Source organism: Jaculus jaculus, chromosome 7 (assembly GCF_020740685.1).
Source record: "Jaculus jaculus isolate mJacJac1 chromosome 7, mJacJac1.mat.Y.cur, whole genome shotgun sequence".
In the NCBI taxonomy this organism is placed as follows: Eukaryota; Metazoa; Chordata; class Mammalia; order Rodentia; family Dipodidae; genus Jaculus; species Jaculus jaculus.
This window is the reverse complement of record NC_059108.1, coordinates 122,159,085-122,303,263: the sequence shown is the minus strand read 5'-3', so window position 1 is coordinate 122,303,263 and position 144,179 is coordinate 122,159,085. Positions and strand designations below refer to the sequence as shown.

The 144,179-nt window shown below is 45.1% G+C and overlaps 2 protein-coding genes and 1 pseudogene across 2 annotated transcripts; 1 reads left to right on the top strand and 2 right to left on the bottom strand.

Annotated features, from left to right (window-relative positions):
* Positions 1 to 34,108: 34,108 nt before the first annotated feature.
* LOC123462275 lies at positions 34,109 to 34,829 on the bottom strand (annotated as a pseudogene).
* A 34,723-nt stretch (positions 34,830 to 69,552) lies between these two features.
* On the top strand, positions 69,553 to 77,476 carry Pigh (phosphatidylinositol glycan anchor biosynthesis class H). The gene is made up of 4 exons (XM_045153842.1): positions 69,553 to 69,748; positions 73,404 to 73,613; positions 74,653 to 74,736; positions 76,997 to 77,476. The coding sequence occupies exons 1-4, from the start codon at positions 69,560 to 69,562 to the stop codon at positions 77,084 to 77,086; spliced, it is 573 nt and encodes a 190-aa protein (XP_045009777.1). The 5' UTR covers positions 69,553 to 69,559; the 3' UTR covers positions 77,087 to 77,476.
* Positions 77,477 to 77,955: 479 nt separating this feature from the next.
* Positions 77,956 to 138,653, bottom strand: Plekhh1 (pleckstrin homology, MyTH4 and FERM domain containing H1). Its single transcript, XM_045155398.1, has 29 exons — positions 138,552 to 138,653; positions 130,423 to 130,596; positions 116,721 to 116,783; positions 115,999 to 116,148; positions 104,931 to 105,014; positions 104,027 to 104,108; positions 103,189 to 103,940; positions 99,568 to 99,646; positions 98,876 to 98,967; positions 97,269 to 97,419; positions 96,937 to 97,079; positions 95,890 to 96,000; positions 94,277 to 94,363; positions 93,501 to 93,662; positions 92,566 to 92,646; positions 92,029 to 92,211; positions 91,001 to 91,109; positions 90,149 to 90,261; positions 88,869 to 89,045; positions 88,448 to 88,545; positions 87,749 to 87,926; positions 86,704 to 86,859; positions 84,581 to 84,681; positions 83,738 to 83,879; positions 82,487 to 82,629; positions 82,268 to 82,397; positions 80,656 to 80,742; positions 80,280 to 80,426; positions 77,956 to 79,927 (listed from the first exon to the last, which is right to left on the bottom strand). The coding sequence occupies exons 2-29, from the start codon at positions 130,546 to 130,548 to the stop codon at positions 79,772 to 79,774; spliced, it is 4,083 nt and encodes a 1,360-aa protein (XP_045011333.1). The 5' UTR covers positions 130,549 to 130,596; positions 138,552 to 138,653; the 3' UTR covers positions 77,956 to 79,771.
* Positions 138,654 to 144,179: the final 5,526 nt, after the last annotated feature.

Here is a 144,179-nt window from a genome sequence, read left to right as displayed (position 1 = left end):
ATCTTTAGCATAAAAATTTGCTCTCAAGAGGGAGTTAGAGGGATGGCTTAGCGGTTAAGTCGTTTACCCACATAAACTAAAGGAGCCAGGTTCAATTCGCCAGGATCCACGTTAGCCAGATGCACAAGGGGGCACATGTGCCTGGGAATCGTTTGTAGCGGCTGGAGGCCCTGGCGCCCGCTGCCTCTCTTCCTCTTTCTCTGTCAAATAGATAAGATATATACACTTTTTAAGTTTATTTTTAAGGGATAACTAGCATACTTGTCTCCCCCTGCTGGTTTAAATATATATCTTCAGTTCTTGGCAAAACCAGCTCAGTAAGGGAGTGGTTCTCCCTCCTTCCCTCCCTTCTATCTCTCTTTTCATTATGAGACAAAGTCTCCGCAGTAACCTAGGCTAGTGGAAACTCATGACAATCCTCCTGCCTCAACCTGGTAAATGCTGGGATTGCAGGCATGAGCCATCACACCTGGCAAGGCAGAGGTACTCCAAGTCAGAACTTCTTAAACTTTTTTGTTCACGACCCCTTCTTGCTTGAGAAATATTTACACAACCCCAGATATATAAACTAGATGAATAAATCAAACATTCACTGATAATAAATCATAACCTTATTTTAAAACCATTCTTTAGTACACATATAATTTTACATTTAGTAAAGACTAAAGCAAATGTTCACACTAATAAGCTGGTGTACTTGCTTATTTTTACATAAAGAATTAAATCTTACCCAGGTGTGGCAATGCACACCTTTAATCCCAGCACACACGAGGCAGAAGTAGGAGGATTTCCATGAGTGCAAGGCCAGCATGGAACTACAGAGTGAGTTCCAGGTCAGCCTGGGCTACAGTGAGACTCTACCTCCGAAAAAAAATATTTTTTAATTTAATTTTTATATTTATATATTTGAGAGAGAGAGAATGGGCACGCCAGGGCCTCTGGCCACTGCAAACAAATTCCAGACGCACGTGCCACCTTGTGCATCTGGCTTATGTGGGTCCTACAGAATTGAACCTGGGTTCTTTGGCTTTGTAGGCAAGCGCCTTAACTGTTAAGCCATTCCTGTAGCCTGGAAAAAAAAAAAATTTTTTTTTTTAAATGTGGAGAAAGGACAAGCTTCAGCCAGACTGAAAAGGTCCCCTCAAGCACTCCAGACCACTGAGACTTCTGTACAGACATTAGAAGAGGGATGCAGTCACTACAATAAGGTTAAACAGGAGAAAGAGAATCAAAGGGGGTGCCTAGGGAACCCATCAAATTAAAATTCAAAAGCATGCCCCCCAGATGAATAGCTTTATGCCCGCTGCTCTGGGCATATCTGGGACATTGTGTTTGCCCCCCTCTCACTGATCTTCCTGATCCCAATTCTCTCCCGCCTACCTGAGCTTACCTTGTGGCATCATGTTCATCCAGGTAATGCTCCTGCTCGGTTTACGGTTGGGATAGGCTATCACATCAGAAACTACACGTTGGAATGAAGGGGAAGACACTCCTGAACATCCAGTTCAATTAGTGCTGTTAGCCAGCGACCTAAGGCTCTCTGTGTTTACATAGCCTCCATAGGGGTCCTCAGAAGAGTGCCAAATAAATTTAAGGCTAGAAATCAGATGATAGGAGGATTTGAATCAGTTCTATTCTAGTGGACAATGACAAAAATGTAGCTTGGATTCATTATACCTAAGCAACAGAGCTCATCTATTATATGAGAAGCAAGCCCTTAAAGGAGCATCTAGCCAATGAGGTGCTACCAGCTGAATGGCTTGGGAAAACAGAATTGCAGAAGACATGATGTGTCATAGTAGGTGGGCAATGTTGTACATTCATCACCAATAATATGGCCCTGGTAGGACAATTACCAAAGTCCTTCAGGGATTAACTACACTGGCTAATGAATTAGCAGAAAACTCAGGAACTAATGGCGCATTTATGAATGGTTAGGAAAATGGAAGGGTATGGTGGCCTCAGTTCTCACTTCTCTCATAATTGTGACAGGAGTCTTTGCTGTATTGGGATGCTGCATCTGTCCCTGTGTAAGAGGACTGACACAGGGACTTACTGAGACAGCAACCAATAAGTAGATTCCTATAACCTATCCACAAAATAGTTTTGCTTCTAGATGCCAAGTAAGAATCATATGTCTTATGATAAACAGAACCAAGAAATTCCTAATAGGTTTTTAAAAAATATTTTATTTATTTATTTGAGAGAGGAGAGAATGAGTGTGCCAGGGCCTCTAGCCATTGCAAATGAACTCCAGAAGCATGTGCCACCTTCTGCATCTGGCTTACATGGGTCCTGGGGAATCAAACTGAGGTCCTTTGGCTTTGCAGACAAGTACCGTAACCACTAAGCCATCTCTCCAGCCCTGAATAGGTTTTTAATATATATATTTCACAGAGAAATAGAGAGAGTGAGAGAATGGGTGCACCAGGGCCTCCAGCCACTGCAAACGAGCTCCAGACATGTGTGCCCCCTTGTGCATCGGGCTAACGTGGCGCCTGGGAAATCGAACTTGGGTCCTTTGGCTTTGCAGGCAAGCACCTTAACTGGTAAGCCATCCCTCCAGCCCAGAATAGTTTATTTATTTATTTTTTTAACTGAGCCGAATCTGAAAATGAGAACAATAAAAGTAAAGAGAAAAGATGAAACAAATGTGAGAAATATCAGTCCATTTTTAAAAAAAATTATGAATTTATTTATTTGTAAACAGAGGGGAAAAAAGGTGCTCAGGGCCTCTTGTTACTGCAAATGAATTCTAGCCACATGCACTACTTTGTGCATTTGGCTTTGCGTGGATACTGAGGAACTGAACCCAGGCTGTCAGGCTTTGCAAGCAAATGCCTTTAACTGCTGACCCATCTCAGTACCCACAAGATTGTACCCATGAAAAGACAGATGCACAAAGTAGAGTGTGCGGCTGGAATTCATTTGCAGTGGCAGGAGGCCCTGGCACACCCATATGATCTCCCTTCTGTGTGGCTATCTCTCCTTGTCTCTCTCTTAAATAAATAGATAAGTACGTAATAAAAATTATCTCTCTTTTGCTACTCAGAGTCTCTGGTACCCATTTTTTCAAGGTAGTGGGCTCATTGCCCAGGCCTCTGATCCTCCGCCCTGCCCCTTCTCAGCATACAACCACACCTGATTGACGTGGTGCTTGCGAACCAACTCAAGACTTTGTGCATGCTAAGCAAACACTCTACCAGCTGACCTCCATCCTCAGTCGCTCCCCCCAAATCCATATTTTAAAATCCTAACTCCCCACCGATGATAGTAGAAGGTAAATTCTTCAAGGAACTCATGAGATCATAAGGATGGACCCCTCATGAATGACATTAGTGTCTCTGCTAATATGACATACACGTGTCCTTTGTGAGCTAGGTCAGAAACATGGGTAGACACCTCTGTGACATTCTAGGATGCCAGGATTTGTAGACTAATAAGTTCACAAGCTGCAAGTCAATTGTGTTGGCTTGAAAACTGCTCCTGCTGTCACCCACTATCCCCAGCTATTAGCAATCAAGGTTCTTTTATACCAGTCTCAATTACTAATATTAGCTCCCAGGTCACACATTACACTTCACACTAGTGTGTGTGTAGAACATATGTATTTCAGAATGGCTGCTAAGTGGCTAAAGAGGCTAATGGTTGAGAGGGGCTGTCCTGAAGGCAGAGACAGGTATTGATACAGATCTAAGGAAATGAGTCTGTAGGTGATCAGATGAACTCTCCAAGCCTGCAGGTGCAACTCCATCAAAGATGATAGAGAATTGTCAAATGCAGGTTCAGTGACAAGCAGTTTTTTAAAAATTATTTTATTTATTTGAGAGAGAGAATGGACATAACAGGGCCTCTAGCCATTGCAAACGAACACCAGACACATGTGCCACCTTGTGCATCTGGCTTACGTGGAATCAAACCTGGGTCCTTTGGCTTTGCAGGAGGGAGCCTTAACTACTAAGCCATCTCTCCAGTCCAGCAAGCAGTTTTGTGTGTCAGTTTGAAATGGACCAGGTGTGTTTGTATTTTGAGAGCATGAGAAACTGCTCTTAAGCTGGAGCCCAGAGACAGAAGTAGACGCCCTTTGCTGTGATAATTTTCCTGGACAAGGCTTATGACTCATGATGAGTGACCAGGTGGTGGGTCAGTTATGCGTGCCACTTCTCAGTGCCAGGTGAGAGGGTATTTCCAGTGTGATTGATAAGCTCATGTGTTTGGTGTTTCTGATGATCTGAAATATTCACAGGTATTATCACAAATCATCAGTAGTGTGTTGGCAGGTGGTGGATCTTTATGTAAACAAGATGTAAAATTGAGGCAATCAGGCAGAAGGAATAGTTGAGTCACCTGGGACGCTGTTTGGCTAGAGTAGGAAATGCACCCTTCTCCTAAACAATGCACCAAAAGCAACCTGCTGGGAACCTGGGACCCCACCTGTACCAAGCTGCATGTACACACAGTCTACACAATAAACTATCTCACTCCTCTCTTAGTGACCACTCTTCATGATCAGGACCCATTGAAATATGCTCTTAGATACATCTTGATTGCAGTAGTAGGTCATTCCACCTGAAGTAGGTTTTGGATGCTTGTGCAGGAAGGCAAACTGTGCTTTGTAAATAAACTCTTCAGGAGAAACTTCTATTTACCATCTTATGCCTATTAAAATCAGGTGCTTCATGGGACAGACCATGTGTAGTAGAGGAAATGTTATATAATTCAAACCCATCAATCAAACCATAGAATCACCCAAGCTGTGCTTCTGGGAATTAATTTATCCTGTAAAAATCCTTTAAACAGAAGTCTTAGATCACTTCTTGGGGCCTTTGTATCTTTCTTTCTCTCTGTTTTTCTTTTTCTTTTCTTTTTTTCAAGGGAGGGCATCACTTTAGCCCAGGCTGACCTAGAACTTACTCTGTAGTCCCAGGCTGGCCTGAAACTCACAGTGATCCTTCTACCTCTGCCTCCTGAGTGTTGGGATTATAGTCGTGTTCCACCGTGCCCAGAATAATAAAGTGTCTTTTTACATAACTCTGTGAATGTGCCTTTCTTCAATTCTTTGAGTAAGACACCAAGAACCTGGAAACACCCAGAGACCACTGGTAACAGCATCATTCTGTCTTAGCACTCAATATGTGCAAGATGGAGTAACTCAGGTTAAAATTGGTTTGTAAAATGGAATAACTCAAAGCTAGGCGAAAGCTGCTATTCTATAAAACAGAGTAACATAGAGCTGTCCCTGTCTGCTCTCCTCAACAAGATTTCATGGCTCATAGAATCTCTATCTCTTACATTTGGCTATTTGTCACAGATTATTTTATTTTATCTTTTTGAGACAAAACCTCATTATGTAAACCAGGCTGGTTTGAAATTTATGGTAATCTTCCTACCTCAGCCTACTGAGTGCTGGGATTACACATGAACCACAATACCAAAGCTCTGATCCTTGATAATTGGAAAATAGCCTTGGAGCTGTTACCAGACTCAAGTCTAAGACCGGCAGCTCGTCACACAACAGGCCAAACTATGTCAACAAACAGGGTGTTGCCAGGTGTGGTGGTGCACACCTTTAATCCCAGCACTTGGGAGGCAGAGGTAGGATTGCAGTGAGTTCGAGGCCACCCTGAGAATACAAAGGGAATTCCAGGTCAGCCTGAGCTAGAGTGAGACCATACCTAGAAAAAACAAAAAAAGAAAAAGAAACAGGGTGTTAAGGCAGTGAAGGCATCTTAGTGTTTTGTTTTGTTCTGTTTTTTCAAGGTAGAGTCTCACTCTTGGCCAGGCTAACCTGGAACTAACTAGTTCCAGGCTGGCTTCAAACTCACAGCAGTCCTCCTACCTCAGCCTCCCAAGTGCTGGGATTAAAAACATCATACCACCATGCTTCGCTCTTGAAAAAAAAAAAAAGAAAGAAAGAAAGAAAGAAAGAAAGAAAGAAAGAAAGAAAGAAAGAAAGGTATATGGCAGAGAGACAGATACAAAGAGAGAGAGAGAAACAGAGAGAGAATGGGCACACAAGCAGCTCCAGCTGCTACAAATGAACTTCAGATGCATGCACCCCTTTTGTGCATCTGGCTTTACATGGGTATTGGGGAATTGAACTCAGGTTGTTAGGTTTGGCAAGCAAGTGCCTTAACCACTGAGCCATCTCTCCATCCCTTGGCTCTTGTTTATTTTTTGTTGTTTTTAAATTGTATTTATTTGACAGAGAAAGAGGGAGAGAGAGAGAATGGGCGTACCAGGGTCCCCAGCCACTGCAAACGAACTCCAGACATGTGTGCCCCCTTAATCATCTGGCTAACGTGGGTCCTGAGGAATCAAACCTGGGTCCTTTGGCTTTGCAGGCAAATGCCTTAACAGCTAAGCCACCCCTCCAGCCCTCTTTTTTATTTTAAATAACATTTAAAAAATTATTTTTGCTTGTGTGTGTGGCATATGCCCGTGTGCTTGCCTGCAGTGGGGTCACTCATCAGTGGTGGCTGGTGTTGAATGGCCTCTGCTACTGACTTTTACTCCACCTCACATACAAATCTAAACATTTGTAACTAGAATCCACATAAGAAAGAGAACATGTGGTGTTTGGCTATCTGGGCCTGGGTTACCACACTTAATATAATCCTTTCCAGATCCATCAATTTCCCTGCAAATTTCATTTTTCTTTACCACTGAATAGAACTCCATTGTATAAATGTACCACATCTTCATTAGCCGTTCATCAGTTGGGGGACGTCTAGGCTGGTTCCATTTCTCAGGTATTGTGAATAGAGCCACAATAAAAGTGAATGAGCAAGTTCTAAGGTAGTGAGAAGAGTCCTTAGGATATATGCTTAGAGGTGGCATAGCTGGATCATATGGTAGATCTATTTTTAGCTGTCTCAGGAACCTCCACACTGATTTCCACAATGGCTATACTATTTTATATTCCCAACCAACTGTGTTGAAGAGCTCTTTTTCTGTTTTGGTTTTTTGAAGTAGGGTTTCACTCTGGCCCAGGCTGACCTAGAATTCACTATGTAGTCTCAGGGTGGCCTCAAACTCACAGTAATCCTACTACCTCTGCCTCCTGAGAGCTGGGATTAAAGGCATGCACCACCATGCCCAACAAGTTCTTCTTTTTCCACATCTTCAGCATCATTTATTTTCATTTGCTTTCTTGATGATAGCCATTCTAACAGGAGTGAGATGAAATCTCAAAGTAGTTTTCATTTGCATCTCCCTGATGGCTGAGGTTTTAGAACATTTTTTTTTTTGGATGTTTATAGGCCATCTGTATATTTTCTTTTGAGAACTCTCGATTTAGTTCCATAGCCTAGTTTTTTTTTTTTTTTTTTTTTTTTTCCAGAGGTAGGGTCTCACTCTAGCTCAGGCTGACCTAGAATTCACTATGTAGTCTCAGGGTGGCCTTAAATTCACAGCTATCCTCCTACCTCTGCCTCCCAAGTGCTGGAATTAAAGGTATGTGCCACCACACCCGTCAACTTTTCTAATTTCTTAATATAGCTACTTAAAGCTAAAAATTTCCCTCTTAGGACTACCTTGATTGTGTCCCATGGGTTTTGGTATGTTGTGTTATTATCATTTGATTCTATGGATTTTTTGATTGCCTTCTTGATTTCTTCAATGACCCATTCATCATCCAATAGTATATTGTTTAGTTTCCATGATTTTGCGTATGCTTTATGGTTTTTTCTTGCTGTTGATTTATGGTTTAATCCCATTGTGATCAGATAGAACAAGGAATTATTTCAATTTTCCTGTATTTGTTAAGATTTTCTTTTTGTTCTAACACATGGTCTATTTTAGAGAATGTTCCATGTGCTGCTGAAAAGAATGTGTATTCTGTAGCATTTGGATGGAATGTTCTGTAGATATCTGTTAAATCCATTTATTCTATGACCTCATTTAATCCGATGTTTCTCTTATGTTTTGGCTGAGATGACCTGTCAATTGATAAAAATATTCTACTGAAGTCATCCACTATAACTGTGCTTGGTGTTATCTGTGGCATTAAGTATAGTAGTGTTTGATGAAATTGGGAGCCCCCATGTTAGGTGTATATATATTTGGAATTGTAATGTCTTCCTGTCTATATATTTAGTCAATATAATATGACCTTCTTTTTTATTTTTGTTTATTTTTATTTATTTATTTGAGAGCCATCAGGGCCTCCATCCACTGCAAATGACCTCCAGATGCATGCACCACCTTGTGCATCTGGCTTATGTGGATCCTGGGGAATCAAGCCTCAAACTAGGGTCCTTAGGCTTCACAGGCAAGTGCTTAACTGCTAAGCCATCTCTCCAACCCAAAAGTGACCTTCTTTATCTTTCCTCATTAATGTTGGTTTGAAGTCTATCCTGTTAGATATTAGGATAGTGACACCTGCTTGTTTTCTAGGCCCATTTGCTTGAAATACCATTTTCTATTATTTCACCCTAAGATAGTGCCTATCTTTTATGGAGAGGTGAGTTTCTTTGAGGCAACAAACAGAAGGATCCTGTTTTTAAATCTAGTCTGCAAGCCTGTATCTTTTGGTTGGGGGCATTAAGGCCATAAATATTTAATTATTATTGAAATGTGTATTTATTCTTGCCATTCTTGCTTTGTAGTGCTTCCTGTTTTTCCTTTATCATATTATTTGAGTATGGTTTATTTTTTTCCTGTTTTTCTCATGTGTGTGCTTCTCTTTCTGTTCAGCATGAAGGAACCCTTCAAGTATTTTCTGTAGAGCTGGTTTATTGGTCATATATTCCTTTAGCCTATTGTTTTGTTATGTAAAGTCCTTATTTCTCTATCAATTATGATGGGTAGCTTTGCTGGATATAATAATCATGGTTCACAGTTGTTATCTTTTAAAAAATATTTTATTTTTATTTATTTGTTTGAGAGAGAGAGAGAGAGAGCACAGGTACATAAGACCCTGTCTTTAAAAGAAAAAGCAAGCTGGGCATGGTGGTGCATGCCTTTAATGTCAGCACTCAGGAGGCAGAAATAGGAGGATTGCTGTGAGTTCAAGGCCACCCTGAGACTACATAGTGAATTCCAGGTCATCCTGAGCTAGAATGAGACCCTGACTCAAAACAAAAAGTAAAAATTAAAAAATTAAGCTTGGGGCTGGAGGGATGGATTAATAGTTTAGCAGTTAAGGCATTTGCCTGTGAAGTCAAAGGACCCAGGTTCAATTCCCTAGGACCCATGTAAGCCAGATGTACAAGGTTGCACATTCATCTGTAATTCATTTACAGTGGCTGAAGGCCCTGGCACACCCATTCTCTCTATCTGCCTCTCTATCTAAGAAATAAAATAAAATAACTTAAAAAAAACCTTTAAAAAATAGCACAACAAGAAAACAGAAAAGTCTTTGTCACAAAGCCCATGTTGACAGAAAGCTGATTTGTAGGATGTTTACATAAGTAGTTGATGATATTCCCAGGTTGGTGGGCACCTTCCCACAGGAGGTAATTAATACAGAATGAGGGGGGGGGAAGGAAGCATCTTCCAATAGCAAGTGGGCCAAGTAATGCACATTTGATCCTTACCCACCCCAGTCATGAGTTGTTTTTCAATTTTATAAATCTGTAGAACAAAGGTCATTATTTCCTAGGGCCATTCTTATCGCTGATTATGCTCCTGTGCATTTACACGTTGCAAAGGACAAGCCAGAGGGAATAGCTGTCCTGAGCTCCTACGGCTGACTGCCAAACTCATGGTGTGGTGATTTGGATGAAATCATCCCTGTAGGCTCATGTGTTCTTAATACCTGGAGCCTTTGGGAGGTGAAGGCTCACTGAAGGAGTGTGTTACTTGGGGTGGGCTTTAGGGTGATATGGCTCATCTCCAAACCCAGTACTCAGGCTACTTCCTTCCTGATGCTGTGAAGATAGGATGCCCAGCTGGCTGCTCTGGCTATACTTTTCCTGCCATGATGAAACTTATCCTCAAAACTGTAAGCTGGCCTAGCGTGGTGGTGCACATCTTTAGTTCCAGCACTAGGGAGGCAGAGGTAGGAGGCTCACCATGAGTTCAAGGCCACCCTGAGACTACATAGTGAATTCCAGGTCAGCCTCTGCTAGAGTGAGATGCTAACCTCAAAAAATAAATAAAATAAACTGTAAGCTGGAAACAAGCAAACAAGCAGTTTCCTTCTAGGTTTTTTTTTTTTTTTTTTTGTCCCAGTAGGTGCTAAGGAATGAACATGTGCTTAATGCCTATTTCAATCCCCATGTCAGATGTCCATTTCATAATCTTTATGACGTTTGTCTTAAAATCACAGATCAGACCTGGTCGTGGTGGTGCATGCCTTTAATCCCAGCACTTGGGAGACAAAGGTAGGAGGATTGCCATGAGTTCAAGGCCACCTTGCGACTACATAGAGAATTCCAGAGTGCTAGAGTAAGACCCTACCTTGAAAAGTGAAAATAAAAAAATTCACAGATCTGGCTATTAGTACTGAACAGGGGCATCACAAGGATAAATGAAATGGAATCGCTTAATCCAGTGGGTCTTGAATACAGGCAGCTGCTTGGTGGCATTTTTTTTTCCATTTTAATCATAAAATACTCTAACATAGACAGTGTGAGATCATTTGAATGATTTCAGTTACCTCTTAACCACACTTAGGCAGATCAAAAACTCATATCCCAGATATTCTGGCTAGCTAATCACAGGCTACTTTTCAAATGTTATTACAAGCATTTCAGTTTAATTATAGACATTTTGCTAATGATGAAAACCTATAATCTCATAAGTGAAATAAACTATAACACAAATGAAACTTGGTACTTGCTGGTATCTGACCTTTCATTTTAAAATCATATACCCATTTCTCAAATAGACTATGTGAAAAAAATCTCCCATCCCACTTACGTCTTGAAATTATATTGAATTAGCATCATTTTATTCACCTAGTTTTAATATATTACAATCTGCTTTACTAACCTTAACTTTTACTTATTTATTAATATTTGTTCTTTATCTATTCCTAGTCAAGTGTTTCTAATTACCAGACACTTTCATCCAATTTCACCAAAGTGAACAGACCCTAGTTGAAGGTTGGAAGATGGCTCATCAGGCAAAGTTCTTGCTGCACAAGCATGAGGATTTGAGTTCAGTTCCCTAGAATCCATGTGAAGCTGACCCAGGAGTGTGTGTCTGTAATCATAGCATGCCTATGGGAAGATGGAAAGCAGACATAGGAGAATCCCAGGTCAGCTAGCCTGGTGTATGCAACACTGATAACAAGTGACTCTGCCTCAAGCAGGGTAGACAGACACCTGAGGTTCTCCTCTGACCTCCACATATTCACTGTGGCACATATTTGCCTGAAACATATACCAAGATTTCTTTTTTTAAAAATTATTTATTTATTTATTTGAGAGCGACAGACACAGAGAGAAAGACAGATAGAGGGAGAGAGAGAGAGAATGGGCGCGCCAGGGCTTCCAGCCTCTGCAAACGAACTCCAGACGCGTGCGCCCCCTTGTGCATCTGGCTAATGTGGGTCTTGGGGAAGCGAGCCTCGAACCGGGGTCCTTAGGCTTCACAGGCAAGTGCTTAACCGCTAAGCCATCTCTCCAGCCCCCAAGATTTCTTTTAATTAAGATTACCACTCACACCTCCCTGCCAAAACAAAACACCCAACAACAAAAGAGGCTGAGGAGATGGCTCAGCACTGAAAGGTGCTTGCTTAAAAGCCTCTGACACAGGCTCAATTCCCAAACAACCCACATAAAACCAGATGCACAAAGTGGCACATGTACTGAGTTTGTTTATAGTGGCAAGAGGCCCTGGCACCTTCATATTCTCTCTCTCTTTCCCTCTCTCTAATAAATAAATTTTTAAAATTAAAATATTATGGCTTTGGCTGGAGAGATGACTTAGCAATTAAGGCTCTTGCCTGTGAAGCCTAAGAACCCAGGTTCAATTCCCCAGAACCCACATAAGCCGGGTGCACATGGTGGCACATGTTTCTGGAGTTTGTTTACAGTGATTAGAGGCCCTGGTATGCCCATTCCTCTCTCTTAAATAACTAAATTTTAAAAAAGTTTATGGTTTCTTATATTTGAATTCTTTGGTTATTTTGTAAGAAAATATAAAACATTTATTAAACATTTACTTGGACTTTTTTATTCTTGTTAAAAGACATCAAATAGTTTTTTGTTGATCATGAATAACAGACAGGCCTGATATTTATTTATGTTTGGGTTTTTGAGGTAGGGTCTCAGTCTAGCTCAGGCTGACCTGCAATTCCCTATGTAGTCTTAGGGTGGCCTTGAACTCAAGGTGATCTTCCTACCTCTGCCACCCAAGTGCTGGGATTAAAGGCGTGCGCCGCCACGCCCGGCTTTAGACAGCCCTGTTTTAATTATCCTGTCTAGTACAGAGGAGGTTCCTGAGGGTATCTAATGTTCTGGCATCATAGCCAGGCACAGGTTTAAATCCAGACTAAAGCATTATTATTTCATGCACCAAGAGCGCCACATAAGGCGGATACAGAGCACACTTTGATGAAGATCAAAGGCTTAAAAGTTACTCATCTCTGAGCCCTGGAGGCAGATGGGTGGAGAGATTTGTGTGATGGAAATCAGGACCTAGAGGAAGCGAGCTTGTCCAGGTATTTAACATAATTTCCCTCTTATATTTAAAATGAGTAGCAACGTACACCTGAACAAAATTTTTTTGTTTTTAGTTTTTACTATATCATGTTTTTCTAAAACATTTTATTGTCAATTTTCACACATGCCACATAATGCTTTTTTTGTTTTTGTTTTTGTTTTTGGGTTTTCGAGGTAGGGTCTCACTGTAGCCCAGGCTGATGTGGAATTCACAATGCAGTCACAGGATGGCCTCGAACTCACAGCAATCCTCCTACCTCTGCCTCCTGAGTGCTGGGATGAAAGGCGTGCGCCGCCATGCCTAGCTACGTAATGCATTTTGATCAGTATCCCCACCCACTATCTTTTCTTCATCCTCCCCATGCCCTTTCCATCAAAACCTGTCTTCTGCCTAACTAGTTCCTCTTCTATTTTGATGTCTTTTTTGTTTTTCCTTGCTGCCCTCCTCCATCATCCGTGATGAAATGTTGATGGGGCCAGCACTGTGCAGGTCTTGTGCGGCAGTGATAGCCAGTGAGTGCAGCGGTCCCTTCATGCCCGGAAGCCAGCATTCCTCCTGCTGGCAGTGAGAGCAGCACTCATCACTTCCTGGGCAATGTCTCCTGGGCCCCTGTGGGTATCCCAGAGAACAACACTCCAGCGCCTGGCACTCCGTTCTCTCTTTGTCATTTTCCTGAGTCTTGGGTTTCCTGCCGTCTGTCAAAACCAGGTTCCCTACTCAAGACTGAGAGCTGCATGGATCAAAGGGGATAAACATACATATTTAGAAGGCTTCTTGATGAGCATAACCTTTCCATTTAGCCAAAGAACAGTGGGTCTAGGACCTGCTGCACATCAACACTTCCAGCCCCGCCCCCTGTTTTTTTTTAATGCGAGAGAGTGTGAATGGAAGAGAGAATTGGTGTGCCAGGGCCTCCAGCCACTGAAATCGAACTCTAGACGTGTGTGCCCCCTTGTGTGCACGCGCAACCTCGTGAGCTTGTGTCACTTTGTGTGTCTGGCACCTGGAGAGTAGAATGTGGGTCCTAGGCTTCTCGGGCAAGCGCTTTAGCCGCTAAGCCATCTCTCCAGCCCTCCTATATATGTGTGTGTGGTTTTTTTTGAGCTGGGGGTTGAACCCAGGTCCTGGCACATGTTATAGCATTCTAATACTGAGGCACATCTCTAGCCCTTACATAAAACATTTTTAAGGGGCTGGAGAGATGGCTTAGCGGTTAAGCGCTTGCCTGTGAAGCCTAAGGACCCCGGTTTGAGGCTCGGTTCCCCAGGTCCCACGTTAGCCAGATGCACAAGGGGGCGCACGCGTCTGGAGTTCGTTTGCAGAGGCTGGAAGCCCTGGCGTGCCCATTCTCTCTCTCTCCCTCTATCTGTCTTTCTCCCTGTGTCTGTCGCTCTCAAATAAATAAATAAAAAATGAACAAAAAAAATTAAAAAAATTTTTTTTTTTAATATTTTATTTATTTCAAAGGGGAGAGAGAAGAGAGAACAGGCATGCCAGGGCTTCCAGCCACTGAAAACTTCAGATGCATGTACCACTCTAAGTATCTGACTTTATGGGTACTGGAGAATCAAACTTGGATCCTTAGGCTTTGCAGACAAGTGCCTTAACTGCTGAGCCATCTCTTCAGCCCTACATAAAGCATTTTTTAAACTTTTTTTTTTCTTCTCTCTCTCTTTTTTTTTTTCCTTTGGTTTTTCGAGGTAGGGTCTCACTCTAGTCCAGGATGACATGGAATTAACTCTGTAGTCTCAGGGTGGCCTTGAACTCATGGCGATCCTCCTACCTCTGCCTCTCGAGTGCTGGGATTAAAGGCGTGCATCACCACGCCTGGCTTCTTCTCTTTTTTTAATGAGACAGAGAGACTGAGAGATCGAGAATTGGCATGCCAGGGTCTCCAGCCACTGCATTTGAACTCCAGACACGTGTGCCCCCGTGTGCGCATGTGCAGCCTTGCACAGGTGTCGCCTTGTGCGTCTGGCTTATGTGGGATCTGGAGAGTCAAACATGGGTCCTTAGGCTTTGCAGGCAAACGCCTTCACCACTAAGCCATCTCTCCAGCCCTACATAAAGCATTTTTATATCCTCTCATTTTCTGTTACCCTTGACTATTCAAAAATGAATAAAATTTATTTATTTTTCAAGGTAGGATCTCACTCTAGCTCAGGCTGACCTGGAATTCACTATGTAGACTGGCCTCAAACTCATTGCGATCCTCCTACCTTGACTTCCCAAATGCTGAGAGTAAAGATGTGCACCATCTTGACTGGCTAAATTTAATTTTTTTTCTAGAATTCATTTTGGAAGAAAATCCTAATCCTTATCAACATCCATGGCCAATATAAAATTTGTAACTTAAAAAACTTATTTTTTGTACAACTCAATGACTGCTATTTTAAATGTACTACCTTATAAACTGAGGTCTCTCAACTTCTTAAGACCTATTAAATTGGTATATTTGAATCTATTAAATATGCTTTATGAAACACTAAATTACTTTTTATATGGCAATAAGAGCAATCTTATCTTCTAAAGCAAGAGTTTTAAGGAGACAGTAAACATGTAAAACACTTTGCTGAAAGTGCAGTTTATTTAAAACAACTTACTCTGTGTATAATAGAAAAATTGCTATGTTATTAGAGCTTACCAAAGAGATAGTATGGCTCAAATCTTGCATGTAAAGTGATTAAATTGTTAAAGTGTGCTTTAGTAGGGTTGGAGAAATGGTTCAGCAATTAAGAGTGCTTCCTGTGTCAGCATAAGGGCCTAAGACCACTGAGTTCCATTCCCCACAACCCATGTAAATAGCTGGTGTGGCTATGCTCATCAGGAGCCCTAGTCTGCATGTACATGGGGCATTGCATCTGCACATACACTTGCATACATCATTCTTAACACACGCACACACACACACACACACACACACACACACACACACACACACGTGATTTGAATGTGAGATGTTCCCCATAGCCTAGTTCAGTACTTAATTGAAACACAGTTGGTGCTGTTTGGGAAGGTTATGGAGCTTTTGGGAGGTAGAACCTTGCTGGAGAAGTAGGTCCCTGGGGGCAGGCCTTGGGGTGTAAGAGCCAAACCACATACTCAGCTCATTCTTGCTGCTTCCTCCCTGCTGATACTAACATGTGACACCCGTTTCCTGCTCCTGCCAGGCTTTTTCTGCCATGGTAAAACTTCCCCCAGAGACTGTAAGCTGAAATGAAACCTTTCCTTCCATAAGCTGCTTCTAGTTGGGTATTTTGTTCCAGCAATAAAAAAAATGTAACTGCTAGCTGGGAGTGGTGGTGCACATCTTTAATCCCAGCCCTCGGGAGGCAGAGGTGGGAGGATCGCTGTGAGTTTGAGGCCACTCTGAGACTCCATAGTGAATTCCAGGTCAGCCTGGGCTAGAGTGAGACCCTACCTCGAGAAACCAAAAAAAAAAAAAAAAAAAAAAAGAAACAACTGCTAAACACACACACACACTTTCTTAAAAAAAAAAATGCTTTTATTAAATATTTAGAAAATTTCAAACTGCTTTTTGATAGGCAAATCTAAAAATGTAAAATTGAAAGATTAAAAAAAATCGAAGGGTTGGCCAATGTGTAGAGTACTTTTGTATGGTCTCTAGGCTTATATTTTTTGGTAATGTTGAGATAGGTGATTGGTGGTGTCCTCAGATTTCTGGGCACCTCTGTTTAGTTGATGATGGTAATAGCATACTGGTGAAGAGAGGCCTTCTCACAGCCAGCGGCCAGATGGACCAACATCTGGATTTTTCTTCTCCTTCTTCTCCTTCTTCTTCTTCCTCCTCCTCTTCCTCCTTCTCCTCCTCTTCCTCCTGTTCTTCTTCTTTTTTTGTTGTCTTGCTCTAGCCCAGGCTGACCTGGAATTCACTATGTAGTCTTAGGGTGACCTTGAACTCACAGATGTCCTCCTACCTCAGCCTCCCGAGTGTTGGGATTAAAGGCGTGCGCCACCACACCCAGCCTTTTCTTTCTTTCTTTGGTTCTTTCTTTGTCTCTTTCTTCTTCTTCTTCTCTTCCTCCTTCTTGCAGTGCTGGAGATCAAACACAAGTCATTGCACAGGCTAAGCAATACTCTACCACTGAGATATGTCCCCAGCTTACCTCCTATTTTCATCATGTTCTAATGGCCCATCAAATTATACATTCATCATTTAGATTGATCCATTCATGAGGTCAGGACCTTCATGATCCAGTCACTTCCCCAAATCCCATCAACTGGCAACTGGACCTAATTAGCTCATAGCCTTTGGGAAATGTTTAAATTCACACTGTAACAAGAGAGGACCTGCTTCTTATGACTGGCAAGCTGACAGTAATAAGTAAAACATCCATCATCCAGATGTGGCTCACACCTGTAATCCCAGTACTCAGGAGGCTGAGGCAAGAGGATTTTGGGCAATTTGAGGTCAACTTGCTCAATAGCATGAGACCCTAAAAACATACCTATTTCAGGGTGCTCCCAAGAGGTAAAATAAGAACACAGCCACTACCAGGAGGGTGACACACCCCAGCTCCACAGAGATGAAAGTTCCTGCACTTGGGACCTTTCCATATCTCACCCTGTGTGTCTCTTAATTTAGCTGCTCATTTGCACTGTGAACTTTTAGAAAGCTGAACCTCCAAGAAGGGTCCAAAGTGGCTAATTGGGCCTAAGTTCAAAATGGAGTCTGATAGCCATTTACCAACTAAAGGTCACACACATGTACCCTGTTTCTAGAACCACAAACTGAGATTTGCAGCCCTTGCTCAGCCGTGTTTCTGTTTCAACTACTGTTGCAGTCAGCTTCGCATCGCTGGCAGAAAACACCCAACGAAGAGCAGCTTGTGGGAGGAAAGGGTTTATTTTGGCTTATAGACTCGAGGGGAAGCTCTATGATGGCAGGGGAAATGATGACATGAGCAGAGGGTGGACAACAGCAACAGGAGAGTATGCCAAACACTGGCAAGGGGACACTGGCTATGGCAACCATAAGTCCACCCCCCCCCACCCCCGCCAACAATACACTGCCTCCAGGAAGCTTCAATTCCCAAATTGGCAGCAGCTGGGCATTCAGAACACATAAGTGTATGGGGTACACCACAATGGCCAAGATCAAGTTTCCATTTTGCCACCTGTAGACGTTTCATTTTCTGGGAGTGCTCAGTGTTTCTGGGTGCCTACATCCTTGTTTGCTTGTTGTACTGCAATGGGAAGCTGGGAAGGAACTTTCCGTATACGAGCCAGTCCTTCTCTTGATTCCTTTGGAGTGAGCATTTTTATTCTGTACTGAAGGTCACATCTTCCTGATTCATGAACTTTTTTTTTTTTTTTTTAAGTTTTTCAAGGTAGGGTTTCACTCCAGTCCAGGCTGACCTGGAATTCAGTATGGAGTCTCAGGGTGGCCTGGAACTCATAGCAATCCTCCCACCACTGCTTGGGCCTGTGCTGGGATTAAAGGCGTGTGCCACCATGCCCAGCCTTTCACAAACTTTTTGAGGCAGGATCTCGCTGTACCCAGGCTGACCTGGAACTCACTCTCTAGCTCCAGGCTACTCTTGAACACTCGGCCATCCTCTTATCTAAACTTTCTGAGTGCTGGGATTAAAGGCATACAATACCACACCACAAACTCTTTTTTTTGGTTTTGATTTGTTTCCCTGAGGTAAAGTCTCACTTTAATCCAGGCTGACCTAGGACTACCTGGCTGGCCTCAAAGTGATCTTCCTTCTTCTGCTTCCCATTAAAGGCCACCACACCTGGCCCCTGATTTTTTTTTTAAAGTTTTATTTTTATTGTTATTATTTATTTGAGAGACAGGGAAAGAGGCAGATAGATAGTTAGTTACTTAGTTAGTTATAGAGAGAATGGGCATGCCAGGGCCTCTAGGTATTGCAAATAAACTCCAGACACATGCGCTTCCTTGTGTGTCTAGCTTAATGTGGGTCCTGGGGAATCAAACCTGGGTCTCTTGGTTTTGCAGGCAAGTGCCTTAACCAGTCAACCATCTCTTCAGCCCAGCCCCTGATGTTTAAAATAAAGCCTCCCTTCTTCCTTAGTGTCTGTTGACATTCCTGGGTGTCAGAGGTGGCATCCTGCCAGGCATGGTATGCAAACCTGTAATCCTAGCATTCAGGAAGCAGGACTCGAAGATTGTGAGTTGGAGGCCATCCAGAGCAGTATAACCAGACTGTCTAAAAAAAACCCTAATTAGCAGCCTGGGTTAGAATGAGATCCTACCTCTAGAAACCAAAGGGGTGGGGGAAGGCTGGCAAAGGGGGACATTCCTTCCTAATCAGGCTCCCAGATATGTGCCGTGGGGAGTCAAGGTAAGACCAGAGGTACTCTGTCTCTAAAAATTTATATTGACAGGAGAAAGAAAACATTGTGAGAAGCAGTTCTTTAGTTTTAAAAAAACAACTTGTCGTGTCTTGTGAAAACTCCAGATTCCTAGTTGATCCCTTTGCTCTCTGAGGTGATTTCTGATGTCCTTCATCTTGTCTTTCTGTCATTTTGTAGGAGGAGTGGAACCAAGGGGGAAGAACACAGCCATTGGTCCTGGCAATGGCTTATACCCATTGTCAAGTTGACAGGGCCTAGAATCACACATGAGGGTCCCCATCTCAATCAGTCTCTCTTTTATTTTGAGACTTTTCCTTCTTTAAGCTGCTTCTGGTCGGGAATTTTATCCTAGCAATGAGTCCTTATGAGCTATTATTTGAATCAGCCCTGCAGAGTAGTTGTTTTTTTAAAATATTTTAGTTTTATTTATTTGACAGAGATAGAGAGAATGGGCACATGTCAGGGTCTCCAGCCACTGCATACGAACTCCAGATACATGTGTCCCCTTGTGCATCTGGCTAACTTAGGTCTTGAAGAATCAAACCCAGGTCCTTTTGGCTTTGCAGGCAAGCCTTATATTTGGCCAGCCAGGCCAAATGAGCCAACGGGTGCAAAAGTGGCATGTCTGTCAAGGTGGAAACCAACTGCCCTCTAATTGGACTGGAAGCCTGCTCCATGGGAAGGAATACATCCCTGATACTGAAAACTTAAAACAAGGGGTAGTCATGAGCCCTAGGGGTGTAATGTCTGCTGCTGTCTGGCTAAATGTATATACTATGCTTATCAAACTGCCCAGTAGGCACTTCTCTTAAGGTTCATACCCTTATATTAATGCTACTCTCACTTTTGGTAGAGAATCTTCTCTTTTCAGATGGCAGTGACCTTAGGATGACTCAGAAGGCATCACGGTGCTAGAAAGAAGTGACCAGAGTGCTCAGTACTGTAATATCTCTATCACACCTTCCAAGGCTCAGGGTCTAATGCGGAAGAGGTGGTGTAAAGAATGTAAGAGCCAAAGGAAGGGTAGGACTCCTTACAATGTGCTCCCCCTGACACAAGAGAAGGAAAAGATCATGACATCAAAATAAAAGAGAGACTGGTTGAGATGGGGAGGGGATATTATGGAGAATGGAGTTTCAAAGGGGAAAGTGGGGGGAGGGAGGGTATTTCCATGGGATATATTTTATAATCATGGAAGTTGTTAATAAAAATTTGAAAAAAAAAAGAATGTAAGGGCCAAAGGAAGGGTAGGACTTATTACAATGTGCTCCCCCGACACAAAATGGCCTGGATATCCATGACCTCACAGTGCCTGACACTACCTACACAAGACCAGCATAGTAGGAGGAAAAGATCCTGACATTCAAATAAAAGAGAGATTGATTGGGAGGGAGAGGGGATATGATGGAGAGTGGAGTTTTAAAGGGGAAAGTGGGGAGAGGGAGGGAATTACCATGGGTTAGTGTCTACAATTGTGGAAGTTGTCAATACAAAAAAATAAATAAAAGAAAGCATCATTTTTCCTAACTTTTGTGCCTCACTTATTTCTAGTATAGCTCTTATCCCACTATCACAGGTTAATGGGTCTATAGCTGAAGATGTCTCATTTATATATTTGTTTGTTGGTTTTTTTTTCAAGTCCAGGTTGACCTGGGACTCACTCAAACTCACAACAATCCTCCTAATTCTACTTCCCTAGTGCTGTGGTTTAAAGGTGTATGTTACCACACCCAGCTTTATATTTATTTATTTATTTATTTATTTATTTATTTATTTATTTATTTATTTCAGTTTTTTTGAGTAGGGTCTCACTCTAGCCCAGGCTGACTTGGAATTTACTATGTAGCCTCAGGGTGGCCTAGAACTCATACCAATCCTATCTCAGCTCTCTAGTGCTGGGATTAAAGGCATGCCCCACTATGCCCGGCCCTAAATACTTTTTTCTGTCTTATTTTTTTGAGACAGGGTCTCACTCTGTAGCCCAGGCTGGCCTTGAACTCACAGTTTCCTGAGTGCCTGGATTGAAGGCATGAGCCATCACAGCCGGCTTAATGTCTAACTAACTTTCTTTCTTTCTTTCTTTCTTTCTTTCTTTCTTTCTTTCTTTCTTTCTTTCTTTCTTTCTTTCTTTCTTTATCTCAATTTTTATTAACATTTTCCATGATTATAAAAAATATCCCATGGTAATGCCCTCCCCCCCCCACTTTCCCCTTTGAAATTCCATTCTCCATCATATCCCCGACCCATCTCAATCAGTCTCTCTTTTATTTTGATGTCATGATCTTTTCCTCCTCTTATGATGATCTTGTGTAGGTAGTGTCAGGCACTATGAGGTCATGGATAGCCAGGCCATTTTATGTCTGGAGGAGAGCACGTTGTAAGGAGTCCTACCCTTCTTTTGGCTCTTACATTCTTTCCGCCACCTCTTCTGCATTAGACCCTGAGCCTTGGAAGGTGTGATCGAGATGCCACTCCGTATTCTAGTCACTTCTTTCCAGCACCATGATACCTTCTGAGTTGTCCCAAGGTCACTGCCATCTGAAAAGAGAAGATTCTCTACCCAAAATGAGAGTAGCATTAGTATAAGGGTATGAATACTAAGAGAAGTGCCTACTGGGCAGTTTGATAAGCATAGTATATACACTTATCCAGACATCAGCAGATGTTACACCCCTAGGGCTCATGACTACCCCTATTTTAAGTTTTCAGTATCAGGGATGTGTTCCTCCGCCTCCCCGCCCCCCACCATGGTGCAGGCCTCCAGTTCATTTGGAGGGCAGTTGGTTTCCACCATGACAGACCTGCCACTATTGCACCTGTTGGCTCATTTGGCCTGGCTGGTCAATTATAAGGCTTGCAGTGTCCACTGTTGAATATCTTCACTGGTGGTCTCTTTCTCCCATTGAACTACACGTAGAATGGCTTCTTCCAGCCTTCTGTCAGCTGGTCTACATGGAGGAGGTTATCAGCTCAGTTCCAGCAGGATTTCTCAGTGGCCTTGCAGCCCAAGTATGTGGTGTCTTCAGCAATAGTGTCTTACCATCAATTCCTGGTGGGAAACCAAGGGCCTTGGCAATGGCCTATAATGTTTTGGGGAATGTCTAACTTTTTTAAAAGAAGTGACTAGAGACAACACTGAACAATCATAATGCTTAGCCACCATGGCCACAAAAGTCATGTAATCTGTGTGGAAGAGTAGACTTTGGATCATGGGAGACACCTACTTAGAAACAACTCTCACTTCTCTAATCAGGCTGCCATCCTTCCTTCAAGTTTGTTGACACAGCCTGATTTATGACAATTGACCTCTGCACAGATTGGCTTTTGATTCTGATTGAATAAATTAGTAAATCTCTCTATTGAGGCTCTGAGGAACTCATCATACTTCTGTTGACCACCAAGTCTGTCAGGAGACCGTCCCCTGCCATTTCAATACCCCATGGCAGCCGGACACCTGGCTGGCTATCTCTGAAGAGAAGAAAGAGGTTGGCTTCCTTCATGTTTGCTAATGCTTCTCCCTTTCCTCTCTACTTGGACATAAACCCCCTGGCCCAATGCTAGGCAGGAACCTCGCATTTCCAGAGTTTCTAGTGTTGAGCTGTGAAGTGACCCTCTGTGACTAAACTCTCCTTCAATAAAGTCTAATTTCTTGGTCATAGATATTCATACTTGTTTTTGACTTTTTCTAACACTGATACACCCTGACTTGCTATTATTATTATTTGTCTCAGTGAAAACTTGGCAGTGTGAATCATGAATGTGTGCAGCTTAATTCTCCCTGCATCCTTTTGTGGTACAATTAGAAACGCAAGTTTCCTTGTACAAGAAGAAGAAAAAGAGGAGGGCTGGGGAGATGGCTCAACAGTTAAAAGTACTTGTTTGCAAAGCCTGCCAGTCTGCGTTCAGTTCCCCAGTACCCACCATGTAAAGCCCTATGCACAAAGTGTTACATGTACCTGGGGTTCGTTTGCAGTGGCAAGAGGCTCTGGTGCAAGCCCATTGCTCCCCTCTTCTTGCAAATAGATTATATATATATATATATATATATATATATATATATTTTAATGGAGCCTGGTTGCCTGCTGACAATTAAGAATCATACAAGTACTGTATGTTCCTGGAATAATCACAAACTGAACTTTGTAGCCCTTGCCCCGGCATGTTCCTGTTTCAATGATAAGGTAAACAGCCTCAGGAAAGTCCCTTCTACCACTTGCAAGTCAAACAAAGTGGGTTTTTCTCCCCCCACTGTCTTCTTTCTGTGTGGGCGGTGCAAAGGACTTCCAGCATACTAGGCCAGTACTTTGTCACTGAACTATAGCCTCAGACCCTGCAGTCAAAATTAAATATAAACCAGTCAAGACAAATGCTTTGCTGGGCATTTGGGCTCACGCCTTTAATCCCAGCACTTGGGAGATACAGGTAGGAGGATCGCCGTGAGTCTGAAGGTAGTATGAGAGGAGACTACATGTTAAATTCCAGGTCAGCCTGGGCTAGAATAAGGCTCTACCGCAAAAAAAGAAAAAGAAAAAGAAAAAGAAAGACAAATGCTTAAATGGTTTGGTTGCATCTCTAGAGGGAGTCAGATAGCTTTGTTAGGTAGTTTAGGGTGACTAGGCCCTGGAAGTAAAAAGTAGAAATGTTCTTAAATTTGCTCTTGCAATCTCCACTTTGAGATTAAAGAAGGATCTCTCCACTCCTTACCTCTTGACTAAAGGAGCTACTGAGATCTGTTTTTCCATAAACAACTTGAGCCCATTCTGGGAGGAAGTTCCCCTTTCCTAGAATTTAAATCTGACCCTGGCATTGTGGTTGGTTAAGATCAGCCCCAAAACTTGGCCTCATGGCTAGCCTCTTTTTGAATCACCCCTCTGAGTCCACACCAATCAGCTCTCTCTCAGACTCACCTGAGTCTGAGGGCAAAGCCCACCACAATAAGATTATGTATAGATCCTCGCCAGGTGGGCAAGCCCTCACTTCCACATGGGCTCTCAGGCCACATGGTGTATCCATTTTCCCTTCTTCAGTTTGAGGACACTTCCACTCCCTTGTTTATTCCAGAATAAAAAAGTAATGGTTGATAAATTATTATCAGTCTTTTTTTTTTTTTTTTCGACATTTCAAGGTAGGATTTTACTCTAGTCCAGGCTTACCTGGAATTCACTATGGAGTCTCACAGTGGCCTTGAACTCACGATCCTCCTACCTCTGCCTCCTAAGCGCTGGGATTAAATGCATGCACCACCATGCCCAGCTATTTTTGGTTTTTCAAGTTAGAGTCTTATTCTAGACCAGGCTAACCTGGAACTCACTATGTAGTCTCAGGAATCCATTATGTAGTCTCAAAGTCATGGCAACCCTACCGATGCCTCCTGGGATTAAAGTGCTAGTATTAAAGGCAAGTACCACCATGCCTAACTGAGTCTTTTTTTTTTTTTTAATAACATTTTTTAAATCTTATTTTATTTTTTCTCAATTTTTAAAAACATTTTCCATGATTATAAAAGATATCCCATGGTAATATCCTCACTCCCCCCATTTTCCCCTTTGAAATTCCATTCTCCATCATATCCCCTCCCCACCTCAATAAGTCTCTCTTTTATTTTGATGTAGTGATCTTTCCCTCCTCCCATGATGGTCTTCTGTAGGTAGTGTCAGGCACTATGAGGTCATGGATATCGAGGCCATTTTATGTCTGGAGGGAGCCCGTTGTAAGTCCTACCCTTCCTTTGGCTCTTACATTCTTTCTGCCACCTCTTCTGCATTAGACCCTGAGCCTTGGAAGGTGTGATCGAGATGCCACTCCGTATTCTAGTCACTTCTTTCCAGCACCATGATACCTTCTGAGTTGTCCCAAGGTCACTGCCATCTGAAAAGAGAAGATTCTCTACCCAAAATGAGAGTAGCATTAGTATAAGGGTATGAATACTAAGAGAAGTGCCTACTGGGCAGTTTGATAAGCATAGTATATACACTTATCCAGACATCAGCAGATGTTACACCCCCAGTGATCATAACTACCCTGTTTTAAGTTTTCAGTATCAGGCATGTATTCCCTCCCTTGGAGCGGGCCTACAGTCCAATTAGATGGCAGTTGGTTTCTACCATAACTGACATGACACTATTGCACCCGTTGGCTCATTTGGCCTGGCTGGCCAACCATAAGGCTTGCAGTATCTACTGTTGAGTATCTTCACTGGTGGTATCTCTGTCTTCCATTGAACGGCATGTAGAATGGCTTCCTCCAGTTTTCTGTCAGCTGGTCTACGTGGAAGATGTTATCAGCTTAGTTCCAGCAGGATTTCTCAGTGGCCTTGCAGCCCAAGTATGTGGAGTCTTCAGCAATAGGGTCTTACCATCAATTCCTGGTGGGAAACCAAGGGCCTCAGCAATGGCCTGTGATGTTTTGGGAGCATCAGGGATCTTCCTGGCCAACAACTCACTGGAAGGTATCCCATCCCTGGCACTGAAAATTTTCTAGCAACGATCTATGGCTCCGGAGTGTTCCATTGTCTGAAACCGGAGGATTCCATATTATTTATTTGCATCCGCTTATATAAGACATTTTGACAACCTCCATGCATACAGATGATATACCATGATCATACTGAAAATTTTCTGGCAATGATCTACGGCTCCTTACTGTTCCATTGTCCAAAATCAGAGAATTCCATATGATTTATTTATATCCTCTTAGATTTTTGATTAGCCCTCCCTCCACCTTTCCTTTACTCAGTCTCCTCCCCTGACCTCACTTTGGGCCTTTTAACCCCTGTTAATCTATTCTTCTGCTTACATATATACAATACCAACCTATTAAGTACCCTCCTCCATTCCTTTCTCTTCCCTTTGTATCTCTTTTTTAGATTACTGGCCTCTGCTACTGAGTTTTTTCTTTCTCACGCAGAAGCCCAATCATCTGTAGCTAGGATCCACATATGAGAGAGAACATGCGGTGCTTGGCTTTCTGGGCCTGGGTTACCTCACTTAGTATAATCCTTTCCAGATCCATCCATTTTTCTGTAAAGTTCATAACTTCATTTTTCTTTACCACTGAGTAGAACTCCATTGTATAAATGTGCCACATCTTCATTATCCACTCATCAGTTGAGGGACATCTAGGCTGGTTCCATTTCCCAGCTATTATAAATTGAGCATCAATAAACATGGTTGAGCACGTACTTCTAAGGAAATGAAATGAGTCCTTAGGATATATGCCTAGGAGTGCTATAGCTGGGTCATATGGAAGATCAATCTTTAGCTGTTTTAGGAACCTCCACATTGATTTCCACAATGGCTGGACCAGATTGCATTCCCACCAACAGTGTAGAAGGGCTCCTCTTTTTCCACATCTCCGCCAGCATTTATGATCATTTGTTTTCATGATGGTAGCCAATATGACAGGAGTGAGATGGAATCTCAATGTAGTTTTAATCTGCATTTCACTGATGACTAGGGACATAGAACATTTTTTTAGATGCTTACACGCCATCCATATTTCTTCCTTTGAGAACTCTCTATTTGGCTCCATAGCCCATCTTTTAATTGGCTTGTTTGATTTTTTATTATTTAACTTTTTGAGTTCTTTGTATATCCTAGATATTAATCCTCTATCAGATATATAGCTGGCAAAGATCTTTTTCCCATTCTGTAGGTTGCCTCTTTGCTTTATTCACAGTGTCCTTTGCAGTACAATATCTTTGTAATTTCATGAGGTCGCAGTGGTTAATCTGTGGTTTTATTGCCTGAGCAATTGGAGTTGTATTCAGCAAGTCTTTGCCAAGACCAATATGTTGAAGGGTTTCCCCTACTTTTTCCTCTAGCAGTTTAGAGTTTAGCAGTTTTAGAGTTTCTGGTGTGATGTTAAGGTCTTTAATCCATTTGGACTTCATTCTTGTGCATGGATAGAGAGAAGGATCTATTTTCATCCTTCTACAGATACAAATCCAGTTTTCCCAACACCATTTACTGAAGAGGCTGTCTTTTCTCCAATGAGTGTTTTTGGCATTTTTATCAAATGTCAGGTGGCTATAGCTACCTGGACTTACATCTGGGTCATCTATTCTTTTCCATTGATCTATGTGTCTACTTTTGTGCAAGAACCATGCTGTTTTTGTTACTATAGCTCTGTAGTATAGTTTAAAATCAGGTGTGGTGCTACCACCAGCCTTATTTTTGTTGCTCAGTATTATTTTAGATATTTGATATTTTTTGTGATTCCAAATGAATTTTTGGATTGTTTCTTCTATTTCCATGAAGAGTGCCTTTGGAATTTTGATGGGGATTGCATTAAATGTGTAGATTGCTTTTGGTAAGATTGCCATTTTCACAATATTGATTCTTCCAATCCAGGAACAAGGGATGTTTTTCCACTTCCTAGTGTCTTCTGCAATTTCTCACTTGAGTGTTTTATAGTTTTCATTGTAGAGATCCTTTACTTCCTTGGTTAGGTTTATTCCAAAGTACTTTATTTTCTTTGATGCAATTGTGAATGGGGTTTTCCAACCTTTCACCCTAAGATAGTGTCCATCCTTTGTAGAAAGTTGGGTTTCTTGGAGGCAACAAATTGAAGGATCCTGCTTTTTAACCCAGTCTGCAAACCTATGTCTTTTGGTTGGGGCACTTAGGCCATTGATATTAAGAGATATTATTGAAAGGTGTGTATTTTTTTTGCCTTTTTTTTTTTTTTTGTAGTTCTTCTGGTTTTACCTTTGTTTTCTTGTGTTAACTAGTATTTGAGTATTGTTTGTTTTTTCCCAGTTCCTTATATGTGTGCTTCAGCATGCAGGATTCTTTCAAGTATTTTCTGTGGAGCAGTTTTGTCTTCAAATAGTCCTTTCGCTTGCTTTTGTCATGGAATGTACTTATTTCTCTGTCTGTTTGAATGGATAGCTTTGCAGGATAAAGTAACCTTGGTTGACAGTTGTTATCTTTCAGGATTTGGAATACATCACTCCATGCCCTTCTGGCTTTTAAAGTTTGTATTGAGTAATCTGCTGTAATCCTGATAGGCTTGCCTTTGTAGGTAACTTGATTTTTCTCTTTGACTGCTTTCAATATTTTTTGTTTGGTTTGTATGCTTGGTAGTTTGATTATAATATGGTCAGGAGAGGTTCTTTCCAGGTTTTGTCTGGCTGGTGTTCTAAAGGATTTCTGTATCTGAATTCTTGTATTTTATTTTTTCATAGTGTCCCTAATATCTTGAAATTCCCACTCATACTTTTCTATAAGTTTGTCTTTCTCTTTGTTGGACTGTATTAGATCTGCCACCTGGTTTTCTAGCTTAGATATTCCATCCTCTCCTTCATCCATTCTACTGGTGAGATTTTCTACAGAGTTGTTTTTTTTTTTTTTTTTTCCATTAACTATGTTCTTTATTGCTAGCAATTCTAACTGGTTTTTCTTTATTATTTCTATTTCCTTATTTATGTCTAGTATTGACTTCTTTATTTCATTAACTTGGTGTCCTGTGTCTTCTTTGCTTCCTTTGATTTCTTCTTTAAGTTCTTTGAACATATTTATAATCATTCTTTTGAATCTTTCTCAGGCATTTCCGCTAACTCATTCTCACTGGAGGTCATTTCTAATGCATTAATACTTTTCGGTGGATTTATATTGTCTTGACTTTTGGTGTTTCTTCTGTTATAATGTATATATTTTTGCATCTTGGATTATTTAATGATTGGATTTTCCAGTTATCTGGGTATTATGAGATGTATCAGTCAATCTGATGTTATATATCTTTAGGGTAGGAGCTTAAGGCACTAGGTGTGGCTCTGAAGAATCTCAGAGTATCTACAAAAGTGTCTCTAGGTGTGCCTGCTATGAGAGTATTAAAGTGGCTAAGTGGAACAAAATACAGGCAGATTCTAAAATTTAACTATACAATGTACACGCTCGGTGCACAACAACACATTGTATTTATCCAAGAGTAGGTATTATGACAACCAGGTCCTCTGTCTGTCCCTTAGGCTGTGTGGTGCCTCACTCACTCCCTTAATCCTGACAACAAGGTGGTTAAGATTTCTGGTCTGTAGAGGGTTCCAAATCAGCTTGTGACCAGGTGAGACTTCTCCCTAATGTACAACAGAAGAGGAAGCAAAGCCACTATAATTCAAGAAGCAACAAATAACAAGCCCAAAATACAGCTTATTTAAGAATGGCAAATTTGACCATCCATCCGATTTAACATACAATTTATCCTGGTATGGAAGGTGCAATTAGCACTTCTGGTTCAGTCCTGTATACCAGGTTTATTAGGTGGGTAGACCTGGTGTAATCCCAGTTACCTTTTGGGATGATTTTGGTCTCAGCTGAGCTCTTGATTGGGTCCTTCTTTGGTGCTCTGTCAGTTCAAGTAGGTGTGGCTGGGTCCCTGGACCACTGATCTGTTCCCAAGGGCTGGGCACTGGTGGTGGGGGAGGGGAGGGAGCCGATGCTGCTCTAGTTCGCCCGCTGTTCCATGCATTCTACCTTGTGATCTGCTCCTCTGTTGTTCACTGCCGGTCTCGGTTCACATTTCTTGAGTTTGTGGAGAGCTCTGGTGTGAGTGGAAAATCCCCTCGCCTGGCTTTTCCTGCGGCTCAAGCAGGGCCCCAGAAGAGGCTGGAAAGTGGAAAGACAGGGATTCCTTCACTCTCTCCCCCCAACTTCCCTGCATGAGTCTCTACCATATTCTATGGGTATTCCCTCCTTGACTTTCTTTCACTGGGAAACAGGGCTCATTTAAAATTGATTTGGTAAATTTCTTCCCTTTCTTTCTACTTAGGGCACATGTGAACCGACCTACCGGTGACTGGGAAAGGGAAGGATGTACTCCTCCTCCCTTCCCCTCTACCTCCTCTCCCCCTCCCTCCTCCCCCCTTCCTCCCCCCCCCCCCCCCAGGACACGTGGGAGAGCTGAAGGCTGCACGTACCGGAGCCAGGAAGTGCCACCTGCTACAGCTCGGCCTTTCTTGGAGAGACAGGTGCCAACATGCCCCTCGGAGCAGCAGGATGAAATCAGCAGCAGAGTCCTGCAGCTCCAGTCCCTGTGCCTGTAGGTGGTCAGTGGCCACTGAGAAGAAAAATGCAGCCAGTCCTTCTTTTCTTTTTCCTCCTTCCCCCCACCCCCCGCATTACAAGCTGCTACACAGGAGCGGAGGGGCTGGCTTAGCCCGCTGCCTGGTCTTCTTACTGAGAAGGGATGCTACAGGAGTCTGGGGGCTACGGGTGGGGAGTGACCCTGCCCCTCAGAGGATAGAGACTCAGCAGGGGAAAAGGCTTCAGGTGGCAGCCAGATTCTGTGGGACTACAACCCACATTATGGGGTGGCATACTACATATAGCCTAAACCCATGGTCAAGGAGCACATGGCTTTTGAATTGCTTGATGAAAATAAGTACCTAATTTGATGCTTTCTGGTCAGATTGCTCGATGGTTAGAGACACTTGTTGGTGACTGTATCTAATTTCCTGGATTGTTTCTGGCTTTTAAGAAATAAGATGTTATTTATAGACACCCTTGGGGGTTTGTTTATTTATTGTGTTTGGTAAATTACAGTCCAGCTTTTGGGGTTTTTTGTTTGTTTGTTTGTTTTTGGTTTTATTTTGATTTTCAAGGTAGGGTTTCACTCTAGCTCAGGCTGACCTGGAATTCACTATGTAGTCTCAGGGTGGCCTCGAACTCATGGCAATCCTCCTACCTCTGCCTCCCCAGTGCTGGGATTAAAGGCATGTACCACTGCACCTGGCCTAGTCTGGCTGTCTTAATCTAAACTGTCCAACAAATTTTAGCTGGGAAATGTTTACATCCTACTCACTCCCAAAGCTTCTGCTGAAATTCTATTTATTTCAAGGTTCTTGTCTTTTTTTTATGCTTAGTGTTTTTTTTTTTTTTTTTTTTGAGGTAGGGTCTCCCTCTAACCCAGGCTGACCTGGAATTCACTATGGAGTCTCAAGGTGGCCTCAAACTCACAGCAATCCTCCTACCTCTGCCTCCTGAGTGCTGGGATTAAAGATGTGTGCCACCACGCCGACTTAGTTGTTTTTAAATTATTATTATTTGTGACTTTAAAAAAAATACTGCTTTAGTCTAAGACATGCTTAAAAGCTGAGTGTGTGACTATGATCAGGCAAATATTTTAAAGTGCCTTATATGTAAGACTTTTTTGCTCTATGCTACCTCAGTTGCCATGGGACCACGGGTGCCCTGACTCAGGACATAATCTTGAGGTCCCCAAGGATTTGCTTTTATCATACAAATTACTGAGAATTTACACCATGTATCTTCAAAACTTTAAAACAATAATGGCCACAAGATGGAATTTTGGTTCTCTTTATTTTCTCTCTGGAGTAGGGTTACTAAAGCTTTAGTAAGATACAGATCTCAAAGTTCTGTAAGATTAAACAAAAGGAGACTTACAGTCCTAAAATTTGTATAAACAGGTCATTTTCATTTGTTACATGAAATCGCAAGTGTGATTTGGATTTAGCCTTCCCAATTTACATTACAGGTCTAAGTACCTCAAGCTACTTAGAGGATAACTGGGAACAATGGAATTCTATCAGGTGTGGTAGTCCATACTTCATCAAGCATTTTAGGGCATTGTGGGAATGATAGTACTTGTTTCTGAATGACTGGTTTTGATGGTCCTGTCACTTGAAAAGAGGAGGTAACTAGATCAGGAGGTCTAGGCCAGCCTGCCTCAAGGCAGACAATAAAATTCTGCTTCAGTTACGCTTAATAAAATCATTTTCAGGTGTGTTAAATTTCTAAGCGTTCTCTCCAGGATGGTTATCATGTTTTACCTGTTATCATAGGCCCATGCATATTTATTTATTTATTTATTTATTTATTTATTTATTTTGGGGTTTTTGAGGTAGGGTTTCACTCTAGTCTACGCTGGCCTGGAATTCACTCTGAATTCTCAGGGTGACCTCGAACTCACGGCAATCCTCCTACCTCTGCCTCCCGAGTGCTGGGATTAAAGGCATGCGCCACCATGCCCGGCTCCAGGCCTATACATTTTAAAAGTATATTTCATAGGGTTTATTAAAAAGGAGTGTCTCTAGGACTGGAGAGATTGCTTAGTGGTTAAGGTGCTTGCCTGTGAAGCCTAAGGACCCAGGTTTGATTCCCCAGTACCCACATAAGCTAGATGCACAAGGTGGCACATGCATCTGGAGTTCATTTACAGTGGCTGGAGGCACTGGTGTGCCCATTCTCTCTCTCTCAAATAAATTAATAAATATTTTCTTTTTCAAAAAACAAAGGACTATCTCAAATCAGTGAGTGCTATAATATCTATAGGTAAATGCTGGTAAATAATATAAAACAAGTCTGGTTGTCACCTTTCCTAGATTATATTTATAGAGTTTTTGGTGACATAAATAATAAAAAGGAGAACTTTAAAACCTTTAAATATTCATGCTAAAAATGTTTTGTTTTCACTGGGTATGGTGGCACACACCTTTAATCCCAGCACTTGGGAGGCAGAAGTAGGATTGCCATAAGTTTGAGGCCACCCTGAGACTACATAGTGAATTCCAAGCCAGCCTGGGCTAGAGTGAAGCCCTATCTCAAAAAGACAGAAAAAAAAGTTTTGTTCTAGATTTTTCTGCTAAGAATGTTTCTCTTTAGATTCCCAGTGATAGGATGGTTAAGTCTTTTTTTTTTTTTGCCAAAACTTGTACTCTATTTGCATTGATTCTTTTTGTCACTATTTACACTTTTTTTTTTTTTTTTTTTTGAGGCAGGGTCTCACTCTAGCCCAGGTTGACCTGAAACACTCTGTAGGCCCAGGCTGGCCTTGAACTCACAGCAATCTTCTTACCTCCGCCTCCCAAGAATTGGTATTAAAGGCATGTACCACCACACTTTTGTTTGTTTGTTGTTTTTGGAGGCAGGGTTTCATTCTAGTCCAGGCTGGCCTGTAGTTCACTATGTAGTCTCAGAGTGGCCTCAAACTCTTGGTAATCCTCCTACCTCTGCTTCCCAAATGCTGGGATTAAAGGCGTGTGCCACCACACCTGGCTATATATATATATATATATATATATATATATATATACATATATATTTTTAAGAAAGCCTGAGCCACTGTTCAAGTCCCCATATTATAATCATCTCTAATTCGTAGAATCCTTTCCCCTTGTTACTTTGCCTTTGTAATGGTTTGTAGAAAAGAAGGACCTTGGTGGGGGGGGGGGGGGAGTCAGTCAAGAGTCCTTATGAGCAGTGCCTAGCCCAACAGTAAGATGCAGGTGAGACCAGTTGGAGGGCAAATATAATATGACTTCCTGAACCAGTATAGAGTTCTTGCACGCCTAAATGGTAACAACTGATCCTCAATAGTAAGTACTGTGTAGGCGCTGTCCGCAGGTTGAGATGTGTGGCGGGGGAGGCGGTACGTGAGTCATGGACTAAACACCTAGATAACTGCTTTCCTCAGAATAGCCTACATTTTAAAATACAAAGATCTAGGTTTTTGTATTATCTGTAACTTACAAACAATATGTTAGTGTTTTTAGTTTAGAATGAAAGCAACTGGTGATGGTAATGGAGAGAAGACAGCTAAACTGCACCAGTATATTTAAGACTTTTAAGTTAAACTGAGTTACTTTAGCTTATAAAAATACATGTCGACCGGGCGTGGTGGTGCACTCCTTTAATCCCAGCACTTGGAAGGCAGAGGTAGGAGGATCACCATGAGTTCGAGGCCACCCTGAGGCTACACAGTTAATTCCAGGTCAGCCTGGGCCAGAGTGAGACCCTACCTCGAAAAACCAAAAAAAAAAAAAAAACCCCAAAAAACATGTCAATATATTAATACTCAACAAAGACCCATGATAAAGGATATTTAAAAATACATTTCTCTTGGATCAGCACCAAAAATATCCTTAGTTTCTGTATTACCCATGTCAAATTTTTAAGTATAGGTAAGTTAAAATTACTTCTGATAAAAAAAAAATCACAAGATCCAAAGAAATCATTACAGATGTATCGAAACAACTCTCAAAGGTTTGACATCAAGATCAGGCAAGAGTGTTATGAGTACTAACTGAATTTTTGTAGTGTGACATTTGATGCTGACTGTATTATGGGAGTATTTTACATCTCACAGGAAGGAGTCACTGATACTGATAAACTTAAGAATATGACCAGAACCATTAAGATGGAGGTGAAGAATTTGTACAGCCTTCCACAATTTCAAAGAGGTAGTGATGGATATTTGTCCTTCTGGCGATGTCAGATGCTGTTTCTTCCGAGTTGTTCTTCAGCCCTGGTTTGATGTAGCGGTTCATGAGGAGTAGTTCCAGGGGGTCTTTGCTGTCTCTACCTCAGCAGCAACATGCAAGGGGGTCAAGAGGCCTTTTGTTTGGGCATTGATATCTGCATCATGCTGAAGTAAGAAAGAGGCCACTCTGGTGTTATTCCACTTACAAGCACTGTGCAGGGGTGTCCAGCCATCCACAGTCACAGCATGAACATCTGCCCCTTGTGTGATTAGCTCACAGATGACATCTAAGTGTCCACTGTAGGCTGCTCGATGAAGAGGGGAATACTCATCTTCATCTCTAGTGTTCACATGAGGGGCCTTCTCAGAAAGAAGCCTCCACAGTGTCATCAGCTGATGTTTTTCAGCAGCCCAAAGAAGCAATTTGCTTGGATCCTTTTCCATTTTCTTTTCTTGCAATTGATACCACTCTTCAGCATTTACATCTGGCTCCTCATCTTCATCAGAACTGCCTACCCACAGACTCTGAGTGCCAGTGGGAATAAGGTGTCCATGTGTTTCCAACAATTCCAGCTGGTTAAAGTGTTCAAAAAAGTCCCAAGAAATTCTCTGGGTCTGGTTCTGCCATCATCATGTTCTTTCTCTTTTTCCATTTTTACTACTACTGTAAATAAAAAGCATTTCAAATGCTAGGGTGTAATTTTTCCAGAGATGAATTATGTCTGCATTATTTTACTCATTCAAATCAGAACCTAGCAAGTCTTTGATTCTAAATTCTACCAATGACCTTACTTTCTCTGTCAATTGATAATAAGATAAATCTATTAGGTACAATTTCTCATTACAGTCCTAGAAGAAAGATGGTTAAGGCCAGGCATGATGGTGCATACCTTTAATCCCAGAATTTGGGAGGCAGAGGTAGGAGGAACACTGTGAATTTGAGTCCACCTTGAATTCCAGGTCAGGCTAGGCTAGAGTGAGACCCTACCTTGAAAAAATAAATAAATAAAAATACATCATATACATGTGTGAAATTGTCAAAAAGAAAATAAAAGCAAAACAAAATTTAAAAAACCAAACAAGCCAGGCATGATGGTGCACGCCTTTAATCTCAGCACTCGGGAGGCAGAGGTAGGAGGATCACCATGAGCTCTAGGCCACCCTGAGACTACCCGGTGCATCCTAGGTCAGCCTGAGCTAGAATGAGGCCCTACCTCAGAAAACCAAAATAAATAAATAAATAACCAACCAAACCAGGGCTGGAGAGATGGCTTAGTAGTTTTCACTTGCCTGCAAAGCTAAAGGACCCAGGCTCAATTCCCCAGGACCCACATAAGCCAGATGCACAAGGTGGTGCATGTATCTGGAATTCATTTGCAGTGGCTGGAGGTCCTGGTGTGCCCATTCTCTCTCTCTCTCTCCCTCTACTTCTTCCTCATGCTCTGTCCCTCCCTCTCTGAAACAAATAAAATAAATAAAAATGTTTATTTTTATCTCTAAAATAAATTAAAAAATTAAAATAAAAAATATTTTAAAATGTCTTAAAATCCCAGACAATAAAACAATCAATAAAAAACTCATCTCCCCACCTAGAGATACTTGCACATCCATGATTATTGCCACTCTATTCACAATAGCTGGGAAATGAAACCAGCCTAGATGTCTTTCAACTGATGCGTAGATAATGAAGCTGTGGTAAATTTATACAATGGAGTTCTACTCAGCAGTAAAGAAAAATGAAGTTATGAAATTTGCAGGAAAATGGATGGATCTGGAAAGGATTATACTTAGTGAGGTTACCCAGGTGCAGAAAGCCAAGCATTGCATGTTCTTTCTCACATGTGGATCCTAGCTACAAATGTTTAGACTTGTACATTAGTTAGAATAAAACTTGGTGGCAGAGGCCAGTAATCTAGAAAAGGAATATAAGGGATGGAGGAGGGGGGCTTAAGGGGATGGTATGGTATATATGTAAGTAGATGAACATTTTCCAAGGGGTAGAAAGGACTAAGTGAGGTTAGGGGAAGAGACTGAGTAAAGGAAAGGTGGTGGGAGGGTTAATCAAAATCTAAGAGGGTATGAATAAGTCATAAGGAAGCCTACTTTTTTGGGCAATGGCGCATCCAGAAGCCATAGATTGTTACTAGAAAAATTTGAGTGCCAGGGATGGGATACCTTCCAGTGAGTTGTTAGCCAGGGAGGTCCCTGATGCCCCCAAAACATTATAGGCCATTGCCAAGGCTCTTGGTTTCCCACCAGGAATAGATGGTAAGACCCTATTGCTGAAGACTCCACATACTTGGACTGCAAGGTCACTGAGAAATCCTGTTGGAGCTGAGCTGAAAATCTTGTCCATGTAGACCAGCTGACAGAGCTGGAAAAAGCTACACTGTTCGATGGGGGAGAGAGAAATAACCAGTGGATACTCAACAGTGGACACTGCAAGCCTTATATTTGACCAGCCAGGCCAAATGAGCCAATGGGTGCAATAGTGGCATGCCTGTTATGGGGGAAACCAACTGCTCTCTAATTTGACTGGAGGCCCACTCCATGGGAGGGAATACATCTCTGAAAACCTACAATAGGGGCAGTAATGAGCCCTAGGGGTGTAATGTCTGCTGGTGTCTGGCTAAATGTATATACTATGCTCACCAAACTACCCAGTAATCACTTCTCTTAATGTTCATACCCATATCTTTTTTTTTTTTTTTTTTTTTTTTTTTGGTTTTTTGAGGTAGGGTCTCACTCTAGCCCAGGCTGACCTGAATTCACTATGGAGTCTCTGGGTGGCCTCAAGCAAACCTCCTACCTCTGCCTCCCGAGTGCTGGGATTAAAGGTGTGCGCCACCACACCCAGCTTCATACCCATATCTTAATGCCACTCTCATGTGTGGTTACAGAAACTTCTCTTTTCAGATGGCAGTGACCTTGGTATGACTCAGAAGGCACCATGGTGCTAAGAAGAAGTGACAGAAGAGTGATCAGCACTGAAACATCTCTATCACCTCTTCCAAGGCTCAAGATCCACTGTGGAAGAGATGGTGGGAAGAATGTAAGAGCCAGAGGAAGGGTAGGGCTCCTTACAATGTGCTCTTCCAGATACACAATGGCCTGGGAATCCATCACCTCACAGTGCCTGGCACTACCTACACATGACCCTCATAATAGGAGAGAAAAAAATGATATCATCAAAATAAGAGAGACTAATTGAGGGGGGGGATATGATGGCGAGTGGAATTGTGAAGGGGAAGTGAAGAGGGCGTAAATTATCATGGCTTACTTATTGTCTTTAATTATGGAAGTTGTCAAATAATTTTCTTTTTATTCTAGCAGGGCATGATGGCACATGCCTTTAATCCCAGCACTCGGGAGGCGGAGGTATGAGGATTGCTGTGAGTTCAAGGCCAGCCTGGGATTACAAAGTGAGTTCCAGGTCAACCTGGGCTAAAGTGATACCCTGCCTCAAACAACAACAACAACAAAACAACCAAAAGGAACTCTAAGCACGACATAATCATACTACTTAACCATATTCTATCACAAGAATCATCACCAAAGTGTTCTGGAAATGAAAATTAAATATTTAAGGGGTCGGGCATATAGTTCAGATGGTAGAGAGCTTGCCTAGTGCACACGGAGCCCTGGATTTGATCCCCGGCACCATGTACACCAGGTGTGGTGAGGCGCAAATACTTGTGTTCGGAGAATTCAGGAGGTCTGGGCAGAAGGAAAAGAAGTGCAAGGTTCTGCTTGGCTAGGTAGAAAATGTGAGGCCAGCCAGGTGTGGTGGCACACGCCTTTAATCCCAGCACTTGGGAGGCAGAGGTAGGAGGATCACTGCAAGTTCAAGGCCACCCTGAGACTACATGGTGAATTCCAGGCCAGCCTGGGCTAGAGTGAGACCCTACCTCAAAAAACTAAAAAAAGGTAAAAAGAAAAAGAAAATCTGAGGCTAGCCCAAGGCTATATGAGGCCCTTTCTCAAAAGAAAAGAAAGTAAAAGGGGACACCCAGAAATCAAATGCATATACATTTTTCTCATGTATCCCAAACCTTCCCTCAATGTATTGTCTTTAAGAAAATAAGACCCAAAATGTTTCCTTGCTCCTTCTACCATGTGAAGATACGGGATGAAATGGGCCATCAATTCTGCAGATTCTACAGTGCCTTGACCTTGGAACTTATCAGGTACCAGGACAGTGAGAAATGAATATCTGAAGATTTTCATAAAGAAATTTCCTGACTAGGAAAAGATTGATTCTTGGTGCCAGAAAGTACTAATTCAGCTGCCTATTGGCATCAAAAAGTTCAAGAACCTTCCAATCCTTTTCCATTGTAGTCCAGACATGCCCCCTCCTTTGTTAAGTTGCAATATATATACATATCTTGTCTCTGGATATTCTGAAAGTCATAACTGAGCAACTCCCTGAGGGGTAAATAAAAGTCTCCTATTAATGTGTTTAAGGTCAGTTAACTCTTGAGCCTCCACCCTCTATAATCCAAGATGGTGGAGGAAAAGGATTGCCTCCCAAAATGCTCAACTCTGGCAAGTTCCTTCAAAATAACTTGGGTGTTTAAAGAAAAATATTTTGTTCAGATCTTTTCATTTTGATTTAGCTTGTCGAACAGACCCAGGAATGGATCCTCAAGTGATTCTGGGGAGGGTAGAAAATCTGGTATTAAGAATTATATCTCTCAGTGCTGTTCAACTTTTAATGTCCAAAGAGATCAGCTGAGGATCTCAGATTCTGAACCCGCAGGTCTAGGGAAAAATCCGAGAATTTGTATTCCCACCAAGCTCCTAAGTCCTGCAGCTACAGCTGGTGGGCCCACTGCTCTTGGAGTAGATGAGGTGTTTCCCAAATTCTTTTACACCCTACCTTGAAAATAACCAACAAAAAATAAAGGGATGGAGAAATGGTTTAGCTCTTAAGGCATCTGCCTGCAAAGCCAAAGGACTCAGGTTCAATTCCCCAAGACCTACATAAGCCAGATGCACAAGGGAGCAACATATCTGGAGTTCGTTTGCAGTGGCTGGAGGCCCTGGTGGGCCCATTCTCTCCTCTACCTGCCTATTTCTCTTTCTCTCTTCCTAAAATAAAATAAAAACCTTTAGTGTACAAGGACATAAAACATAAAACATCCTCATATTACAAGGTGAGAAAAAGCTTTCACATAAAAGCCAGATGTAAACTGGGAGTGGTGGCGCATGTCTTTAATCCCAGTGCTCGGGAGGCAGAGGTAGGAGGATCACCATGAGTTCGAGGCCACCCTGAGACTCCATAGTGAATTCCAGGTCAGCCTGCGCCAGAGTGAGACTCTACCTTGAAAAAACAAAAAAGAAAAAAAAAAAAAAAAAGCCAGATGTGTTCCCAAAAATTAAATGAAAATACTAAGTGCCATTATCCTAGCATGCCACAAGATGGGGATGTGACACCAGGAAAACAAAGTCTGCTTGCTGTGCTGCTTCTGTTTCTTTTTTCCTTTCTCGTCCACATCCCTCCGCTCTTGTCATGTTTTTTTCTACCTCGCGGTCTGCTCCTCCGCTGCTCGCTGCCGCTCTCCCCGCACGTTTCCCGAGTTGCGGAGAGCGCGGTGCGAGGGGAAAATCCCGCACCTGGCTTTTCCTGCGGCTCCAACCGAGTCTGGCCGCTTTCTGATGCCCCGCTGGCGCTGCGGTTGGCGGAGCTGCTGGAGCCGCTTTTCCCGCCTGTGCAGGCTCTGGATGCTCTATAACTCTTCTACTTCTCCGCTGCCGCCTCAATTTCCTATACACCTCACTTTTTAGTAAAAGTGTGTATTTTCCTGAGGTTTTTTGGTCTTTTTTTCCCCCCAGGCTGCTTTGGCGTGGTACCTATGCTGCCATCTTAACCGGAAGTTCCATGTTTTTTTCTTACAGGGAATAACTATTAGCATTTATTTATTATTATTATTATTATCATTTTTCGTTTTTCATGGTAGGGTTTCACTCTTGCCCAGGCTGACCTGGAATTCACTATGTAGTCTTCAACACATGGTGATCCTCCTACCTCTGCCTCCCAAGTGCTGGGAGGGAGAAATAAAGAGATTGGGTGCTCCAGGGCCTCTAACCACTGCCAATGAACACCAAACCCACGTATCACCAAGTGTATCTGGCTGGCTCACATGGGTAATGGGGAATAGAACTGGAATCCTTTGGCTTTGTAGGCAAACGCCTTAATCGCTAAGCCATCTCTCCAGTCCACCCCCATTTTCTTTTCTTTTCTTTTCTTTTCTTTTTTGAGCTAGGGTCTTGCTCTAGCTCAGGCTGACCGGGAATTCACTCTGTAGTCTCAGGGTGGCCTCGAACTCATGGCGATCCTCCTACCTCTGCCTCCTGAGTGCTGGGATTAAAGGTATTTAATCACCACACCACACCTGGCATGAGTTCTTCTTTAAAAACAAACAATAAAAAATCTTTTATTGCCAGCCATGGTGGTGCACACCTTTAATCCTAGCACTCAGGAGGCAAGATGGGAGGATTGCCATGAGTTCGAGGCTACCCTGAGACTACAGAGTGAATTCCGGGTTATCTTGAGCTAGAGCAAGACCCTACCTCAAAAAACCAAAAGAACCAAAAAAAAAAAAAAAACAAAACAAACAAACAAACAAAAAAAACCTTTTCATACATTTAAATAATGTATTTTGATTAAACTTTTGATTATACTTCCCTCCCACTACCATCTTTTGTCCCCCATTCCTCTTCCACTGAACCCTTTTCTTTCCAACTGGCCCCTCTGCTATTTTGAAGTCTTTTTTCCCCCTGCTTCCATCATATTTGATGGGCTGTTGATGAGTCTAATATTGTGAAGGTCTTACACAGGTCATGACAGCCACTGTGAGGTCATGAATGTAACCATCACTCTGTCCAGAAGACAGCATTCCAAAGCCTTCCTCCCCATCCTCTGGCTCTTAAATCCTTTCCACACTCTTCCTTAATGTTTCCTGATCCTTGGAGGGCATAAGAGAGATGTCTCATTTAGTGCTGAGTATCCAACTGCCACTTTTCAGTACTTTAACACATTTTGAGTCTCCCTAGTAGTAATCAACATCTGCAAAAATAAACTCTGAAATCTTTGCCAGCTATATATCTGACAGAGGATTAATGCCCAGAATATGCAAAGAACTCAAAAAACAAAACAATAAGAAACCAAACGCCCCAATTAAAAAATGGGCTATGGCCATAGCAATAAGGCAAGAGACACACATACAAGGGATACGAATTGGAAAGGAAGAGATCAAGTTATCATTATTTGCAGATGACATGATTCTATACATAAAGGACCCTAAAGACTCTACCAGCAAACAATTAGAGCTGATAAATACCTGTAGCAGGATACAAAATAAACACACAGAAATCAGAAGCCTTCCTATATGCTAACAATAAACACACAGAGGATGAAATCAGAGAATCACTCCCATTCACAATTGTATATAAAAAAAAAATAGGGCTGGAGAGATGGCTTAGCGGTTAAGCGCTTGCCTGTGAAGCCTAAGGATCCCGGTTCGAGGCCCATTTCCCCAGGACCCACGTTAGCCAGATGCACAAGGGGGCACACGCGTCTGGAGTTCGTTTGCAGTGGCTGGAAGCCCTGGCGTGCCCATTCCCTCTCTATCTGTCTCTTTCTCTCCCTCTCTCTCTGTCACTTTCAAATAAATAAATAAAAAATGAACAACAAAAAAAAATTAAAAAAATAAATAAATAAAGTAGCTGGACGTGGTGGTGCACGCCTTTAATCCCAGCACTTGGGAGGCAAAGGTAGGAGGATCGCTGTGGGTTTGAGGCCAACCTGAGACTACATAGTGAATTCCAGGTCAGCCTGGGCTAGAGTGAGACCCTACCTCAGTAAAATAAAATAAAGCATCTTGGAATAAACCTAACCAAGGAAGTGAAGGATCTCGACAAACTCAAAAACTTTAAAACACTTGAGCAAGAAATTGCAGAAGACACTAGGAAATGAAAAGACATCCCTTGTTCTTGGTTGGGAAGAATCAATATTGTGAAAATGGCAATCTTACAAAAAGAAATTTACACACTTAATGCAATCCCCATCAAAATTTCTATGGCATTCTTCATAGAAATAGAAAAAAAAACAATCCTAAAATTCATTTGAGATCACAAAAAAATCTTCGTACATCTAAAACAATTTTGAGCAACAAAAATATGGCTGGTGGTATCACCATACCTGATTTTAACCTATGTTACAGAGCCATAGTAACAAAAAACAGTGTGGTACTAGCATAAAAACAGACATGCAGATCAGTGGAACAGAATAGAGGACCCAGGTGTAAGTCTGAGAAGCTATAGTCACCTGATCTTTGACAAAAATGCCAAAAATACTCATTGGAGAAAAGACAGCCTCTTTAGCAAATGGTGCTGGGAAAACTGGATATGTATCTTTAGAAAGATAAAAATAGATCCTTATCTCCCTCCATGCACAAGAATTAAGTCTAAATGGATCAAAGACCTTAATATCAGGCCTGAAATTCTGAAACTACAAGAGGAAAAAGTAGGGTAAACCTTTAACATATTGATCTTGGCAAAGACTTTCTGAATATAACCCCAATTGCTCAGGAAATAAAACCACAGATTAACCACTGGGACCTCATGAAATTACAAAGATTTTATATGGAAAAGGACACTGTGAATAGAGCAAAGAGGCAACCTACAGAATGGGAAAAAATCTTTGCCAGCTATACATCTGATAGAGGATTAATCTCTAGGATATACAAAGAACTCAAAAAATTAAATAATAAGAGCTGGGTGTGGTGGCACATGCCTTTAATCCCAGCACTTAGGAGGCAGAGGTAGGTGGATTGCCCTGAGTTCGAGGCCACCCTGAGACTGCATAGTAAGTTCCAGGTCAGCCTGGACTAGAGTGATACCCTACCTCAAAAAACAAAAAAATTAATAAGAAATCAAACAACCCAATTAAAAATGAGCTATGGAACTAAATAGTTCTCACAAGAAGAAATACAGATGGCATATAAGCATCTAAAAAAATTCTACATCCCTAGCCATGAGGGAAATGCAGACAAAAACTATGTTTTCAGAATGGCTGCCATCATGAAAACAAATGACCATAAATGCTGGTGAGGACGTGGAAAAGGGGGAACCCTTCTACATTGTTGGTGGGAATGCAATCTGGTTCAGCTATTGTCGAAATCAGTGTGGAGGTTCCTGAGACAGCTAAAAATAGATCAACCATATGACCCAGCTAACACCACTCCTAGGCATATATCCTAAGGACTCATCTCACTACCTTAGAGATACTTGCTCAACCATGTTAATTGCGACCCTAGTCAAAATAGCTGGGAAATGGGACCAGCCTAGATGTCCCTCAACTGATGAGTGGATAATGAAGATGTGGCACATTTACACAATAGAGGTCTACTCAGCAGTAAAGAAAAGTGAGGTTATGAAATATGCAGGAAAAGGGATGGGTCTGGAAAGTATTATACTAAGTGAGGTAACCCAGGCCCAGAAAGCCAAACGCCACATGTTCTCTCTCACATGTGGATCCTAGCTATAAATGACTAGACTTCTATGTGAGTAGGAATAAAACTCAGTAGCAGAGGACAGTAAGCTAGAAGGAAGATAGAAAGGGAAGGAGGAGGGACTTAATAGGATGGTATTGTATATATGTAAGTAGAAGAACAGATTAATGGGGGTGAAAAGGCCTAAGTGAGGTCAAGGGAAGAGATAAAGGAAAGGTGGAGAGAGGACTAATCAAAATCTAAGAGGGCATGGTGGTGCATGCCTTTAATCCCAGCACTTGGGTGGCAGAGGTAGGAAGATCACAGTGAGTTTGAGGCCACCCTGAGACTACAGAGTGAATTCCAGGTTAGCCTGGACTAGAGTGAGACCTTACCTCAAAAAACAAAAACAAAGAAACAAACAAACAAATCTAAGAGGATATAAGCAAGCCATATGGAAACCTACTTTTTTTGGATGGTGGAACACTCAGGAACCATAGATTGTTACTAGAAAATTTTCAGTGGCAGGGATTGGATACCTTCCAGTGAGTTGTTGGCCAGGGAGGTCCCTGATGCTCCCAAAACATTATAGGTCATTGCTGAGGCTCTTGGTTTCCTAGCAGGAATAGATGGTCAGTGTTATGCCTAGATCACAGAGTTCCCAAAGACCACCAAGAGAGTTGGACACGTATGCAACAGCAAAGAGCTTTATTTTGGACTTAAGCTCAGGCTCCAGACTTTACCAAGGCAGTGGGTCCACCCAAGAGCCTCGAATGGTGTCTGGGAGGAGCTTTTATTAGGTTCAAAGAAAGAAAAGGAGAATTTCCAACATAGCAGTTACATGATTGGTTGACATTTAGCAAGAGTATGCATGTTGCAAGCTGATTGTAGTAGCTGAGGACCATTAAGCAAACTTATCTATAGTCACAAGAGCCACAGGAATGTATAACATTTACTTGGTCCTTTTTGAATTGGCCTGTTACAGGGATTATTTTGGGTACTGAGCAGTTTGTGGTTGTTTTTCCCAGTAACTGCAAAGTGCTGTGTCAGTAATTTGGGCCCTGCAGGGAAACAGAAGCTTAGGTCTATTAATATCTTTAAAGTCTGTCATGGCGTTACTTTGGTTTCACTCTTCAGTAAGAACCTATTGCTGAAGACTGCATATACTTGGGCTGCATGGTCACTGAGAAATCCTGCTGGATCTGAGCTGATAACCTCCTCCATGTAGACCAGCTGACAGAAAGCTGGAAAAAGCTATGCTGCATGCAGTTCAATGGGAGAGAGAGAAATCACCAGTGAAGATACCCAACAGTGGACACTGTAAGCCTTAAATTTGGCCAGCCAGGCCAAATGAATCAATGGATGCAATCATGGCCCATCTGTTATGGGGGAAACCAATACCCTCCAATTGGACTGGAGGCCCGCTCCATGGGAGGGAATATATCCCTGATATTGAAAACCTACAACAGGGATAGTTATGAGCCCTAGAGGTGTAACATCTGCTGATGTCTGGCTAAATGTATATACTATGCTCACCAAACTGCCTGGTAAGCACTTCTCTTAATGTTCATACCCTCATATTAATGCTACTCTCACTTTTGGTTAGAGAACGTTCTCTTTTCAGATAGCAGTGACCTTGGAATGACTCAGAAGGCACCATGGTGCTGGGAAGTGACAGAGAAGTGCTCATCACTGAAATCAGATCTCTATCACATCTTCCAAGGTTCAGGTTCCATTGCAGAAGAGGTGGTGGAAATAATGTAAGGGCCAAAGGAAGGGTAAGGACTCCTTACAATGTATTCCTCCAGACACAAAATGGCCTGGATATCCATGACCTCACAGTGTCTGACACTACCTACACAAGACCATCATAATAGGTGGAAAAGATGATGACATCAAAATAAAAGAGAGATTGATTGAGGGCTGGAGAGATGACTTTGTGGTTAAGTGCTTGCCTATGAAGCCTAAGAACCTCGGTTCGAGGCTCGATTCCCCAGGACCCACGTTAGCCAGATGCACAAGGGGGCACATGCGTCTGGATTCCATTTGCAGTGGCTGGAGGCCCTGGAGCGCCCATTCTCTCTCTCTCTCTCTGTCTCTCTGCCTTTCTTGCTGTGTCTGTTGCTCTCAAATAAATAAATAAATAAATAATGAACAAAAAAATTTAAAAAAGAGAGAGATTGATTGAGAGGGGGAGGGATAGATGGAGAATAGAGTTTCAAAGGGGAAAGTGGAGGGAGGGAGGGAATTACCATGGGATCTTGTTTACAATTATGGAAGTTGTCAATAAAAAAAAGGGCTATGGAACTAAATAGAGAGTTATCAAAGGAAGAAATACAGATGGCATATAAACATCTAAAAAAGTGTTCTACATCCTTGGCCACCAGAGAAATGTAAATTAAATCTACTTTGAGATTCCATCTCATTCCTGTCAGAATGGTTGTCTTCAAGAAAACAAATGACAATAAATGTTGGTAAGGATGCAGAAAAGGGGAAACCCTTCTATACTGTTGGTGAGAATGTAATCTGATCCAGCCATTGTGGAAATCAGAGTAGAGGTTCTTGAGAAAGCTAAAAATAGATCTAACATATGATCCAGCTATAGCACTCCTAGGCATATATCCTAATGACTCTTTTCACTGCCTTAGTGATACTTACACAACCATGTTTATTGCTGCCCTATTCACAATTGCTAGGAAATGGAACCAGCCTAGATGTCCTTCAGCAGGTGAATGGATAATAAAGATGTGATGCATTTACACAATGAAGTTCTATTCAGCGGTAAAGAAAAATGAAATTATGAAATTTGTAGGAAAATGGATGGATTTGAAATGATTATACTTAATGAGGTAACCCAAGCCCAGAAAGACAAATGTCACATGTTGACTCTCATACGTGGATCCTAGCTACAAATGTTTAGACTTGTGTGTGATCTGGAAACAAAAATCGGTAGTAGAGGCCAGTAAACTAGAAAAAGGCTATAAGGGAGGGAGGAGAGGGAAGAACTTACTGTATATATGTAAGAAGAAGAACAGATCACGGGGAGTGGAATGGCCTAAGTGAGGGCAGAGGAAGAGACTGAGAAGGGAGGGGGAGGGGTCAATCAAAATTCAAGACATTCTGAATAAGATATATGAAAGCCTACTTTTTTGGATAATGGCACATCCAGAAGCCATAGATTGTTACTAGAAAATTTTCAGTTCCAGGGTTAGGATACTTTCCAGGCAGTTGTTAGCCAGGGAGGTCCCTGTTGCCTCCAAAACATCACAGGCTATTGCCAAGGCCCTTGGTTTCCCATGAATAACAGATGCTAAGACCCTATTGCTAAAGACTTTACATCCTGGGCAGCAAGGTCACTGAGAAATCAAGCTGGTGCTGAGCTGAAAACCTTCTCCCTGTAGACCAGCCAACTGAAAGCTGGAAAAAGCTGCACTGCATGCAGCCCTATGGGAGACAGAAGTCATCAGCATTGAAAACAGTGGACCCTGGAAGCTTCAAGTTGGCCAGACCGGCCAAATGACCAAACAGGTGCAATAGTGGCATGTCTGCTCTGGGGTAAACCAATTGCTCTCTAATTGGACTGGAGGTCTGCTCTATGGGAGGGAATACATGCCTGGTACTGAAAACCTAATCAAAAGCCTATGGCCGGGGTGGTCATGAGCCTTAGGGATATAAAGTCTGCTCTTGTCTGGATAATTGCATATATTACTCTCACCAAATTGCCCTGAAAGCACTACACTTAATGTTCATATTCATATATTAATGCTACTCTCACTTCTGGTTAGAGAAGCTTCTTTTTTCAGATGGTTATGACCACTAGGCAACACAGTGCTGGGAAGAAGTGACAGAGGAATGTCCAGCACAGAAACATCTCTATCACACCTTCCAAGGCTCAGGGTCCATTGCAGAAGAGGTGGCAGGAAGAATGTAAGAGCCAAAGGAAGGTTACCACTCCTTACACTGCAACTGTACAGACAGAAATTGGCCTTGATATCCATGACCTCACGGTGGCTAGCAATACCTTCACAAGACCCTCATAATAGGAGAAAAAGATGATGACATCAACATACAAAGAGACTAGTGGAGAGAGGGAGGGGTTAATGAAGAGAGGAATTGTGAAGGGGAAAGTGGGGGAAGGGAGGGAATTATCATGGTTTATTGTCTGTAAGTATAGAAGCTGTCAATAAAAAAATTTAAAAAATGGGCTGGTGAGATGGCTTAGTGGTTAAGCACTTGCCTATGTAGCCTAAGGACCCCAGTTTGAGGTTCGATTCCCCAGGACCCACATTAGTCAGATGCACAAGGGGGGCGCATGCATCTGGAGTTCGTTTGCAGTGGCTGGAAGCCCTGGTGCACCCATTCTCTCTGTCTCCTTCTCTCTTGTCTGTTGCTCTCAAATAAATAAATAAAAATTAAAATTAAAAAATAATAATAAACTTTTCTGACCAAAAGTGAGAGCAGCTCTAATCAATGGGCATAAGCAAAATACCTAGAGGACAATTTGATGGGCACAACATGTCAATTTAGCCAAATAATAGTTGCTTCTGCCCTTGGGCCTATGACCTTCCCAGCGATAGGCTTTTGATTAGGTTTTCAGTACCAGGAACGAATGAATGAATTCCCTCCCATGCAGCAAGACTCAAATCCAACCAGAGAGCAGTTGGTTACCCCCATAAACCATAATGCCACTATTGCATGAATAGGCGTATCTTGCCTGGCTGATCAGTTGTATAGCTCACAGAGTCCACTGTTATGACTACTGATCACTTTTCTCCCCCAGCGGGCTACAAAGCTGGCCAGCAGAGAGGAGGCTTCCAGCTTGAGTTCTCAGTGTCCTGCATCTGAAACAAGTGGCTGAACTCTTTATCTTTACCATGGTGGAAGAGTATATAGCTATTTTATTTATAACTTAGTACATTTCCTTCAGGTTGTTTATTTTCTGGCATTTTTTTGCACAAATTCTTTGCATCAAGATCTTCATATTACATTATAGACTCTCAGGCCGGGTGTGGTGGTGAACGCCTTACGCCTTTAATCCCAGCACTCAGGAGGCAGAGGCAGGAGGATTGCCGAGAGTTCGAGGCCATCCTGAGACTACAGAGTGAATTCCAGGTCAGCCTGAGCTGCAGCGAAACCCTACCTCCAAAAAAATTACTTCAGGAAGTTTCGTAGGACTTTGATACTATTTTTTACAACTAAAAGCTCAAAATCACAATTTGTCACAATCACAGGTGTGATCCAGTGTGCATTCACACATGTGTGCCAAATGAAGACTTTTAGATTTTTCTTCTAGTCAGAGTTATGTACTTTGAGTTTTAGTGCAAATCTCTGGCAGATGTAGTAGGTTAGGCTCAGCCAACCACCCATTCCAATTAAGGCACAAAGTAATGTGAAAAGCAAACAGGAGGGCTGGAGAGATGGCTTAGCAGTTAAGTGCTTGCCTGTAATGCCTAAGGACCCCAGTTCAAGGCTCGATTCCCTAGGACCCACAGTAGCCAGATGCACAAAGGGGCACAGGCATCTGGAATTCATTTGCAGTGGCTGAAGGCCCTGGTGCACCCATTCTCTCTCTCTGGCTCTTTCTCTCTCTGTTGCTGTCATATAAATAAATAAACAAAAAATAAAATATAATAATCATAAAAAAGCAAACAGGAGCCGGGCATGGCGGTATACACCTTTAGTCCCAACACTCAAGAGGCAGAGGTAGGAGGATCACCATGAGTTCGAGGCCAGCCTGAGAATACAGAGTGAATTCCAGGTTAGTCTGTGCTAGAGCAAGACTCTACCTCCAAAACCAAAAATCAAAACAAAACAAAACAGGGGCTGGAGAGATTGCTTAGTGGTTAAGGTGCTTACTGTAAAGCCTAAGGATGCAGGTTCAATTCCCCAGTTCCCATGTAAGCCAGAAGATGCACATGGTGGTACATGTATCTGGATTTATTTGCAGTGGCTAGAGGCCCTGGTGTTCTCTTCCTCTCTCTCTGTTTTTCTCTCTCTCAAGTAAATAAATAAAAATAAAAATATTTTTTTTAACAAAAGCAGATAGGAGATTTAATCAATGGGTGTTGGGAAGAGGGTCCAAGCTTATCTTTAGAGTATTGACCTAAACTATAGGTTTAAATCAAGGAAGAATTATGGTAGGGTATGTATGCATAACTAGGTAATTCCGAGCCAGGCATGATGGTGCACACCTTTAATCCCAGCAATCGTGAGGCAGATGGAGGAGGATATTGGTGAGTTCAAGGCCACTCTGAGACTACACAGTGAATTCCATATCAGCCTGAGCTAGACCAAGACCCTATCTTGAAAAAATAAATAAATAAAAACAATTCTGGTCAATGTGTGGCCTAATCCATTATTATCTCAATTCTGGTTCTGCAAGGTAGCCTAAAGAAGTTCTTATTTCTTTAAAAAAATTTTTTAAAAATTTATTTGAGAGAGAGAGAGAAAGAGGCAGAGAGGCTGGGTATGGTGGCACCCACCTTTAATCCCAGCACTCGGGAGGCAGAGGTAGGAGGATTGCCATGAATTCGAGGCCACCCTGAGACTCCATAGTGAATTCCAGGTCAGCCTGGGCTACAGTAAGATCTACTTTGAAAAACAAAACAAAACAAAGCCAAGCAAAACAAACAAACAGACAAAAAAGAGGCAGAGGGAGAGAGACATTGGGCATACCAGGGCCTTCAGCCACTGCAAATAAACTCCAGACACATGTGCTACCTTGTGCATCTTGCTTACATGGGTCCTGGTGAATTGAACCTGGGTCACTTGGCATTGCAGGCAAATGCCTTAACCACTCAGCCATCTTTCCAGCCCAGAAGTTCTTATTTCTTGAGAGGACAAGTTGGTTTTCAAGATATGATCCTAGGGCTGGAGGGATGGCTTAGCGGTTAAGGCATTTGCCTGCAAAGCCAAAAGACCTTGGTTCGATTTCCCAGAACCTACATTAGCCACATGCACAAGGGGTGGACACATCTCAACTACATTTGCAGTGGCCGGAGGCCCTGGCGTGCCCATTTTTTTCTCTCTCTCTCTTTCTCTGTCAAATAAATAAATTTAAAAATATACATTTCAAAAAGATATGAGTCTACTCCAGACTACAGTCTTTTTAAAAATTTATTTATTTATTTATTTATTTATTTATTTATTTATTTAAGAGAGAGAGAATAGGTGTGCCAGGGCTTCCACCCACTGCAAACAAGATGCATGCTCCACCTTGTGCATCTGGCTTACATAGGTCCTGGGGAATTGAACCTGGGCCCTTTGGCTTTGTACGTAAGCAACTTAACTGCTAAGCCATTCCTCCAACCCAAAATCTTTTTTTTTTTTAAATGTATTCACTTGAGAAAGAGAGAGAGAGAGAAAGAGAGAGAGAGAGAGGGAGAGAGGGGAAGAGGCAGCCAGAGAGAGAGAGAGAGAGAATGGGTGTGCTAGGGTCCACAGACACTACAAATGAACTCCAGACGCATGTGCCACCTTGTGCATCTGGCTTATGTGGGTCCTGGAGAATCAAACCTGGGTCCTTAGGCTTCACAGGCAAGCATGTCAGCCACTGAGCCATCTGTCCAATCCCAGAATACAATTTTGCTATGAGGATAACTGCCTTCATGGGGTGAGAGTGGTCTGTCTGTTCCTGGAATCTGAGATGACTGTGCAGGTTAAGGCCAACAATCAGGGCTTTCAGGATATTTGGCACAGGACAATGTACAAAGCTGACAGGAAGATGATATGGTTACTGTTATTTTGGTGCCTTTAGCCTTGAAGGGGAGTGAGATAAGTTAGGTATCACCAGTGTGTAGATAGACACTCTTTTAACATGCAGAAGTAAGCAAGTTACCTAAATTAAAAGAGACATACGATGCTGGGTATGGTGGCGACCGCCTTTAATCCTAGCACTCAGGAGGCAGAGGTAGGAGAATTGCCGTGAGTTCGAGGCCACCCTGAGACTACATATTGAATTCTAGGAGCCTGGGCTTGAGTGAGACCCTACCTTGAAAAACTAAAAAGAGAGAGAGTGATACAAAATACCAATGTATGAATGAATGAATGTAGAAATAAGTAAACTCAAATGCTTGGAAAAGTGAAAAGATTTATTTAGGAGACAGGATTATAAATTTTTTGTTCTTTTTAATTTTATGCAAGCTACATTCTCAATCCCTCTTTAGACTTTCTGTGTAACATAAATATAAGCTGATCTGATCTGAAAGGTGGGGAGAAGACAGACTGGCTAGAGACCCTAGGGTCGGAGGAATGACGCAGTGTGCACGCCGTGGGTTTTCTCTTTGCCTTGTGAAGCCCAGGCTGAATTCTGGAGAAAAGAGCAACTGGATAATGTGCACACACACCCCGAAGGAAAACCTGCCCTCTCCAAAGGACAAAAGCAGCAGCCTAGCAAGACTGAAAGCCAATAGATAATGACTATTCCAGCCAAACACCGCACACGCACGCAGCCCTGAGGCTTTCTCTGCCTGGTGGACAAAGGCCAAGTGAAACAGCTAAACTTCACCACTTCACCCGGCTGAAAACATTCACTCCACTTTGCCACTAGGGGGCAGCAGGGACCTTCATTCCTGCTGAACGCTAGGACCCCTCTCCCAGCCCAGTCAGGGGAGAGAGACATGAGAGCCTGGACTTCCTCCACCCATGTTCAAGGAACTCCAAGCAGGAAGCATGTAAGCATGTAAGGAGCCCCGAAGTCCAACCACAACCCGGTGGCAATCATCTTTCTTTCCCCACTGGGTACTCTTGAGAGATCATACAATACCCAGCTTCTATTGAGTTATGTGTTACCATGTCTATTAATTTTGGCCAATCCAATGGGTTGAAGGTTTGGCCATTTTATTTTTTTATTTTAATTTTTTAAATAAAAGATGCTGATACAGGCCCCCAAAGTAGTGCATGCATGTCACCAACCCTTGGTGACAGTCACTGTCAAATGTCCAGCACGACCTGCTCCTCTAGCCTGTGACCCAGTAGAGACCAGCTTCCCAAATTGAATCCCATCACATAACTATACCAACTTCCAACATATCACATAGCTTGTGATTACTTAGAGGTACATTTTAGTATCTGACAGCAAAAATACAGAGTGGAAAGTGCACTGAGTAAAGGTCCATAGTGTATTAGAGAAGAGACATTAACAAGGCTTCCACAGAAAGAGCCAGCTTTACTCAATGCCTGAAGACCCAAAGTCCCTTCCTCATTAAACACACCCTGTAACTAGGGAGACCTATCAACACCATATCCAGAACTTGCTCCTTAGCTGATGAGGTGGAACTATGTGTTCCAAAGACTTTATGAAATGTTTACATGAGGCTAAGAAGTTGAAGTTGTGGTTATAATTCATAGACCAACTTTTCTCTCTATCAACCTGTCTTTACAACTCTGGGACAGCATGAATTCTGACAAATGGTGCAGCAAAAGCAAACAGTTCTATCATGCCTCACTTTCAGAACACGGAGGTTTGGCCATTTTAGTATATTCTCTCTCTCTCTCTCTCTTTCTTTCTTTTTTATTTTTCGAGGCAGAGTCTCATTCTAGCCCAGGCTGACCTGGAATTCACTGTGTAGTTTTCAGGGTGGCTTGGAACTCATGGCAATCCTCCTCCCTCTGCCTCCTGAGTGCTGGGATTAAAGGTGTACGCCACCACGCCTGGCTGTTACTTTCTTACAACTGGGACAAAACACCTGACCAGATGCAGCTTATGGAAGGGAAGGGCTTATTTCAGGCTTACGGTTTTCAAGGGGAAGTCTCATTATGGCAGAGAACAGTGCGGCGCTGGCTCACAGCTCTGGCCTGGTGGGAGCAGTCTGAGTGAGCCAGCTACAAACACCCAGGGGCTGGCCTAATAAACCCCCAAGGGACACATCTCCCCCAGTAAGGCTCCACCTGCTGGGGACCACGTAGGAGGCTTAATCACAGACACTTGAGGCTACATGGGACATTTTACTTTCAAACCACCACAGTCATAAAACCATTCCAGTTATGGCCCTCAATTCTTTAAAAATTTTTTTTAAATTTTAATTTATTTATTTGAGAGAGAAAGGGGCGGGGGAGAATGGGCACGCCAAAGCCTCCAGCTTCTACAAAGGAACTCCAGATTCATGTACCACCTTGTGCATCTGGCTTATGTGGATCCTGGGGAACTGAACCTGGATTCATAGGCTTTGAAGGCCAGCAACTTAACTGCTAAGCCATCTCTCCAGCCCCATCAATTCTTGCTGCTCATCTGCTGAACAGATCAGAGGATCCACTATAGAGGCTGTCCAGAGGCCACAGGAGATCATGAAGCCTGGATCCCAGACTCACCACTTAACAAACATTATGAGTCAACTGACCAGCAGTACATATATGAAACTGCAAGCAGACAATGTATGGACATTTATCATAAGCTGGGTATGGTGGCACACCTCTGTATTCCCAGCACTAGGGTGGCAGAGACAGGAGGACCTAGAGTTGGAGGCTAGTCTGAGCTATGTGAGACCCTGTCTCAAAAAACAACAACAACAACAACAACAAAAAAAAACCCAAAAAATAAAACAGGGCTGGAGAGATTGCTCCGTGGTTAAAGGCACTTGCTTGCAAAGCCTGATGGTCCAGATTCAATTCCCCAGTACCTATGTAAAGCCAGATGTACTAAGTGGCACATGTGTTCTGAGTTTGTTGGCAGTGGCAGGAAGCCCTGGCACACCTGTACTCACTCTCTTTGTCTGCAGCTTTCTCTCTGCTACTATGTCAAATAAATATAAAAAGGAACCCAAAACCACTGAAACTGTGACTATCATAGAGGTGAGACTATACATGTTTTTTTTTTAATTTTTATTTATTTATTTATTAGAGAGCGACAGACACAGAGAGAAAGACAGATAGAGGGGGAGAGAGAGAATGGGCACGCCAGGGCTTCAGCCTCTGCAAACGAACTCCAGACGCGTGCGCCCCCTTGTGCATCTGGCTAACGTGGGACTTGGGGAACTGAGCCTCGAACCGGGGTCCTTAGGCTTCACAGGCAAGCGCTTAACCGCTAAGCCACCTCTCCAGCCCTATATATGTTTTTTTAATATAACTCATCTACAACTGAATTTAGTAGGGAACTAGCTGTGAGGCCTTCCAAATGACTGCAGAAGCATTAAATCTCCTTGAAGAAACTTGCTAAGTGCTAAATGTAAGTTCTTTCCAGTAGCTGCCTCGCCTTGCTGACATTTCCCACTGAGCTTCTGAGATCTGTTTTGAAGTCCAGTACTGAGAGCAAAAAGATTCAGCCCTTGATCTTTTTTACAAGGTCATGGTCAAGAGAACATATCATTTCATCTCTCAGTTGGTATCTAGGTAAATGTCAAATACATGTTTCACTTTCTACTGAAGTGCCAAACCGCATAAGCTAATGCTATGACTCCAGAGAACAAAGACACTATTTCTAATAATCAAAATAGTTTTTTTAAAAAAAGCGAAGAACACGAATATCTTTTATAACTAGATACTTGTGAAACTTCTTAGCCTGTACAGTTTTGTGTGTGTGTGTGTGTGTGTGTGTGTGTGTGTGTGTGGTATATGCAGGTGTGCGCAAGTGCACTTACTATCCTTCTTTCATTTCTCTATGTATTCCATTAAGATGGTTTCTTCCCTCAACCCAGAGCTGCTGTCCATCAGAGCCCCAGAGATTGCCCAGTACCCACACCTGGTGTATGGATGTGCTGTTGCCATGCCCCCTTTTAACATGGATTGTGGATAGCTGAACTTGGTGATCTCTGGACTAAAAGACCCTCATGCGGGAAGTTGGGGGGGAAAGGCCCTCATGTGTAAGTGGCACGAACATTTAACCATTGAGGCTAGATTTTTTGTTGTTGTTGTTGTTTGTTTTTTTTTAGAAAGAGCAAGTGCACAAGAGAGACAGAGAGAGCAAGAGGGAGAGAGAGAAAGAGAGTCAGAGACACAGAGAGAGAATTGGCATGTCTCAGTCACTGAAATTGAACTCCAGATGCTTGCACCACTGTTGCAGCCTGGTTCACATTGCTGGTAGAAATCACCCAACCAAGAGCAGCTTGTGGGGAAAAAAAGAGGTGTATTTTGGTTTACAGGCTCGAGGGGAAGCTCCACGATAGCAGGGGAAAACAATGGCATGAGCAGAGGGCGGACATCAACCCCTGGCCAACATAAGATGGACCATAGGAACAGGAGAGTGTGCCAAACACTGGCAAGGGGAAACTGGCTATAACACCCATAAGTTCACCCCCAACAATACACTCCCTCCAGGAGGTGTTAATTCCTAAATCTCCATCAGCTGGGAACCTAGCGCCCGATAACATCTAAGTTTATGGGGACACCTGATTCAAACCACCATATTCCACCCCTGGCCAGTGATTTGATTCAGGTGTCCCCCATAAACTTAGGTGTTCTGAATGCTCAGTTCCTAGCCCTAGGGTCACTTTTGTGGTTACTCTAAGAGTCTTATTTTAAAAATTAATTCATTTATTTTTAAATTAAATTAAATTAAATTTTTTCTCAATTTTTAAAAACATTTTCCATGATTATAAAAAATATCCCATGGTAATACCTACCCCACCCCAACTTTCCCCTTTGAAATTCCATTATCCATCATATCCCCTCTCCATCTCAATCAGTGTCTTTTATTTTGATGTCATGATCTTTTCCTTGTCTTATGATGGTCGTGTGTCGGTAGTGTCAGGCACTATGAGGTCATGGATATGCAGGCCATTTTATGTCTGGAGGGAGCACGTTGTAAGAAGTCCTATCGTTCCTTTGGCTCTTACATTCTGTTCGCCACTCTTCCTGAGCCTTGGAAGTTGTGATTGAGACATTATTCGGTAGTCTAGTCACTTCTTTCCAGCACCATGTTACCTTCTGAGTCGTCCCAAGGTCACTGCCATCTGAAAAGAGAAGATTCTCTACCCAAAGTGAGAGTAGCATTAATATAAGGGTATGAGTATTAAGAGAAGTGCTTACTAAGCAGTTTGATAAGCATAGTATATACATTTATTCAGACATCAGCAGATGTTACACCCTAGGGCTCATGACTACCCCTATTTTAAGTTTTCAGTATCAGGGATGTATTCCCTCCCTTGGAGCAGGCCTCCAGTCCAATTGGAGGGCAGTTGGTTTCCACCATGACAGACATGCCATTATTGCACCCATTGGCTCATTTGCTCTGGCTGGCCAACCATAAGGCTTGCAGTGTCCACCTTTGAGCATCTTCACTGTTGGTATCTCTTTCTCCCATTGAACTACATGTAGAACAGCTTCTTCCAGCTTTCTGTCAGCTGGTCTACATGAAGGAGGTTATCAGCTCAGTTCCAGCAGGATTTTTCAGTGGACTTGCAGCCCAAGTATGTGGTGTCTTCAGCAATAGGGTCTTACCATCGATTCCTGGTGGCAAACCAAGGGCCTCAGCAATGGCCTGTGATGTTTTGGGAGCATCAGGGACCTACCTGGCCAACACCTCACTGGAAGGTATCCCATCCCTGGCACTGAAAATTTTCTAGCAATGATCTACGGCTCCTGAGTGTTCCATTGTCCAAAACTGGAGGATTCCATAAGATTTATTTATATCCTCTTAGATTTTGATTAGCCCTCCCTCCACCTTTCCTTTACTCAATCTCCTCCCTTGACCTCACTTTGGGCCTTTTCATCTCCATTAATCTACTCTTTTACTTACATATATACAATACCAATCTATTAAATACCCTCCTCCATTCCTTTCTCTTCCCTTTGTATCTCTTTTTTTAGATTACTGGCCTCTGCTACTGAGGTTTTTCCTTCTCACACAGAAGCCCAATCATCTGTAGCCAGGATCCACATATGAGAGAGAACATGCGGCGCTTGGCTTTCTGGGCCTGGGTTACCTCACTTAGTATAATCCTTTCCAGATCCATCCATTTTTCTGCAAATTTCATAACTTCATTCTTCTTTACCGCTGAGTAGAACTCCATTGTATAAATGTGCCATATCTTCATTATCCACTCATCAGGTGAGGGACATCTAGGCTGGTTCCATTTCCCAGCTACTATAAATTGAGCAGCAATAAACATGGTTGAGCATGTACTTCTAAAGAAATGAAATGAGTCCTTAGGATATATGCCTAGGAGTGCTATAGCTGGGTCATATGGAAGATCAATCTTTAGCTGTTTTAGGAACCTCCACATTGATTTCCACAATGGCTGGACCAGATTGCATTCCCACCAACAGTGTAGAAGGGCTCCTCTTTTTCCACATCCCTGCCAGCATTTATGATCATTTGTTTTCATGATGGTAGTCAATCTGACAGGAATGAGATGGAATCTCAATGTAGCTTTAATTTGCATTTCCCTGATGACTAGGGACATAGAACATTTTTTTAGATGCTTATATGCCATCCATATTTCTTCCTTTGAGAACTCTCTATTTAGCTCCATAGCCCATTTTTTAATTGGCTTGTTTGATTTCTTATTATTTAACTTTTTGAGTTCTTTGTATATGCTAGATATTAATCCTCTATCAGATATATAGCTGGCGAAGATATTTTCCCATTCTGCAGGTTGCCTCTTTGCTTTATTCACAGTGTCCTTTGCCATTTGTAATTTCATGAGGTCCCAGTGGTTAATTTGTGGTTTAATTGCCTGAGGGGTTGTATTCAGAAAGTCCTTGCCAAGTCCAATATGTTGAAGGGTTTCCCCTACTTTTTCCTGTAGCAGTTTTAGAGTTTCTGGTGTGATGTTAAAGTCTTTAATCCATTTGGACTTTATTCTTGTGATGGATCTGGAAAGGATTATACTAAGTGAGATAACCCAGGCCCAGAAAGCCAAATGTCACATGTTATCTCTCATATGTGGATATTAGCTACAAATGACTGGCCTTCTATGTGAGTAGGAATAAAACTCAGTAGCAGAGGCCAGTAAGCTAGAAAGGGGATATAAAAGGAATAGAAATGGAGGGGGAGGACTTAGTAGGATGGCTCTCTCTCTCTCTCTCTCTATCTATATATATATTATAGGATGGTACTATATATATAGATGTATATGTATATATGAATGTATGTATATGTATATATGTGTGTATATGCATGTGTGTGTGTATGTATGTGTGTGTATATATATATATACATATATATATATATATATATATATATATGTATGTATATATAATATATACATGTAAGTGGAAGAAGAGATTAATGGGGATAAAAAGGCCTAAGTAAGGTCAGAGGAAGAGATTGAGTAAACTGCAGAGTTTGGGAGCTTATTCTGCTGGAGCTGGGAGGGGGGAGGCTTGTGGCCACATGGAGCTGCAGAAACCTAAGGTGGCTGGCCAGAATTTTTTTTTTTTTTTTTTTCGAGGTAGGGTCTCACTCTGGTCCAGGCTGACCCGGAATTAACTCTGTAGTCTCAGGGTAGCCTTGAACTCATGGCGATCCTCCTACCTCTGCCTCCCAAGTGCTGGGATTAAAGGCGTGCGCCACCACGCCCGGCTTTTTTTTTTTTTTTGAGGTAGGGTCTCACTCTAGCCCAGGCTGACCTGGGACTCACTATGCAGTCTCTGGGTGGCCTGAAACTTACAGTGATCCTCTTACATCTGCCTCCTGAGTGTGGGGGTTAAAGGTGTGCACCACCACACTGGTTCTAGATCCCTCCCCCCATTTCTTTATTCCATTACAAGCTCCTGTGCTACAAGACACATGGTTGGACACTGTTGGGACCTTTGGCATTGGGTCAGACGGGATCCAGTCTATCCCCAGATCTGCCCACCACACTGGGTGAGGACATTTGACTGCTGATAGCAACAGGGACCAGGGAGCCTAACTTGTGTGAGTCAGGGGCTCGCACAAAAGCCACTGGGGCACAATAAAGGGCCCTGGCACTTACTGCCTCTGACTTGACATGGGTCCTGGGGAATCAAACCTGAGTCCTTCTGCTATGCAAGCAAATGCCTTAGCTGCTAAACAATCTATCTCTCCAGCCCCTGGTTTCTTTATTTTGTGTGATAAATTATAGTATGGCTTTCCTAAGCCAAACAGTCCAACAGATTTCTCCTGAAGATTCTGTTGGCATTCTATCTATTCAAAATTTTTTCTTTTCTTTTTCTTTTCTTTTTTTTTGTTTTGTTTTTGTCCTTAAAAGTCAGATTTAACTGAGGCTTACACTAAACAAAAATTCTATACAAACAGGTCATAAATTGTCCCATGATGTCATGAATATGGTCACTGAGTTTATGTTCTAGATCAACTTCAACCTGCATAGAAGATTATTGAAAACGACAAAATTCTACTCAATATAGTGGCTAATAATTTGTCAGGTATTTAAAGAGATTATGGAAATGACAAAATCCTGTTGGTTGTGATGGTTTTGTTACTTGAAAGGAGAAGGCAGTTGGCCTGAGTTCTAGGACAGCCTGCTTCAAAACAAAAACAAAAAATCTCACTTAGCTATTTTCTTTCTTTCCTCTTTCTTCCTTCCTTCCTTCTTCCCTCTCTTCTTCCCTCCCTCCCTCCTTCCCTTTCTTCCTTCCTTCCTTTCTTTCTGCCTTAGCTATTCTTGATAAAATCATTTTCAAGTGTGTTACAGGTACTGATAAAAATTATCCCCCAAACAGTTGTCATGTTTTGCCTGGATTCATAGGCTTATACCTTTAAAAAATGTGTTTTGGGCTAGAGAGATGGCTTAGCAGTTAAGGGCTGCAAAGCCAAAGCATCCTGGTTTGATTCTCCAGGACCCACATAAGCCATATGCACAAGGGGGGGGGGGTGCGCATGAATCTGGAGTTTGTTTGCAATGGCTGAAGGCCTTGGCATGCCTATTGTGCCCATTCTCTCTCTCTCTCTCTGCCTCTTTCTCGCTCTCAAATAAATAAAAAATATTTTAAAAATGTATTTCATGGAGTTTATTAACCAGGAAATGTCTCAAATCAAGTGGTTATATAAAATCCATAGGTAAGAGAAATATGAAAAGACCAAATTTTGCCTAAAACTGATTTCCTTTTATAAGGAACAAAAAGCTAATTTTCAGGATAAACACAGATAAATACCATGCCCCAAACTAAGTATTTTTAAAACTTTTTACAGACTCTTAAAGATGCTCTAAAATTTTTACAGAGAGACAAAGACTAAATCTAAATTCAGCTTACATCAGACACTGGTGATGTCCTGTCCTGGTGGGTCACACAAAGTCATAAGCACAGATGTAATTCACATTCTCTGAAGGTCTAACCAGGTTAGACACATACAGGACCCTATCATCTTGTGATTACAAATGGGTAAAATAAATTTCCTAGGTAAAAGCAAATAGACAAATAAAATAGGTCATGGACTGTCCAGATGCTTAGCTCTCTGCTGTTATTTCCTTTTGTTCTTGCTTACTGTTATATGCTAAAGCCATGACAAGTTGGACTCTGAAAAAAGGGTTGGTGCCCCCTTTGTCTCAGACCCCAAGCAAATTTAAGCCATGTGTCCTCCAGACCCTGACTAGCAATCAAATGGCCAATTGTCTCTGACAAAGAAAAGGAAGTGACAAACCACATATGACCTCGGTTCTCTTTATAGTTCCTGTCTTCTAAACCCCTGAAATCACCTCTTTCCAATGAAATTTCTCACTAGACAAAAAAAAGTCAAATGGGTAAACTGAGTCAAAGCATTGGATCAGGTTATAAACTCCTTAAGTAAGACAACCATCAGGCTTACCTAAAGTGTGTATCAGGGTAAAAGCAGATATTATGACAGAAAGGCATTGTGTAAGTTATCTCTCTCGTCTGCCTCTCTCTCTCTCAAATATCAACAAAAGGCAGGATTCTGATAGATGTGACTGGTCACATCTCTAAACCCCATGCTTAAGGTAATAAAACCAGAGATCACCTTTAAAACAGTAACAACCCTTTGATCCCAAACATTCACAGACCAGGGTGGGGACCCATATCCCAGGCTCTCACACAGGGGAGACGGGACAAGGGTCCCAGGAAGACCCCCCAAGGGCATTTAAGCTATCAAGATAGGAGTAAGCACAGAAATCCTTGCACTCGGGCTTAGAATGCAGTTGACACTCCTCATATGCTGTGATGTGAGGCATGTGCACGGGCTGGAGGAACGCGAGCTTGGGAGCTGGCTGGCCTTACAGGCTGAGCACGGATATCCAATCCTGGCCCTTCCTTGCTCCAGGAGGCACACAGACTATGTTACATGTCCCCTTTTGATTGGGGAGACAACCAGTGCTCCTGTAGGAAGGAGATTTAAAAATAGCTCTAATTTCTTTTCCCCAATCTGGAGGGATGCCCCTCTCCAACTAGAAGATGTGAGAAAGGATGGGGCATAAGCTGATTCTAGATTCTTCTATTTTTCCCCATTTCTTTTCAGATGGGATGATTGGCTTCCAAGATTGACAAGGAGAGAGAGGGGTGGGGGGAGAAGGGAAACAGGAAAAAAAGAAGAGGGGAGGCTGACAGAACAGAAAATGAGAAAGGAAAAAAGAAATTAAAGACAAGCAGCACTAGAAGATTGAACTGGTGATGAAGGTCACTCAGCGAAGGGGCTCTCCATTAGAACATTTAACTGGATAAAAATCTAAAATATATCTACTTGATGCCAAGGTTTTAATGAGTAGAGAAACAGTCCAACAGTTCACCACATCAATATACTCATGGTTTAAGGGTTATAAAGGCTGGCTTTAAGGCTCTCAGTAAAGTAAGTTAGGTTCCTCTATTTGTCAAGGTTTTAGCTACTGGAGAAACTGAGTCTTATGGTTAAGGTTCACTCATTAACAGCTCACTGATGCTAATTTGTCCATGACTTAGGGGATGTTAAAACTAGTTTTAAAGTACTGAGCTAAGTTAACTTTGTTTCTGTATTTGCTAAGGCATTAACTATTGGGGAAACTGAGTTTTAAGATAAATATTCACTTATAGGTGTTTAATTCCTCAAGATAAAGTTTCTCAGACCTGAGAACATTGTGATTATAAGATAGTCCTTAGCCAGGCATGGTGGCACATGCCTTTAAGCCCAGCACTTGGAAGGCAGAGGTAGGAGGATCATCATGAGTTTAAGGCCAGCCTGAGACTACATAGTGAATTCCAGGTCAACCTGTACTAGAGTGAGACCCTACCTCAAAAAATCAAAACAAAGGCTGGAGAGATGGCCTGTGAAGCCTAAGGGCCCTGGTTCGAGGCTCGATTCCCCAGGACCCACGTTAGCCAGATGCACAAGGGGGTGCATGCATCTGGAGTTCGTTTGCAGTGGTTGAAAGCCCTGGCATGCCCATTCTCTCTCACTCACTCTCTCTCTGTTGCTCTCAAATAAATAAATAAATAAAAATAAAAAATGTTCAGGCGTGGTGGCACACACTTTTAATCCCAGCACTGGGGAGGCAGAGGTAGGAGGATTGCCTTGAGTTCCAGGCCACCCTGAGACTACATAGTGAATTCTAAGTCAGCCTGGGCTACAGCAAAACCCTACCTTGAAATATCAAAATAAATAAATAAAAAGAATTTTAAAAAGATAGCTCCTGTTTTATTTATGCTAATTCTATCAAATGGCAGTCACTAGGTTTAATCAATTTAGGTTTAAGTGATTTAATTTCAGTCACTAACTTTTATCCTCCTGTTAGGCAAACTTTGTTAAGATAGCTTGCCTAAGCTTTATCAATTTTAAGTCATAGGTAAGATATAAAAGTGCTTTATGTTAATAACAATTTCTAGAGCCGGGTGTGGTGGTGCATGCCTTTAATCCCAGCACTTGGGAGGCAGAGGTTGGAGGATCACTGTGAGTTCGAGGCCACCCTGAGGCTACATAGGGAATTCCTGAACTAGAGTGAGACCCTACCTTGAAAAAAATTTTTTTTTTCTAATATACATCAAATTAATTTCTATCCAAGATTAAACTAAAAGTATTGGTTGTAAAACAGTGTTTCCTTGGGCTGAGAGATGGCTTAGTGGTTAAGCACTTGCCTGTGAAGCCTAAGGACCCCAGTTTGAGTGAGGCTCGATTCTCCAGGACCCACTTTAGCTAGATGCAGAAGGGGGCGCATGCATCTGGAGTTTGTTTACAGTGGCTGGAAGCCCTGGTGTGCCCATTCTCTCTCTTTCTCTCACCCTCCTTCTGTCTGTCTGTTGCTCTCAAATAACTAAATAAAAATAAACAAAATTTTTTTAAAAACCCATTGTTTTCTCTTTCAAAACAGATTTGTCAAGGGTTGTATTAGAGCTCAGCTGTTTTGGCTCAGCAATAACCAGGTTCTACTCTATTATGTATAACCAAATAGTTTAAATGAGAATTTTGTTTAAATAACTGTTTCATTTTTTTTCCCCGAGCTAGAGTCTCTCTCTAGCCAGGACCTTGGATTCACTATGTAGTCTCATGGTGGCCTCAAACTCATGGCAATCCTCCTACCTCTGCCTCCCAAGTGCTGGGATTAAAAGCATGTGTCAACATGCCAGACAACTGTCTCATTTGTGGTATCCCAAGTCCATTGCTTATAAGGAAATTAACTCTTAAGACATATTCCCTGCTTCAGAGTACAACCTCATGCTCAAACAATGATTCTCATCTGAAAAAATAATTTCAAGCTCTGCAGTTTTGTTTCAAACATTTCCTGGGTAATTGGTACCCACACAAGTATCTAGACTAATCAGAGATGTCTTCAAACACAGGTGACAAGACTTTATACTGTCATACTTGCCATTTTCCTGACAGTGTCTAGGTTAAATTAATTGGTTTGGATTTAAAAGAAATATTATTTTCAGGACTGGTAACATGGCATGCCTGTATTATAGCTATTGGATACTTGAAGGATAAGGCATGCCTGCTTTCTATGCTTCAGATATAGTCTACTAAACTTGGAGGTTAGACAAAATAACTTCTAGTATTTGTGTCATTCCTTAACTGGATGTTTTACTAATCAAATATGCTATATATGCACACCCTTCAAGGCTGGTATGACTTCTTTTCTAAGTGTATTAATGACCTATGCAGAAGCCAAATCCAGTTGGATTTAACAGAGCTAAAAAGGCCAATATATTGGTCCCTGCTCTCAGGTCACAAGGCCACTAGAGATGATGGGATGTTTCTAACATGTTTTACACTGGCTTTCTGATACGTCACCTGTCTTCATGATCAGGGAGGATGTGGAGACTAAAAAAAAAAAAAAAAAAAAAAAAGAAGAAGAAAGAAAGAAAGAAAGAAAGAAATTTGTGCACAGTCTGAAACAGGAGAGTCACAACTGAGGAAGAAATCAGTCCTCCTGGCTTCCCAAAAGATGGGACTCCAGGCGTGGTGGCTCACACCTTTAATCCCAGCACTCGGGAGGCAGAGGTAGGAGGATTGCCGTGAGTTCGAGGCCACGCTGAGACTCCATAGTGAATTCCAGGTCAGCCTGGGCTAGAGTGAGACCCTACCTTGTAAAACCAAGAAGACGAAGAAGAAAACAAAAGATGGAAGACTGCTCGGCCAGCACATCCCTGACTCATCCTTCCAGATAATACCAGCACTGCGCTTCCCAGGTCCCTAGAGCCTCCTTTGGAGAGCCATTAGTGACCTCCAAAGTGCATCCTCAATTAAATTTTGGCTACCTGCTTGGTCTTAAACACTCAGAGAGAAATCTATAGCCAAAGATGAAGAGTATCTTAAATATTATATTCACAGCCTATTAAGTCTACCAAAAATAAGAAGGGACACAACAAAAGCTTTCCAAAAGGAAAAACAAGGCATTAAGACATGTTGCTGTCCTCTCTAATAGTTCTAATTCTACAATAAGGGAAACAATCACAGATGTCAGCATGGTTATTTTCAAGTCTAATTATGTATGTATATATAAAACCAAAGGTCACTTAGGTCTAAAGACTTCCTTATACTGGTAACAATGACGAGTCCCTTCTAATTTGTGCCAGGACATCATTATATTCCAATCATAAAGATGGTTTGCTGCTAAATAAGTCATGAGGCCAGAAGTGCACTGGGAAGCCCCTAATGGGACTCAATGGCTCTGTGGTACCAACCTTTTGCCCTGGCTATACCCAGGATAGATTAAAAAAGTACACTCTGGGATTTCCTTGGATACAAGGGTGATAAACAAAACAAAACAAACAAACAAACCTTAGAGTACCCAGCCATTTTACTGGTTTTAAAGCACCAATAGACTAAAAATAACCTTTTTATTTTTTAAAAAATTAATTTTATTTATTTGAGAAAGCAAGAGAGAAAGATGCAGAGAGAGAAAGAGAGCGAGCGAGAGAATGACCATGCCAGAGCCTTGTACATCTGGCTTATTTGGGTCCTGGGGAATAGAACCTGGGTCATTTGGCTTTGCAGGCAAGTGCTTTAACCACTTAAGTGATCTCTCCAGCCCTAAAAAATGTTTTTCAATGGTATGATCATTTAGTCTCTGTTTTTTGCTTCATGTATTGGCTTAAAAGATGTCATACGACATTAAAAAAATACCTCAAAAGGCTTTAAATGACACAACTAAGGAAATATTCCTTCTAAACACTGAGATTCAAGTGATGAAAAAGGCTATTACACAAAATATGGTATATTTGCCACTATCAAGATCAAATGCTGTGATAACTCTGCTAATATCTCATCTGTTTTGCAAGCCATACAGGAACAGATTCAGACCATGTCAGGTACTACTATGCCATTCAGAGAGGGTTTCAGTCAGCTATGCTCAGATGGTCCCCAGATACCCTAACACATGCTATCTACTGGGGTTCCCTCGAATACTCCCCAAGGCCTACAAGTCCACAAGGATGGAAACCCTAAAGGCGACCACTTTGCTGTGTGCTAACTTCCCATTAACTCCTTGCTTTTATTCTTTCTTTCTCAACATTTTCTTCCAGGACTAATCTTCTTGTACTCTATCAATATACTTTTTGGGTCCTTTAGAATAGTTCCTCTCTTTGAGAGAGAGAGACTCTAACTGCCATATTTCTACACCCCTGGTTCAGTCAGAAGCAGTTAACATTGACCAGCATCATCTTCTTTCCTCCAACAGCAGTTAGAGTGTTTTCTCAAGTGAGGAGATAATGGGGAGTCAGGAAGCTTAACAAAGGCAGCGAGGGTGACTGGGACCCTGGGAGTGAGAAGGGTAAATCTTTGGGCCTTTCATTGCAGTTTCCACTTTGTTAGAGATCAAAGCAGGATCTGAGTTCTTAGCTCTTCCTTAGATCTGTTTTACCACAACCAACCTGGGAGGGAGGTCTCACTTAGGATTTAAATCTAGCCCTAACACTGTGGTTGGTCAAAGTTCAGCCCCTCAGAACTTGGCATCATGGCTAGCCTCTTTCTAAGACAGCCCCTAGCCCAAACCCATCAGCTCACCTGAGCCAGATGGTAGGGGCCACCGCCATATAGTTATAGATATGTTTGTGAAGGGAAGGCAAATTTTCTGGGCTGCCTAACCACTTGTGAACCTCCAACTTCTTGTGTTTCTCCTTGGCTCAGCTGGCCAGGTAAAGCTGAGGTGAGAACCCCAAAGCCCTTCCTGCATGAACTCTTGACCCCTCCTGTTCTCCACATGGCACCGCTCTTTTTCTTTCATTCTCTCTCTCTTTAGTTTTGTTTTTCAAGGTAGAGTTATCACTCTGGCCCAGGCTGATCTGGAATTCACTCTGTAGTCTCAGGGTGGCCTCGAACTCACGGCAATCCTCCTACCTCTGCCTCCCGAGTGCTGGGATTAAAGGCGTGCGCCACTGTTGTGGACATTTTTTGGAAAGATTACTTCAGAATGAGGAAAGTAGAGAAGTTTATTCCCTGAGGGACAAAAAGCTTCAGGCCACCCTCCAGAGCAGCTTTGGCCCTGAGCTGAGATTTTATTTCCATTCTATAGTTTTCATAGCTAAGGGGAGGGATAAGTGAACAAACAAGATGTGGAATTTTGCATATCAATCACTTCTGTAGTCAGGCCACCTTAACAATGAACTCCATTTTATTTTGTTTTAGCCTAAGCTGCCTTTCCTTCTTATCATCCCTGTGGGCCCTTTCTGGACAGTTCCTTCTTTAGGATTTTCCCATCTGTTGACAAAGGTAAGTTTTTGCTCCTCAGCAACTAACTCGGGAGCTCTTTGAACTTTCTTTTCTGTCCTCTCCATGGTTTTTCCACACCCTCCATGTGGGCTCTCAAGCCAAGTGGGTGTCTTGCCTTGGTTCTGTACTCCTCTAAATAAATACTAATTTTTTAAAACATTTTTTATTTATTTGGGGAGGGGGCTAGATAGAGAATGGGTATGCCAGGACACATGTGCCACCTTGTGCATCTGGCTTACATGTGTCCTGGGGAATTGAACCTGGGTCCTTTGACTTTGTAGTCAAATGCACCTTAACTACTATGCCATGTCTCCAGCCCAAATATAATAATTTAATAATTATCTTTCTCAGTCTTATTCAATTCTTTGATTAAAATTTGACATGAACTTAGGGTTGGGGGTTCAAGTGTTTTCCTATATCCCTAGCACCCCATTACATTTTTGAAGAAAATTATTCTGAAGAGAGACAGAGGCAGAACCTGTTTGAAAATGGAGATATTGAACCTGTCATCACAGAGACTTAAAGCCAGTGAGATTTTGTTTGTTTGTTTGTTTTTTTGAGGTAGGGTTTTATAGTGAGGTTTTTTTTTTTTTTCTTTTTTTCTTTTTACGGCTGGAGAGACAGCTTAGCAGGTAAGGCACTTGCCTACAAAGCCAAGGACCCAAGTTCAATTCCCCAAAACCCACATGAGCTAGATGTACTAGGTGGTACATGCCTGTGGTGTTTGTTTGCAGCAGCTGGAGGCCCTGGCATGCCTATTCTCTCTCTAACAAGTAAATTAAAATAAAATATTTTAAAAAATATACTTTAGGGCTGGAGAGATGGCTTAGCAGTTAAGGTGCATGCCTGCAAAGCCTAAGGAGCCAGAATCAATTCTCCAGGTCCCGTGTAAGCCAGATGCACATAGTGGTGCTCTCTCTCGCACTCTCTCTCTCTGACTGTAATAAAGTCTTAGAAAAACATATTTTAGCGTGGGCATGGTGCTGCATGCCTTTAATCCCAGCACTTGTGAGGCGGAGGTAGGAGGATCACTGCAAGTTCGAGGCCACCCTGAGACAACATAGTGAATTCCAGCTCAGCGTGGACTAGAGCAGCAAGACCCTACCTTGAAAAACAAAACAAAATTATTTTTGTTTGTTTATTGATTAGAGAGAGAGAGAGAGAGAGAGAGAGAATGGGCACATGAGGGCCTCTAGCCACTGCAAACTCAAGATGCATGCGCCACCTTACGCATCTAGCATTACACGGGTACTGGGGAACTGAACCTGGATCCTTTGGCTTTGACTGAAAGCGCCTTAACCGCTAAGTCGTTGCTCCAGCCCAAGGCATTGTTTTTCAGGCCTTAAAAAAATTTTGTTGTTGTTGTTCTGTTTTTCGAGGTAGAGTCTCACTCTAGCCCAGGCTAACCTGGAATTCACTATGCAGTCTCACGGTGGCCTCGAACTCACGGCGATCCCTCCGACCTCTGCCTCCCCGAGTGCTGGGATTAAAGGCGAGCGCCACCACGCCCAGCTCAACAAGACTATTTTAAGTGACTTCCACGCCGTTTCTCTTGCTGGAAAAGCAGTTTCTTGAGGACAGAGATGTCGACATCCTCACGTACCCAAAAGTCACTTCGCACAGGCATGAGTGAGTGAACAAACGCACGCATGCATCTCCTGGGGGCTTGGCAACAGATTTGAAAGCACCTTGAACTGAGCGCAAGCGTCAACTCCCTGCAAATCCTGCAGCGACGCAAATGCCCAGCCTAACGCGGGTCTCCGTGCGCGACTGCGGCTGCGCGGGGCGCAGGGTGGGCGGAGCTGAGCAGCGGCTCCCCGGGGAGCCAGCGCGGCTGCGCGCCTGGCGGACGTGCGTGCGTGCGTGCGTGCGTGCGTGCGCGCCGCGGAGGGCGAGAGGGACCATGGAGGACGCGGAGGACGAGCGCAGCTTCTCCGACATCCGCGGCGGCCGCCTGTCGCTGCGGTGCCGCGACTACTCCCCGTACTGCCGCGAGTTCGGCCTCAGCTCGGCTCGGCTGTCGCTGCGCACGCTCACCGCCGTCACGTGCGCCGTGTGGCTGACGGCCTACGGGCTCTTCACCCTGTGCGAGGTACCGCGGTCGTGGGGCCGCGGGTGGGAGCCCGTGGGGGAAGCGTGTGCTGCTGGGCGTACCTGTCATCCCAGCACTCGGGGAGGCAGAGGTAGGAGGATCGCCGTGAGTTCGAGGCCACCCTGAGACTCCATAGTGAATTCCAGGTCAGCCTGGGCTAGAGTGAGACCCTACCTCGAAAAACCAAATCAAACCAACCAAACAACAACAACAACAAAAATACCCAACCATGGGCTCTGGAGAGGTGGCTTTGTGGTTCAGGTCCTTGTGTGCAAAGCCAAAGGATCCAGGTTCGATTTCCCCAGGACCTGCGTAAGCCAGATAACACAAGGTGGCACATGCATCTCGAGTTTGTTTGCAGTAGCTGGAGGCCCTGGTGTGTTCACTTTATCTTTCTCTCTCTGTCTGCCTCTTTTCCTCTCAAGTCAATAAATTAATTAAAAGAAAAATCCCAACCAAACAAAAAAAGTTGGGCCCAGTACGTTGTCCCCATCCACCACTTCTCACAGGGTGTCACTGCTAATGCGAGTGTGTGTGTATTGGTACAGCCAGGGACTCTTGCCACTGCTAATGAACTCCAGACACTTGTGCCACTTTGTGTGCCTGGTGCTCCATGGGTACAGGGGGAATTGAACTTGGGCCAGCAGACTTTGCTCTCTTTGGAGACAATCCTGTGTAGCTAGGCAGGGCTCAGACTCTCTTGAGGGCAGGAATTGTAGGTGGGTATCACCATATCCAGCTTAAAATTTTCAAACAGAAATTTGTTTTTATGCTAGCTCCCTTCTTTACTCATCTTTTTTATTCTGGTGTGCCCTAATATTCCCATTGAGTGCAGTTAGTTATTAATTAGTGCAGTTAGACCTCATCTTAAACCACCCCACACTTCCTCAGGGCTCTGTGTGCCAAAGTTTGTGATCTTTCCTCTTACTCAGCATTATTCATAAAGCTAATGGCTGTCTACAGTGAGAATTCTGAAGGATTTCATTCAAATATGTGGCTTAACCTTGATCCAAATGAATATTGCTTTATTAGAATTTCAAACAGAATAATGGACTTTAGGCAGAATTATTCTCTTAGGAAGCTGATTGGCTCAACTTCTGTGAACATCTACTGTTCGTTCTGGCATTCTTTTCTGTTTTTAAATTCACACTTATATTAGGCTTCTACCTAATTTATTCCAACCTGCAGTGTTTCCCCCCTTTCATTTCAAATTAAGTGTATCTTATCAGTAATCCGACCTTCTATGCATCAGTTAAGTCCTGCTTCCTCAGAAGTCTTCATGGAATATTCCTGTGTGCTTTGATCACTCTCTCTCCCCCCTCCCCACCTTCCGTTCCTTCCCCTTTCTTTGGCACTTACAGTCAGCAATACTTTTCCTATGTATTAATCTTATCTCTCTTTTTTTTAAATTTATTTATTTATTTATTTGAGAGCGACAGACACAGAGAGAAAGACAGGTAGAGGGAGAGAGAGAGAATGGGCGCGCCAGGGCTTCCAGCCTCTGCAAACGAACTCCAGACGCGTGCGCCCCCTTGTGCATCTGGCTAACGTGGGACCTGGGGAACCGAGCCTCGAACCGGGGTCCTTAGGCTTCACAGGCAAGCGCTTAACCGCTAAGCCATCTCTCCAGCCCTGTATTAATCTTATTTCTAATCTGTATGGAGGACTGAGTTTTATTTCTGTTCATATTATGTGAAGACACTACACTATATCTGGCAAGTAATGAACTCAAAGCAGGTGTTTCTGGATCATCAGAGGCACAATCCCAACTCCTCCATTTATCAGCCAGAAATAATTAACTGGTGCAGAGGTCAGCAAATTTTTTCTTAAAAAGCCCAAATAAATATTTCAGTCTCTGGGCTGGAGAGATGGCTTAGCCATTAAGCCACTTTCCTATGAAACCTAAGGACCCTGGTTCAATTCCCCAATACCTATGTAAGCCAGATGCACAAAGGTGGCACATGTGTCTGGAGTTCGTTTGCAGTGGCTGAAGGCCCTAGCATGCCCATTCTCTCTTTCTCTCTACTTGCTTCTCTCTCTCTAAAATAAATAGATAAATAAAATATTTAAAAATATTTCAGGTTCTGTGGGTCCCTGTTTCATATAGTTTTCTTTTTCTTTCTTTCTTTTTTATTTTGTTTTTTTGAGGTAGGGTCTCACTCCAGCCCAGGCTGACCTGGAATTCACTATGGAGTCTCAGGGTGGCCTCACACTCACAACAGTTATCTCCTACCTCTGCCTCCTGAGTGCTAGGGGATTCAAGGAGTACCCTACCATGCCCAGCTTTATCATTTGGATTTGAATGTCTCCAAAGGCCGTTGAAGCTTGGTCCTTACCCTGGTTCTAGTGGAACATGGAGGGAATTTGAGGAGGGACCTGGTGTCATTGGTTTTCCCTCAAGGGGATTGAGATCTGATAATGAGGGTGAGGATTCTCTTAAACTAATTTAGCAAAATTCCTGTGCAATTGTCAGGGCCAGTCCAATAAGGACAGCTGCTAAGGTCATGGGCTAGTGCTGAGAGAAGTGGGAGTCTGGCTGGAGTTAGGCATCAGGGGTGACTTGTCAGTCCAGGGCATTTCTTGACCTTGAGTGTGGTTCAGAATTACTGAATTTCATTGATCTAGGGCGATTTTTTTCTTGTGTCAACCTTTGGAGAAACAGGAAGAGAAGAGGAAGAGAACACGAAAGAAGCATCAAAAACAAGGTGTTAAAAGGTTGTAAATGTGGGCTGGGGAGATGGCTCAGTTTGGTAAAGCATTGCCATACAAGTGTAGGGACCTGAGTTCAGATTTGCAGCACACATGTAAAATGCCAGGTGTGGTAGTATGCATTTGTAACCCCAGCAGTGGGGAAGCAGAGACAAGCATTGTTGCCTAGGGCTTGCTGATTCTGTGAGTTCCAGGGTCTGTGAGTTCCAGGTTCAATGAGAGACCTTGATTTAAAAAAGAAGGTAGGAGGCCGGGCGTGGTGGCTCATGCTTTTAATCCCAGCACTCGGGAGGCAGAGGTAGGAGGATTGCTGTGAGTTTGAGGCCACCCTGAGACTACATAGTGAATTCCAGGTCACCCTGAGCTAGAGTGAGACCTTGCCTTGGAAAACCAAGAATAAACAAACAAAAAAAAAAACAAAAAAAAAAACAAAGATGGACTGTTGGCTCCTTCTGCAGACCTTTCACTACCACATCTCATTGGTTAGAGTTGTGCCACGTGCTCCCTTACAGGCTAGTCATAGTTCCTTCCATATTCCATCAGGATATATGAATGACTGCTTATCAGCTACTTAGTCATAGTTGCCAGCACTTTACAATTGTTCACTCTCTGATTTTGTGCCATATTTTGCAGAGGGAGCATGAGAGGAAAGATCTGGGTCCTTAAGTTGTAACTGTGGAAGGAAAATTTGAGATGAGTGTTCTTGTAGGCATTTTGCTGAAAGCTCCCCAGATCTATACTTTCGTAGTCTGGATCCATTTCAGTATGAACCTTTTCTAACCTCTCAGAGTGATGTTGCCCTCATGCCTGCCCCCTCATCTGTTCAAGCCCAGCAGAGCAAACAGCAGTCCTCTTTCCTCATTGTCTAGTTGGCTTTTCACTTAGCGTAGATGTATGCAGAGGACCATGTGGTGATCTTATTGCCTGTGTCTGGCTCTCTTTTCAGAACAGTATGGTCCTTTCTTCTGCCATCTTTATCACTCTCTTAGGCCTGCTTGGTTACCTCCATTTTGTGAAGATTGACCAGGAGACTCTCTTAATCATTGATTCACTTGGCATCCAGATGACTTCATCCTATGCTTCAGGCAAAGAAAGTACTACCTTCATAGAGATGGACAAGGTCAAGGATGTTATCATTAATGAGGCTATTTACATGGTAAGTATTTAGGTGGTATTTCAGGACTCTGGAGGAGGCAGTCAGCCCATGGGATGTATGAGGGTCTAAACTGAGTCTTGAAGTAGTTGATGTCACAGAATCACACTTGAGAAACATCTGTTGCAGTACTGTGGTGTTTCCTTTAAGGATAGCATATGTATAGGCCATAAAAAGGAAACCTATTCTGAAAAGCAAGTTCCTTTATAGTCATGCTTTGCTTAGTGATGGGATATGTCCTAAGAAATGCAATGCTAACCAATTTCCTGGTTGTGCAGACCTCATAAAATGCACTTACTCAAACCTGAAGGTTGTAGATTAGTCGTTCAAACATGGCTTCTTGATGGAATCAAGATATGTAATAAATGTGAGATGCTTGAGTGTGCTGCCAATTAAAACATTGCATACCATTATATTTTAAAAAATATTATTTATTTGAGAGAAAGAAAGAGATAATGGACACACCCAGGCCTCCAGCCACTGCAAAGAAACTGCAGAAGCATGTGCCACCTTGTGCATCTTGTTTATATATGTCCTGGAGAATTGAACCTGGGTCATTTGGCTTTGCAGGCAGGTGCCTTAACCGCTAAGCCATCTCTCCAGCCCTGCATACCATTTTACAATAACTTTAATTTTTTATTTTTATAAAGTGTGTGCCACCACGCCCAGCTCTTAGTTTTTAGTTATTTATTTAGAAGCAGATGGAGAGACAGACAGAAAAGGGGGCAAAATAGGCATGCCAGGGCCTCCAGCCATTGCAAATGATCTCCAGATGCATGCATCACTTTGTGCATCTGGCTTTACATGGGTACTGGGGAATTGAACTCAGGTCATTAAGCTTTGCAGACAAGCGCCTTAACTGCTGAGCCATCTCTACAGCCCCAACTTTTTTTTTTTTTTTGAGATAGAACTTTATTGTGTATAGCTTAGGCTGACCTCAAACTTGCTGTTCTATTACTTAGAACAACTTATGAAAAAGCTTTCAGCCTTCCCTTGACAGACGAATGAATTTCCCTGAAACTATTGGTTTTGTTTCTTACAGCAGAAGGTGATTTACTACCTCTGTATCTTATTGAAGGATCCAATGGAACCACATGAGGTATCCCAAGTTGTACCTGTTTTCCAGGTGAGTACAGACACTTTTAGTAATGAAGCTCTTTACCTTTTCCTCTTTCTGCTCATGTGCTGTCTCTTTACATTCAATTTAAGCATCTGTTGTCAAGAATATTGGAAGATACCAGACAGCCAATTTTAGTAAGAACTGGTATTTTTAAAAAATATATTTGCAAGTAGAGACAGACAGAATGGGCATGCTAGGACATCTAGCCATTACAAACAAACTCCAAATGATGACCCATCTGGCTTTACATGGGTATTGGTGAATTGGACTCAGGTTGCTAAGCTTTGTAGGCAAGAGCCTTAACCACTGAGCCATCTCTCCAGCCCTAAGGTTGTTCTGTTTTGTTTTTTAAATTTCAGAAACCTCGTTGCAAGACATGTTAAACTTTCAGAAGTATTAGTAATTGATGTGAATTTTAGATTACACAGTTACCGATCACATAACTACCTTTGCCTACAAATTAATCATTTACTTTGACTGTCAGTCTACCATTGTACAATTTTACATAGAAATCAGTGAGGTACATAGACTATTACACATATTTTTTTATGGGCATGCCAAGACCTCCAGCTGCTACAGACAAACTCCAGACACATGTGCCACCTTGACTTGAGTGGGTCCTGGAGAATTGAACCATGGTCCTTAGGTTTCACAGGCAAGCGCCTTAACTGCCAAGCCATTTCTCCAGCTCTAAAGTGTTCCTTTTTAAGTCATTTAATATGCAAATTTTCTGCAAAGGCCATTATTCTTGCTTTAAGTAATTTGTATACCATCATATTGAAATACTTGTTTGTTTAGGCATTCTATTGCTAATTTATAAAGTCATATAAGTTTTTATTTTGCTCTTACCAAAAAAAAACAACAACAGCAACAAAAAACACCATTTAGGCTTTGCATAGTGGTATATACCTATAATCCCAGCACTTAGGAGGCTGAGGTAGGAGGCTTACCAAAAACTTGAGGTCAGCCTCAGCTAGAGTGTGAGACCTTACCTCAAAACCCAAAGGAAAACTTGAAAGTGGCTCAGTAGGTAAAACACTTGTCACAAAAACAGGAGAAGTGGAGTTTGGCTCTCTACACCCATGTAAATGGCGGTGGACTTGGCAAGCACCTGTCATCCTAGCTTTTGGGAGATAGAGATAGACATCCCTAGGCCAAGCTGGCAGGGAGACTAGCTCAGTGGCTGAGTTTTGGGCTCAAGTAAGAGACCCTGCCTCAGTAAATAGAAGAATCAGAGCTGGACGTGATGGCACACACCTTTAATCCCAGCACTGGGGAGACAGAGATAGGTGGATTGCTTAGAGTTCAAAGCCACCCTGAGACTACAGAGAATTCCAGGTCAGCCTGGGCTAGAGTGAGACCCTACCTTAAAAAAGAAATCAAAAACTTAAAAGGAGAAGAGTGATAATGGAAGATACTGGCCACCTTTGTCAGCCTTTGGCCTATGCATGCACATGTCCTCACACAGATATGCAAAAATAAAAACTACTTATGCAAACATACTGCTGTCCTTTTTTGCACAAAAGATTCATGACAATGAAGCTTAAAGTTATTTTGCATAGTTACTAAAACTAACAATTTTAAGATTGTTCTCATGTTTCATAGTGCTCTAGAGACTGGACAGTTTATCTTTCTCTTTGGAATAGTTTTGGCTAATATTGTGTTTAGTTAATTTTTTAGTTCAACATGTATGTAAACTCATTTTAGAGTAAAATTCATATCTTCTTAAATGACAGTCATTATTTCTTTATAAGTATAAATACTATATTTCCTCTCAAACTATCCATTCTCTTTTAATCAAATAGAATCTAGAAATTGATTATGCATTTGTAGCATTTGTACTTTGGATAGCAAACTTTTATTAAACATATTGTCCACAAACAACGTTCCCATTCCGTGGTGTCTCTTAATTTTGGTTGTGTTACATTTTATATTATAAGATATTTTTCAAAACTTATTTGTTAAGCTGACCTTTTGTCTAAAGTTTATTATTTCACAATTTGTAGTGTGTGTTACGTCCTTATTCCTCCGCTTGCTGTCAAACAACTTAAATGGGTTATAAACCTCCGTCTCCCACCTGGCACAGTTCACAGGTGGCTGTGGGCCAGGCTGGGAGTCCTCAGCAGGGTGCTCTGAGGCATGAGCTTGTGGCTTCTCTCTGCTCTACTTGAACCGGTCAGACCTCTTGAATGGGGGTGAGAGATAGAGGTAGCAGGTCGGCTCACCTTACTCTCCTTGATTCTGCATTTTTCCCTTTGGACTTCAGAGTGCCAAGCCTCGGTTGGACTGCTTGATTGAAGTGTACAGGAGCTGCCAGGAGATTCTGGCACACCAGAAAGCCACACCAAGTCCATGAGTGTCAGCCTCCAAAGACCAGTATTATCTTCCGTGGGAGATAATTCCTAAGTCACAGTGGTGGCTTGTTCTCTGCACTGTAAACCATCAGGGGGACAACCCTAGGAGCCAAGATGGATGCAGTAGATCTCAGAGCCGTAGAACAGGTGACTGAGGTTTGACTCAGTATTTCAGTATATTACAGTGTTCCTCTTGGAAGGTTTTACTACATTGCTGGCCAAGGGGAGACTTCAAACAATTGCGGCATATCAAAAAAGTAATGTTGAGGGGCTATAGAGATGGTTTAGTGGTTAAAGTACTTGCCCAAGAAGCCTAAGGACCCTGGTTGAATTCCCCAGTACTCACACAAGCCAGATGTGCAAGGTGGCACATGCATCTGGAGTTTGTAGTGGCTAGAGGCCCTGTCATGCCCATTCTCTCTATCTGCCTCTTTCTTCCAAATAAAAATATTCTTAAAAAATATTGACAAAGACCCCTTTGTGAAATGTTTTATTTTTCTGTTGATAATTGTGGAAGCGAGATATTGTGAAAGTGGTATCAGATTTCCTAAGAAAAATTGTAATTTTCACTGCCAAGTACTCACGTATAGAAGTTAAGGAAAAGCAAGTCAGGTTCTTCATACATGGGTGAGCAGGTATAAATGTCATACAAAGGACTGGTCTCTCTACCCACTTAGCACCTCTGTTCTGACAGGAGCATGGGTCTCAGTTACCCAAAACATAGCTGGGCTTAGTGGTGCATGCCTGTGGCCCCAGCAGTCAGAAGGCAGGGCAGGAGCAGGAGCACTGTTAGTTCCAGTTTGAGGCCAACCTCAAACTTTGAGATACCTCGCAAAAATTGAAAAATAAATACCCAAAACATACACAGTAATCACCTGGTTCACAGACAGCTTTTTATTGACAACATGATAATGACTTTTCAGTCATGGGTATCAAGCATATTATTACCTTTCTGTTATTCAGCATTTTCTATTGTTTCAAAAGCTGCTTTTGCCAAGAGGGTAGAGACAAAAAACAAGATTTCACTTTGGTTCCTGTACATGGGACTGTCATAAGGAAGGATAAATAAGCCAGCTCTAGAAGCCTTTGTTCCTAAGGCAGTTTGTTCCACATAAAATTAAGAGAAGAATCCTAAGGACTGGGACAGAAAAAGGGAGAATTTTGATCTCCAAATGAAGTATAAAAACACTGCTCTAGTCTTGGAACCCTACTTAAGAATAAAACAAAATAATCCTCCCAAAATAGACATCTTTATGGCCCTAAACTCTTGAAATACAAGACCAGAGCTGTAATCTCTGCCTTTTACCCCAGCCTTGCAGGGGTTGTCCAGGAGCTTTTACTTCGTGTGATCTATAATTTGAGGTAGACATGTCTCCACTGGAACCCCAAATCCTAGGGTAGGGTTTGGGATAGGGACAAGGCGGCCTGTAAAACTGCCTCCTTTGTAAAGTGAAGCCATCAGTTCAGAGGGTAAGAGGGGACTCACAGCAGCTTTTTGCAGTGTTTGACAATGCACATTGTTGGGGATAAAGGCTTGGTTACTCCTGCTGTCCCAGTTACTGACAAAAACTGATCTAGAGCTCTGAATAAAATTACGTTTTTCAGATGCTGGAAAACTAGAGTGTTATTTATTGGTGGGGGAAGAGGTAGTGGAGACAAAGACCATCCATTAGACTCAATTAGAGAGTCTGAGTCAAGAGGGATGTAAAATGTTCTCAGGAAGGCAAAAAAGAAAACAAAAAAGGTAAGAAACTTTTCTGCATTTCACCTGATGCTCATAGGCTGCAGCACGTATCACATACGTGCCCTGTGCCTCTGACTCCTAGCGGAAACTTTACCAGAAGCCTTGAAGAGCACACTCAAGCCCTCGAGCAGGTGGAGGGGTCTTGTGTTCCCGACGCATCGTCGGTGGCCTCAGAGCAGCGCAGCAAAGTGAAGAGCACTTGCTCGGTCTCAGGAGGCCACGAGCACCTCGTCCTTCACTAGTGAGGAGTCTTCACTGAGCCTTGTCCCGGCATTAAAACAAAACAGGGAGGGGTCAGATCGGACCTATCCCCGTCTCTGGTAGGACTGTATAGTCCAGTGTAAGAGAAAAAGCTTCAATCTTAGCAGGGGTAGTGTGCTGCTCGCAAAGATCAGGGGAGCTGCAAATGCCTCAACCATCAGAAAAGGGGCAAAAGGTAGTAGGTGTTTTGTTTTTTTTTAAACCCACCCTGCCAATACCTTTTTCCCTTTGGGAAAGAAAATCCAGTTTTAGAAATTTTGTAGGCATTTGTCAGAGTTTAGGTGATCTGAAAATTTTAGTCCTATCCTGTCAGGGATCTTCAGAAAACTTCAAGTATAAATCTCCACAGACAGACCACAAACAATATAAAGATGAGCTCAGTGCGGAAGCCCAAATACAGTACCGCTGCCCTTCTGACCCAGTCTAGAATCAGGCAGCAGCCACAGTCAGTACTCTTGTTTCAAAACAAAACAGTGTTTCTGACATTGGGTCTGGGGTTTTAGATATTGGGCCCTGAAATATAAGGCACTAGAAAGTAAAGGCTTCAGACCCTAAGACATGTTTCACAGAACCATTGGGAGGGAGGGGCTGTTAGGCCCATCACAGTAGCAGTATACCCTGGGATTTCAATCCAGTATCCCAGAGGTACCAGTGGTGGAGGGGAAGTAAAGAGAAACAGTCACTACAATGCCGGCCCCTTGGTGCAGGAAACAGAAGCAAAGAACTGTCGTCCATCCAGTTCCCAGGGCTGGCGGGCTGTAGGCAGTTTGGCGGGTAGGTTCGTGGGTGCAGCGCAGTGGTTCATGTAGCTGGCCATGGTGAAGGTAGCTTCTGCAATCTAAGGAGGTTACAGAAGTGAAGGCATTGCACCAGACTCGTCTTGAGTGGTGGCTTTCTCACGGGCACTTAGGGTGGGTACTTTAACCTTAACCTTCCTGGACATTAGCTTCTCTCTTAAAACTACCCACCCAGGAAGAAATGGCCTGAGAGTTACTATGAGGTCAAGGGCCAAATGAAATGGACCTCTGTTGGTCTGGAAGTCCCCCAGGATATACGGTGCCATTCTGAGAAAAGTAGAAACAGTAGTTGATGGGTACTGATTACACAAGACTAAAGATTTTATTTGGGGCAGGGCCTTTCTAGAGTTTCCCCTCTAAGCCAACCCCATCATCCCAGACCATCAGACCCACCTTGGGAGCAGCCATTCGGAAGATCAACTTGTCTATGTGGCCTTTTCCAGAGCTCTGGTCTGGAGCGGATCTGATCACGAGCATGAAGTCATCTCTGCAGCCCCCAAAGGTGGTCACTGAAGAGTAGGGGTATGTGATGTGCACTTGCTGTGGAAAGGAGCCAGTTAGTTCTGGGGGAGCCTCCCCCGAACTAGGAGGGGAGAACTGCAAGGTGGTCATGATTTGGAGATTTTACTCTTGAATGTCTGTAAGGCTGCGTCTGGACTAGAGGACAGCACTGCTTGGGGGGGACCATGGTCACTTAGCTCAGGCCATGAGTCTAGAGCTGAGAAGACAGGGTAGTGTTGAGGGGCTAGAGCCAGCCCTTCTTACACACCATAGTGTGATGATCCAGGATGCTGACGCCATCCTCATTCACAGCGATCCACACCAGAGCGTTCTCCTTGGCAGACAGCTGGGCAGGCTGCAGAAACATGAGAAGACCATCAGACACACTCAGTGAAGAGATTATGAACCCAAAGTTCTTTCTGAGGATGAAAGTACATCCAGGGGTTCTGCTGGGCAATGGCTTTGAATCACCTCATTCTGGCACTGTCAATGGACAGTGGCATCTGCACAGCATATGGGATGAGCAGACAAGGCTGCCTGGGGCAGGTGGCATTGGCCTTGGGGCTCTGACCACTTACTAACCATCTCAGGGGTGGAGGGGATCCCATGCTTCAGAACAGACTCTAGGGTTCTGCTGTTTGCACAGGAATAACCTATTTTCTCCCCATTCTAGGAAACAGTACTCTGCACCCCTAGTCTCAAAGCTTAGGTGCACATTGCCTTACCCAATTTCCTAGGGACCGATAAAAGCAATAGGACAGCAAGAATGCAGTTTGATGGGCTTTAGGCCCTCTTTAAGTGAGTTCACCGCTACTTGGCAGACACTTGCTGAATTTTTCAGACACAGCTGCAGTAGGGCAATCCGGCTGACCTCTCTCTTACCCAAGAGCTGGGGAGCGGGGGGCAGGAGGAGTAGGAGATGGGCATGTCAGCTGTTTGGAAACTCCCCAAACTCCTGGGTGTGAGCCTTTTATAACATCCCTGTGCTTTTCCTTCATAGTACTTGTGATCACTAAAATACCTGTCAGTACACACACGATATGTTGGGGTTAGGGGTACAGCTCAGTGACAAAGTATTTGCTTAGTATATGCAAGGCCCTGGCTTGATCCCCAGTACATACCTAAAATTGGGTAGAAAAGTAGGAGTAGACAGACAGACAAAACAGTCTGAGAAGGAAAAGTATGAAGAGCACGCATATTATTTGGTCAGTATACAATTCCCCTGTTGTCCTATCCCTCGCTAGCTGGAAAGCTTCAGAAAGCAAAAACCATCTGAGGTGTTCATTTTTCACAACTTTAAACAACTAGCTTATGAGCGCAGCAACCATTTGCTAGGTGAATGAATGGATGACCTGTTCCAGTGAGCAGGACCAAGATCCAGTTTAATGTCTTGATTATAATGTCTGATCACAGGATAATGTCTGTGATTACCTGTAAAGTTCATGCAGACCAGACACCAAGTGAGGAAAAGTTCCAACTGAAATTACTATTGGCCTCCTAGCCAGGGGTGAAATTAACTGTTGTCTGAGTAGTCTGATCCCCCCCCCCCCACCCCGCCCGGGTGGTCCGTCTGTCTCTCCCTCAGGCTTTTGGGTGGCCAACAGAGATCTGTTCTATGCTTCAGACTTTTAAGTCTTGAATGCTCCCATATGAATTAGCTCTTTGAGGAGAATTAACAAGGCAATAAAGAAGACATGGAGGCAAGCAATGGATTATTACTGGAAATCTAGAGGGCAGAAATAAGCGGACAGGTGGCGACCCCTAGTGGTTGGGAGCATGGAGGTGGGAGCTGCAGCCTGTTCAGACTGAACCATGGCCAGGACAACAAATACTGTGACATTGGGGGGGGGGGGTGAGCTCCTCTTTCCATTGTCACTCACCTGAGCAGCAAATAGCTTAGCACCAAAGAAAGGCCATTTCCGACCAACAGTCAGGTAGATGCGGATGCACTCAGAAGGGGAGCAGCCCTGCAGAGCTGCCCACTTGGTGGCCAGTGTATCTGCCAAATGCCTAAGTGGTAGATGGAAAGAAAAGGTGCCAGTGACATGCCAGTGTGTTTCCCACAATGACTCCCACATGAGACCTTCCAGTCTACGTACCTCAGCTGTTCAGGAGGTGCTCCGTGTCTGTAACGCCTTGGGTAGAACCTGTCCAGGACCTGCTGGAGGAGATGCTGAGTTTTGGCAGAGGGTGTGCCCCCAGGACCTGGCAGGATAGGCTTCTCCAAGTCCCCGTATTCCACCTGTGGTAGGACATGAGAGACACACACGAGTCTGAGTAGATAAGGCTGCTGGGCGTTGGAGAGGTGAGGTGTACCATGATGTGAAAAGACTGTCCCTTGTTTCATACACTAGAGAAGCAACTTCAGGGTACTAGAATATTCTAGATTGTCCAGATCAGCTCTTGTTTTGTAGCCTGATCCAAATAGTTAATCATTGACAGTTGAGGGAAAACAATGAACAAATTCCAGTTTTTAATCCAGAAGCGGGCTAGCGGGAGGAAGAGGGTACAAATCCTAGAGTACCTGCAGCCAGACACCTTGCTCAAATCCCAGCCCTGTTCAATTTCCTCCTCTAAGTGGGAATGCGAAGTACATGGGAGGCGGAAGGAGCTGGGCGTGGGCATGCATACCTTTAGCCTCATCACTTGGGAGGCAGAGATAAGGGGAATCACTAAGTTCAAGGTCAGCCTAGGCTAGAGTGAGACCTACCTCAAAAACAAATAAACAAAATACAATAAAATGCATAGGAAAATACATGTGAAATGGTCTGCTACAGAGTCTTCGTATTGATGATTATAATTACAAGGATCCACTATGCAGCCCAGGGTGGTCTAGAACTCACTATGAAATATAAGCCAAGTTGGTCTCAAGCTTGTGTGAGTCCTCCCTGAGCTTCCCAAGTGCTGGGATTTCAGGGCGTTCTACCACACCCCACTTAACTTAATCTTCTATTTCTGACGTTGGATGGCTGGTAAATTTTATCATATACCTTATGGGATACACATCATCCGAGTACGTATTTTGGAAACAGGAAGGGAAGTGTTTGTGGTTTCCATGTACAGGGAAGAAAACTGAAACACAGACAGATGATCTTACATTGGAAGAATGAGACCTAAACCTCGGTGTTTCGATTCCCAGTGGTCCTGTTCTGCAACGCACAGCCTTCATCTTCAGTGGGCAAGGTGCTCTGTGCAAGGATTCGGTTGCTTTCTGTACCAGGGCAGCAAAGCCACCTCTCCTAGGCACCAAAGGATCTGCAGTCTCCCATTTTAGGCTTCATGGTGATTCCAACAGGGAGTCCCAAGATGCTAAGCTGACCCTCCTGCTTTGTGAACAGAAAGAACCTTACCTGGGCCATCAGAGCAGCCATTTCAAGAGCCAGTTCCTTGGTGACTGGAAATCTCCCAGCCACTATTTCTCCACTTATTTGGGAGGCCAGTAGCAGCCGCTCTCGCTCTGTCTCCCCTTTGACTTGACTCCGAAAATACAGCCTACAGGGAAGATAGAAGAAACCAGTCTCTGCTGGGGTTCCTAAGAGGAAGGGCTTTCTGTGGATCTTATTTTGACCTCCAAAATGGAACTACACTATTTGCCTCTTTCCTACTGCCCCACAAACTTGTAACCCACCATGACACACAGCAGGGTCAGGCGGATCTCACCTGCAGCAGCCTGGAGATTAATTCTGAATACACACCAGACTTACTGCACTTGGCAAAGGGAATCTGGTGCCTGGAATCAAGAGGGCTGGACCTAGGGGGCTGGATGAGAAGATTCTAAGATACTAATGGAAATTATTTGCTTGGAGACATATTGGGATGGATTTTTCTTACTCAAATTGATAGGAAAAGTTACTTGCATATACCCTGAAATTGGTACATGGGAAATATTTATCCTTTAACTGTAAGTGTGGTGCTCACACAACATCATTCTCTCATAAGGTAATGTGTGAGGCTGTTATGCCTTCTTGGCATGTGTGTGCACATGTGCACACGGCAGCACAGGGAAGGCTGACAGAAAGCCCAGGCTGTCAGGGTCTCCATGAGGATCAGGAGCAGGGCCAGCCTAACGCCTCAGCGGACAGCCACCGTGCAGTGGTGCCCACGGGCTACTCCGACTAAAGGCTACGGGAGGTAAGGCGCTGGCACCGGATGATGGCCCCTCGTATCTGCCCCACCCTCGGTACTCTCCGGACCTGTTCTTGTACATCAGCTTCACGACGCGCGTCCCACCCTCAGATTTTCCAGGGTGCAGCTCTTTAAGGGCTTGTTCCCATTTGGAGATGGCATCACAGATCTTAAGGAAGCAAAAGGTCAAAGTCAGAAAAGTCTCTCATGAGGGAAATAAGGACCAGCCGGAGCTGGACTCAGAGCTGAGCCCCCCGGGGGTCCTGTCATGAGAAAGCTGCCTTGCTTGCGAGGCCTCAGGCTGACAAGACCCAACGTGTCTACCACTCCTCCTCAGAGGTGGAGGGCACCCTGGATGTGGTGAGCATCTGATCCAGGAACACTGTTCCACGGGCCTATGGAAACTGAGGGGGCCCTTTCCGGGTGCCAGGCAGGCCCCAGTCAAAACCCATGGCTTTAGGGCTAGAGAGATGGCTCAGCAGTTACGGAGGTTGCCTGCAAAGTCAAATGACCCAAGTTTTTTTTTTTAATATATTTTTTTAAATATTTAAAAATTTTTTTTAAATTTTTTTTTGTTCATTTTTTATTTATTTATTTGAGAGCAACAGACACAGAGAGAAAGACAGATAGAGGGAGAGAGAGAGAATGGGCGCGCCAGGGCTTCCAGCCTCTGCAAACGAACTCCAGATGCGTGCGCCCCCTTGTGCATCTGGCTAACGTGGGACCTGGGGAACCGAGCCTCGAACCGGGGTCCATAGGCTTCATAGGCGAGCGCTTAACCGCTAAGCCATCTCTCCAGCCCCAAATTTTTTATTGATTTGAGAGCGACAGACACAGAGAGAAAGACAGATAGAGGGAGAGAGAGAGAATGGGCGCGCCAGGGCTTCCGGCCTCTGCAAACGAACTCCAGATGCATGCGCCCCCTCGTGCATCTGGCTAACGTGGGACCTGGGGAACCGAGCCTCGAACCGGGGTCCTTAGGCTTCACAGGCAAGCGCTTAACTGCTAAGCCATCTCTCCAGCCCAAATGACCCAAGTTTTATTCCCCAGTGCCCACATAAAGCCAGATGCACAAAGTGGCGAATGCATCTGGAGTTCATTTGCAGTGGTTAAAGGCCTGGCATGCCCATATTCTCCCCCTCCTCTTGTCTGTCTGTCATTGCTTGTAAATAAAATAAATGAAAAAAAAAATTAAATCCATGGCTTCATAGCTCCAGTTTTATTTCACCAACCACACTTTGCAATAGATAAACATACCCCAAGTCCTATTGTGTGACAGAGCCTTACAGATGCCCAGATACCTACTAGAAAGGTATGTGGTAGTTTTTGCAGGCAATGTGAAAGACTAGGAGCATTTTGTGTGGTGCTGCAAAGGAAGGAGGGGCTGGCCAAATGCATCCTTCCAGTGTGACAACGTGTTCCATAGACACTTAACACCTCCATGGTCCTAATTCCAGGCCACGGTATAGATCAGTGGATCAGTTGTGAATGCCATTTAAGAGCCTTCACCTACAGTGGCACTATAAAGATCTACCTCCCTCAACTGTGGCTTAATCTATAAGCATTCCATAGGTCCTGACAGATAAGGTAAAAGTCGAGCGCTAACATAGCTCCCACTGCATACAGGCTGTGGCTGTTGACCTACATGGGCAGACAGAGCTGGTGGCAAGCTTGGCAGCACTTCCCTGTCCCTATACTGAGCTAAGAGACTCTTCCCTGAATACCGCACAGCCACTGACAGAGACAGGGCTGTGAGGACCTTATTTCCAGACTCAAGGTTGCAGGTAGCTTTCTTTAGCTGCATGGGCACATTTAAAAATTGATTTTTTTATTTATTTGAGAGTGACAGAGAGAGAGAGAAAGAGGTAGGCAGATAGAGAGAATGGGTGCGCCAGGGTCTCCAGCCACTGCAAACAGACTCCAGACACGTGAGCCCCCTTGTGCATCTGGCTTACGTGGGTCCTGGGGAATCAAACCTCGAACCGGGGTCCTTAGGCTTCACAGGCAAGCGCTTAATCGCTACTCCATCTCTCCGGCCCTGCATGGACACATCTTTAATGCTGGCCTGGGTAACACCTGTGGCTCTGTACCAAACAGGCTACATGAAAATTAGACACCCACTGGGCAGTTCTATGCACACCATGTGCATCTCTAAGCAGAGGGACGGGCGGCTATGCACAGAGGTTACCACCTTGACACTTCCTTGCAGGCAGTGCTCCAGGTCCCTGCCGGAAGGATCATCCGTGAAGAGGGCAAAGCCAGAGTGGGATGACTTTCTCATGCCTGTCTCCTGGTTTAGCCGCTGGAGGAATTCATCAACTGTGGAGGAGCCATCAAAACCAACGACCTGTCAGGGGAGAGGCAATATGACCCCAGAGAACTTCCCCAAGGAGCTCCCTGGGGATCGTGGAGGGGCTGAGCACAGCAGGGAAAAGGAGCAAGGGGGAAGGCAAGAGGCCAAAGCCAGCTGGCTTCCCTGTACCCATGCACAGGCCCAGGTGTGAGGAACCTGAGCCTGCCCACTATAAACTGCAACTGGGCAAAAGCCCTGTCCCTCCTTGACTGCCAGTCTTCTGGGGGCTCTGTCTCATGTCATTTTCTTGGTCAGGGTCTCAGCTTCCCTGTTCACACAATGGGTCCCAAAGACCTACCTCGAGGGCACCCAACAGTGAAGCACTTTTGGGATTCAAGCACCTCTATCCATGTATGCTTCCACCAACTGTGCCCCTGGTTTGCATATGATCTGAAAGGCTTAACACCCACCTGACCCAAAGGCATTCACTGAACAATGATGTGAGAAGACTGGGGGGTGGATCTGCGAAGATGGCTAAGCAGTTAAAGGCACTTGGCACTTGTTTGCAAAGCCTGCTGACCTGGGTTCAATTCCCAAGCCACTCACATAAGCTGGATGCAACAAGTGGCACAGACATCTTGTGTTCACCTGCGGTGGAATGAGGCACTGGTGCACCCATGTAGCACAACACAAACAAATATTGAAAAGACAGCGAGAACCGGAGAGGCGGCTTGGCAGTTAAGGTACTTGCCTGCAAAGCCGAAGGGCCCCAGTTCAATTCCCCAGGACCCATGTAAACCAGAGGTACAAGGTGGCCCATGTGTCTAGAGTGTGTTTGCAGTGGCTAGAAGCGATGGTGTGCCCATTCTCGTTCTCTCTCTCAAATAAATAAATAAAAATATATATTTTTTAAAAAGATAGCAAGTGCTCGGGGCATCCTTACCTGGTAAGTCCCATTGGCAAAGTGCACGGGGATGCTGAAGGGCAAGGAGTGATGGAAGGGGTTCCGCAGCAAGATCGACACCACTTCCATACGAGACGGCCGGGCCTCCCGTTCCCCTGTTTGCAGGGTCCTCTCCACTGCCCGCTGGCAGTAGGTGGCGTACTGGCCAGTTTCATTTCTAAAATAAGGAGAAGAGGGTGGGGGGCATACCAGGGACTCTGTCCATCCCTCTCTCTTTGGCACCTGGGTTACGCACCCAGACTTGGCCAGGACAAAACCTGGACGCAGCTGGGCAGATGGTGGGTATGGACCTGTCACTGAGGACCTGTCTGGAGCAGGGTGCTGCCGTGGAGATTTCCTTCTGTCTGTTGTTTGGTGGAGTATGGAGGATTGTACCCAGGGCCTTGTGTGAGCTAGGCAAGCATTCTGCCACCGGGCTATGTCCCTAGCCCTGGCATGGCTATTTTCTTGCAGAAGCCACCTGCCAGCGTGTGGACCCGTGGACCGAAAAGCTGAAGCATGCCTCCCCTCCCCGTGCCCACTTGAGCAGAACGAGATGGGTGTGGCCTCCCAAACCTGGGCAAACCTCAGAGGGGAGGTATACGGCTACTGCCCTAGGTTGTCCCCCTGGCCCTGATCCCTTTCACCTGTGCCACCTGCCACCAGCACGGGGGTGGCAGAAGAGATGCTTTTGCTCACCTGGGATCTGCGTGGCGCTGCAGCTGCTGCCTGACGTACCACAGGAAGTGATGCTGGGGCAGGAAGAGCGGGGCACACAGAGCCAGGAGCTGCCAGCACTGCCAAGGGAAGCAGGCAGCGTGGGATGAGTGAGGGTCGTCCACTGAACTGCACAACCTTCAGCATTCTTTGCCCACGCCAAAAGCCCCCACCCTCCTGTGGGCGCTGGGATGACCACCTGGATCAGGCTTTGTCCAAGATGGCAACCACAGTCTGAACGTGCACAGAAAGGGCAGCCACGCTGAAGCAGCTTGGAGCGTAGAGACAGCCTACGCGCCGGCTTAGAGATCACCTGCTCAGGTACCCCCTGCCGCCTCCCTCAACTCTTGGGCAACCCTTGCCAATGGGTGCAGCTGGTGTTCTGTCCCCGGGGGACGCCCACCTGCATGAGAGAGTACTTCTGAGGTGGGCGGCAGCTGGTCTGCTTCATGAGCTGGCAGTAGATCTCGCTCTGGAGCTCGGGGTGGACGAGGCAGACCTGCAGCGCCGTCTGGGCCAGGGACACGTGGTAGTCCACCGAGGCGGCTTCCACGGGCACATTGATGAAGAGCTGGCAAGACTGCAGGCAGAGGCGGCCCTTGGTTACTTTCCTGACATGGAGTGACGTCTGACCCCAAACCGAACCGAAAGAGAGGCCCAAGTTCACCAATTGATGGTTTTATTTGTGCATGGTGTATGGGCTTAAATATTTCCATTACATAAGCAAGACGTAAGTTTGTCACATATGCAAAAAAAAAAAAAATTGAGACAGGGTGTACAACGTAGCTCAGACTGGCATGAACTCCCAATCCTGCTTCAGCTTCCCAAGTGCTAAGATTACAGGCTACACATATACTACCATCTTTGGAGCCCAGCAAAATGACTTAAAAAAAATAAGGGGGCTGGAGAGATGGCTTAGTGATTAAGCACTTGCCTGTGAAGCCTAAGGACCCCAATTTGAGGCTCGATTCCCCAGGACCCACGTTAGCCATATGCACAAGGGGGCATACGCATCTGGAGTTCATTTGCAGTGGCTGGAGTCCCTGGTGTGCCCATTTTCTCTCTCTCTCTGCCTCTTTCTCTGTGTCTGTCACTCTCAAATAAATAAATAAAAACAAGCAAAAAAAAAAAAATAATAAGGAAATTCAGATGAGCAAAAAAAAAAAAAAAAAAAAAAATCCTGCCAGGTGTGGTGGCGCACGCCTTTAATCCCAGCACTCGAGAGACCGAGGTAGGAGGATCGCCATGAGTTTGAGGCCACCCTGAGTCTACATAGTAAATTCCAGGTCAGCCTGGGCTACAGCGAGACCCTACCTCGGAAAACAAACAAAAAAACAAACAAAAATCCTCAACAAGGTCAGAATCTCTGCCATCCAAAAGCAACAGTCAGCCTGGTCTTTCCCGCTGTAATGTCAGGATTTGGAAAGCAGGGTAGCTCTTCAAGGGAGAATTCTCACGGACCTTTCTCAGGGCCCCAGAACCACCTCCTACCTGCAGAAGGACCACATTCCTACCATAAATGAAGTCCGGGGAACCCCGTGGGAGCGTTCTTTCCTTCTCTACACCCCCGGTGGGTCACCCCGTAACTACATGGGTCTCGTTCACCATGATGGGCTCAGGCGGTACACGGAGGAATGCGGAGGCACCACCAGTCGGCGCGCCTGGGCTCCGCTCCTGCATTACCTTGAAGAGCTTGAGGGCCTCGGTCTGCAGGGCTTCAGAGGGCAGGGTGGTCAGGGAGGCGCACAGCCCGTCTCTGCTGTAGCACAGCATGGGGTGCTTCCACAGCGGGGAGTCTGCACGCAGCACACACCAGAGAACAGCAGCAGTTACAACACAGGAGCCAGCGCCCCTCCCACCCGCGCTCCCAAGCACGGCTGCACAGGAAGGCAGCCAGCTGTGCTGGCGCGGGGGGGGGGGGGGGGGGCGGGGGGGCTGCAGTAGGGGTGAGTGAACAGGTTATGAGTGTTTCTAAGCACGTGTGTGTGAATGCACGGGAGGCCTTACTTATGGTGTCAGGTCTGGTTGGAAGAAACATGTATCAGCCGGAAACAGACGATCCTTAGAGCAGGAGAAAAGGTGTGTGTGGTGTATGCCTCTGGTTAGTTCCTGAGGGCCCTGAGAATATGTAGCAAATACAACCCCCCGCCCCCCACACACACACAGCCCAAACATAGATTAACCTAAACCAGATTTTTGGACTTCATTTATTAACAAGCTCTTAACTACAAATTAACCAGCTGCCTTTTTGCTTCAGTCCTCTGCCCGGCCAGCAAAGTGGCGGGTGCAACAGAGTAACACATTTACCCACATTTCTGGAAAGTCTGTGTGCCAGAAAACCTCCCATATACAGTGGTCACCTCCTCAGGATTTTGGCCACAGACAGCAGTGCCCTAGAGTGTGGGATGGGAAAGCCCCTCTGTGACTCAGGCACAATTAATGTCGCTATGAGGCATGGCAAGTCGAGCTTTCTTTGGGTTCGTGCCCAGTAAGCACCCAGCCACCTCCCTCTAACTCAAGGCCACCCCTGCTTACCTGGGTCTCCCTCACCGTCCATCAGTTTCCCGATGAGCTGCTCATAGACAGTGCCCACCTTGGCACTGCTGCCCCCTGCGGCCACTGTGAGGTGGTAAAGCCATGTATCCTGGGGAAGGACGGAATGCTATTAGGCACAGACGAGGTAATAAGAGTGAAGGCAAGAGTGGGATTCAGGGAGGGGTACAGCTCAGAGGAAGAGCACTTGCCCAGTATGTGTGAGGCCCTGGGTTTGATCTTAGCATACTTCCAAAAACGTCTGTATTTTAAATCTGGGCATGGAGGCTATGGTGGTTTGATTCAGGTGTCCCCCATAAACTTTAGCTGTTCTGAACGCTAGGTTCCCAGTGGATGGATATTTGGGAATTAATGCCTCCTGGAGGGAGTGTATTACTGGGGCGGGCTTATGGGCGTTATAGCCAGTTTTCCTGTGCCAGTGTTTGACACACTCTCCTGTTGCTGTTGTCCACCTTGTGTTGGCCATGGGGTGATGTTCACCCTCTGCTCATGCCATCATTTTCCCTGCCATCATGGAGCTTCCCCTCGAGCCTGTAAGCCAAAATAAACCTCTTTTTCCCAAAAGCTGCTCTTGGTTGGGTGATTTCTACCAGCAATGTGAACCTGACTGCAGCAGAGGCATACACCTGTAATACCAACATTTGGAGGCAGACCCAGTGGGATCTCGAGTTCAAGGTCAGCCTAGGCTTTGTCTCAAAAAAAAAAAAAAAAAGGTGGACTTTAGCTAGTTGAGTTGATATGAGTCAAGGACCCTGGTCACTAAGAGGTAAGACTCAGGAGCAGGTGAACATAAGCCCAAATTTCCACATTTATGGCTGTATGACTTGGCCCTAGGAGTGAAGAAAAGAGCTGGTCATGGGGAATGCACTCAAATAGTGATGTCCTAATTCAGAGACTATTAGCTGAACTGTTCGAGAGGAAAATACATTTGAATTTTGGAAATCTGAGAACAGAAAAGGGAAATGAGAGTACAGGTCTAACCCAGCCACAGGGAGCCAGCTCCTCCTTACCTTTTCGTGCTTGGTGCCTATGAGGAGGTAGGAGGGGCTGTGCTCTGGGGGCTGGATCACCAGGGTGCAGTGGGAGGAGCGCAGCCGTCCCGCTCCTCCAGCCTCATAGTCCTCATCCGAGTCACAGGACCGGTCAACTTCCTCGATGCGAGCATCCCGCACAGGCAGGTGGCCCAAGGGTCTCTGTGGACACGAGAAAACAGGGGACAGGAGAGTCTCCTTTTTCTGAATCCTTAGTCATTGTAGGGCTGGCGGGGGCTGGGGGTCACGGGTCCGGACAGGTGGCAGATGAGAAAGTGGAAACTGCAACATCATGGCCAGGCAGAAGCACCGTAAGACGCCGGAAAAGCGGACCACGCACACACAGGCCACGACGCTGGTCACGGGCTCTGGAGGGAGCCGGCTAAGCTGCCTTTTGCATTTGCGGGTTTGGTGGGGCAGAAGGGGAATCTGGGGGCTGCCTGTACATGCAGCCACCGTACCGTGGGCTGGAAGAAGTAGGATCAAGTGCTGGCAGGAGGCTGAGGAAATAAATACCTTGTCCTCGTGACTCCGGTAGTAGTAGAAGGTTTTGCCAACAAGAGCACACCAGACCAGCTTGGAGTGGCCATGTTTGACCTGTAACAGAGATGAACTAGCTTCATCAGAACCAGAGCACACAAACTTAAGCCAGGACTGGCGATGAGAAGCCACGGGGAAGACAGCCACAGGTGGGTCCTCGAGATGCCACTCGGCCTTCCTGCTAGTGGAACTCTTTCACAGCAAGACTGCCGGGCTACACACCCAGTCACCCGTGGGCCACTCAGTGACCCGTGACCTGCCATGGAAAGATTATACGGGAAAATCAAAACACGGACATAGAAGGAGCCTGCTCGTTGGCAGAGGCTAGAACTGACGGAGTGCTGCAAGGTCACTAGGAGCCATGGAAGTGTGAAACCCGCAGGCAACCATCAGTCTCTAGGAAAGAGAATCGGAACATGGGCAGACCCATGGGGAGGCCGAGGCAGAGGAAGAGAGCCCGCAAGCACCCAGCCTGCTGAGCACTTCAGGCCTTGGCTACGGCTGGTCTTCTGGGCCTGTCAATGTGCTTCCTTGCTGATTTTGCCTCACAGGGGTAATTGGTGCTCACTTAACCCTTTGCAACCAGTAAGAAGCCTAACTCAAATGTCTTTGGGGCAGGCCTGGGACACTACAAGTCTTTGAATGGAGGCGTACCTGTCCCACCCAGTTCGCTTCTTCCCACTGTTTATCCTGAAGCAAAGTGGGTACATTATGGGTGGCAACCCCTAATGACCTCACAGTGGGGAGACGCATTCCTTTTCCTCCTGCCTTGCGAGGAGTTGTTCTAACAACCCTGACGCGTCATCGTGATCTGTGTTGTCAACCACCGTGAGGCAGTTCATGTAGAAAGAGCCTGGTGCCCCTCGGCACTCCCAGTGCAGCTTCCCACTGCTCCCAGACCCACCCTCTACCTTGGTCAGCCAGCCCTTCACAGTGGGCTTGGCACCCCCATGATGCAAAGCTGGAGGCCCAGTGGCCTGGACTTTTAGCAAGCTCTGCAGGACCCGGATCCACTCTTCTAGCAGGCTGGGTGAGTCCGCCGTCAGGTAGTAGGTTTTCTTCTCAGAGATGAGCTGTGAGGAGTGACAGATCAGAGCCAGCAATCACAAACCAGGCTTTGAGGAAACACAGATCTGTCAACCCAGAGGACTTCCTTCTTGCTCCTCTATTATCCTTTCCTCCTCATCTTTGCACCATCTCTCCATCTCATTTTTCTCTCCTTTCACATGCTAACAATCCAAGATCATATCCTGCCCACTGTGAAATCTTTCTTTCATGTTCACTTTTTCCAGTTTTGCCTCAACCACAGTCATGTCCAAACCCAGCACCATATCTGCCCAAAACTTACATATCTATCATATATATATTTGTATATATATAATAGCTATTATATATGTATATGTATAATAACTATTATATATGTCTATATATAATTATTTTATATATTTATTTATTTATTTATTTATTTATTTCGAGGTAGGGCCTTGCTCTAGCCCAAGCTGACCTGGAATTCACTATGTAGTCTCAGTCTCAGGCTGGCCTTGAACTCATGGTGATCCTCCTACCTCCAAAATGCTGGGATTAAAGGTATGCACCATCACATCAGGCTCCAAACTATGTTTGCTATTGTCTTTCCTCTCAAATTAATAAAAATATTTTAAACTACTTCTGCTAACAGTGGGCTCACCTGGAATGTTTGCGCACCCTCCCCGCGAACAATTTGGCAATGAGAGTTCAGATCCACTTGGCCTTGAGGCTTCCGGATGACATCACTCTGCAGGGAGAGGCGTAAGGGGGCAGCGTTGGGAGTTATGGAGGCCTCACAGAGCAGCATGCCCTCCTATCTTACTCCAGATCACAGGCAGTGGTAGTGATTCCCAAACTTCCCTGACTGTGGTACGGTGTGGCCATTTGTGCTAGATTCTGATTCTAGTGACATAGAGATGTAAGTAGGAACATGAGCCTTCCACAAAAAGGATGGAATGAGGGCCGAAGACATGGCTCAGCAGTCAAGGCACTTGCCTATAAAGCCTGATGACCCAGGTCTGATTCTCCAGTAGCTACATAAAGCCAGATACACAAAGTGACACACACATGGAGCTTGTTTACAGTGGCAGGAGATCCTGGTGCACCCATTCTCCTCCACCCCCCCCCACCTCTTTCTGTCTCTCAAATCAATAAAAAGTTTTTTTAAGGATAAATGAGCCTTTAAAATTGGATCAAGCCGGGCGTGGTGGTGCACGTCTTTAATCCCAGCACTTGGGAGGCAGAGGTAGGAGGATTGCCCTGAGTTCGAGGCCACCCTGAGACTCCATAATGAATTCCAGGTCAGCCTGGACTAGAGTGAGACCCTACCTCGAAAAACCAAAAATAAATAAATAAATAAATAAAAATTGGATCAAGCTAGGCATGGTGGTGCACATCGTTAATCCCAGCACTTGGAAGGCAGAGTTAGAAGGCTCCCTGTGAGTTTAGAGGACAGCCTGGGATTACAGAGTGAGTTCCAGGTCAGACTGGACTAGAGACCCTATCTCAAAACAACAAACAAGTTGGATCAAAAGCCACCAGTTTATCACTGAACTATAAAACATTTAAGTTCTTTTGTTATGTATGGGGTGCCTATAATTCCAGCTATTCAATAGGCCATGGCATAAAGATTCTAGAACCCAGGAACTTGAGGCTTGCCTGGGCAACAAAGCAAATTTCAGACTTATGCTATCCTTTCCAGAGTCACTGCAGACATTACTAATTGATAGTGGCTTGTTTCTTGTAGGGGAACACATGTCTAGCATTCTTAACATGGAGGTAGAGACAGTCACGACTAAACAAACGTAGATGCACAAGAGACAAGGACCTTTAGTCCTCTTTTAAAACATGAGAACTGGTTCTCTGGAGAGATCCTGCCAACCTAGTTCCCAGTGTCCAAGGCTTAAGTCCAGACACTGGAGGAAAGAGTAGAAAGCAATGAATCTCTTAGAACAATCCAGTAGAGGTGAAGGCAGCCTGGAAACAGACCTTCTGCAGGGTCAGGCATGAGACAATGTCAGTTCTGAAAGGAGAAATCACAAGCCAAATAGCATAGAGCTGTCTTGATAGTCCCTGCCTCATTTCACTGTGAAAATAGGTAGACTAACCCCTGTGCAGCTAGAGCCTCCAAGGCCAGCCAGGCTGCTTCTCCCACCTGCCAGACTCTCACCCTCTGGCTTCAAGCCATACTATACTGGCCCCTCTTCCAGCCCCTCATACAGTTCTGGGGCTCGGGTGGGGTCCTTGTGATTACAGTCCTGGGTAGAGACTCACTGGGTTCTTGTAGTACAGAATCTGTCCCTGTCTCAGGACAAACCAGCGCCTCTTCCACGTCTTCACCCGGCTCCCCATTTTCAGCAGGTAGCCCGACTTCTCCAGTGACTCCTGAGAGGTGAAAGGAAAAGGGACAGAAGGGCGAAATCCCTTGAGGCTTCAGGACACCACAAGGGCCAAAATGGTCTAGCTAGGCCACTGCTCTGCTCTGCTTTTTTTTTTTTCTTTTTGGTTTTTTGAGGTAGGGTTTCAGTCTGGTCCAGGCTGATCTGGAATTTACTATGTGGTCTCAGGGTGGCCTCAAACTCAAGGCGATCCTCCTACCTCTGCCTCCTAAGTGCTGGGATTAAAGGCGTACGCCACCACGCCCGGCCTAATCTTTTTAATTAATATTAGTGAGTGCCTATTCTGAGTATTTTCCAGGCTGTACATCCTACTGCATCAAGGATGGTGATCCTGCCAGGGAAGGGCTCCCACAATCACTGGGGAAGGAACACCTGGACCTCTATGAGGATGTGGCCAATGAGGGGCTGTAAGTGGAAGAGAATGGCCAGAAAGGACTTCCGGAAAGTGTGGTATTTGAACTGGCCTCTGAAGGGAAGGCTAGCTTCTCCTTCAAAGACCAGCTGAGGAGGAGAGGGGCCATTCCAGGCATTGTGGGTAGGACAGGGCAGGCATGTGGGGCATATCTCTGAGCCTCAGGCTTGTCAGCAACAAAACAGGGAACTAATTCCAAGAGGATCCTGAGGACCAATGAGACATGAAGTGCAGGAGACGCCCAATGGTGTTGGCTGACCTCAGGATCCAGGGTCTGGGAGATCAACAAGGTACAGAGGCAAACCTTCATGGGATGGGTACTTGGAGCTCCGGAGCGGTGGGCATTTCCATGAACAGACACCCCCAGCCCACTCTCTGAAGACCCCTCCCTCCAGGTTCCCTTATCTCCCACCTTTTGTGTGGGGTGCGGAGGCCCACGAACCTCTGCACGGGTCTGCTCCCACCCTGTGTCCCTTGGCACCCCCAGGCATGAGGCTGTTCCCTTCTTACCCCGCTGAGGCCCAGGCCGTCCGTGGAGTAAGTTGAGGTGCGCTGCAGTTTGTGTTCGGGCTCGGAGTAGTCACTGTCCAGTGAGCAGGCATCAGGGGGAATGGCGTAGTCACCCTCAGAGCTCAGTGAGGACATGGACACCCCTGGCCATGGGAGGAGGAATCAAGGCTGAGGGCCCATACCTTCGCCAGTGTCCCACCCAGGAAATGGAGGGGTTTCATTGCCCTTCTAGCATCTCCTGAGGCTGAGACTGACTATGGGACTACTAGGGATCCCAGGCAAAGATCAAGCAGGGAAATCTGAGGGTCCCTTCCTGCTCCCCTTCTCTGTACCTCTCTTGATGGCCCGGGGGCTGCCTAGTCCACTGGTCCTCCTGCACTCCGAGCAGGGGACTGACAGCCGGAAACTGGCCTGAGAGCCGCAGTCATCGTCGGAGCTGGAGGCCTCATCCACGAAGGGCACGCTGCTGATCTGCGTGGCTCTCTGCAAGACAGGCCCCTCCCCCACTGCAGCACAGGCTTCAAAAGCAGCCCCCTCCCACACAACAGCTGCACTTGGCTCCAAGGGCCCAGGATGTGGCCCACGCAGCCTGTCTGCGAAAACAAGGGGGCCATCGCCCAGCTAAGGCACTCACTCATCAGTCAGCTGTCCCAGCAGTGAAAGGTCCCCTTGTGACATTATTCCCATGGCCTTATCTCAGTGCTGCTCCTTGGGCATCGCTTCACACCTCCCTCACCCCATCTTCTGTGGTCCCCCAAAAGCTCCCTTGCTTCCTCCACTAGGGGGCCATAAAACCATGCACAGGGCGAGTGTGGGACAAGAGCTCTGCCAATGGGTGGGTTGACACTGAGACAGGGAGAGAACTTCAATGGCAAACACTCAAGAAAAGGCGACCTCAATGTTCGCGAGAACACGGCAGACTGCAGCAAAGAAGGGTCTCCAGTGTGACCAAATGTTTGTACTTATTTTGGTCCTGTCTTTTATGGAGCTAAGGCAGAATGTCGAGCCTCACCCTCTCTAGGTTAGCACTCTACTACGGAGCTACATTTAGAAAGTTATTTGGTGAAATCTGTCAAAATCTAAAATATTCATATAACTTGCCCAGAAATTCTACCTCTTTTTTTAAAAAAGTTTTTATTTATTTGTTTATTAAAGACAGAGAGAAGGGGAGAGAGAGAGAGAGAGAGAATGGACATGCCAGGGCCTCTAGCAGCTGAAAATGAACTCCAGGCCCATGTGCCACCACGTGCATTTGGCTTATGTGGGACCTGGAGAATCGAACTTGGGTCCTCAGGCTTCACAGGCAAGTGCCTTAACCACTAAGCCATCTCTTCAGGCTAAATCTACCTCTTGAACGCCGTCATAAAGAACTACGTACAAATAAACACCAGGATATATATGCACAATGATGCTCACGGCAACATTGACTTTAGGAAAAGGCGCGGGGCTGGTGAGATGACTCAGTGGTTAAAGGCGCTTGCTTGCAAAGCCTGAGTTCAGTCCCCTGGATGGCACATGCATCTGGAGTTCGTTTGCAATCGCAGAAAGCCCTAGTGTGCCTTTCTCTCTAAGAAAATAAAAATATTTTTTAAAGGAAAATAAAAAGGCAAGGACAATAACCTACTGTACATCTCTCGAGGAAATCGTAGGGTAGTTACGTTGTGTCTACACCAGTGACTAATACCCACACTCATGGTGACTCAGCTTTTTGTAAATGTAGGAATGACATGTGTGCAGTACACGTTACAGCGCAACCTGCCGCCCTTGCAGTCAGTGCATGCAATAAACTTGTTTCCTTCCAAAAGTGGGGGGGGGGATCAGCTCCCTGGTCAGGGTCATCGTGTGCAGGCACCTGACTCTCCAGCTGCCACCCAGGCACTGCCCGGAGCAGCCACCTCTCCCGACAGGGACAGCCCCTCTTGACCCAGCTGTTTCTTACCCCCTTCAGGGCTGCGTAGACAGGCACGGTGATATTCTTGTAGACCAGGCCGGAGAAAGGCCCAGGGGATGTGAGGGAAGCAGGGCTTGAAGCTGAGGGGAAAAGAGGAATGAGGTAACTGAGGGTGCAGAAATCAGAGAGGAGCTTGGGAAGGTGGAGAACTGGGCAGCAAGACGAGTGAGGCCTTCCCTGTGGGCTCCCCCTCCCTTCTGCTCCCCTTGCCTTCCTTTGGGGACCACGATTTCCCTTAGCAAGTGAGCAGCCAACACCACAGAATCCAACTGCCTTGCTCTTTAACCATTTTCTCTCCAGAGAGGCTTGCATTGTGCCCCACTGTGGCCAAGAAGAGTTACAAACCATGTACCCATCACCATCACCGCAAGGATGCTATGGATGCCCCCGACTCTCAGACCAATGGGTGGGGTTCATCTGAATCAGAGCACTCGGGGCTCCTCCCACCCAGACCCTGTTCCCCGGAAGGAAAGCATGGAGGACTCCTTCTATGTGACGTGTCCCAGCTCTGCCTGACTATGACCCTGGTGTCTTTTCCTCCCAGCCAGGCGGTAAGCTGATGGCCACTTCCTTTTTGTCCCTAGGCAGTCCTGGCTGCCTGAGCAGCACCTGCTAGAGAAGGGAACAGGTGCCAGGCCTGCCGAGGACATCTGGTTCTTTCAAGCCTCATTTGGACTCACCGCAACAGGCAGCATTACTTCGGGGAGACATGTCTGACAGCTGCATGCCCGATGTGGCCATTGCGTAGATCCGACTCTCCTGAAATAAAAGGTCCCCTGTGGTCAGGGCCCAGGACTGTATCCACCTCAGCCCTCCCAAGAGTGGAGGAAAAACATGATTTTAAAAGTGGACAGATCTGGGTCCATACCCAGGGTGGGCTGGTTACTGACTGAGGGATCTCAGACAGGTTTCATCATTTTAAAGCCTCATTTTCCTCAGCACTAAAATAATACCGACCTTTCAAGAGGTCACTGTGAAATCAAGTAAAGTAAACATTTAGCTCCCAAGACATAATTCATGGCCAAAAGTCAGTTCCCTGACTGCCACCCTTCCCCTTGGACAAAGGAAGCCCAGTGATGACACTGTGCTCTGGTTCTCTGAATCGTACCTGCTTTAGAGACCCTCAGGACTTAGGATCTCACCCCCAAAGTTGGGACTAGGGACAGTGTGGAAGTCACAGCCACAAGGTGATGTTCTTTTGTAATTCAGCTGTTGGAAGCTAGGACACACTGTCTTTCAACGGTAACATCAGTGTTAGGCTTGGGGCCAACCTTCAAAGGTTCTGGTTTAGCCCAACAGGGCTGAGAACCTTGAGGTAAAAGACACTTCTGTGAGAATTCTGGCCCTGAGCGGGCCCCGGGGTGGGGTTGCGGGGAGGAGTGAAGCAGGCTCCTAGGCCAAAGAAGCTTTGCTCCCAACAACCTAGAAGGCCCCACCCAGGCTGTTCCAGATCTGTCTGCTCCACTCACCCTACAGGGAAAACAGATTCACTCAGGTGACTGGTGAGTCACAGGTGCTGACAAGGAAGGTCACCCAGGCTGGCCCAGAGAGGCAAAGGGAGGCCCTGGACTGGGAGTGCGGTGCTTAGGAATGGGGCCCCACCCACAGTGGGGCCACAGCTCTGGAGATCTGGGGGTGATGGAGCATAAGGTGGGGAGATAAGCACAGCTTTGGCAAGATGGAGGTAGAAAGCCAGTGGGGGGAGCACCCAGGGCTCACATCAGAGAGACAGGCACCCACCCAGGGGATCTTGAGTGAGCCATCCTTTCCCTGAGGAGCAAGTTACAAAGATGGTTATAAACAGATAAATTCTCCTTCAATGGTATTGTCCATTCTTGGGGTTCCTGGGGCACAGCCAAAAACAGGGAGGGTGAGTGGACACTGCCCCTAATACCTTCATCCCTGGAGTGACGTTGGTCCGCCCCATGGATAGTGCTTCTGAAATAGCTTACTGTTTGTTTTAGTAAATTTTATTTATTTATTTGAAAAAGAAAGAGGGAGAGAGAAGAAAAATGGGCACACCAGGGCCTCCAGCCACTGTGAACGAACTCCAGACACGTGCGCCCCTTGTGCATCTGGCTTGCGTGGGTCCTGGGGAATTGCCCCGGGTATCCTTTGGCTTTGCAGGCAAACAGCTTAACCACTAAGCCATCTCTCCAGCCCATTGTTTTCTTGAGGAAGGGTCTCATTAGGCGGCCAGGCTGGCCTCGAATTCCTGGGCCCACACGCCTCCCGCCTGAGCCTCCTTAATGCTTGAACTCCAGGCCCCCAGCACACCTGGCTGAAGCATTTTATGTATTTATCCTCACCTCTTTCTCTACTCTCCCTCTCTCAAACACATATACACACCCTTAACATGTCTAGGCAGAAGATAAGAGCCTCTTATCTCTTAGACATCACGGTGAATGGCTATATTTTGGCAATATGGCAGACATGAGCAAGACTTTTTCTCGGGAAACTCCTGCTGAGTGAACCCTCCCTGGATTCACCTAGCTTGTGGTGCAGCAAGAAAGAAGAGGCTCAGCAGCCACGGGGGGCACCTGGCCTTCCCTCTGTGCTAAGCCCTGGCCAATGTTCCTGCGTGACTCCAGCATCCAGGACCAGGTCAGTCGTCACTGCTGAGACGCAGCCCAAAGCCGAGGTGGGGGGGCTCCCTGAATCAGGACTTCCAAAGACGACCCTGGACTACTAAATTTAGGAGCCTCCCAAACAGCGGTGTGAGTGCCAACCCCACCTGCAGTACCCTATTCCCCAATGCCAGGAGCCGACCCCGAGATGTCCCCAGAGGCGCTCGTACCTTTGAGACACTGGGTCCCACCATGAGTTAAAGACTAACACTTGCCGTGACACAGAACACTGGAGCTATGCCTCAAGGCAGCCACTACTGAAAGCCTCTGTTCCTTAACTAACGACGTGACCTCAGGCAAGTGGCTAACCTGTGGTGACAGGAGTTTCTGGTCCAAGTAAAACACCAAGGCCAACGCCTCACACAGGTGAGGATCCTTCTGCGTGCCAGGCTCAGGAGCTAATGCCCTTGAAGCCCTCCTCTCGCCCTCCCCGCTGACCCGTGAAAGTGTAACGCCCGCCTTCCCTGTTCCATCTTTCTCTCACAAGGATGGCAGACACGGAAGTGGAGGGAACCAAATGCAGGATGGCCTCCTGTCCCCACCATGGGCCTGCATGGTCGATCTAGGTCCCAAATCACTGGGTGCTAAAGCACTTCCACCAATTATCATTTTATGGAATGTTACTTAGAAAGAAGCTAAGGCTCGGAAATAAGAAATAGCAACACTGACATACCACGCACAACTTGCAAGCACTTGTTAAGCATAAGCAATTTTAATCCTCATAAGACCTCTCTATATTACCCTCATTTTGCACACAGGGAAAATTGGGTCCAGAGGCTTAGTAACTAGCCCAGGGTCACATAGCAGTTACCTCCAGTGGCTTGATCCTGGGATCTGTGCTTTTGTTGTTGTTTGGTTGGTTGGTTGGTTTGGTTTTTCGAGGTAGGGTCTCACCCTAGCCCAGGCTGACCTGAAATTCACTATGGAGTCTCAGGGTGGCCTCGAACTCACGGAGATCCTCCTACCTCTGCCTCCCGAGTGCTGGGATTAAAGGTGTGCGCCACCACACCCGGCTTTTTTTTTTTTTTTTAAATACATTATTTATTTGAGAGAGAGCAAGAGAATGGACATGGCAGGAAGTACTGCCACTGCAAATGAACTCTAAGCACATGCACCACTTTGTACATCTGGCTTTCTGTGGACACTGGGGAACTGAACCCAGGTTATTGGGCTTTGCAGCAAGTGCCTTTAACCACTGAGGCACCTCTCCAGCCTGCATCTGTGCTCTTTCACCTGTATACATACCAGCTCAAAGAGTTACAAAAAACAGCCGGGCGTGGTGGTGCGGGCCTTTAATCCCAGCACTCAGGAGGCACAGGTAGGTGGTTCACTGTGAGTTCAAGGCTACTCTGTGAGACTACACAGTGAATTCCAGCTCAGCCTGGACTAGAGCGAGACACTACCTCAAAAAACAAACCAAAATTTAAAAAAAAAAAAAAAGGAGTTACATAAAGTGCAAATGAGAAGTATGTATCACATGGAAAGTGCAGGAAATGACAGCAAGTTACCATCAGTTTTCCAATTCGGGCTCGGCCCATCCCTGGCTGAGGCAGGCTGTGTTACCAGCATCCCACGGCCACTGTGAGGATGAGCTCATCTCATACTCAGCATGCCTATCCTCAGCTCTGACCCCTGCCCAGCCCAGCCCAGCCCAGCACAGAGGACACCTCTTACCCATGATGGGAACCGGTGCAGGGGGGGTGTGGGTGGCTTGTTCTCCAGCTCAACGTCCTCCGGCTCAGCTCTGGGAGCCTTCAGGCTTTCTTCTTCTTCCTGTCTCCCTCCTGGAGGTGGCTCCATCTCCATCTTCTCTGGTTCTTCCCGAACTTTAGCTCTGGCCTCTAGCTTGGAGAGGCGGGAGGGGTGGAGGGCCGACAGGGCCCCTATCTCAATGCTCACCACATGATCTAAGTGTCCAGGGCCCACCTGGGGCTGGCTGTGGTGCCTTTTGGCCACCTGGAAGCTGTCTCGGAGGACACTGGGAGCCCGGACCTTTGGTAGGGTCAGGCTACTACCAGGGCCACCTTCCCTGGCAGAGGTCTTGGTCCCAGGGAGTGTCCCTCCCTGAGCCATGGCCAGGCCCTCCTTGTAAGAGGCTGACCCACATCTGGGGGTGCGAGGCTTCATGCGCAGCTGGTTAGGAGAGCCCTCTCTTCCCCGATGAGGTTGAACAGTTTTAACCTCTGCTCGTTCCCCAGGGTGGACCAAGCTAGAATTTGAGTCCTCAAGGCTTTGGGCTTCAGACATGGAGTTCTTGCTCTGTGGGGTACCCAGGGGCGATCCGGGCACAGCTGTCTTCAACTCTTGGGTCTTGGCACCACCACCTTTCCCCATAGGTGGAGCTCCTGGCCCTGGAGGGACACAAGCCCGCTCTGCGGTCCCCTCATGAGCCACTAGCAGTTTCTCCGAAGGTGCCACCTGAAGAGCTGTGGTTGGGGCAAAAACAGGCACATTGAGAACTCCTATTCTGCCCCGCACCCGGCTGAGCACCCCTACACGTGGCCTTCCATACCTTCCAGTGCATCCTGAAGGGCTCCCACCTGCTCTGCTAGGTGCTGATTACAGCTCTTCAGGCGCTGATTCTCCGTCTCAAGCTGGGCAGGAAGGAGGATTAAGAGAGTAGAGCTCAGCTAGAAAGCATACACTGAGCTTCCCTTCCCAGCAGTCAGTCCATAAATAAAACCATGTTGCCATGCAGGGCTGAGCCACATGTCTCAGGAGGACAGCGAAAGAGGAGGTGTGTGGGCCTTTTCCTAAACTTCAAGTCCCTTTCTAAACAAACGTTGGAAAGAGTCTCTTTTTTTTTTTTGTTTGTTTGTGTGCAGTGGCAAGGTAGCATCTGGCACTAAACACAGCTGCAGCAGGTGATGATCTACAAAAATGCATGGGCAGGGGGGCAAGGAGGGCACAGGCTGCCAGGGGCTGAGAGTTAGCGCTTGGTGGGTACAGTTCTGTCTGGGAGACAGGTAGTGGCAACAGACGCACGCTGCTATGTGCTTAATGCCTCTGAATGGACACTTTAACAAGCAGTTCACGTGGTGAATTTTATGTAGAACTTAGCACAATTCTTTTAAAATTTCACAAGAATGGAGAAAGCAAAGAGAAAAGGGAGAGAACAGAGGGGAGGATAAGTGGGTTTATTAGAAAAAAAAAAAAAAACCTGAGAGATTTTCTTTTTCCTGGGTGAGGGCGTTCGGAGAGGCTTTTTAGAAACCTCACACATCCCAGTGCCCTGTCTCAAACCCAAGGTGAGGCTAGGAAGCTTCAGGAAAAACAGAAAAGACAAAAGGAAGGGGGAGGGTTTAAACTGAATGCAGGATAAATGGTTAACAGAATGAAGGGGAGGCAAGGCACCATAGGGAGGGAGTGGGGCACTTGGAGAAAGATAAGACCCCCATGGGGAGGTTCTGACTCACCTCTGCTAATTTTACCGTCACCCATTCCTTGATCTTTGCAGCTTTTTCCTGAACAATTTTTGCTTCTTCGGCTCTCATTTGCTTCTGCAAGAAAGAGAGGGCCTTTAGTTAGCTCAGCAGTCACCAATACAAAATAACTGGAGGCGAGAAGCCAAGAGAAGGAACAGTAACTGCCTGGATGGGGGTGGGCCAACAAGAGAAAAAAATTAATTCAGATACGATTGTTAAAAATATTCTTCCTAGATAAGACTGGGACTTCCGGTTAAGATGGCGGCGTAGGTACCACGCCAAAGCAGCCTAGGGGGGAAAAAGACCAAAAAAACTCAGCAAAATACACACTTTTACTAAAAAGTGAGGTGTATAGGAAATTGAAGCGGCAGCAGGGAAGTAGAAGAGTTCTAGAGCATCCAGAGCCCGCACAGGCGGGAAAAGCGGCTCCGGCAGCTCGGCCAACCGCCGCGCCCGCAGGGCAGCAGAAAACCGCCAGACTCGGCTCGAGCCGCAGGAAAAGCCAGGTGCGGGATTTTCCCCTCACACCGCGCTCTCCGCAACTCGGGACACGTGAGGGGAGAGCGGCAGTGAGCAATGGAGGAGCAGACCGCGAGGTAGAAGAACGCTTGGAGCAGCGAGACAACCAGAGCAGCCGCGGCTCCCTCCCCTCCCCCACCGCCTGAGCCCAGCTCCAGCGAACACAGCAGCGGCCCGGGACCCGGGCACGCCAACTTGGGCTGACAGCGGGACCCAAGCAGGAGCAGAGTTCGGCAGCAACATCAGCGGCTCCAGCACCGGTAACAGCGGCCCCAGCAGCAGCAGACCCAGGAGTGGCAGCAGCAGCAGACTCGGCAGCAGCAGCTTCAGGGGGAGCAGCGGCAGTGGACACAGCAGCGGCAGCTTCAGCAGCGGTGGTGGCTCCGGGGGTGGCAGCCACAGCAGCAGCAGAGGCAGCAGCAGCGGCTCAGTTTGCCCCATAGGAAAAGCAAGTGCCCAGCTCCAGAAATCAGAACAGCAGCCCAACGACCCAGGCAGCAACTTGACTGAGACCAAAATCACCCAAGGTAACTGGGATTGCAACAGGGAAGGGTCTCACTTGGTCACAAGCTGACTTGGATCCCTCAACAGACCAGAAATCTAAACCTCTTTGTTGATAGAGGATCTGGTCATTATAATAACTACTCTTGCATACATACTCGGGGCTGTTTTTGATTGAATGTGTACAGTGTTTAGTTAAATTTTAGAATCTACCTGTATTTTATTCCACTCAGCCTGCTTGAATACTCCTATAGCAGGGAAACTCAACCCCTAAGAACATCTTTGTAGATACTCTGAGAGTCTTAAGAGCCACACCTAACACCTTAAGGTCCTACCCTGAAAATATATTACATCAAATCAATTCATACAGCTAAGAATACACAGCTAGCTAGAAAATCCAAGCATTAACTTAATCCAAGATGCAAAAATATATACATTATAACACAAGAAACACTAAAAAGCAAGACGATATAAATCCACCTAAAAGTATTAATGCATCAGAAATGTCCTCCAATGAGAAAGAGTTAGAGGAATAATTATAAATATGTTCAAAGAGGTCAAAGAACACATGAAAACAATCAAAGAAGAAATCAAAGAGGAAATCAAAGGAATCAAAGAAGAGGCAGGACACCAATTTAATGAAATAAAGAAGGCAATACAAGACATAAATAGGGAAATAGAAATAATAAAGAAAAACCAGTCAGAATTACTAGCAATGAAGAACACAGTTAATGAAATAAAAAACTCTGTAGAAAATCTCACCAGTAGGATGGATGAGGGAGAGGACAGAATATCTAAGCTAGAAGACCAGGTGGCAGACCTAATGCAGTCCAACAAAGAGAAAGACAAACTTATAGAAAAGTATGAGTGGGAATTTCAAGATATTCGGGACACTATGAAAAGATCCAATATAAGAATTCAGGGCATAGTAGAAGGAGAAGAACTCCACTCCAGAGGCATAGTAGGCATCTTCAACAAAATCATTGAGGAAAATTTCCCCCAAATTGGGAAAGAGGTGCCAATACAGATACAGGAAGCCTTTAGAACCCCAGCCAGACAAAACCCAGAAAGAACCTCTCCTCGCCATATTATAATCAAAAATATTCTTCCTAGCCGGGCGTGGTGGCGCACACCTTTAATCCCAGCACTCGGGAGGCAGAGGTAGGAGGATTGCTATGAGTTCAAGGCCACCCTGAGATGACAGAGTTAATTCCAGGTCAGCCTGGACCAGAGTGAGACCCTACCTCAAAAAACCAAAAAAAAAAAAAAAAAAAACAAAAAAAAAAACCCTAAGCCTAAGGGCTGAGATATGTGGCTCAGTGATACACTGGTTGCCTCATGTATTTAAGGCCCTGGGTTTGGATCCCTAAACCAAAAATATTCTTCCTGGGCTGAGAGAGAGCTTAGCGGTTAAGGCATTTGCCGGCAAAGTCAAAGGATCCCGGTTCGATTCTCCAGGACCCACATAACCCAGATGCACAAGGGGGCGCACGCGTCTGGAGTTCGTTTGCAATGACTGGAGGCCGTGGCATACCCATTCCCTCTCTTTCTCTCTCAAATAAATAAATAAGTAAAATATATTTAAAAAATAAAAAAAGTATTTTTCCTAAGTATAGTGTTACACACAAGTAATCTCAGCACTCAGAAAGTTGAGGAGGAGGATGACAAGTTAAGAGATTAGCCTGGACTGGGACTGGAAGATGGCTCAGCAGTTAAAAGGTAGAGATGAGCAGGGCATGGTGGTGCACACCTTTAATCCCAACACCCGGGAGGCAGAGGTAGAAGGATCACCGTGAGTTTGAGGCCACCATTAGAGTACAGAGTGAATTCTAGGACAGCGTGGACTAGAGTGAAACCCTACCTTGAAAAAACAAAAAAAAAACAAAAAAAAAAAAGGTAGAAATGAGGGCTGGGGAAATGGCTTAGTGGTTAAGGCATTTGCCTGCGAAGCCCAAGGACCCCCCCCCACCCCCCCATTTGATTCCCTAGGACTCCCGTAAGCCAGATGCACAAGGGGGCGCACACATCTGGAGTTCATTTGCAGTGGCTGGAGATCCTGGTGTGCCCATTTTCTCTTTCTATCTGCCTCTTTGTCTCCCACTCTTTCTCAAATAAGTAAAATATATTAAAAAGGTAGAGATGAGCTTGAACTACACAGCAAGATCCTGCTCTGCTCAAGAACTAAAAAGCGATATTGTATAGTACAATGATTGAGATGGGGAGGTAATATGATGGAGAATGGAATTTCAAAGGGGAAAGTATGGGGGGGGAGGGAAGGAATTACCATGGGATTTTTTTTATAATCATGGAAAATGTTAATAAAAATTAAAAATAATAAAAAATTAAAAAATTAAAAATTAAAAAAATTTTAAAAAAAGAGTGAGATTGGAACCAAACCACTTGTTAAAAAAATAAAGCCATTAGTCTTACTAGATTAAACCAAGAAAAAATAAAAATAAAAAAAGAAAAGAGTGAAAAAAAAAAAAACCTAAAAAGCAAGGGAGGAGAGATGGATCAGTGGCTAAAGGTGCTTGCTTGCAAAGCCTGATGAGCCGGGTTTGATTCCCCAGTACCTATATAAAGCCAGATGCTTACGTGGCACATGCATTTGGAGTTCATTTGCAGTGGCCAGAGGCCCTGGCTCACCTATTCTCTCTCTGACCCTCTCTGTCTCTGTATCAAATAAAACAAATTTAAAAACCTAAAAATCACCACCACCAACAATAACAACAACAACAAAAACCTTACAGCAGGAAGACTTTCTTCAGCATACTACAAATCCCCCAAATCCAAATCTCTATCATCACTATGAATTACTGTATTCCAGGAGTGCCAGGGATGCCGCACGCTTGGCATAGCGCTTGCCCAGCATGCACGAAGCCTTGAAGGAGTATTTTCCCAGAGAACACGTTATTTGGATAGTTCCTTTTCAGCTTAAAATTATTTATTTATTTATTTGCAAGGAGAGAGAGAGAGACTACTCCAGATGTATACATCACTGTGCCTTTATGTGGGTACCGAGGAGCTGAACCTTGGTCATTAGGCTTTGCAGGGAAGTGTCTTAATGGCTGAGCCATCTCTCTAGCCCTGCTTTCCAGATTTGAAACTGTGTTTTTGTAAAATAAGGACCACCTCATTTATCTTAAAAAAAAAAAAAAAAGCTGGGAATCCAATCTCCAGTACCACATAAACTGATTATGGTGGTGCAGAGCTGTAACGCCAGCACTTGGGAGGCCGAGGTAAGAGGATCACAGTATGTTCAAGGCCACCCTGAGACTACATAGTGAATTCTAGGTCAGCCTAGAGTAGTGAAACTCCTACCTCTAAAAACAAAACAAAAAAACCCAAAGCCCAACTGGGGTTATAGTAACCCAGCTACTCAGGAGACTGCAATGAGAAGATCAATTAAACCTAGGAGTTCAATACCAGCCTAGGTAACATAGAAAGGTCCTGTTTAAAAAACAACAAAACACCGAGGAAGTACTGCACCACAAGTGACACACATACAAAGGGCTATTTGAAACAATCCAAACACCCATGCAAAGGATATGAACAAGAAGACAAAAACAGGAAAGCCCACGAAAAGCTGCCTAACTTCAATCATAATTTTAAATATACAGACCTAAGTGAGACATCACTTCCCTTCAAATGCTGCTCCAAATGTCAAGAATACTGGGAGAAACCCCTCTTCTACAAATCCACACGGTTTTTGGGGAGACAATGTAATAACCCCTGTCACCATTTCAAATTCACACACCCTTAACCTACCGAAGCCACTATTCAGCAATCCCTTGCTGCTGGTTACTTGAGAAGGAAGCACAAGTGAGAAGACTCAGAAGAGAACTTGTCTACCAGCAAGAGGTTGGCTAGGTAAACACGGCACAGGCCCAAAACAAGAAAAATGCTGCACTTTCTCACACACAAACATTAACAGTGAGGAGTGAAAATGCAGTACTGGGGATAGACAAAAAAAAAAAGCTGTTTGTCACTTTAGACCCTTATGGTTGACTTGTATTTTTTACTTTAAGTATATATTACCATTACAGTTAAAAACAAGTCTTGGGCTGGAGAGATGGCTTAGCAGTTAAGTGCTTGCCTGCAAAGCCAAAGGACCCAGGTTCAGTTCCCCAGGACCCACATAAGAGAGATGCACAAGGTGGCACATGCATCTGGAGTTCATATGCAGTGGCTGGAGGCCCTCGTGTGCCTATTTTCTCTCTCTCTCTCCCTCTCTTTCTGTCTGCTTCTCTCTCTCTCTCAAATAATAAATAAAAATAAAAAATATTTAAAAAAACAAGTCTAACTTAGCATGTAACAGTGTTTCCATGAAATTAAAGCACCCTAGGATAGAATGAAATGTGCACTTTGATTCTAGATGAGGCTTGTTTGTTTTGAAACATTAGGCTGGACCTCTAGAATGGGGGATGGGCCATCCCCCTTGCTGGGCCATTCTGGGGTTGCCAATGAGAACCAGTCCCTAATCTAAAAAGCAGAGAGCAGGGGCTGGGGAGATGGCTCAGTGGGTGAGGTGCTTGCCACACAGAAGGACCCCTTGATCTTTCTGGCTAGCTAGTCTAGCCAAATCAGTGGGGTCCAAGTTCGGTGAGAGACCCTGTCTCCAGCAGTAAGGTACAGACACTGAACTACAAAGAGTCGCCATATCCATGCTTATTGTGGCGAATCAGCTAAGACAGTCATTGATAGATGAGTGGATAATGAAAATGCAGTAAAAGCTGGGCATGGTAGTGTACACATTTAATCCTAGCACTCTGGAGGCAGAGGTAGGAAGATTGCTGTGAGTTCAAGGCTACCCTGAGACTACATAGTGAATTCTACGTCAGCCTGGGACAGAGCAGCAAGACTCTTCCCTTGAGAAATTAAAAAAAAAAAAAAAAAGCCGGGCGTGGTGGCACACGCCTTTAATCCCAGCACTCGGGAGGCAGAGGTAGAAGGATCACCGTGAGTTCAAGGCCACCCTGAGACTACATAGTGAATTCCAGGTCAGCCTGGACCACAGTGAGACTCTACCTCAAAAACTAAAAAAAAAAAAAAAAAATGGCCTGTGCAAATACTCAAAGAATTCTACTTAGCCATACGGGAAAATGAAATTATGAAATTTGCAGGAAAATGGACATTTTTTTTTTGGCTTGCACAGCAAGTGCTTTTATTTTATTTATTTATTTTTTAATTTTTATTAACATTTTCTATGATTAGAAAATATATCCCATGGTAATTCCCTCCCTCCCCACCCCCACACTTTCTCATTTGAAATTCCATTCTCCATCATATTACCTCCCCATTACAATCATTGTACTTACATATATATAATATCAACCTATTAAGTATCCTCCTCCCTTCCTTTCTCTTCCCTTTATGTCTCCTTTTCAACTTACTGGCCTCTGCTACTAAGTATTTTCCTTCTCACGCAGAAGCCCAGTCATCTGTAGCTAGGATCCACATATGGGGGAGAACATGTGGCGCTTGGCTTTCTGGGCCTGGGTTACCTCACTGAGTATATATAATCCTTTCCAGGTCCATCCATTTTTCTGCAAATTTCATAACTTCAGAAAATGGACATTTTTAGCAAGACCCATATTAATTTTAATGACCCAAACTCAGAAAACCAAAACCACATGGTCTCTCTGATATAAAAGTCTCAGCATATAATATCTATAATATATGTGTGTGTGTGTGTGTATACATACATATATATATATATATATATATATATATATATATATATATATATATATATATACACACACACACACACATACAAATGTGAACTAACCCTATAGAGAGTGAGCTATAACCAAAAGTGAATATGAAGGCATGAGCTGGGAGAGGGAGGAGGGAAAGTCAAAAGGACACATGTGACAAAGGGGAGAGGAGAACTGGGGGGAAGAGAGGATGGGGGGAGTTGGGAATAAAACAAAATTATACTTGAAAATGCCAGAATGAGTGATACCCAAAATCTCTGTACACCAACTAAAAATAAGTCTAATTAAAAAAAAAAAAGTAGCCGGGCAAGGTGGCACACACCTTTAATCCCAGCACTTGGGAGGCAGAGGTAGGAGGATCGCTTTGAGTTCGAGGCCACCCTGAGACTACATGGTGAATTCCAGGTCAGCCTGGGCCAGAGTGAGACCATATCTCGAAAAACCAAAAAAAAAAAGTAAGAGGCTGGAGAGATGGCTTAGCACTTAAGGCATTTGCCTGCAAACCCTAAGAACTCAGGTTTGATTCCCCAGGACCCACTTAAGCCACATGCACATGATGGCACATGTGTCTGGAGTTCATTTGAAGTGGCTGGAGACTCTGGCACGCCTATTCACTCTCTCAAATAAATAAAAATACAACATTTTTTTTTTTAAAGAAAAGTAAGGTGGAGAGCAATTGAAAAAGATACCTCATGTCAACTTCTGGCCTCCACACACACTCGTGCGTGTACACCCATGTACATGTGTGCCCACGTGCACATACACACATACACTGCACGCATACACACTAGCAAAAAGAAAAAAAAATGTGGAGCAACTGGAACCTAATGAGTAGTTTACTGTCCAACAGAAAGGACTGTGATTACGCCTCTAGGGAAAAGCTGCCTGACAAAAGTATGAGGACGGACAGAGGAGAGGAACCAGGAAGTCTGTAAAAATGTCAGCCTTGGTATTTCACACCTGGAAGGACCTTGAAGGTCAGGTAAGCCTCAGCTCCACCTGTGTTTCCCCAGCTATTTTTTAAAAATTATTTATTTATTTATTTGAGAGTGACAGACACAGAGAGAAAGACAGATAGAGGGAGAGAGAAAGAATGGGCGCGCCAGGGCTTCCAGCCTCTGCAAACGAACTCCAGACGCGTGCGCCCCCTTGTGCATCTGGCTAACGTGGGACCTGGGGAACCGAGCCTCGAACCGGGGTCCTTAGGCTTCACAGGCAAGCGCTTAACCGCTAAGCCATCTCTCCAGCCCTCCCCCAGCTATTTTATAAAGAAAGTTTGATCAGGACACAGCCAGGCCCGTTCACTTCTGGATCCATGTTGCTTTCACACAACAGCAGCTGAGCTGAGCAGAGGCAACAGACATGGGGCCAAAGAGAGGCAGATTCTCCAGTCCTATTCAGAACAGTCGGGTACTCCTGACTTTGTTTGACATACTCTCTGTACAGCTATGGAAACTAAGGCCCAGAGGGGTGATATGAAAAAGCTGGGTCTAACACCAATTCTCATGACTCACAGAATAGGATTCTCTAATTTTTTTGTTTGTTTGCTTTTCGCTAGCCCAGGCTGACCTGGAATTCACTATGGAGTCTCAGGATGGCCTTGAACTCACGGCAATCCTCCTACCTCTGCCTCCCGAGTGCTGGGATTAAAGGCGTGCGCCACCATGCCCGGCTCTAATCTTTTATTTTCAAGGTAGGGGTGTTACTCTAGCCTAGGCTGACCTGGAATTCATTCTGTAGTTTCATGGTTCCCTCAAACTCACAGCCATCTTCTTACTTCTGCCTCCCCAGTGCTGGGATTAAAAGCATGTGCTACCACATATAGCCCCTCTTCTAATTTTGACCTATGGTTATAATTATAAATCAATTTTTTTTGTCTTTATTTTTATTTATTTATTTGAGAGCGACAGACATAGAGAGAAAGAGGCAGAGAGAGAGATCGAGAGAGAGAGAGAAAGAGAGAGAGAGAGAATGGGCACGCCAGGGCCTCCAGCCACTATGAACGAACTCCAGACTCATGCGCCCCCTTGTACATCTGGCTAACATGGGTCCTGGGGAATAGACCCTCGAACTGGGGTCCTTAGGCTTCACAGGCAAGCGCTTAACCGCTAAGCCAAGCACAGGGAGACACACGGTGAAACAGAGAGAATGGGCGCATCAGGGCGTCTAGCCACTGCAAATGAACTCCACATGCACTTTGTGCATCTGTCTTTACATGGATACTGGGGACTCAAACTCAGATTGTTAGGTTTTGCAGGCAAGTACCTTAACCATTGAGCCATCTTTCCAGCCCAAGGACTGTTTTTTTTTTTTTCTTAATTTTTATTTATTTATTTATTTGAGAGTGACAGACACAGAGAGAAGGACAGATAGAGGGAGAGAGAGAGAATGGGCGCGCCAGGGCTTCCAGCCTCTGCAAACGAACTCCAGACGTGTGCGCCCCCTTGTGCATCTGGCTAACGTGGGACCTGGGGAACTGAGCCTCGAACCGGGGTCCTTAGGCTTCACAGGCAAGCGTTTAACCGCTAAGCCATCTCTCCAGCCCCCAAGGACTGTTTTAACAAGGGTCATTCTACCTCAGAATGCTGTCACTTGAAGACATTCAGAAGCTATGGGCCAGGTGGGTGGTGTATGCCTTTAATCCCAGCACTCAGGAGACAGAGGTTGGAAAACCACCATGAATTCAAGGCCAACCTGGTACTACAGAGTAAGTTCCAGGCCAGGCTTTAGCTTTAGTGAGACCCTGTCTTGAAAAAAAAATTAATTTTTTTTAATTAAGAGAGAGAGCGAGAAGTGGGATTGGAGAGATGGTTTAGCAGTTAAAGGCACTTGCTTCCAAAGCTTACTGGCCCAGGTTCAATTTCCCAGTAACCACATAAAAAAGTCAGATGCACAAAGTGGCACATGTATCTGGAGTTTATTTACAGTGGCAAGAGGCTCTAGTATACCCATTCTCTCTCTTTCTCTTCCCCTTGCAAATAAATAAAAAAGATATTTTTAAAAAGAAAAGACTTAAAGATATCTTTAAATCAATGGACATTCCACATGTCAAAATCTTATTTTCCCAGGACACAAGGTGCTCAGCAAATACTGATGGACAGTGACTCATAGGCCCAAGATGGCCAGAAGGTATTGACCATACAAAGGATGTCCATGTGGAACAGTCAGTCTCCTGACTACCACCGGGCCTGTTGTTGAAAACAGATGGTGCTCTGAGAGCAGGGGTGAAGTTCAAAAGTTCAAGGGCAGGCTTAGCTACAAAGCGAGTGGAAGGCCCAGCCTGCATTACAGTTTTGTAAAAAAAAGAACAACCTGGGAATGGTGGTGCACACTTTTAATCCCAATACTCAGGAGGCAGAGGCAGGAGCATCACTGTGAGCTCAAGACCAGCCTGGGCTAGAATGAGACCCTACCTCAAAACAACAACAAAAAAGAGGGGTTGGTGAGACGGCTCAGAGATTAAAGGTGTTTGCTTGCAAAGCCTGTCACCCTAGGGTTCAACTCCCCATTATCCACTTAAATCCAGATGCACCAAGCAATGCATGTGTCTGGTGTTCATTTGCAGTGGTAAGAGGCCCTGGCACTCTCGTTCTCAATCTCTGTCTCTGTCTCTCTCTGCTTGCAAATAAGCGAATAAAATGAGATTATGAAGGGAAGGGTCTGGCACAGGAACTGGCAGAGGATCAGGGGTTCCAGAGGTCCGTGGGAACAAGGGTGCTAACCGGATGCAGTGCTAGGCGGTGGCTTCTGCCTGCGCCCCACACATTCATTTTCAGAAGGCAGCAATGTCAAGTCTTTGCCGTTCATGTTCACTGAGAAACTTGGGCCAGCCAGCTGTCCGAGGCTGATCCCGCAGCCTTGTGCTCCTCAGGTTACGCTGCAGCCGAGCTTCAAGTGGCACATGCAGATAGGGCACAAGGCCAGCACAGAGAAGGAAAGCGTTCCTTACCAAGCCCCAACCTGGGGTGCCTGGGGTAACTGTCCCCCAAACCTCTGAGGTTTTAGAACCTCTGTTGCATAAATGTGTTAAACAAGAAATCAGTGGCTTAAGCAACTTGTCCTGTTAAGAGTGCAGCGGGTAGTGGGCATGTGATTCCCACTCAGATGCTCTGCCTCCTGGCGTCTAGTGAGCAGATGTGAGGCAGAAAGACCTCTCATTCATTAATCTCCTTATAAAAAAGCAGGCTCATGAGGGAGTGAATTCCCCACCATTCCAGGTTCAAGCCCAGGGGCTAGAGAGGCTGGAGGTGACTGGGGGGGAGGGGTGGACTGGCAGAGATGCCGAGGGGACTGGTGCTGTGTTTGCACGTTAGCCCTACCTGCTTGTCCAGCTGTGCCCCCAGCTGGTGGATGAGCTGGTCTTTGTCTTGTGTGGCTCTCAGCAGTTCTTGGTATTTCTGATGCAGGCTGCCTGCAGAGCTGACGTTCTTCAGACTGGACAGTTTCACCCTTTCTTCCATCATTCCCACCTGAAGAGTACCACGAGCAAGATCTCAAGGTCCCACAGCATGTGATGGCCAATAACGTGGGTGGAATAAGGCCCTGATACCCCAGATGACGCCTCTTGGGCACAGCCCTTACCCGGGGCAATCTGGGTCAATTAATAAAGCAACCCTCTAGGAGGTCACTCTGTCTGAGCAAACTCATTTTGACGGCTCTAAAAAGGCCGGCTGTATCTTGGGCCATCTATCCTTGGGGCCCATGCTGGGAATTAGTTGGTCGGGACAAAAGACCCAGGAGAGTATCCGCTTCCACCCCAGTGGGGCAAGGGTTTTTACTGCTCCCTGTAGATCCATGTGCGTCCTCCTATTTCCTATCTACCCCCCCTCGTAGTCAGATGGGGGGCCCGGGACATCCAATTCATCGACCAGCTGAATGGAAACGGGTGTGTAGCACAGGCTGGCTTTGGACTTCCTATAATGGGCTGAAGTCTTTAAAAGCTGACACACAGGCACCCATCAGTGCGACAAGCGCACCCAATGTGGGCGTGGGAAAGGCAGTTCCCTCAGCACCCTCTCGCCAGCCCCTTGTGCCCGGGTACCTGGGTCTCCGCATTCTCGGCTCTCTGCTCGGCTTCCAGCAGCCTCTGCTCCAGCTCCTGCATCTGCGCCGCCCGCGATGGAAAGAAGTTTAGGTGCTGATCTCGGACAGTGCGGACGCCACACCCAGGCCAGCCTTCACCTTCCTGTGTAAATGGCTCCAGGGTATCGGGGTAAAGACTTCCATGACAACTCTAGGCCCCTTGACCCAGCTTATGGGGCAGGTAGAGCACCGGGGCTGCTATCCACCTTGCAGGGGGAGTGAACCCCAACTCTTCCTCCACACCCTTGCATAGGACGGCAGGGACGCTGTCCTTCTCCTGGGCACTCCATCCCCAATCCTGCCTTGGACTCCTCTCCCTGGGGCCTCTTTCCTCTCCTCTCGGCATTGGGTCACAGGGCAGGGCTGTGCTGCTGTTTTTGCCCATGCTCCTATACAAGTTCACTTCCTGTCATTGGTAAGAAAATATTCCTCTCTGCCCAGAATGTCTCACTGGCTAGGGACAAATGCATTTAAGAACATCATCTTACTTGACTTTTAAAGAAATACAAAAAAGGCCGGGCATGGTGGCACACGTCTTTAATCCCAGCACTGGAGAGGCAGAGGTAGGAGGATCGCCATGAGTTCGAGGCCACCCTGAGACTCCATAGTGAATTCCAGGTCAGCCTGAGCTAGAGTGAAACCCCACCCCCCTCGGAAATACATTATATACATATATGAAGTTGTCAAAAAGAAATTTACTGGGACTAGAGAGATGGCTCAGTGGTTAAGGTGCCTGTCAGCAAAGCCAAAGGACCCATATAGATTCCCCAGTACCCATGTAATGACAGATGTACAAGGTGGCACATGTGTCTGGAGTTCATTTGCAGTGGCCAGAGACCCTGGCATACCCATTCTCTCTCTCTTTCTAATAAGTAAAATATTAAATTTTAAAAAATTATTTAAAAAGAAAAAATCTTTAAGTATACTAATGGTGATTTCTAGTGAATTAAAATAACTCACTATAATATAATTATAAAGTGCTAATAAAGACTAGTGAACAAGCTGGGCGTGGTGGCGCACGCCTTTAATCCCAGCACTCGGGAGGCAGAGGTAGAAGGATCGCCGTGAGTTCAAGGCCACCCTGAGACTACAGAGTTAATTCCAGGTCAGCCTGGACCAGAGTGAGACCCTACCTCGAAAAACCAAAAAAAAAAAAAAAAAAAAAAAAAAAAAAAAAAAAAAAAAAGACTAGTGAACAATGTTAAAAGTAAAAGATAAGCCATGAGTGATGGCACATGTCTTTCATCCCAGCACTTGGGAGGCAGAGGTAGGGATTGCTGTAAGTTCGAGGCCACCCTGAGACTAGTGAATTCCAGGTCAGCCTGGGTTAGAGCAAGATGCTGCCTTGAAAAACAAAAACAAAAAAAGAAAAAAGAAAAGAAAAAGATACTCAAGTATTCTGTGTGTGTGTGTGTGTGTGTGCGCGTGCGTGTGCATGTGCACACGCACGCATGCGCACACACACACACACACACACACACACGGGATCAAAGTAAACCTAGAGCCTTCAGCTTACTAAGAATACAGTCTACCACCGAACTGTACATCCAGCCCCTGCACTTTAAAAACTTTAGCTGGGCATGCTGGTGCATGTCTGTAATCTAGCCCTTGGTAGGAAGAACAGGAAGTTCAAGGCAAGCCCTCAGCATTATACAGCAAGTTCCAGACCAATCTGGGCCACATGAGACCCTGTCTCAAAGAAAGAAAGAAACAAACACCTGTGTGTTCGTGACAGAGCGCAGTAGCAGAGTGCCTGCCTAGTATGTGTTGAGGCCCCAGTACCACACCTTGCCAGAGTCACAAAAAAAGGAAGAAAAAAAAAAAACTGTCTTCCTGCCCACAAGAGGCCTATCATTCAGGTCTGCGAAGCTCAGTAATTCTGGAGGCCCAAGCAAAGGGCCCTCCTTTTTTGCAGCTTCCTGAGCTTATGGCTTGGCATGTGGAGTGTAGGCAGCTCCCATTCTTTCCCAGCTCAGGCGTCACCCTGCGCTGCTCACGTGGAGACCCTGCTCAGGGCGGACAAATTCATCGGGTCAACTCTTGTGCCAAAGCCATGTGCCTCAGTGCCTCAGCTGAGGTGGTCCCAGCGACTTCCTCTCCCCTCCTGCCCCAGTACAACCTGTCTGCCCTATGCGTACCCCCGGAGTATGTGGCAGCCTTGTCTCCATGAGGCTGGGCACAATCAAGTGCCCTCCACTTTGCAAGCTTCGGCCGAGCCCTCGCCTACTGGGTCTCTGTCACTGACATTCTCTCCAGCCACTCAACCTTCCCCGCTTGGCTTGGTATTTTCCAGAGAGCAGAGCACTTGCTCTTTCTCAGGCTCGCCTTCTCAGCTGACATCCTGGTTTCCTTGGAAGAAAAGGGGCCCCAGCTGACCCTGGACTGTGAGAAGAAAGAGATCCAGAGCCACAGACTGTTTGAGGGGCCGGGGCCTCTTTTCTCACAGCATCCTTCTCTGGTCTGTTTTTCTCCTTTTCAGGATTGAGGAGATAGCGCTCATCCCATCTGAGGAACGCTTGGGGTGACATCCCACTGAAGGTCCACAGTAAAACTCAAGATTTATACCTCGCGGGACTCTCAACAAGGAGGATCAAAGATACCTGACTCCCTCTTCTTTGATCCTGCTGGCTTTGGTAATCATGAGCAGATCTCTCAACTCAAGATGAAAGGCAGGACTGGTTCTACGAGGCTCGGGTATCAGTTAGAGCCTGGGGCTGGTCCTGGAGGAGCGCCCTGAACTTCACATGGCTCTCCGCCCCAGACAATAGCACAGACCAATACCACAGGGTAGCTGCCCTGAACAAAAGAATTCAACCTTGTGCTGTGGAGGAAAGGACTGGATGATACACAGTAGTGCTGACCAAGTTACTAAAGAAAAAATTCATATATATATATTTTAATATTTAATACTTTATATATATGTGTGTGATTTTTTTGTTCAATGTAGGGTCATACTCTAGCTCAGGCTGACTTGGATTTCACTATGTAGTCTCAGTGTGGCCTTGAACTTATGGCGATCCTCCTCCTTCTGCCTCTCAAGTGCTGGGATTAAAGGCATGCGCCACCCAAAACTATTAATATTAAATAATCCTCCTTCTGTCTTGAATACCAGACCTGATGCTAAAATTAAATATTCATAAAGATCTAAAAACTGGACTCAAAAGGCAGAGGCTGAGGTCGAGGAGCTAACACAGAAGTACAGCCTCACCAGTTCTCGGCTGTTGGACAGAACCGGAGTCCTGCGTACGAGGTAGGGCCTTCTAATAGATTGGCTTAGGCCAACCAGAGCTTTCACCCACCCAAAAAGAATCATTGTGAATATTTTCTTTTCTAGAAAGACAATAAAATACCAAGTGGGAAGGCCCTGGATTCCCAGCAGGTTTCCCCAACCTGGCCTCTGGCAGGCCTATTTAGTTCCGTTCCACAGCCCAGAAGAAGGTAGAGGGCTTCCATGGGAAATGGCAACTTCTAGTTGTCAAGCTCAGCAACGATGACCCAGCATTTTCTAATTCTTTCCCATGGAAAGACTTGTCTTCCCATTTTGAGATAGAGACCATCACAGAGCAAAGCGTCAGTCTGCATCTTACCTCCCTGCAGGGTTTTTGTTTGGGCAAAGACTGGCCAATGATGCAGATAAGACTAGAAAACACTATTATACAGTGAACAAAAAGTTTTCTTTTCGAGATTTTGTTATTGGGGCTGGCGAGATGGCTTAGCAGTTAAGGCACTTGCCTATGAAGCCTAAGGACCCAGGTTCAATTCCCCAGTGATGCACACACAAGGTGGTGCATGTGTCTGAAGTTTGTTTGCAGTGGCTGGAGGCCCTGGTACACCAATTCTCTCTCTTTATTTCTCTCTCTCCAATAAATAAATATTTTTTTTCTTTTTTCTTTTTCTTTAAGATAAGGTCTCACTCTAGTCCAGACTAACTTGAAATTCACTATGTAGTCTCAGGGTGTCCTCGAATTCATGGTGATCTTTCTACCTCTGCCTCCCAAGTGCTGGGATTAAAGGCGTGTGCTCCCATGCCCAGCTAAGTAATTTTTTTAAAAGACATTGTTGTCAACCCTTTAAGCTACTCCATTATTGAAGCAGAAGGAATGCCATGGCCTCCTCCCAACCGGAGGTCCTCGTTACTGCTGACCCTCCCTGTTATTATCTTCCCAGAAGGACCTTGGCACTCAGGGAATTCAGGTTTCACGTTTATGCTATACTGCTTGAACATCTAGATCTTTTTTGTCTTGTTTTGAGACAGGGGTTCCCTATGTAGTCCAGGCTAGCCTCAAACTCACCATCCTTCCACCTCAGCCTCCCCAGTGCTGGGGTTACAGACACGCACTGACGTGCCGGGCTAGCACTTTTTGTTTGCTTGTTTTTAAAAGCAAGACAGACTTCTCACTTTTAAAATTTATTTTGCGAGGGAGAGAAAGAGGCAGAGAAAGAGAGACAAGATGGGTACACCAGGGCCTTCAGCCGCCGCAAACTCCAGACGCATGTACCCCCACGTGCGTGTGTTCTTGCGTCACCGTGCATATGGCTTACATGTGACCTGGAGATTCGAACGTAAGTCCTTAGGCTTTGCAGGGAAGAGCCTTAACCACTAAGCCATCTCTCCAGCCCGCATTTTTTTTAAGTATGACTATCCTTATATCTGCTATTATACTCAGCAATTATCAATATGCTATCTTTAATAAAGAGAAAAACATTTTTTTTTCCTAGTTTTTCAAGGTACGGTCTCCCTCTAGCCTAGGCTGGCCTGGAATTCACTAAGTAGTCTCAGGGTGGCCTTGAACTCATAGGCAATCATCCTATCTCAGTCTCCCAAATGCTGAGATTAAAAGGCGTGCACCACCATATCTGACAAGAGAAACATTTTAAATTATGCTTCCCTGTGTTTTTATGAATATACATTTTCTCTAGGGCTGCTAAAGGACTCCCAGGTGTGACTAAGCTGAAACGTCACTTTTCAAGTATTCCACCTCTCTCTTTTACTGGACACTTTTCATGTGGCCAAAAGCTTCTTTCCTTCTTTTTTTTGTCTTTTGTCGTCTTCTGTCCTCTTCCGTCTTCTGTCGTCCTCCTTTGTCCTTCTTTCTTCCTCCTTCCTCTTTCTTCTTCTTCTGAGGTAGGGTCTCACTGTAGTCTCAAGGTAGCCTTGAACTCATGGCAATCCTCCTACCTCCTGGGATTAAAGGTGTACACCACCACGCCTGGCTGCAGATCTTTCCTCTCCATACTTGCCACACCAGGAGCTGTGAAAAGCTGGCACTCAGGATGGGCTATCTTTTAGTTGGGTTCTGTTCCTCTTCCCCGAGGGTTCCTGGAGCCCTATCTTCAGCTGTCCTCTCAGCGTGTGGGTCTGAGATGACATGCCAGCCAAGGAGGTGTCAGGTTTACAAGGCTGACAGGGATCCACTTTCGCCAGCTGCACATTAAGACTCATATTCGTCCTAGAACTTGGCTGCAGCAACTTGATGAGATGCACTTGGCACCAGCCTTGGTATTCAACCCCCAGGTCCACAGCTCCTGTGACGCGTGGCTGTGTTGTGAAATATCAGCCCAAGGCGGCGGGAGCAGCGAGTGCTCTCCCGTACCGGGATACAGTCCTGCCATTCCAAGCAGTGGCCTGAGCTAAGAACCACACCACCCTAGGTCTAAAATGTCACTTCGAAAAGGTGATTCAAACAGGGCATAATGATGTGTGCTTGTGATACCAGCACTTAAGGGGAAAGCTCTTGAGTTTAATATCAATCGAGGCTACATGCATGATAGTACATGCACGCACACCTGCAATCCCAGCAATTGGGAAGTGGGAGCATGAAAATAAGGAGTTCAAGGCCATCCTCAGCTACATACTGAGTTTGAAGTAAGCCTGGCCTATGTGAGACCCTATCTTAAACAAACAACAAAACACACACACCCATAAAAAAAAAAAAAGCTGGGGGTGTACTTCCGAAAATAAAGCATCTGGAGCCGGGCATGGTGGCGCATGCCTTTAATCCCAGCACTTGGGAGGCAGAGGTAGGAGGATCACTGTGAGTTCAAGGCCACCCTGAGACTACATAGTGAATTCCAGGTCAGTCTGGGCTAGAGTGAGACCCTACCTCAAAAAACAAAAAAACAAAAAAAAAAAAAAGAAAGAAAGAAAGAAAATAAAACATCTGTCCGCCACCACCAAAAAGGGATGTCTAACACCATTCCCACTGCCTTGCACCCACTGGACAGAATCACACAGGTTACAGCTCCCTGACGCCTGGCTAGTGTTAGCACGGCACGCCTTAGACAGTTCCTTAAGCTCTGTTAAGACACCCTGCACCCAGGGCGGTTATGATTACATGGGCTGCTCCACGTAAAGCACGTGTGTTACCTACACCTAAGTTGTTGACTGATGTTTCCTTACACGAAAGTGGCACTTAGCTGGGCATGGTGACGCACGCCTTTAATCCCAGCACTTGGGAGGCAGAGGTAGGAGGATCACTGTGAGTTCAAGCCCACCCTGAGACTACATAGTGAAATTCAGGTCAGTTTGGGCTAGAGTGAAACCCTACCTCAAAAAAAGAAAAAAAAAAGTGGCACTTGAAACCAGGGGGACTAGTTTGTTAGGGACAGTCTGTGCCCATCTGCTGCCCCAGTGTAATTAGTAATCAAGCCTCCTTTCGCTTTCTCTTCAGAAAGTCCTGGTTGGGATGCAATTCTGTGTCACCCAACTCAGGATTCACCAACATGAGGAGTGGAAGTTGGCAAGTTAGAGCCTATTATCTTGTAAGCCCCACACAGTGTTGTGGGCATCCAGTCTATACATACGTAGCTGCTGTATGAAAACACAATTACCTTATTTAAGGACTGCAGAGATGGCTTGGCAGTTAAGGAACTTGCCTGAGAAGCCTAAGGATTCCCCAGTACCCAGGTAGGCCTAATGCACATGGTAGTGCGTGCGTCTGGAGTTTGTTTATGGTGCCTAGAGACCCTGGCGTGCCCATTCTCTCTCTCTCTCAAATAAAAAAATAAATAATAAAAAATAAAATCTCTAACAAAGGCTGGTGCTTAGTGTCCCCACTGTAGGGATTAGGAAACTAAGATAGAACAGCAAGGTAACTTGTCTAATGTCACACATAAGAAGATCTAGAGCCAGGATTCAAATTCAGGCGGACTGGTTCTAGAGTTCATGCTGTTAGCCAGCAGGCTATGCTTGCTTTCTCATCCAAATTGAACAAATAATTTTCAATTTCCAGCTTCTCTCAAAAGAATTTGAAGATCTGACCAGGCCAGGGATTATATTCTCTTACGGTAACTATAAGTGATTTCAACATATTCCTTCAAGTTCACCCAGAAGCCACCTGGCTCTCTTCGCTGTCCCCCTGACCAAAGTTACCTGTGGGTATTGGAATCTGCAACTCTGTCTTAGCTACTAAGTGATTCTAATTCTATTTTAACCTAAGACAGCCATTTTCAACATGTTTTTAGCAGTAGATCCTATACACTTATTCCCAGATAGAAAATATACAAGTGTGAAGCTGGGATGAGCAACAACTTCAAATAGTATGATACAAGAGAGAGGACTGTGTTTGCAGGTTTTACAAAGTACATAGGGTCTGGGGATGTGGCTCAGTGGTACAGTGTGTGCCAAGCACGTGAAAGGCCCTAGGTTTGACATCCAGGAAAACACACACACGCACGCACACGCACACACATACACACACACACAAACGCGTGCGCGCGCGCAATTAGATAACTATACTGTATTGTTCATATACATTTCAATGTTTGTTTTTAAGATTTATTGACCGTACACAAGTAGCTCTAGATAGTGTTTGTTTGTATGAGACAGAGTCTTGCTAATAGCCTAGGCTGGCCTCAAATTCATGATCCTCCTACTACCAAGATGATAGATATGCTTCCTAGAATATTTGCAGTTTTTTATACATCACTGCTGCAATATACATTCGTTTATATGTCAGCTGTGACCACTAGTTTACTTGTATTTCTACCACTGAATTTTGTCCCTTTTATATACCCTCCACACTTTATATTTTGTTTTGTTTTTCAAAGGAGGGTCTCACTGTAGCCCAGACTGACCTGGAATTCACTAGAGAGTCTCAGGGTGGCCGAGAACTCACAGCCATCCTCCTACCTCTGCCTCCCGAGTGCTGGGATTAAAGGCATGTGAACACCACGCCAGCAGGATTTTTAAATAAAATATTTATTTGAACGAGAGAGAGAGTGTGGGCATGCTAGGGCCTCTAGGCACTGCAAATGAACTCCCGTTGCATGCGCTACCCTGTACATCTGGTTTACATGGCTACTGGGGAATCAAACCTGGGTCGTTAGACTTTGCAGGCAAGAGCCTTAACCACTAAGGAATCTCTCCAGCCCTGTTTTGGATTTTTAAAACATATTTTTATTTATTTATTTGCAAGCAGAGAGAGACAGATAGAAAAGAAACAGAGAGAATGGGCATATCACAACCTCTAGCTGTTGCAAATGACCTCCAGATACATGTGCCACTTTGTGAATCTTTATGTGGGGACTGGGGAATCGATCTTGGGTCATTAGGCACTGCAATCCCTCAGCCTCATTTTGGATTTTTTTTTTTTAAGTTTTTTTGAGGTAGGTTCTCACTCTAGCCTCAGGCTGACCTAGATTTCACTATGTAGTCTCAGGGTGGCCTTGAACACAGCGATCTTCCTACCTCTGCCTCCCTAGCGCAGGGATTAAAGGCATGCTCCACCATGCCCAGCTGCCATTTTGGATGTTTGAAACAGGGTCTTATGTAGCCCAGTCTGGTGTCAAACTCACTATGTTGCCAAGGATGGCCTTGAACTCCTGATCTCCTGCCTCCACCTACCAAGTGCTAGGGTTACAGGTATGTGTCACCATGCCCAGCTTATAGTTCTTTTTTTCTATAACTCCTGTTCCCTCTCTGCATTTAATAAACTTTCTTTATTCCATTTCCTCAGTATTCTGTGTAGTCAATTTCTATTCCTTAAGACTCTTGTAATCTAGACTTAAAGACGGTTGGTTAAGGATGTAGCTCAATGGTAAAGTGCTTGCCTGGCATGCACAAAGCCCTGAGTTCAATTCCTTGTACACACACACACACACACACACACACACACACACAGCCAGCTGGTTGTTACCTGTGATGGGTTCTCTTCTCTCTCATATACAGAACACCCAACGTTTTCAACTTTTAGCTGAGCACATGGTTTACAGGAGTAAAGATGACATTTCCCAACCCTCTTTGAAGCTGGATATCATGTGACTAAGCTATGGTCAGTGGGATCTGAGCAGAAAAGCACACCTGAGGGGAAAGGGTGAGGGTGTAGACATATGGGTAAGCCATCTTAAAACAGAACTGGACCACTTGTGTCTGGAAAGTTGCATGATAAAGAAACACACACCTCTCTGGCTTTAGCCATTGTTATTTTAGATTCTTGCTAACAGCAGCTAAACTGTAGATACAGTTAAAACAGAAGACAAAGACTTTACAAAATTTTATCCTGTTTACATTCCTTCTGAAGCTTCACAACTCTTATCGAGTTTGGGAAGCTTCCGCCATTATCTCTTTAAGGATGCCTCTCCTTCATTCTCTTCTCCCTCCTGGATTCTGTCACCCTAGCATTCACATCTATTGGCAGCTTCAGTTTTCTGTGTTACCTTCTTCATGATTTCCTCAGGGCTCTTTTTCCATTCATTAAATACACCCTTTTTTTTTTTAAAAAAAATACTTTATTTGAGAGAGAAATAGGCAGGGGGGGAGAGAGAGAGAGAATGAGCATGCCAGGGCCTCCAACCACAGCAAACAAACTCCAGATGAATGACCCCCCCTTGTGCATCTGGTTTATGTGGGTCCTGGGGAATCGAACCTGGGTCCTTTGGCTTTGCAGGCAAGTGCCTTAACCACTAAGCCATCTCTCCAGCCCAAATACACCTTGTTTTGTGTTGGGGTGTAGCTCAGTAGCAGAGCACCTGCCTGGCATAAACAAGGACCCATGTTTGCTCCCTGCCAGCTCCCCCCACAGGGTCCACCTTATTAGCGTCTAACCTAATGTTTAATCTGTCTACTGAAAAACTAATGTCAATGAATACACTTTCTCTTCTTAAAGTTCTATCTGGCTTTCAAGTTTACCTGATCTTTTGGAAACTGTGTTCCTGTCTCATGTTTTCAATTTCTTCACTATGTCTTCAGCAGTTTTATTTAAATTTCTTTTTGTTTGTTTTTATTTATTTATTTGAGAGCGACAGACAGAGAAAGAAAGAGGCAGAGTGAGAGAATGGGCACACCAGGGCCTTGAGCCACTGCAAACCAACTCCAGATGCATGAGCACCCTTGTGCATCTGGCTTATGTGGGTCCTGGGGAACTGAACCTCAAACCAGGGCCCTTAGGCTTCCCAGGCAAGCGCTTAACTGCTAAGCCATCTCTCCAGCCCCTCAGCAGTTTTTTTTTTTTAAATTTAATTTATTTATTAATGCGAGAGAGGATAAGAGGCAGAGAGGGAGAGAGAGAATGGACATGCCAGGGCCTCCAGCCACTGCAAACAAACGCCAGATGCATGTGGGTCCTGGGGAATTGAACCGAGGTCCTTTGGCTTTGTAGGCAAATGCCTTAACCACTAAGCCATCTCTCCAGCCCTCTTCAGCAGTTTTGAATTCACTGATTTTACAATCTCTTGTGAACAGTTCTGTTATTAGATGTACATTGTGTGTTACGTATGTAAATTCCCACTGACTGTAAAATTTCCCACTGACTGTAGAATACTCCCATAATTTAGCCTTTTGGGATATGCATTCATTTTCACCAAGGTTCCTTTTTTTCTGAGAATTTTGTGTGATGTGGATTATTCTGTTTTGTCCCAGATCCTTAAGGAAGTCTGAGAAGCTGCCGTCTTCTCTTGGTGCAGCTAGATGATTCTCGTATTGGAAGTGAGCCATTTTATAACCTTGACTGTGAAAAACTACTTCGGCTCAATCTCCAAGCAGTCAGAGCTCGTCTGATTCCACAGACATAAAAACCCAAACCTGAACCCCGTGTCAGTGAAGGTAAAACCCAAACCTGAACCCCGTGTCAGGGAAGGAGGCCAGCCACCTCCTCCCCCAACTCAGCAGCCAGAGCAGAACACCGCTGATTCCTCCTACTTCATTTTGCCCCCTCAGCGCTTCTCTTACGTTTTTTTTCAGTGTTAATCACTACATTTAAGAGGATATCTTAACCTGGGCATGGTGGCGCACGCCTTTAATCCCAGCACTCGGGAGGCAGAGGTAGGAGGATCGCTCTGAGATCGAGGCCAGCCTGAGACTACACAGTGAGTTCCAGGTCAGCCCAGAGTAAGACTCTACCTTGAAAAACCAAAAAATAAAAAGAAGGATATCTTAAATATTTCATCGTGTGTGTGTGTGTGTGTGTGTGTGTGTGTGTGTGTATTTTTAAAGGTGTCTTGTGGTCCATATCATTAGAAGCAAAAATCTCTCTGAGCTGTGAGTCACCCCAGCTGGCTGAGCAGGTCCTCTTTATGCTAGTTTTCCCTTATACCCCACCCCCAATTCCACAGCCTAAAGCAAGGCTTTCAAACTTTATAGTGACAAGCCCATTCTTCTGGGAGCTTGTTAAATACAGATTACTAACAGCACCCCAGAGATTTGGAAGAGGACTAGAGTGACCCAGACCTGCACAGCAGCTAAGCCAGCTGCACACCAGGTGATTCTAACCATACTCTCTCTGGCTCTCTGGACCACCACCCAAGGCTGGTTGCCCTACCCTTGAGGCCCACAAATTCTTCCCAAGCGCGCACACACAGCACAGGAGCTCTACGTTATCTGCTCTGAAAAAGCAGTGCCAACAGTCCCAAGGATCATGAGCTTACATCCAGACTAGTCCAAGGCCACTCCCTGGCCACAGAATTGCAGAGGTGACAAATGCCATCCAGATTCCAGATTGCAGGATTATCAGTAAGTCTGGTCACTTATCCCAGCTTTACTAATCAGGACTTTGATACTCCTTGGAGAGGGGTGGCGCTGAACTTTACCTTTGTACCATGAAGAAAGGATTAGCTAAACAAAGTGATACTGTAATAAAAACTGTGGAGAGAGCAGTTGAGTCACTCAAGTGTTATGTATTATGACACACAACGTAAGTGCAAGTCTTCGTTCTCTAGTCAAATTAGACTATAATATGCTTCTGAAAGCCGGCTATTGGGATGTATCTTCCCATGTAAATATATCAAAAAGTTTCCCAGTACTGCCAACCTAAGCTTGTAAAGATAATAACTGTTCACATTTAAACCAGGTGTGGTAGCGCACGCCTTTAATCCCAGCACTCGGGAGGCAGAGGTAGGAGGATCGCCCCAAGTTTGAGTCCACCCTGAGACTACATAGTGAATTCCAGGTCAGCCTCGGTTACAGTGAAATCCTACCTGAAAGATCAAAAAAACAAAACAAAAAACAATAATTGTTCACATTTAAAACCTATTTTATGCTGGTGAGATGGCTTGTGCCTTTAATCCCAGCACTTGGGAGGCCAGCCTGAAACTACAGGGTGCGTTCTAGGTCAGCCTGGGCTAGAATGAGACCTTACCTCAAAAACAAACAAACAAAAACTCCTATTTGGGGCTGGGGAAATGGCTTAGCCCTTACGGCATTTGACTGTGAAGCCTAAGGACCCTGGTTCAATTCCCCAGGACCCATGTAAGCCAGATGCACAAAGGGCGCATGTGTCTGAAGCTCATCTGCAGTGGCTGGAGGCCCTGGTGTACCCATTGTCTCTTTCTCTCTAACTGCCTCTTCCTCTCTCTCTCAAATAAATAAAATTTGAAGAAAAAAAAACTCCTATTTTGTGTTAGGGAAAAATTATATATATAATTTTGTTTATTGTTTTTTTCAAGGCAGGGCCTCACTCTAGCCCAGGCTAATCTGGAATTTACTACATAGTCTCAGGGTGGCCTCGAACTCACAGTGATCCTCTTACATCTGCCTCCTGAGTGCTGGGATTAAAGGTATGGATTACCACACCTGGCTATATATAAATTTCACATATAATTGAGAGGTAGACATTTATGTCCTGAACTTTGGAATGGAGGGGTTTTCTCAAGGGTACTGTGCCAGGAAGGTACAAAGGTGGGCAGGTCTAGCTCCGAAGCTTGGTGATATCCCCAGGAAACCAGGACACTTTCCACCAGCACATCTGCTTAATGAGGACACTTAATAATAAGGGTAAAAACTTCCATTTTTTATTTTATGTATTTACTTTTGGGTTTTTGAGGTAGGGTCTCACTCTAGAATTTACTATGTACTCTCAGGGTGGCCTGGAATGTATGGTGCCCCTCCTACCTCTGCCTCCCAAATTTAATCCTCCTGGGATTGAAGGTTTTTCCTAAAACATCAGCCAGCCCCACAGCAAGGATGAAATGGTAACAATAAGGATAATGCAGCCTCCATAGAACCACAAGAATCTCAAGAGGTGACAGAGGCCCAGGAAGATATGCCTGTTGAAAGCTTAGTAAATTGCTCAGAGTTTGATTTTAAAACCAAAAAGCTACTTTGGATTTCATTTTGCACAAAAATGTAACAAAGGGTGTCTCTTGGTCAAGGTTCAATTTCCCCAGGCCCCCCTCTCCAACCCTGGCAACTGGCCCCCGGGGGAGGCCAGGGAGCTCCGGGGACTCACCTTGTCAGCCAGCAGCTCTCTGATCTTGCTGGCCTGCAGGCGGAAGCGGAAAAGCTGAGTTTCCAGAGCCAGGCATCGTTTCTGCCAGTCGATGCTGGCCCGGGCATCCACCTTCACTTCTGCCATGATGGGCTCAATCTCTGGATATCCCAGGGAGCTCTAGGATCCAGCACTCTGAGAGAAGAAGAGAAGCGAGGTGAGGCGGGATGTGGGCCAAGAAGAGGACTGCACAGGTAGAGTGGGGAAGGGAAGTAGTCGCGACTTTCCACCTTTCCCAGCCCAATGTGTCCTGCTCCAGCATGAGGTAACTGGGCAATCTCATGGAGAAGCTAGGTTTTTTCGTTTTAATTTTTTTTGTTCATTTTTTATTTATTTATTTGAGAGCGACAGACACAGAGAGAAAGACAGATAGAGGGAGAGAGAGAGAATGGGCACACCAGGGCCTCCAGCCTCTGCAAACGAACTCCAGACGCGTGCGCCCCCTTGTGCATCTGGCTAACGTGGGACCTGGGGAACCGAGCCTCGAACCGGGGTCCTTAGGCTTCACAGGCAAGCGCTTAACCGCTAAGCCATCTCTCCAGACCTCGTTTTGGTTTTTTGAGGTAGGGTTTCACTCTAGTCCAGGTTGACCTAGAATTCATTATGTAGTCTCAGGGTGGCCTCGAACTCATAGCGATCCTCCTACCTCTGCCTCCCAAATGCTGGGATTAAAGGCATGTGCCACCACGCCCGGCTTGTTTGTTTGTTTTTTAATAGAAAAGCAGGGCTCACTTGCTTTTCAATTATTCCCTCAGCAACTATGTACCAGATACTGTTGCAGGCTCTGGAGCTGCCAAAGAGATTCCGGTCTTTGCATTTTTCAAGGACCTCTTAGGATGGCATAATAGCAAAATTAAAATATGCTCACAATTGCTGATCAACACATGGATAAATGGAGGCAGGAAAAAGGGCTGTGTGTTGCCGTGAGGGTTCTAGGGCTCAGGAAAGGTTTACCATAAGCAACAGTCACCCAAGGACACACAGCTCATTAGCAGCAAAACCCCTTTCCAGTTTAAAGATTCAACCACACCTATATAGATGTTAGGGGCTGGGGAGTGGCAGACAGAAAGCATGTTTTGGACTTCTTCAATACTTTTCTATTTAGTCTTTTCTCATTAGCTTTTTCTATTCCTGCCAATTGTCATTGAGTCATCCTGTCCAGAGACAAATTCTCAACCTCTCATCCTTTGAAGTCGTAAGATGCAAGCCAGAAGACTTCTAGATATTTTGCTGTCTCTCTCTGTCTTTCTCTCTCTCCTTCTTTCCCTCCCTTAAATAAATAAATAAAAATTTAAAATTTTAAAAAAGATAGAAATTTAGGGGCTGGAGAGATGGCTTGGTGGTTAAGGCGCTTGCCAGCAAAGCCAAGGGATCTTGGTTCAATTCCCCAGTACCCTCATAAGCCAGATGCACAAGTTGGCACATGCATCTGGAGTTCGTTTGCAGTGGCTGGAAGCCCTGGAACACCCATTCTCTCTCAAATAAATAAAATTAAAAAGAAAGATAAAAATAGATATTTTGGGGCTGGAGAGATGGCTTAGCGGTTAAGCGCTTGCCTGTGAAGCCTAAGGACCCCGGTTCGAGGCTCGGTTCCCCAGGTCCCACGTTAGCCAGATGCACAAGGGGGCGCACGCGTCTGGAGTTCGTTTGCAGAGGCTGGAAGCCCTGGCGCACCCATTCTCTCTCTCTCCCTCTATCTGTCTTTCTCTCTGTCTCTGTTGCTCTCAAATAAAAATAAATAAAAAAAAATAGATATTTTGCTATAGCCATTCTGGAGAAAGCCACCTTCAGTATCCCCAGCTAGGGGAATTACCCAGATGTCTCCTGGAAGTGGTCTAGAGAAGAAAAACTGGGTCAACGATGAGAAAAAGAAGTATGCATGGGTGTGCCTCAGCAAGGGGACAGGGACAGGGTAAGCAGGAAGGAGGAGCTGGAAGTCACGACCAGCATCAGGCCTTGCAAATCTCCCAGGGCCCTGCTGGTAACTGCTCTCAGCAACAAGTGCAAATTTGATTTGCCCGAAACCATGGTATATAGTCACCTGGATGTCAGATCATTATAGAGAATTAATGTCATTTTTTTTAAAGTTGATAATATTGTTTAATGTCATTTGTTAGAGGTACCTATGATTTGCAAGTAAAATGAAATAATGTCTGGGATTTGCTTTAAAATACTCCATAGTAAAAGGGGGTAAAAACAAATAAGATACATTAACATGGTGAAGTCGTGTGTGTGTGTGTGTGTGTGTGTGTGTGTGTGTGTGTGTGTACACACATACGTATGCATATGCACAAATGCAGTGCTGGAGGTTAAACCCAGGACCCCCCACATGCTAGGCAAGTGTCCCCTCTACCTCTGAGCTACACCTTAGCCCCAACTAGTTGATGAGTTTTGAAGCTGGATGATAGGTTTTATGCAAGTTCTTTTATACTGGCCTCTGAGAGGAGGGGCAGAGAGGAGAGAGAAGCAGCAAGGTAAATTGTTAAGAACAAGAGAAATACTCTAACCTTTCAGAAGCTTGGTTCACTAAGGTAAACCTAGCATCCTAGGTTTTTCCAAGGCTCATGGGCTCAGATATTCTGCTACCACATTTCCCCATTAGCAGACAGCATGTATCCTGATTTTTCCTTTAGAAATCGTCAGCAGACCTGGAGCGAAGCGCCTAACAATAAACCACTGATGGGTCTAGTGTCTCGTTCTTTTAGCTCTGGCATCCTCAGAACACTGGACATATGACCTCAGTCCAGAAGTGTCATCCCAAACAATCCAGACATTGTGACTTCCCAGCCATCTCCACTTCAAAAGACTGGGACCAACTGGGACGGGCAGGAAGACAAAAGACAAAAACAAATGATGACCTTCTCTGAGCTAAAATCGGCTGACAAGACAAAACAGGACCTTGTAGAGCCTCCACCGAAGGCTGGGGGGCTTCATATTTGATTTTCTTTGGCCTTCAGGGAAACTTTGTTTTTCCTTTCATAAACAGAAAACGTGGTAGATCTGAAACTAGGAGCCTGGAGGGTCTTGCAACCTAGCCCAGGGCTACGAATTAAAGTGCCCAAGTAAGGGGTGGGGGGAGGCAGGGAGAGATTTTGCTATGAGTTTGCTTTAAAAAAGTTTATTGATTGTCCAACTGCTGCTGAGATTCTGCGGGGACAGGGAAAACCTGAATTATCAAAGTCTCCTGGAACACTGGAAATAAATTGTCACTAGTCTCTGCCTGGCCCTGACAGCTTAGCCCTAGCTGCATCTTCATGACATCACAGTTCTGGACTATGAAATGGTCTGGTTAATCCTCTCCCTGCCTAGGGGATGCTGGCACGTTCCTACGGAGGCTGGGACTCATGCTAGGCTTGCCTAAGCATGTGAGGGGAGCTAAGAGTTTTGGAATCAGGTCTGGAACAAGGTGCCTATTGCCAAGTCCAAGGCCTGGAGGCTGTTCTGACTGGAGCAGGTGGTTGGAGCAATAGTCATACACCAAGGGAAGATGCTACTAAGCTGAACCTTGCCTGCTAAGTCACCTCGCACTTGTGCCTCCTAATTAGACAGGCAAGAGTGGGCAGAAACAAACACTTAGCACTTGCAGAATGGTTCTTAACTTTTCCAAGTATCGCGGGATGTGTGTTCATTCGTGATCTCCAAGATAGAGGTCAAGGGCAATTATTCCCAATGAGAGGATGAGGGGACTCACTGCATGTGCCATCAGCTTAATGAAACAGCTAAAGCGGAGCAAAGATGAGTCAAGAATCTGGAACATTCCCCTTTCCATGAGGACACTTAAGCAGTGATAATGGACATCTTGTGCTACCAGGCTTATCTGACAAATTTGTCATTAATGTCAAAGACAAATGAGACAGACTGGTGCTGTAGCTTACTTAGTAAGCTAGAGGTGGAGGCAGGAGGATCAAAAATTCAAAGGCATCCTTGGCATGCATAAGACCCTGTCTCAGAAACAGATAAATAATGTCAGGAGTGCTGGCACATTCCTTTAATCCTAGCACTTGGGAGGCTGAGGCAGGAGGATCTCTGTGAGTTCGAGGCCACCTTGGAGCTACAGAATGAATTCCAGGTTAGCCTGGGCTAGAGTGAAATTCTACCTCCAAATAAATAAAGATATTTTTTGCCTTTAACCCCAGTACTCAGGAGATTGAAGTAGGAGAAGTGCTGTAAGTTCGAGGCCATAGAGAATTCCAGGTCAGCTTGGGCTAGAGCAAGATCCTACTTCGAAAAACACCTCCCAGCACTCGGGAGGCAGAGGTAGGAGGACTGCTGTGAGTTCACCGCCAGCCTGAGACTACAGAGTGAATTCCAGGTCATTCTGGGCTAGAGCGAGACCCTACCTAAAAAAAAACAAAATAATTAAACAAAACAAAACAATGACAGCATAAAAGCTATTTCAGCCAGCACAGTGGTGCATATACCCAGAACTTGAGAGCTAGGGGCAGAGCTCAGGTTCTAGGCCAGCGTGTACTATATATGAGACCTTGCACCCAACACACAGAAGGGGGGGGGCACCTTGAGGGCTGTGTGTCTGTGTGTACCTAATATGGACGAGTCTCTGGGTTTCATTCCCAGGACAGAAGAACAGAGGGAGGAAGGGAAGGAGGGAGGAGGAAAACACATACACATCACACAGAATGTGCTTGAAAATTAAAGGAGATATTACAAATGACTGATCCCCGTCACACAAGCACTCAGTAACTCACAGCTAATGTGAGTGTCCGCAAACAAAAGGCAAACCAGCAGTGTCCTGGGGACATGAGAGTACGTGACTATGCTTGCCGTCAGAGTCATGTGAATCTTAATTATTATCTATTTACTTTTCGGTATTAAACAAGAGGGCTTCACATACAAAGCAAGGTTCCTTACCCCTGTCCTCCAGCCACATTGCTGCCCAGAGCAGTATATTTCCAGAAATATTCATGGCACATATATTCATATACATGCTACATACACACACACACACACACACACAGACACCAAACCATGGCACACTATATTCACTGCACTTAACAACAGAGCTCAGAGCCCGTCCCACATCAATATACATCCTTGCCTTGCTTTCTTCCCTCCAAGCTTTTCAAGAACTTTAATGCATTCTATTCTGTGGCTATGATGGGATTTTACTTAAGGATCACTTATTGACGATCGTTGAGTTGTTTCCAGCCTTTAGCTAAAATAAAAGGGCTGTAATGAATATGTATCAGTTCATAAGTCAGAGTATAAATGAAGGATAGTTCCAGAAATGGAACTGTAGGGTTAAGCAATGCGCATAAAATACCTTCCCCCGAGGCTATCCGAACTGATACTTCAGTCAGCAGTAAGATCTTATTTCTTCACCCCAGGCTTTAGTTTCTACTTCTCACAGGGTCTTACTCTAGCCCAGGCTGACCTGGAACTCACCCTTTAAACTTCCAGGCTGGCCTCGAACTCACAGCAATCCTCCTACCTCTGCCTCCCGAGTGCTGGGATTAAAGGCTGGCGCCACCACACCTGGCAACATGCCAGCTTTTTGACAGAAGACAAGATGGCTCCTTTGGTCTGCCCATAGACCAGATGCGACTTCCCAAAGCAGAGGTGAGGGAACCCCTGCACCTTGACACCTGCAAGTACAAAGCATTCTCCAACTACTTGGGAACACAGTGTTCCATATGTCCACTGCCTGGCAGAGATAAGGAGAATAATAAGAGAAGTAAACTGGGTGTGGTGGCAAGCCTGTAATCTCAGCACTAGGAGGTGTGAGAGGTGAGGGGATGTGAGAATGAATGCGCCACAAGGAGAGGACTGGGAAGGACACACTTCTGAAGAGGGCAAACAGGACATGGCTTTTTTTTTTTTTTTTTTTGGTTTTTCGAGGTAGGGTCTTGCTCTGGCCCAGGCTGACCTGGAATTCACTATGTGTTCTCAGGCTGGCCTCGAACTCTCAGCGATACTCCTGCCTCCTGAGTGCTGGGATTAAAGGTGTGCGCCACCTTGCCCAGTTGCTTTTTTTTTTTTTTCTTTCAGTTCACTTGTCAGGTTAATGATAGTTTGAGAGCAGAGGCTGGATGAAGCGTATCATACCCCAGGTCTGAGCAGATACCTGCAGGAACTGGGGGAGGATAATGGACAGCATCTCGTTCGGAACTACAGAAGGCTTAGGTTTCAATCTTGCCTTTATGTGACCTTTATAGGTCTTTAGCCGTATGACCTTGGGCAAGTCGATTCTTCTGAGTATTAATTTCCTCCCCCGAAGCAACAGAAGGTCTTACAAATTGTGATGTCACCCGCACTACACAGTGTCTCACACACTGAAGATGGTCCCAAAAGTTTGAAGCCGGTGAGCTGACAGCTCTTCCGATTCATGAAAAAGTGATTTCAGTGATTCCCCCCACCCCCAAGCGTTTTCCTGAAACGCAAGCTCTGTGGGTTAAGTTGTACGAGATGGGTTCACAGTAGAAACTAATGGAGACGCTCTGCCAACCAGAAGGAGGACGACGAAGTCTATCCCTCACTGGGAGCAATGCAACAGGAGGACCCAGGAGGCTCTTCAGCGCCCCTGACACCCCACTTGAGGGGCTTTTGGTCCCCAGAGACCCAAGTCGTCTCTAAAGACTCCTAAAGGACACAAAAGCCCCTGATGTCACCCGGCGCCCAAACCTGTTTTCTTTTCTGCTTGGCTGACCTGTCCCTGGGAGTCCAGCCTGATCCATACAGGACTCCCTAAGAGAAACATCTAGAAATCCCATGAGAACTAACCACCGGGGAGGGGAGGGGAGGGGGGGCGCACGGACCGAGGTGGCAAGCCGCCGCCGAGCAGCACGTACGTCCCGGGGGAGGGGGTGGTGGTGATCCCTTTCCCCAGGAGCAACTGGATCAAGCCGGTCCCGAACCGCAGGTTGTACCCCAGGAAAGCTGGTCGCGACCTCCCGTGCGGGTGTCGCTGGGGTGGGGGTGGTGGTGGTGGTGGTGGGCGGGAGGAAGGGGCTCTCCCGGCTCCCCGCAGCCCGTCCCCCGCCGCCGGGAGCTTCCAGACACCTGCTCCGGGACGCCGTCCCCGGTGCCCCAGCGCTCCGCCCTCGCCCGCCCGGCACACACTCCCCCCCCCCTCCAACACCCCGATCCCCGATCCCCCGGGAAGCGCAGGGCACCCCCCCACACACACCCACACCGCTCACCTGTCCGCGCGAGCCGCGGGGCGTCCGAGCCGCGAGCACCCCGCGCCCGCCGCTGACCTTGCCGGCCGTCGCCCGTGGCCCGGGCGGCGGTGAGTCCCGACGAGCGAGTCCCGAAGCGGCGCTCCGGGTCTCCGCTGCCCCCGGGCCGCAGGGGTCGCGGTGGGCGGGGCGGGGCTGCAGCCCTTGGCAGCGCTGCCCGCGGGCTCGTCGGCGTGCAAAGCCCGGCCCTCCCCCGCCGAGCCCCATTCAACGCGGCGCCCGGGCTCTCTCCGCCCCCCCACCCCACCCCACCCCACCCCACCCCACGGTGCCGGGCTCCTCCCGCCGCTTCGCTCCGAGGCCCGGCGTCCCGGCGGCGCTCCGCACGCTGCTCGCGGCCAGGCACAGGAAATGACCTCAGCAGCCCGCGGCCTCCCGCCTCTCGGCACCCGGGGAGCTGCGGGGTCCGGGAGCGAGCTGGGGGTGGGTTCGGTGAGTGTGTGTGTGGGGGGGGGGCAGAGAGATCTGCGGGGGTGGGGTGGGGGGAATGCAGCCCCGAGCACCTCGGAGGAGGCTGCGCCAGCTGCAGCCGGTCCCCGGAGAGCGGGGGCGACTCGTCGCAGGATGGAGACCAGACCTGACCTTCCCCGACATCCCCCCCCCACACACACCCCACAACACACACAAACCCCGCCGCCGCCCCCCAGGAGGGCTCCAGCCACAGTGTAGAAAGTAACCGCCGGATATTTGGAAGTCTGTAGAGCTGATGATCAGTTTGCAGGAGAAAGATGGGGGGCGGGGGGCGAAGCGCAGCCCACAGGGTAACACGCACGCGTATGTGTTGTGTGTTGCTTATTTGAAAGGCCAGGGCCAGGGAGTTAGAAAGACCTGCTCAGGACCCACTTCTGCCGCGAACCGCCCTGTTCCTCGGGCGATTGCAATCGGTGGGCTTACCTAGAAATGTACACCCAGAGAGGGACTGCGCGCTCAACTTCGGCCAGGGGACAAGGGGGTAAGGAACGACGACCAGGGAGGATCCGCTTTTGAAAGCTGCTTGGCCGGGTTGCCACTAGCTGCATTTGATCCTCAGAAAGAAGAGGAAGAAGAAGAAGAAAAAAAAAAAAAGACAGAGCTTTCTTCCCCAGTCTTGCAGATTGTCAAGGCCTGGACAGAAGCAAAGCCATAGGGTCTGTGTCACCCAATGGGTGTCCCTAAGACTCACTAGAGGAACTGCAAAGGAAAGTCTCTGGCCCCACCCCGTTTGAATCTGAACCTCAGGGAGGTGGGGCCGGGAAATTGCCTCTGAACAACCTTTCCAGGTGGTTCCTCCCCTTGTAAGCAGCGAGGAAGGCTGTTAACCTCCAAAAACAACCTGCCAACGGCTTTACCGCTGCAGAGATCGGGATTATGTAGCCCCATTCTGTGAGACATTGGCTTCTTCCGTCTCCTTAAATAGTCCAGCAGTTGTCCAAGATAAGCCCCAAACTAAGTCCGCTGGTTTTCGTGAAGGGGAGACTCATTCGTTCACTTTGGATAGGCAACCACACACACAGTATAAAAATTTCAAATATACAAGATAACCGTGAAAACTAAGTCTTCCTCCCATTCTTCCCCTTGTCCACCAGATCACTCTATCCAAACTCTATTGTCATAAGTTTTTGTTTTTATTCATTCAAGATATTTTGTTTTATTGGGTTTTCTTTTTCGGGGACAGATAGGGGGATTGTCAAGGAAGGTAGAGTCTCCCTGTAGCCCAGACTGACCTGGAACCCAGGTCCCTGGCTGGCCTTGAAGTCACAGCGATTCTCCTAATTCTGTCTCCGCAGTGCTGGGACTGAAGGTGTGCACCAACCACGCGGGGCTTCAAGATACTTTATATATGCAAATTCACGTAGTCATATTTGTGTGAACATATAGAATTCATGAACATGTATTTTCACATACTTTTTAACACTAAGTAAGCAGCCCTTGCTTTTTTTCTCTTCACCTGATTTGTTGGTCCTTATATGTGCCTGCCTTTATGTCTGTTTTATTTCTATTTATTTATTTGAGAGAGAGAGAAAGAAAGAGAGAATGAGTGTGCCAGGACCTCCAGCCACTGCAAATGAACTCCAGATGCATGTGCCACTGTGTGCATCTGGCTTACATGAGTCCTGGGGAATCAAACCTGCGTCCTTTGGCTTTGCAGGCAAGCACCTTAACCACTAAGTCATCTCTTCAGCCCTATGTCTTATTTTAAATCTGCTATCATTATTTATTTATTTGAGAGACTGAGAGAATGGGCACTCCAGGGCCTCTAGCCACTGCAAATGAACCCTAGACACATGTATCACCTTATGCATCTGGCTAATGTGGGTTCTGGGGAGTCAAACCTGGGTCCTTAGGCTTCACAGGCAAGTGCCTTAATCTTAAGCAGCCTCTCCAGCCCCTGCCCCTTTTAAATTCCTTTATGTCTTTTTTAAAAATTATTTATTTATTTATTTGAGAGCGACAGACACAGAGAGAAAGACAGATAGAGGGAGAGAGAGAGAATGGGCGCGCCAGGGCTTCCAGCCTCTGCAAACGAACTCCAGACGCGTGCACCCCCTTGTGCATCTGGCTAACGTGGGACCTGGGGAACCGAGCCTCGAACCGGGGTCCTTAGGCTTCTCTCCAGCCCACCTTTATGTCTTGATAGTAGAAGAGGAGCCCTTTAGACATACTGCAATCTTAAAGGTCTGTTGGTGCTGCCATAGTAACCCTAAAAAGACCCAGTAGCAACCTATAATTTGATTCAGCACCCCTTCATGCCCTGCAGTCTACCTCAATGAAGTGATTTATCACAAAGTACAAACGTTTTGAAAGGGAAAATGAAATAAAATACTGTGTGTGAGGGAGAATTTCAAAGCACTATTAGCATACAGGAACATTCAAGAAAGCCTTAGTGCAGTTAGTATGTCCCAACAGCACTTGCCCATGTGACTTCCTCTGGCTTTGGGCTCTTTCTAATCCCAGTTTATAAAGCAGTAATGTCAAGGAAGTTTGAGCCCGTTTCTTACCAACTCTAGGACTCAGTTTCTTATCATTTTTTTTTCTTTTCAGTTTTCATATCTTGAATATGAGAATCATAATAATCTCTCTGGGGTTGATTAAATGTGATAATAGAGTTATACAAACGTAGGGATCCAGTAGTTGCTCAATAAGGGATGCTAGCTGGGCATAATAGTGCACATGTAATCTTGGCACTCCAGAGATAGAGGCAGGAAAATCAGGAGTTCAAGGTCAGCCTTGCCTATATAGTGAGTTTGAGGCCAACCTGGACTACATAAGACCTTGTCCCAAAGGAAAAAAAAGAAAAAGGTGATGCCTCGTTTTCTTTTCCCCACTTTTTGTTTTGAAATATTAACTGTTATAGAAATTACAAAAACAATGCATTAACTATTTGTATCTTTCATATAAATCTACTCATTAACACTTCACATTTATTTCCCGCATGTATATATTTGTGTGTGTATCCTGAACTATTTAAGAGCTCAATGGACATGTTGTGATTCATTATCGCTGCATACTTCAGCACAGAGTGCCTAGCAACAGTGGTGATCCCCCAATATTAATACATCCAGGAATTTTAAACATTGATATCATACTACATTGATATCCACTACATTGACCATATTCAAATTTCCTATTGTCCCACAGCTGTGTTTGTAGCTTTTCTATTGATCATGATTACTAGGTACCTAGTAATAGATGTCTAGAGAAGAATGGGCTCATCACTGCTCTGGAGAAAGAGTGACTTTCACAGTTTGGTCCCTGGCATAACCAGACCAACGGGGACAGAGCACAATGTTTTCCATCTAATTGTAGGGCTTGTCCCACCAGCCTGGTGGATGAGGTTCCCTTGCTGCCTGACTCCAGCCTCTCTATGCGGACATCCTGTCTCCTTCCCAAGCATCCTCTGTTTGAGTTTCTGCTGTCTCCTCCACTTCCCTGTTGGTTCCCAGGCAGTAGAGGCAGTTGTAACACCAGATGGGAGGGCTTCCTCAACCACAGCCGGTGCATCCCAGGGTTGAATCCCAGTGGACCTCCAGGCTGGCCCACCTCTAGCTTAACACTGCCTGTTCTACAATACTCCTGTCTTAAAGCACTAATTATGTAAGTAAGCTTTCCATGGAACTGAGATTGGTGGTCAAACTGTGGTCCTAGCCGGATTCAGACCATCACATCAACTGACATTGACATCTTACTTTTCTTCCTTGCTTCTCATTCATTTATTCATTCATTCATGGTAGTGAACTTTTAAGTTGTGTCAGGCACTCTATTAATGCCCCTGACTTTAAGCTTGGAAAACCTACCCTGGGCATCCTGTCTCAGTTTGTCCTATTATAAAATGGAAAGATTATTTGGGTCTGGGGAGATGGCTTAGTGGTTAAAAGCACTTGCTGCTTAAGCCAGAGGGCTAAGAGACCGCCAAGACCAACTTCCCAGAACCCAGGTAAAAAGCTGAGAATGGCTATACACATCTGTAACCCCAGTCTGTGGCGGGGGAGTCAGAAACCAGAGAATCACTGGGGCTTTCTGATAGACAGCAGCTCTGTAGTCTCAAGGGCATTTAATGGTCTCCTCTGACCTCCACATGTGTACACATGGGGTCTATGCATCTGTACACACATGGAATGTACCACACATCTACACACACACACACACACACACACACACACACACACACACGGCTTAAACCAAGTTCATCTAAATCTATATATATTGGCAAGTAGGCACCAAACACTCAAGTAACCCACTTCAAGGCAAGCAGGCAGTTGGCCTGGTCTGGTGCTTAAATCTCATTCACACAAGGACAGCAGGATCCGGATAATCTTCCCGGTGGACTCTGTATTGTGAAAACCACTTCTTTCACCAGTGAAAGATTATTTCTAGCATCTCTCAAGGACACTAAGCCCTCGGGTATAGATTTGGATGGCCTTTGAAGTACTTATGTAACCAGGCTCTGGAGTGCAGATTCCTGGTTAGACCACTTCAGATGTTAACTCCCTGCTCTAGGGGAAGAGGAGGAGTCAGTTTATAAACACACATTACAAGCTTTAAGCTGGAATGTTGGAAAAAAATAATTCCTACAGAGTCAATATGACAGCATCTTGGTCTGGGCCTGGTTTCCTGGGGAGCACTGTAGGAAAGGAAAGGAAAGGAAGCGGGGATCTGGAGGTCAGTTCAAGTCCAGAGGCTTTATTATTTAGGTGGTCATGTGACCTAAATTTTGTGACCTAAAAGTTGCCTAAATTTTCTGAGTTAATTCTTCATTTGTAAAACGGCATAGTAATAACTCTTTAGGAAGAGATGAATTAGGGGCTGAGGTGTCACTCACTTGGTAGAGTGCCTAGCATGTATAAAAGCCCTGGGCTCAATTCCCAATCCCACATAAACCAGGCATGTTGAGTCAAGCCCGTTCTATCAGCATGTGGGAGGTGGAGGCAGGTGGAGCAGAAGTCAAAGGTCATCTTCAACAACATATTGAGGTGAGTTAGGGCTTCATGAGAATCAGTCTCAAAAAAAAAAAAAAAAAGAATTGAATGAGATAATATGGTATTTGGCATTCTGTGGGTGGCTTATAAATGGTAGCTTTTATTATTTAATTTTTGAATAAATATTTTCTGGTGGTCTAATGTTTACCAGGCCACTCTCTGGACTCTGTCAGAATATAAAGTCTCTGTCTCTGGCAGGATATAAAGATGGTCAAGATATGATGTTTACTTTTTTTGTTGTTGTTTGGTTGGTTTTGGAGGTAGGGTGTCACTCTAGCTCAGGCTGACCTGGAATTCACTATGTAGGCTCAGGGTGGCCTCGAACTCACAGCGATCCTCCTACCTCTGCCTCCTGAGTGCTGGGATTAAAGGAGTGCATCACAATGCCCAGCTTTAATGTTTGCTTTTTTAAAAAATATATTTTTATTTATTTTCTACAGAGAAAGAATGGGACCACAGGGCTTCTAGCCACTGCAAATGAACTCCAGATGCATGGGCCACCATGTGCATCTGACGTGGGTTCTGAGGAATAGAACCTGGATCATTAGTCTTTGCAGACAAGCACCTTAACCACTAAGCCACACCATCTCTCTCCAGTCCTATTTTTTTTTTGTTTGTTTATTTGTTTTGTTTTGGTTGGTTGGTTGGTTGGATGGTTTTTCAAGGTACTTGCTCTAGCCGAGCTGACCTAGAATTCACTGTATAGTCTCAGGCTGGCCTCAAACTCACAGCAATCCTCTTACCTCTGCCTTCCAAGTGCTGAGATTAAAGACATGCACCAAGAGGCCTGGCTCTGATACTTGATCTTAAAGATTACTCCCTCTACCCCCCCCCCCCCTTTGTTGCAAGATTGCAATAAATAGATAGGCAGATGGAAGAGGAGACAGATAGAGGAGAACTGCGGTGTTTGACAATTCATAGTCTGATGAGCCCTTATTTCCCAGCCCCGCCTGTTTTCTCTGAGCCAGGTTTTGGGTTGCAAAGAGACCCCTCCTGCTTCACAAACCCTTCCCAAATCAAAGAAGCCTTCCTTCTCCCTGCTTCTGTTAGAAGAAAGTGGGAGAAG

Coding starts and splice junctions, on each gene's coding strand:
- Pigh (XM_045153842.1), top strand. CDS start 69,560: ATGGAGGACGCGGAGGACGAGCGCAGCTTCTCCGACATCCGCGGCGGC. Junction 69,749..73,403: donor GGCTCTTCACCCTGTGCGAG/GTACCGCGGTCG, acceptor CTCTCTTTTCAG/AACAGTATGGTCCTTTCTTC. Junction 73,614..74,652: donor TTAATGAGGCTATTTACATG/GTAAGTATTTAG, acceptor TGTTTCTTACAG/CAGAAGGTGATTTACTACCT.
- Plekhh1 (XM_045155398.1), bottom strand. CDS start 130,548: ATGGCAGAAGTGAAGGTGGATGCCCGGGCCAGCATCGACTGGCAGAAA. Junction 105,015..115,998: donor GGGCACAGCTGGACAAGCAG/GTAGGGCTAACG, acceptor TCTTTCTTGCAG/AAGCAAATGAGAGCCGAAGA. Junction 103,941..104,026: donor CCTTCAGGATGCACTGGAAG/GTATGGAAGGCC, acceptor CCCCAACCACAG/CTCTTCAGGTGGCACCTTCG.